This window comes from Haliotis rufescens, unplaced genomic scaffold, assembly GCF_023055435.1.
Source record: "Haliotis rufescens isolate VD_foot unplaced genomic scaffold, xgHalRufe1.0.p SCAF_28, whole genome shotgun sequence".
Classification (NCBI taxonomy): domain Eukaryota; kingdom Metazoa; phylum Mollusca; class Gastropoda; order Lepetellida; family Haliotidae; genus Haliotis; species Haliotis rufescens.
In genome coordinates this window covers 3,257,665-3,374,210 of record NW_025963979.1, presented here as the reverse complement: position 1 = coordinate 3,374,210, position 116,546 = coordinate 3,257,665, and the positions used below count along the sequence as shown (strand labels likewise).

Here is a 116,546-nt window from a genome sequence, read left to right as displayed (position 1 = left end):
AAATCTTATTCAATGTCACAGGAACTTTTGTTGTTCAGTATATAAACGTTCGATTGGGTTTAAATCTGGAGACCTGGAGGGCCATGGTAGGACCTGGATTTTGTGATTCCTGAAAAAAGCTGTTGTCAGTCTTGCCGTGTGAGGTCGGGCGTCGTCTTGTTGGAAAATGACGTTCGCTTGTTGCATAATGTGTGGCCGAAGAATCTTATCCGTGTAACGTAGTGCCATTGCACCAGATCTGTTCTACCTGTGAAGGAGATGGCTGCCCACATCATCACGTTACGACCACCAAATCTGTCCACTTACTATATCCAATTTCGTGCATACGTTCCCTGTGACGCCTACCATCCGCACGGCGAAGCATAAAACGTGACTCGTCACTAGACCAAACTTGTCTCCATCGCAGTTGTGGCGATACTCTGTGCCCTTGACACCATTGACGTCGCAGGCCCGTCAATATAACTCCTGGAACTGGTCGTCTAGCGTGAATATCTTCAGCGCGGATACGCTCCTCGCTGTCTGGGGTGATATCCTGGAACTGCCGTAGTTGTAGACGTGGCCGTGGTGGTTCTTTCACGTACGTGACGTAGCCGTATGAATCTGTCCTGTGCTCTAGTAGGTTCTGGAAAGGTCACGTGTTGTCCCGTGTGTCTGATAACGGTTCCATAGTCTTGTAATGGTGCTTGGTGCTACTTGGAAAACATGGTTACAGCTGAAGATGATTCTCCTGTTTTCAGTCGGCCGATGGCGTTGTTGTGTCGTGGCATGTTTTCGCTGTTAGACTGAGATGGCATGCAAATGAAAGTTTTTATAGCCCAAAAGGTGATGTTGCACGTGTATGTCATGTTGGTGTGTTTCGGCGCCAGGCTCTCACGTGGTTGTGTTTTTGTGCATTTTTTCCATCTTTTCATCTCATGTCTGCAGTACCTCATTCTTTCCAAACAAAGCAATCCCGTTTCGATTTTTGGCTGAGTATATATGGACCAAATAAAGAATCGCCAGGTTTTTTATTTACAACTGGAACAATTACAAGGATTGATTGTTAGAGGAGGGGGCGGGAATGTAATACATAACTATCTTATGGTTACATGTTATTTAATGCAAAGAAATAATCTTGTGGCTGATAGGAAAATACAAAATTAAAACTAGAAAAACAACAGTACACATGGCGGGAAAATGTTCCTGTAGTATTCATGTAGTAAAGCAAAGAAACTTCGGTTATTTTCTCGTCTCTGGGGAAGTTATGTCCCTTGTTAAGTGCACATAGTAAAAGTTTCAGATCAGGCCATTCTATTACTCCTATAGAGCTGGCACTTCATCCAATAAAACGTAGAACATGAATTTCAATTCTTCCTCATGGTATTACGGTGGCTATGTACAACTTGTAAAGGATACAATACATGAAACTATATCAGAATATCTTATCTCTGGGTTTGATCGCAACTCAGAAAAAGACAGAACTATCAGACGATATTTTGTGTTGATACATTAAATAAAAATAAGAAGTAAAACAAACGGACCAGAAATTTGCGAAGAGCCACAAGCCGCATTCCCTGGTTTAAATAATGATGGTTAAAGTAATTTGTGTTGACAAAAGAAGACCTCGAAATCTTTAGAACAGAAAAAAATAATGGGATTTTTTAAAGTAAATCCAGGTGGTATGAAAAAGGTGAAATGAAAATACTGAATACTTTATGAGAAGAAAAATTATACAAATTAAACTATGAGAGAAATTGTTAAAGATAATATTGTCTTGACAACAAAAGAAGACATATCAAAAGAATACTCTTCTTTTTATGAAAATCTGTAAACAGGGAAAGACTATTCAGCTTTTTAAAAATATAGATGTCAAAACTGATAGAAGGGAATTTTATAAAAGTTTACTTACTCCAGCCGAGTTTTACCCAAGCGTTAAAAAACATAACAAATGGAAAAAAGCCGCGACTGAGATGGGCTTTCGGGAAAATTTGAAAAAGGATTCAGGAAAGATACAGGTATTTTCCTGTGGAGATCAAACACACATTGGAAGTTATTTTCATATGAGACTGTTGTCGGACTTTTTAAACAATAATATTTCCACTACATGTTAAAAACATATCTGGCGCATTATGTCTCTTAAATGTTGATTGTGTGTAGTCCTATCAGGGACTCTCGCCTCACGACTAAAACACGCCCTTAGTCACAGGTATAATTAGTGAAACACAATATAGCCGGGGTTTTACATTGACTTACAAATGTGGGGCCCTAGGGACCCAAATAATTAGTTTAAAGGATCCTTTCAGGCAATATGAGGGTCCTGTAAAGTAATGAAATGGTAAAGTGTACAGTACATTTTGATAATTACTTTTGAGTCTGAAATGAATCAATGACAGATGTCATAAAATAGCATGCATCCATAATTGCTCTTGATACGCTGTAGGCACAATGAACATTACCGTGCGTCCCTCATGACGCATTATAGCTAAAATGGATAGAATTATCATTAAACCGCCCGCATGTTATCAGAAATGAGCAGACCTCTGTAACTTGATAATGCCCTCATATTGCTTGACGACAGGCCATTATCACGCCCGTCGTTAGGTGACGTCACGTTCAATAGTGACGTCTTCTGGTTTGTTCTATGACGTTTCCATATTTGTAAAAGTGGGTCAGTAACAATCGTGTTGATTGCAGTAAATGTTTCAAAACAGATATTGTTGTTTCTTTTTATTTGATAACAAATTCCATCCATTTTAGCTATAATAACGGTAACGTTATTTTTCAGGGCATTATCATTTGCAGAAGCCCTCGGTCTTTTCAACTGCACTCCTTCGTCTGGCAGTAAGTGGAAGACCTCGGACTTCTGCAAATGATAATGCCCTGAAACATAGCGTTACCATTATAGTATATTTATTTCTGCGTCCATTCTCTACATTTGTGAGAACTGGACGCACATTTGCGTATTTACGGGTGTTTACAGCTCATTTTCAGTTATTTTTATATATTAAATAGTTATTTTCTCTACAGGCATTATGTGTATACTATAATGGTAACGCTATGTTTCAGGGCATTATCATTTGCAGAAGCCCGAGGTCTTCCACTTACTGCCAGACGAAGGAGTGCAGTTGAAAAGACCGAGGGCTTCTGCAAATGATAATGCCCTGAAAAATAGCGTTACCGTTATTATAGCTAAAAAGGGATGGAATTTGTTATCAGATAAAAAGAAACAACAGTATCGGTTTGGAAATATACTGCAATCAACACAAATGTCACTGACCCACTTTTACAAATATGAAAACGTCATAGAACAAACCAGATGACGTCACTATTAAAGGTGACGTCACCTATCCCTATCCTGTAACGTCACCTAACAACGGGCGTGATAATGGCCCGGCGTCAAGCAATATATATAGAATACTAAACGAGCTCCCGTGTAATACCAATTTTATGAAACGAGTGAATAGTTCTAGTATCTGACGAGCGAAAGCGAGTCAGATACCACAACTATTCACGAGTTTCATAAAATTGGTTTTACACGGGAGCGAGTTAAGTATTTTATTTATTACTGGCCATTTATAACGTTTTTAGAATTATACTGTTGAGTGTGAATAGGCTGACACCTACACGATCCACGGCATAATCCAACTTAGTTTAACACAGTAATACTTCAAACACGTCAAAAGTTGAAACGTATGAATTTAATACCATACAACGGTCCACCTTTAGATTTCAGGCGTCCGTTCCACAAAATTAACGACTGTCGTTGCGCTACAGTACGATCGCCTTGTGGAACGGGGCCTTGCACCTCAAAGTTTACAATCACGTCACAGTACCCGATGACGTAATTTGTGGAATTTTGTTGCAAGATCCATCGGCGAAACAAAGCCATGTGACGTCAGCCTAGCAACAAGGTTGCTGGGGTCATCGAGTGTGCATAAACTCCTCTCAGTGATCTATCATCTCCACCCGCAATGTCGTTGAATAAGCCAAGGGATGTCGTGAGCTTTCAATATTTCTTCGTAAAACGTGTTCCGAGAGTACATAAGCACGCGTTTTGGTATTACACAATGTGTAATACAGCTGTATGTTTATTAAACGGGTGATCTCTTCACGGGCAAGTAATAAAATTAATTTGAAGGGTCCTTGCAGGCAGTATGAGGGTCCTGAAAAGTAATGAAATGGTTTAGTGTACTGTACGTTTAGATACTTACTGCGAGCCTGGAATGAATCGTGGACAGTGATCTTTATTGCTTGGTGGATGAAATAACAGAGACACGCTCTTGACCATCTTCCCGAGCCAGGCTTGGTTAGTTGGTTTGTTGTTTAACGCCGCAGTCAGCAATACTCCAGCTATATGACGGCGGTCTGTAAATAATCGAGTCTGGACCAGACAATCCAGTGATTGAACTCATGAGCATCGATCCACGCAATTGGGATCGATGACATGCTTCAACCAAGTCAGCGAGCCTGACCACCCGATCCCGTCAGTCGCCTCTTACGACAAGCACATCCCGAGGCAAGGGAGTAACTGACTGTAAAAGTCCGGTTTCCACCCTTGAAGAACTAGTCTGGAATTATGGAGTTATATTTTGCCTAGACTAACGAGCCTACGCATAGTCCAATCAAAATCTGGTAACACAATCGACATCCGGTAAGGATTTGCAAAGCATGCGTACCTCCAACTCCAAATTAATTTATGTTTTTAATGAAGGTGCTCACGTGATTTGATGCACTAGTAAGATGCGAAGTAAGACAAGTTATGTTAGTTTTATCACAATTTAGATTTTGATCATAGATCCGATTGTCTTGACTGAACGCCGCCATTTTGTTTGAAGAAATGCATGTAATATGAGAGGTGGAGTCTGATTTGTCAATAGGAGGGACATAACTCGTAATAGACACTGGTGGCGCTACGATCGAGCCCAGAAATTCCAGCCTTGTTCTGCAAGGGTTGAAACTGGACTTTTTTTAACTCCCTTGTCTTCATATGATGTAGGTACAACTCGTTTTCACACGACATATTTGTTGCCATTTCGTAGCAGATGTAAGTAATAACCATGTGAAATCGACAACCATTCACACGTCAGTCATGTTTCAAAATACTAAAATGTTGGCCGACATATTGATGAAAATAGAGTCCTCCTCTTTGTAGTAAGATCCCATTAACTTATGCCTGTAAACACAAATCTACGTTTATCGCGTAAAGTCAACTTTCAACTTTGGCCTTATATTTAGAAGCTGGATAAAACTTTTTCAGCAATATGCCAAACATATTGCTGAGGTATCAACTATCCATCAATTATGCTCAACTGCCAGTTAAGTGCTGGCAGTTTTATCTGGGTATAAATTGCCAATATATCTTATCAAATAACACATTAAAGTTGGACATGTGTGAAATATAGTTCAAATCAATTGATTTGAAAATGTTTCAGGACAACAACCGTAGATATCCTGAAGCTATATATACTCACACGCAAAAGAATCGCAAGTCGAGTATGCAGTATACATGTTATTTATTTTCAACAGTAAAGACAAGAAATACTAATAGGGCAAGATTGACAAAACATTTGACTGAAGACAGATGACATAATTGTTTTTTTCAAATGTTAAGGGCTTACACAGTTTCGGGTCAATACCCAAAATGTGAGTCAATACCTGGTGTGACCCCATTAGCATTGATCACTGCCACACATCTCCTGTACATTGAGTGGATCAGACGATTTGTGAAGGCCCTAGGGATCCTCCTGCACACATCCAGAGCAGCTGTGCGTAGTTCATCGGCAGTTGTAGGGACTGGGCGCACAATGTGCAGACGCCTTTGAATCTCATCCAACAAGTGTTCGATGGGGTTCAGATCAGGGCTGAAGGCTTGCCACGGTAGAACACGGGTGTTGTGTTGTTGCAGAAAGGCCATGGTAGCTCTGGCAACATGGGGACGAGCGTTGTCCTGCTGGAAAATGTGTTGTTGATGTTGTGCAAAAAATGGAACAACGTGGGGCTGATCATTTGGTCGATATACCGCTGAGCAGTGACGCCGTGTCCCCGACCTTGACAAACATTCAGAAAGCACATGGGTCCAAGTCTCGCATTAAGTCCAATCCCTGCCCAAATCATGACGCTAGGTCCACCCCATGGATCCCTTTCCGCAACGTTTCTGTCAGCGAAACGATCACCTCGACGCCGCCAAATTCTGACTCTTCCGTCTGCATGGGAGACACAAAAGCGACTTTCATCAGAGAGGATGACACGCCTCCACTCACGATGACGCCAATTGCGATGACCCTGTGCCCACTGAAGTCGTGCTTGTCGATGCCGTGGTTGGAGAACAGGACAGCGTGCTGGTCGGCGACATCTGAGGTTGTTTGAACGGAGACGTCGGATCACAGTGTCCCAGCTTATGTGTCGATTATGTGTTCCTATGGTCTGTCGAGCACTTTCACTTGCAGTTAGGAACGGATGTCGCTGGTGTTGACGGGTAATCTGCCGAATTTGTCGAGGGGTGGTGACCCTAGGACGACCGCGCCGAGGAAGGTCATCTGTGGTCTGTGTAGCATTGTATCGATGCAGGAGACGGTAAATTGTGGCTATGTTAATGTTGAAATGACGGGCAACATCTTGGACAGACTCTCCAGCTTCCAAACGTCCGATAGCCTGGTTTCTCTGAATTTGAGTTAGGCGTGGCATAGTTGACCAAGGAGTGGTAGGTCCAAGAATCGGCCAGTTTTATACCGACTACAGTTTGTGACAGTTCGTGCATTTTCGATTTCGCGAGAAATGGGTGCATGATACCCACATATTCATTGAAATGGTGCGTTTTGGCGATTCGTGTTTTATGTTGCGTTCTTACTCGGGGCTTCCAAAATGCAACCAAAAATATTGATAACACCAACAGGCTTCACTACATGCCAAAACTAGTATCAATTTATAGTTCCGTGTACCTATTTGCTTAAAACTCTTGCGTTTCTTTTGCGTGTGAGTATATATAAATGGTTGAAGCACTCTTAAAATCACTTATTCAAACTCATGAAGAGACACCAACTGCAACGACAGATGGTGAGTTCATGACCTTCACTTATGCATATGTCTTTTAGAAACTAGTCTGAATCCATCCTTGAGGAGACAGGTACTTGGATTACAACACTGTGTTTTAACGTAGTCTGAATCCATCCTTGAGGAGGCAGGTAATTGGATTACAACACTGTGTTTGAATTTATCAACTCCTCCACCATGGCTTTTTAGATATTTTTGCCACTTCGTAATAAAAGGAAAATAAGAAAAAATTTAAGAAGTATTAACATTTGGGATAGGTCATTTAATGGATAATGACAATATACAATGTAAATGAGTGAAGCTTCCACACAAAAGGTGAGACAATAGTGATATTCTGAGCTATGAAGACCAAATTGATGGAAACTGTAGTAGGAAGTAAACACAATATTAATGTTCATACATAATGTAAATTGTTCAAGTCAAATAAACCACAAACACTATGGGAACTATACAAAGTGTCACTGACAAAAGCATCTGTCAAAATGTCTGTACTGATGAAGTCACTATAACGCTGGCTGCCATGATGACTGGCAGGTATGCCAGTGGATTGGCATTACCTTGACTGTCCTGAACACATCTTGTCATCAGGCTTGTCTTCATGCTTGCCCTGAAGACAAGTGTGTCCTCTGGCTTGTCTGCATGCTGGCCCGGAACACATCTTGTCATCAGGCTTGTCTTCATGCTTGCCCTGAAGACAAGTGTGTCCTCTGGCTTGTCTGCATGCTTGCCCTGAACACATCTTGTCATCAGGCTTGTCTGCATGCTCGCCCTGAAGACAAGTGTGTCCTCTGGCTTGTCTGCATGCTGGCCCGGAACACATCTTGTCATCAGGGGTGTCTGCATGCTTGCCCTGAAGACAAGTTTGTCCTCTGGCTTGTCTGCATGCTTGTCCTAAGGACAAGTGTGTCCTCTGGCTTGTCTGCATGCTGGCCCGGAACACATCTTGTCATCAGGGTTGTCTGCATGCTCGCCCTGAAGACAAGTGTGTCCTCTGGCTTGTCTGCATGCTTGTCCTAAGGACAAGTGTGTCCTCTGGCTTGTCTGCATGCTTGTCCTAAGGACAGGTACGTCCTTATGTTTTTCCTTGCTTGTCCTGAAGACAATTGTATCCTCATGCTTGTCCTGAAGAAACTGTTAAGCATCATGTGCCACATTGGTGTGGTGTGGGAAGCGTGAAAACAGTCCGAGAGCTTCGCCCCCAACCAGTTTGGGGGACAAGGCAGACGAAGCTCTACATGCTGACAGCTTTTCACACACATCACTGACTGCCCAACTAGCCAGACTATCTTGGGCAGCACTGATCCAGGTAAGGCAGTGTTCTGCTCAGCTTCAACTACTCTCAGTTGTACTGTTCCATCACACACTCATCACAAGTACTCAAACAAAACAATAACTCTTTCCACATCAGTGTTGACAACAGTGCACATGTCATGCACATGCATCCACTCATATATGTGCACAGGGGAAAACACAAAGGAGACAATTAACTCTTGTTCAGTCTGGTTTGACAAAGGTGATGTCATGAATGTTCATCATATGATACGTAAAAACAAGAACAATGTGAGAAAAAGCAGAAAATTCAGACGCAAAAGTAATTGTCACTAGCACTATAGATGTCAGCATATAGAAACAAAGTTAAACAAATCTTCAACATGATCTTCGCCAAGAGTTTTTTTCACATCCAAAAGTACAAAACAGAAACGGCAGTATTTATATCCCCAGTGTTCCTCTTGTCCTATCGCAACCTTGTGGGTGAGCACACTACACGGCATGCATGTACGCAGCATCAACATGGGAGTATGTGTGGCATGTCAACCAAGCCCTCCATCAACTCAATCCCACTACAAGTCATCCACAGCTGACTCCGCTGGTCAGCCCATTGACCACGACCTTATCGCTGTGCTTCCACCTCCATGCTCTTGGGTGAGTGAGACAGCTGCTGAGGTGATGAGGCATATGGTGAGGACCCAAACTTGTCAGATGTGGATAGCTTGGACAGTGCATTGAGTGCATCGGGGAAGTTTGGTGGTGTGGCAGGAGTGTTGGCCGGAGTGCACAGCTGAAACAGAGACAGTCTTTTAAGACATCATGAACAAGTCCAGGAAGGAGTAAAAGCTGATGTTACAGCTGATGTTTATCTAGGATTCCAAACTACCATATTCGACGTCATAACCGCCCATGGTGATATTTGCTAATATATTGGCAAGTGAACAATCCCAATAAGCGCCCCTTCCTATTGATCAGTGAACACAAAACTTATTTATTCGAGTATAATACGCGCATGTGTGTTATGCGCACCAATAATTATGGGCTATTATATTCTGGAAAAGATATCTCTCGTGTATAATACGCATAGTCCAGTGTTCGAAATACCTGCCTGCCCGACCGTCCGAGACGGGTTAATTTCAACTCGGGCTGCCAGATTTTCAAATCCCCCTGCCTGACGGTCGGGTTATATTTCATATGTGAAAATATTCAAAATATTTCCCGATGATAAGCATTAATTCACATGTAAAGATGAATGATAAAATGTAACCAAAAAGAAACCCCGTTAGCTTATCCTGAGAAACATATGATTATAGGGGGCAGGCAGGTTTTGGTCAGGGCTGGCAAGTATTTCAGCTAGCCAGTCCTGTTGTCTGGCTGAAATTTTTGGGAGTTTCATACCCTGCATAGTCTTTTTCTTTAGTTTCAATCCTTTCAGGCGGTCATACATATGACTCATGATACATCATTGGAAAAAGAATGTCAACAAATCTGCATTGAATTACGCAAGTTAACCCTTTTGTTACACTATTTAAGTGTTCATTGTATACTGTAAATCTGGAAATTAATGCGTCTCCAAATTAATACGACTGCTGACCCCAAAATGCAAATCAATATCAATGTGACTCCCCCACCCCATCCCCAGTGGAATCACCCGAATGATACATATCCTTACCTGCTTACCTTAATCCAATCAAACAGCAAATAGCACCGCTTATTAGCGCTGAGTAGAGCACTTCCGTAAAAACAATTAACAGTGTTATCCTAAAAACAACACATAATTTATATCTACTGACTGGTTCAAAGGCAATTTCAAGATTTACAGTATCTGGACTTATGTTTGTAATCTATCTTAATCATTTTATTCAAAATTTCATTCAATGTTTACATAATAATTTCCGAAAAATCGTGTCCCTACAACACCTACAACATCCGTTCAACCAATTCCATAGAACCCGCTTTCCCACAAACCGCGACAGCGCCAACTCATATTTATTAATGCAACAATTATTTTATTTTCTTGTTTTATTTTTTTGACGAGTCTACACATCAAGATAAACATTTGTCATGGTTAACTTTCAGTGAGAAAATATCTCAAAACGTGAAAAACTATTTCCATTTGCGTTGTTTTTGTTTTGACATCACATGCTGTCATCGAAGCCATCCGGAGAGGTAGCAATACGATCATTTTGATGCATAGATATATACTGTCATGCACCTCACAGTCGTAGTTTTAGTAGCAAAAAATTATTCAAAACAATATGTAAAGCCTCAATCTGTTCTGATTTCAGTGTTTGTTTAAAAACGAGAGAATGTCCAGTCACATGATATGCAAATTAGCCTATGGCAGTAGTGTTATGCAAATTTATTCTACTTTTGAAAACGATGATTAATTAAAAACTAGATGTAGTTTTAGGATATTTGCATTCATTTACTTCAGAAAAAGTTTATAAATTAATCTCAGGTAGGTGGTTGTAGTATTATTATTCACAAGCTGGATATATTGACTGTTGAACTGGTGACCTGTCATCACCAGCACCACAGCCGACATAACAACAATAAACATGTTTGGAGAAACAATATTCAGGTCAATTTTACAAATCAGTAACTGAATCAAAGCAATGGTAATAAACATTAAATACATCACCAAAAAATAAAGGTAAGTAATATAAGGTAATATTTGAAAATCACAAACACAAAGCGGATGTTTATTTTTCAACTTTACCTGCTGATGACCAGTACCGGGAACTTCCTATTTGGAACAATGGGCATCGACGATCATTTTTACTCATCGATAATGTGGAATTGTGTTATCACAAATACATACATATGTAAGTTAATAGGTGCACGTATGCAGGTAGTATTATTTGTAAGAGACATATATATCTAAAGGAGTAAAATACTGTGAGCAGTTGTTTTCTGCGTTCCCCAAAACATGAAATTTACGATCTTTCAATTCTCTTTCTTTCACCAAAATTATATTCTAATAAGTGTCCCCTATTTCTAATTTTGAGAGCGCTTATTTCGTTGAATACGGTAATTGCCCTTGGCATGTAAATTGGGAAAATTCATTATTTCATTCAAACTTGGGATTTTCATTTTGGGGACTGACCATTTGATATTCTGGGGGGATTTTATATGGTGGTTAGATATCTTACTGGAAATCCCCTAGTTGTCTAGTTGTATAATATATGAGGTGTATCACTATTCATATCCTAACATTATCAGCAACAATGGCTGAAACGATGAAGTGTGGTGGTGGCATTCAGATAAAACACAAAGCAGTCTTTTTGAAGCCTTAAACAGTTTCCACTCAACATACCCCTGGTGGGATCACAATTATTTATATAAGTCATAAAAATTGCACAAATAATATACATCTTCACAATCATATGAATTATTTTCAAAGTTTTCAATATTTTACAAGTATACAATTTACTATCCTAATGGGAAAAAATCCCCTAATAAGCACCCTGGACACTTAGAAAATTGACAAGTGCTGTTGCCTATTAAAACCATAACAGCGAGTTAAATTTAGTTAGTTAGTTAGTTAGTTCAAACTTGAGGAAACTAAAACATTTTCGATTACCAGCTGATAACAGTTGCTAGGTAGTTCCATACGCCTTCTACTATGCTGTACTCCTTCTACTATGCTGTACTCGGTGAACAAATCTGTGATATATACAAGAAAATATGGACTGTCATGTAAATTTTATAGGGGGTTTTAACCCCTGGATGCCAGAGGGACATACATGTCCCTCCTCTTCAACCCTCACTTTGAAGTCAAATAAAATACAATTTATACATCACACACAAAAATACACTTCACAGTTTTGAATTCTGTGGGAAACTGTGTGATATCATCCACTGTCATTTTAGGCAAAGCAAAATTACTGAAAATAACCTCTGAAAATTAGGCACATCGTAAATCTCGTCATTTTTTACACATTACTAAATCACCATTCATAGTGTTATTCACATTAAGTTTTGAAATCTAAATTTCGGATATTTACTCAGAGAAATGAATTTTAAAAATAGCATATTATTGATTGCGGGTATCTGTCTTTTATCAAATCACACATGATCATTCCAAAACATGACTGATAACCCTAGAATTGTTTGAATGTTTTGGAGAATATGCAAACACGAAGAATGAAGTGGACTTTTCACCATAATGGATAATGTTTACAAAATCATGTTTCACGTACACCGGTTATGAGACTCCTATTACATCACATGTATTTCTAACTCAGCTGCAATACATACATCCCTGAATTCCTATTTAATCAAATGACAAATGGTCTTTGTCACCATTACAAAGTCTCTAGATGAAGTCAAGTGAAATAAACTAGGTGTGAAAATGAACGCTGTGCTCAGAAAACTGCACTTTTTAAAATGTAAAAAGAAGCAAAATTCAGATTTTACACAGTGTAGCAGTTGCTCCGATATTAAGAAATCCATTAATCTAATCATTGCATACATTGGCTCAACATTTTCAGAATATGCATGGTAAGGGAATCGTAGCTAGAATTAGGGAAGGAGAAATAAATACATTGCAATGATTATGCATATTCAACAGAAAGTTTCCGTCCTGCGTCATGCCATGACTGACACAAAATCATGAACAACGACAACAGTATTTATCAGAATTTCGGTCTATTTCTCTTACAATGAAAAACATAAAAACAAATAAACAATACACAGATTGTCAGAATGTTTCTGATTACTTACATGACACATTTATGCATATACGATCACTGAATCAACGAAAGTCCCCTTGTAAAATTTTGTGTTATGATGTCAATGAACAAGTCATTTTCTAAAAATTGGTCAATGGTAGTGATGTTATATGTCAACATAGTTGTACATGTATGGTATTTTCTTTGAGGTGAAGGTTGGCAAATGAAAGAATTCTACTGATTACAGTTTCAATTATGATGTAGATTTTGCATATCTTTCACATATATTTTCGCATATTTTAATTTCACTATGGATATTTATTAATGTTCAGTATCAACAGGACAAAAAAATTATGAACCTTTGATTATCTCCTGTTTGTTTGAACAATGTTTACATATTTTGGTTGGTTTGTTGTTTAACGCTGCACTATGCAATATTACAGCTATATGACGGCAGTCTGTAAATAATCGAGTCTGGACCAGACAATCCAGTGATTAATATCATGAGCATCAATCCACGCAATTGGGATCGATGACATGCATCAACCAAGTCAGCAAGCCTGACCACCCGATCCTGTTGGTCGCCTTTTACGACAAGCATAGTCACCTTTTACGGCAAGTATGGGTTGCTGAAGACCTATTCTACCCCGGCGTCTTCACGGGTCGTTTACATATGGAATTGACAAGTTTATAATGCCGTATATGATATTTATTTCATTTAGACCAGTGTCAGGGGATGAAATGTAATTGTAACCGTTACAGGTACATATTTCCTTTGGATGGTAATAGTCAACCTTGTAATTCCATAAATATAATTTTATTCTAAAACTAAAACTGAATATATTACATAAACAAAATGAATATTGTCAATTTTACACTAGATTGTATATTTATAATATTTTGATGCCCCGCCATGATGGCCATCCAACTGTGGGATAAATGCATAGTGAGAGATAGGAAATTTAATATTCTACATCTCTGCATAATTTAATGATTGGAGGTAGATGTTGGTCAAGCAAGCTTATCGAAGCTGGGCACAATACGCTGATTTATGGTAAATACAATACCTTTCCAAAGGAAGGTTAAGTTCCATTTTCAAGCACCCCTACTGCTAACAACAGAAAGCTTTCTGACTGAAACTGACTGAACCAATGACACTGCAGCTAGTCAGTTAAAATTATTCTCAGGCTATAACAAGGTCCTAGTTATGACATAAATATATCCCAAGCGCTAAATCTAACATGAACCCAACTGTATATGTACTTGTTATGTAAGCACAAGATACAGGCCCCTGGCCTCAGCAGCAGGTCCACAAACAACATTGTATCACACCCCTCAGCACCACCGGAAACACAACAGCCTCTGGGCAAGGGGGGAAACAAACAGCCACACAATACCTAGGTTTGTAGCATAAATCTTGCCACAAATATCAGAATGTGTGCACCCATACAATAGGCTAGGCAGTGATAAGCTGGATACATATCCTGTGACCTTGTGGCCTAAACTCTGGGGTGACCTGGTTCAGTGAGGTATGACCAGTAAACACCATGCCTGGGCGAACACTTTGATCAACAAAGTAGGCTGCTGACATGAGCCGCAGGTTACACACAAACACAACAGGCCACACTGGATCACACACCAAGACTCACACATAGGTGACACATCCACATATTCACAATGCACACACCAGTATTTAAGAATGCAACAACACTTCGTGGTAGTGCTGATTATTAGAACAGATGTCAGCATGTTTTTATGATCACAAACTATACACTGACACCATCTATCCAAAGAACCCAAACGCATCACTGATAACTATTATGGTATTTATCCATGTGACATTGGTTTTGGGTGCAATTTAGATATCCAATGGTTAAAAATATCAGTACAACATGCAATGGTTACCATGGTATCATGAGCAGCTATACCTTCCGACAACACAGATGTCCTGGGTTTATTTGCTACAATGTCAAGACATAACATTCAGCCACGCCCAAGGTTCAGTAGGTGGCTAGGGAGGTTGTGAGGGAGATACCGCAGTTAACACTGACAATATTAATATTTGTTAGCTCTTTTAACAAGTTCTACATGAAATAACAGGCGCATGCAGAAAGCTACAGCCAGATTTATCAGCAGAATCCACACATCCAGTGACAGAATTTGACATTCTGTGAACTTGTTGACAGTTGGGCGAGACTCATCATGACTCAAGCAGATCTATTTTAATCTGGCCAAATTCTGCAATATTTGTATCATGCAAAACATTTGGAAACCCAATTTACTGATATATGTCCCAGTTATCATCCAAGCTTTTGCTGGCTAGAAGTACCAATCCAATCATCAAAGTCACAAAATGAGCTCAAGTGAACAATCCACACACCATGTGTGTGCACGCGTACATGAACTACTCATGACTAATGCCAGTTTTATAGTGCTAGCCCACTGAAATACCATGCTTTTGCAGTTTAATATGGCCAGTATATACAGACACGTTATATTTCATACTGTATACTGACTCTGACTGAACTGTTTTTGTGTTTTTGTGTTTTTGCCAGATGCCAGCCAAAGTAACAAAATGTACCATATCTTAAAGGGCAAGTAAACTGAACATAGCAACTTTGCAGATTTTAGCCCATTTGGATATGGCTTATCACAAGTGCATGATCAAAATTACATTTGTAAAATGGAAATAGTGTAAAACAGATTATGGAAAAAACAATAGTGCTCATCAGGAGCAAGATCAGCTTTGACAAATGACTGCTAGAAATAGAACAGTATAGATAGAACACCCTATCACACTGCACTGCAATTTAGATTGGACCATGCAATTCCTTCATGCATGTAGGTAGGGGTTGGTTAGACTCCCCCAAATGGCCATTGGGAGATTGATTCGGACCATGCAAGCCGTATACCAATATATATTTGACCAATATTGTGAAGGTCTGATTAATGTCTGATTACTGATCAAGTCATCTCAAACATCTATTTCTTTCAAAGTTATTACTTAGATCATCTCCTTCCTGAACCTGATTCTTATCCTTTCCTGTCTGCATGCTCACCTGGTCTGTACCCTACCACACTGTCCATCTGTCTTCATGTTTACCTAGTCTATACCCTACCACACTGTCCATCTGTCTTCATGTTTACCTAGTCTGTACCCTAACACACTGTCCATCTGTCTGCATGTTCACCTAGTCTGTACCCTACCACACTGTCCATCTGTCTGCATGTTTACCTAGTCTATACCCTACCACACTGTCCATCTGTCTGCATGTTCACCTAGTCTATACCTTACCACACTGTCCATCTGTCTTCATGTTCACCTAATCTGTACCCTACCACACTGTCCATCTGTCTGCATGTTTACCTAGTCTATACCTTACCACACTGTCCATCTGTCTTCATGTTCACCTAGTCTGTGCCCTAACACACTGTCCATCTGTCTGCATGTTTACCTAGTCTATACCTTACCACACTGTCCATCTGTCTTCATGTTCACCTAGTCTGCACCCTATCACACTGTCCATCTCCTGTCTTCATGTTCACCTAGTCTCTACCCTACCACACTGTCCATCTGTCTGCGTGTTCACCTAGTCTATACCCTACCACACTGTCCATCTCCTGTCTTCATGTTCACCTAGTCTGTACCCTACCACACTGTCCATCTGTCTGCGTGTTCACCTAGTCTGTACCCTACCACACTGTCCATCTGTCTGCATGTTTACCTAGTCTGTACCTTATCACACTGTCCATCTGTCTTCATGTTCACCTTGTCTGTACCCTACCACACTGTCCATCTCCTGTCTGCATGTTCACCTTGTCTGTACCTTATCACACTGTCCATCTGTCTGCATGTTCACCTAGTCTGTACCCTACCACACTGTCCATCTTTCTGCATGTTTACCTAGTCTGTACCTTATCACACTGTCCATCTGTCTGCATGTTCACCTTGTCTGTACCTTATCACACTGTCCATCTGTCTTCATGGTCACCTAGTCTGTACCCTACCACACTGTCCATCTCCTGTCTTCATGTTCACCTAGTCTGCACCCTACCACACTGTCCATCTCCTGTCTGCATGTTCACCTAGTCTGTACCCTACCACACTGTCCATCTCCTGTCTTCATGTTCACCTAGTCTATACCCTACCACACTGTCCATCTGTCTGCATGTTCACCTAGTCTGCACCCTACCACACTGTCCATCTGTCTGCATGTTCACCTAGTCTGTACCCTACCACACTGTCCATCTCCTGTCTGCATGTTCACCTAGTCTGCACCCTACCACACTGTCCATCTCCTGTCTGCATGTTCACCTAGTCTGTACCCTACCACACTGTCCATCTGTCTGCATGTTTACCTAGTCTGCACCCTACCACACTGTCCATCTGTCTGCATGTTTACCTAGTCTGTACCCTACCACACTGTCCATCTGTCTGCATGTTCACCTAGTCTGTACCCTACCACACTGTCCATCTGTCTTCATGTTCACCTAGTCTGTACCCTAACACACTGTCCATCTGTCTGCATGTTTACCTAGTCTCTACCCTACCACACTGTCCATCTGTCTGCATGTTTACCTAGTCCATACCCTACCACACTGTCCATCTGTCTGCATGTTCACCAAGTCTATACCCTACCACACTGTCCATCTGTCTGCATGTTCACCTAGTCTGTACCCTACCACACTGTCCATCTCCTGTCTTCATATTCACCTAGTCTGCACCCTACCACACTGTCTATCTGTCTGCATGTTCACCTAGTCTGTACCCTACCACACTGTCCATCTGTCTTCATGTTCACCTAGTCTGTACCCTAACACACTGTCCATCTGTCTGCATGTTTACCTAGTCTCTACCCTACCACACTGTCCATCTGTCTGCATGTTTACCTAGTCTATACCCTACCACACTGTCCATCTGTCTGCATGTTCACCAAGTCTATACCCTACCACACTGTCCATCTGTCTGCATGTTCACCTAGTCTGTACCCTACCACACTGTCCATCTCCTGTCTTCATGTTCACCTAGTCTATACCCTACCACACTGTCCATCTGTCTGCATGTTCACCTAGTCTGTACCCTACCACACTGTCTATCTGTCTGCATGTTTACCTAGTCTCTACCCTACCACACTGTCCATCTGTCTGCATGTTCACCTAGTCTGTACCCTACCACACTGTCCATCTGTCTGCATGTTTACCTAGTCTCTACCCTACCACACTGTCCATCTCTTGTCTGCATGTTTACCTAGTCTCTACCCTACCACACTGTCCATCTGTCTGCATGTTTACCTAGTCTCTACCCTACCACACTGTCCATCTGTCTGCATGTTCACCTAGTCTGTACCCTACCACACTGTCCATCTGTCTGCATGTTTACCTAGTCTCTACCCTACCACACTGTCCATCTGTCTGCATGTTCACCTAGTCTGTACCCTACCACACTGTCCATCTGTCTGCATGTTTACCTAGTCTCTACCCTACCACACTGTCCATCTGTCTGCATGTTCACCTAGTCTGTACCCTACCACACTGTCCATCTGTCTGCATGTTTACCTAGTCTGTACCCTACCACACTGTCCATCTGTCTGCATGTTTACCTAGTCCATACCCTACCACACTGTCCATCTGTCTGCATGTTCACCAAGTCTATACCCTACCACACTGTCCATCTCCTGTCTGCATGTTCACCTAGTCTGCACCCTACCACACTGTCCATCTGTCTGCATGTTCACCTAGTCTGCACCCTATCACACTGTCCATCTCCCAAGCTCTCTTCCTGGCAGCCTGCGACATTTCCTGTTCAGCTTCCTCAGGCCTCACAAGGGTCAGAAATTGAAGTATGTGATAGTCTAGTCTGAGGTCATTGTGTCAGTCACTACACTGAGGGAGGATGAAGGGTATGGTTTCATCCAACTATCCAAACATTGTCCATGGCAGCGGCATTGTAAAATAGCAACATTTGAAAACAGTAACATGCAACTCCATCCATAGCTTCAACAGGTACTAAAAAGAATCCCATTTCCTAGCTTCAACAAGAATAGAACCAAATATCCTGTAAAAGAAGATGCTTTAAATTACTGTGAAAGCTACATCAGATGTGAATAATAAATACACTGACTTGAGTGACTTACTTCTGTGACCACTTGGTTATCATGACTACTCAGGACTACTGTTACTCCATGAGAAGCAGGTGTACAACCTGCTGTGGCCATGTCACAGGATCTATGCTGCTCTTATTCACTTCACGTTTGTTTGTTTGTTTGTTGTTTAACACCACACTCGGCAATATTCCAGCTACAGTGATCCCTTGCTATTGTGCTCTTCGATAAAGCGATACCTCGGTTACTACGCGCGGTAACGCATGGCTCCCAAACTTTATATAGACTTGTAATACTGAGAGTTTTACACAGACATGATTGCATTGTTAATCGTTGTTCATTTGCACATAATGCTTCTCATTGCATAATCAACCGTTTATCGCTGAATGGAGTTCTAGTAATCTGTTTGAAAACATCTGCGGGAAGTCCCGGAAATACAATTCTTCTACTAGTTAACTTTTCACACTATACATCCTTTGATCTTAGAAGCGCATGCATGCAATAAAAGAGAACCACAAGCGAAGTTTATATTCTTAATTATTGGGCAATCCAATTTGAGGCGACACTGTCAACTCACATGTAGTTGCTGTCACAACAAGGCGGTCATTCCTTTTGATTCGGATCAAGTAACCGTATCAAACCAATTAATCTGGCTTGAATGTGTATCTATATTTGTATGAATGTGTATGAATGCGCATAGTGCTGGTCAAAACTCTCGTTTTCCGTATTTTAAGCAACATGACCAATCAATGCCACTGAAACACTCTGTACTTGTGTAATGAATTGTGATTGGCTCTTCACTCATAGCGTCTGTTACTACCATTATCGATCAATATTTTCATGTAAGTAGACTACATTCACATTGAATGTGACAGTTAAGGCTTGTAAATAATAACAAACGGCGAAAACAATGGATATATATGTTTACACTATGAACGGTAAACAACTTGTATCATTGCAATGTGCGAGACAAGGCTAAGATCGTGAGATTGGCCGAGTGCCCTCCCCTGCCCCGGCCTCGGTTAAACGGCTCATCGTCTATAACGTCCACCAATTATTTGGACCCCATTGGTAGCGTTGTAGCGAGGGACCACTGTATATGACGCAGTCTGTAAATAATCAAGTCTGGACCAGACAATTCAGTGGTTGAAATCATGAGCATCAATCGACGCAAATTGGATATGATGACAATATTGACATGCATCAGTCAAGTCAGCGAGTCTGACCACTTGATCCTGTTAGTTGCTTCTTACGACAAGCATGAAGACCTATTCTACCCTGGATCTTCACGGGTCTCACTACAAGTCTTTCAGTGACTTACTTCAAGATATTCATGTATTATTAACACTTGTGAGACATTTTTGCAATGTTAATGCTCTGAATGGGAAATCTTAGTAAAAGCATGACAAGATACATGCAAACTGAATTTTTTACTAAGTTCAAGTTTACAAAGTAGGCCTCCAAAGTTAAAAGTATCTTCATTTAACTATGGTTTCTGAAAACATTTCAAACATCAAGCTGTCAAGTTGATTAGAATTGATTACTTATAAAGAATGATGTTTGCTTTGCACCGCCTGAGAATTATTATCTTCTATCAATGTAGTTCGTTAAACTGAGTTATTGGTTGGAAAGGTCGGGTCACTATAAACATGATAAATCTGTCAGATAAACCCATCATGAAATGTGAACTCAAAGACTTTCCATCTAAAGATTATACTTGTTTTAATTATAAAAGTGTACTGAGCTGATTGACCAATCTATTTCAAACTATTTGATGTGCCAAAAAATAAGACAATGGTATTTTTCATCCATGACAATCAGGTACTGTTTGTCACATGTTAAAGAACTCAAGTTAACATATGCAAACTTCCAGTACGATTCCTATATTATTCCTACTCTAAAAACTTAATTTACTAGTTAGAACACTTTAACATGTTTATGATAAACAAGCAATATCTAACAGTTTATCATTTAACAAAAGCCTTTATCCATGACTTAAGCCTATGATATAAAGACATGTATGTCCTACCCCAATGACATAAGCATGCACAGTATGCATAACTGTCGTGCATTGAATTTTTTTTTACTGAAAACGTTTTAATAGATAAAAAAAAAGTGATGCAGTGTTAACAGTGTTATTAAAGGCAACTAGATGGTACTAAAAAGATTGATGGTATCAAAGTTAAAGCTGACTGTCACAGATACATTCTGTAGATAACATGCCCATGACCAATGTCTTGACCAATGATGTCCAGTTGTTTTACGTTGGCACACTTTAGCATGCCGAAATCTTGCAACCAGTGGTTTATTGGAAATTGTACTGAGAAAGTCAAACCATCCACTCTGTTGACATGAAAACTGTGCAAAGTAGCCAGGTACTAGACATAAATGTGACCTACAAACTGGTACAAATCCTAATTCCTTCAAAATAATGATTAAAACATAGCTGCTATACAAATTGTTTCAACATAATTTACAATCCTACCCAGTTAGCATTCAGACTTTGGCCCAACATGGCTATGGTTGGCAACATGTTGTCATCAGATTTCTTACATACACCCCAACATTTTTACAATGTTGGTTACATTTCGGAAATCATATTCAAGGGATGCTACTCTTAACGGTCATCAGAGTACTGTTTTCATCGAATACTGCTGTAAGTGTTCGATTAATGTGTTTTTGTAATGTCATACTTTGTTTCCAAACCTTATTTGAGAAAACAACAACCATTGTCCATTCAAAAATTCCAACTTAAGTAATTTTTCCTCGAAAAATGGAAAACACAATATTCACTTACTTCCTGATTGAAGCTGAATAATATATTTTAAGTCATCACACTGATGGCTTGCATAATGTAGCATACATTGTAACAATCAAATCTGATTTTGTTCAGTATAATATAGCTGGTGGTGATTGTAAGGACAAGTTCGTGCAAAGAGATGTGCGCCGAGCAGCTTATCTGATATTACATAAGTTACAGTGTCTATCTAAGTTTTGAAAGTGGGAGGTACATGACAGTAAGCGTGACATGGCATTTCAAAATGTACATTGGTTGTTTATATTCTTGAGCATGTTGAGTATAGTCTGAAAGTGAAAAACAAACTCAATTGAAAAGGTCAACTCATGCTTAAAAGGGGCACTGATCTAACGCAATTCTCCAGACTGGTTGTTGCCTTTGTTATTGTTTTTTTCCCTGTGAGTACTCGGATGATACGCTACGCAGCTGAGCGTGACCAGAGACTGGGCTACCGTCTGCAAGGACAGCTAAATAAACGCATTTTTGAACACTGATTGGTTAACTGTGATCTATAAAGATTTCGACAAAGGGTGCATGTTAATTAATTTTTTCAGCCTAAACAAACAGACAAAAAGAACGGCGGAGCTCATTGGATGTCGTCATTTGGAAATACCCCAGATGGTTGTTGTTTAATAATTAAAAAAAGTATCCATGCAGTGAAAGCATTTTAGGATTTCGGATTGCGTCGATAATACGATTACTACTCCCTTGTTGTCATCCACGTTTTCTGGTATAACCCTACACTTGTGTATTTGTCGTCATTCACTTGATGCTCAGTTAATGAATTTATTACAGGTATAATTAGTGGTAGCACCACTTAGATTACCTTACAAAGGTTCCCATTTGGCATTTATTGTGTCTGGGGTAATTATTCAATCTAAATACAGGTTTGAAGTGAGGTGAAATGTGTGTTATGTAATATGCACGTGGCAGCCCAGCAAGAGATGAATGATCAGTTGATTTACTTTTTTTGTAAATCAACGGATCGTTCCTAGTCATCAAAGGATTAACAGAAAATACGTTTATTGATTAATCACTGTTATCTTGCACAGTGGATATGTCAAAAGTGAGTGTTTACATATCTAGGTTTACTAAAACAAAGGGAATACTCATATCATGGCGTGAAGTGCTGATGTAAAAACAACATACTTTGTTCAAAGGGTTAACTGATAATACGTTGATTGATTGCTCATTGTTATCTATCACTCAATGGATTTTTTAGGAACCGTGGACGTTATGAAAATAGTTGTCACGTGGGCTTTCTCAGCCGACCCTTGAGACTTGACACCTATGTGAAACACCTGAAACAATCTAAGTGATCAGTTGAGAAACGAACACAGGTTATAATATCCCGAAACAATATATATCTTTTAAAATATTTGATTGTTACAGAGACACGTGACATCGAATAAGTTTCTTTGTACAGCTGCAGACGAGTAGGATATTGTTCCTTTGTGTGGATATTCACGGATACATTCCTCGAACAAGGAAGCTGCCTTAAATTTATACACATAAATTTGGTAGGTTGTAATTATGGTATTTGCATTTTGTTTTCCTTCATTTGCTGTAGCATTGAACCGATTCGTTCTTGTTCCTCTAATCTTGTTTGGGAAATTCTTCAATGCGCGATAGACGTTGTTTTCACAAGTCTTTTCCTTTGTAAGCGTGTATATATTACCGTCAATTTGTAAAATGTGATTCTCTCAGGCAATTTATAAAATGTGTAAATATTTCAGGCATTTTGACTAAAAAATCTGTCCAGATTGACTAAAATTGATTAAGACGATCCAACGGGCCTAAAAACATCACAACAGATTATTATGTAGGATGAGAAGCCAAACAACATAGAAATGTACTTTTCAACGTAACATTTGCAGTCTCTTGGTGATGACATTAAACATCAAAATGTTTGGAATTCGTTATCATAATAATACAGATGGAAATGTTTTTCAGTCACTTTGTAAAATAACTGAATATTTAGGCGTTTAATAAATTTGAAAATGTTACACTTTTTGACAGTAAAAAGATATACACACTATAAAAAAAGCAATGCTCAGGTGAAATATTGACTTTGTGTTGCAAGTCAAAATAGTGTAAACGAGAATCGCAAAATTACCAAGCAAGTGACATATCAAAACTTCGTCATCATTACCGATGCTACCCACAAAGATACCTACATTTCCTTATTATCTCGAAAACTGTATTTCATTTTGTTGATCAATGTGACCATACGCCCTTATTACTACCCATGAAAATGACTAATGCGCTTACGAATGGCGCGAACTAGTCTAGATTTCTGCTCTTCATCCGGGTACTCACTGGGAAAAAACAATAACAAAGGCAACAACCAGTCCCGCGGAATTGCTTTAGATCAGTGCCCCTTTAACTGATGTGCCCCGTGAAGATATGGGTTAGAATTGTTCATCAGCGACCCATATGCTTGTCGAAAGAGGTGACTAACAGGATTGGGTGGTCAGGTTCGCTGACTTTGGTTGATGTCAATTGCTGGATTGTTTGGATCAGAACTGATTACTTACTGACTGTCGTCATATAGGTGAAATATGAACAATTCACAAGACTTTTAAAAAAAACCTAAGCATTCCATGTACATGATATAATAACAACATGCAAACTAACAGTGAACGATGTAGGAAGCATCACTGCTGTCAAAACTTTGTGAGTTCAGTTTTCGATCACCACACAGTAGGATCGTTTTTATTGATATTTAAGAGGGACTTGTGACATAGTCGCCTGCAATTATTTGTATATGTTTTGCAATTATTAACTGCAGAAGGGAGTTATTGTTAAAACAAAGTGAATAGGATGAAGTATGGCCATGAAATGTCAGGTTGTCAATTTGCAGATACTTGAGATGGAAAGTTCAAAGTGAACATTCAACTTTCGGCATTTATTGGTTCCTAAGTAAGTAGCATAACTGGCTTAGTTTTGTGCAGACATTTTAGGCTACCTTGGATGCATAAAGTAATAAATCAGACATTAATTAATCAAACGTTTCTTTGTCAATGTTGGGCCAACACTGGCAACAGTTTTTATCCAATGCTGACCCAACTGTCAAAACAACATTAGGTCAATGTTAGCTCAATCGTCTGAATGCTAGCTGCCTATGGTTAATGCTTATTTTTCATATCAGAAACTACTGATATAGGACATTCCTTCAAAAACATGTGTCATCAATTTGTCTGCAATGGGTATTGAAACAATGTTTCAACTTCAATGTTCTTTACAATGTGGCAAATGCAATTAAATAATAACAAGTTGATGATTTCCAACAATTTAAGACTGAACCGAGGGGTTTATCAAATAGTGATTGAAAATTGAAGTAGAACAATAAATACTGACTCATCATCAGATGCCTTGAACATGTTATTTGCAAGGAACCATTATGTACATTCACCAAACTGCATGAATATGGCACTGAATAAATTATAATATTCATTTGCCAGGAAAACTCTGCAAATGACCCAAATACATATATTTTGGCCACAAAAATGAAATTGAAATTGAAGATTACAACAGAAATGTGCATCACTGAAATGACAACACCTTTATGTGAGTGAAATCCTTTGTTAAACAAAGCAATCCTAACTAGGTGCGGCATGCGCAATACATGTAAACACAACAGGGTTGGTTGACGGCGAACTCAAATGAGAAGGGTGGAACGAGTGATTAAAACGCTCGAAAACCAGAACTTCTATTGAATAGCGAACCTGACATACAAAATGCTCATTATTACATTTTCGAAATGAAATGTCACTAGAGGATATATAACGCATGTCACATTTTCAACATTTGCCGGAATGATGTCATCAAATATGGACGACTGTGGCCCAAATACTCACAGGGTAATTTCCGTTGGCGTGGTTTCCGTTACATGTCCGACAAATTGGCGATGAAGCATCTTGAAAAAACATACTAAGAGCCGCCTGTAAGGGAAAACGACACAGAAATGAATAATCTTTCGATTTATCAATGAATTTTCACAAATGATTAAGTACTGATACCAGGAATCGGCACCGAATGTGACCTATTCCAATGATAAACATTCGCCATGTTTACATCCTAACTCGTCAGACTACCTACCTCGAATTGCCATTTCGCTGCTTGCAATAACTGTTTCGCCTGTTCTGCGTGACAACCAGCCGCCATGACAAACTGGTTTATCATAACCTGTTGTTTGAGGTTATCCATGGTTATACCTGTCGTGAAATGGCAAAAATTCCAAATGTCGGATAGCACCAAAAAGTGTAAACACAAGTCGCAGTGCAAGTTGTTGTTGATCGAAGAATGAGAAGAAAATAGCATATGGTGTACGACAAGCAACAACTTGTTTCGGGTCGGCGGTTTTCTGTTGAGTGTTATCAATGAATGTATTCATATGTTGTTTTTTTTATGTTCTTCTTGTAATAATATAAAAAAAGAAACATATGAAAATATACATTTCACTGATCCAGTTTACTACTTGGGCGTGAGAGAACTTCGTGGATCGTGGACCGATTAATCTGTGCAAATGTTTGGGATCGTAAAGTAAGATAACAAGTATATTCCGGCGGGGAACGGGGCGTCATTTGATTCACACTCCCTCCCCACTCCTTTCTCGTAAATCACTAATGGACCCCAATGACATGAACGAAAACAATAAAGCACCTTTGTACAGTTTGTAGCACTGAATTACATAGGAATTCATCGCTAACCTCCGCCATCCTTGTCTGATATGATCCGCTTCTGGCATGGACAATATGTTATATACAACTTCCGAGGCAAGCAAATGTCTTCATCTAAGTCCAGCCACCGATGGCCGAGGATGCTGATGAATTCAATAATACAGATGCTTTTTGTGTGTGTGGCCATCGTGAATTCTTACTATATATTAAAAAGTCTAAATATGTGTAAAGATTTTATTAACAATCAACAACAATAAATAGATCTAGAAATGAACTTTCAGTAGACAGGGTACACACAAACTCGCAAATCAAATTGAAAAAGCGACTATTCTAATCAAATTATATATAAACTTAATATAATATAGCTGAAGAAACATAATAGTGTATCAAGTAATTTTGAAGATCTATTTTGGGATGAAATGAAAATTATGCCCCCATACTATATTTATCTTACTTTAAAGACACTCCAAATATAAATAATACCACTTAGTGATAACATATAAACAAACGAAACAATTAAACGAAATTCTAAACAATGTATCAGTACATGCGTGCAATGAAACTCACTCACAAAAACTAGTTGTATGGTTAACATTGGTGTTAAATTATAGAACGGTCGGTGCCCGTGACGTCATCAGTGGCCATGTTTTGAGACAGGGAAGAAGAAGTTCTCGTGATAATAATGACAGTCTAGATCGGGGCAATGGGAGCCACTTTATCTTCCAGAAGAAACACAGGGGTGGAATCCGTGGACATAGCAGCTAGCAATGCCTACAGATATCCACCTAAAACTGGTAACAGCACGATTTTCCTTTAGATAACATAAAGGCTATTGCGCTTCGCGAGGCCTAATGTTTTGAAAGATTTCCTGTAGGATGACAGACTGCTACAAAGAGAATTAAAATGCGTAGCCATACATTCAGTGTTCTCTGTCGATGACATTCTGAGTAAGCTGACTTGACCTCTAAGGTATTCTTGTCGTCTTCAAAAACAGACAACATTTTAATCCTGCTATGAAAGGTTTACTGGTCACCGACCAGTTATCGACATTTTTTTCATGTTATTTCTAAATTAATCCACATGTTAGCTGTGCCATAACTTTGGTTTGTGTAAAACTATAAGCATATGCGAGTTTTTCTGCCTGTGGAAAACGTTTGAGTAGATTTCTCGGGAGTAGTGCACTTTACCGGGCGCACTTTTTCAGATCCAATTAGCGCTGTGGGTGCCCGAACGCGCATCGCCGGCTCACCGGTTCTGCTAATTAACGGGTTATTTAGCCGACGCTCTACCACTGGACCACAGGCGCTATCACATGTAATCAGTGCTCGTTTAACAGGTCTTAGAATCCCCTTTGACATGCATGCGTAATTCAGTAAACAATGAATTGTGCATGCGTGTGACGTCACTGCCCGCTCTCCCATTCATCTTTTCTTGAAACCACACCCGCAATTGTTTATGTCAACATGACCAACCAATGGGATTAACTGGATTAACGCTTGAAAAGGTAAGAATTTATGGCTAACCCTTGCCCAAAGCCAGCTGACCCTAATGACCGAAAAGGGGTTTTGGATCGTAAAGACGTGTAAGTTTCCCTAAGACCGAAAACGGGTGTTGGATCGTAAAGTTGTGTAAGTTTCCCTAAGACCTAGAACGGGTGTTTGATCGTCAAGATGTGTAAGTTTCCCTAAGACAGAGAACGGGTGTTGGATCGTGAAGCGAGAGTCACCAGAGCGTGAGGCACGGTAACGGTATAACGAGACAGCGGTGGCACTATAGCGCGGTAATTGAGCGGATGGTAGAGCTCGGGCTGTTCCCGGTAAACTGCATTGCGACGACAGGGAATCAAAATAGTGGAAATAGAAATTTCCTTTCAATTAACTGGAACAGTTATCGCCATCGTCTAAAAAAAACGTGCAGTTATGCTTCAGTTATGCAAATAACATTGTATTTTCTCTGTTATCGCACTCAATTTTTATATTCATTACAATTAATACGAAGTGCTTTTATCAATTTGTCCTCTGCAAACTGACGTACACTTTTATCCCCAATTTGGAACTACACATGTTTATATCCTCAACACTATGTAGACTATGAATTTCGTGATAGAGATCTATACAGGGTTATGCACTTTTGAAACCCCCCAGCTCAAATAGGTTTTAGAATTGTATTTTGGGGAAGAAATGACAGACAGATAGTAAGTTATGACAGAACTGAATGTGCATGTTTTTGGATTTTTGTTTATGCGTGAATTAGTCATGTGACACCGCCCGCATGTCTTTTTATTGTATTTGAGCAAGGTGATTAGATGGGTTTTTTCAAATATTCATTCACAAGAGTCCGTTTTGTTCATCAAGTTTTATAAATATTACTCTCTTCTAATGAAATCGAGCAAAAGTAAAACAAGATGTGATCACATGTATATGTGCCATAATCAGCTGATAATGGGGAGTTTGCAATAATTGGTACTCCCTTTTAACTTGGCAATAACTGGTCGTTAGCCAGTAGGAGTTTATTGGCTCTTAAATAGGCTTCCTTGTCTGCTGAAAGTCCATTTGTAGATCTCAATGCTCATCATATGCAAACTTCTGAACTTCTGAATACTGCTGGAATTCACCAACATGAGAGCAAGTATGTTATGAATAAGACTTCAGATAGCCATGACGGATGGCATACGTTTATGGATTTTACAGTACTGAAGACTTAAAAATAATATGGAACTGGAGTCACAATTGGCTTTCCGGCTTTGCATGTTAACGAAAACATGTTTGCTTCCAAGTATATCAAAACAAGTGATTAACTTTGCAAGATACATGATTCTTCAGTGTTAGAATTTGGCACAAGTCCTGTGGTCCTTGCCAAACTGCCCAATAGTAAGGTATCGTAAGGACTAGTAGAAATTTGCCCTTTTAAAGGGTTTTGCTATATGTTATCATTATAAGGACTAGTGGACTAAAACTGTTAGTTTCTACCGCTGCTCTTTTTAATGTTTAAGAAATGCTATTATTTTCCAGTGTTAGTATTTTTTTTAGTTGGAATGTGCTGAAAAGTCCTTTTACTTTATATACATAAACCTTTTTCTCCAAAGTCGTAACCATGTTAATTGGAAAGCTAAAACAAAGTATACAACATGGTTCATCATGTTTGTGATTTTGTTAGCATTGGTAAGAATGAATGATATATCACAAGAAGAATGTAACTAATTATATGACATTTAGGAACACAGTATTGAAACTCCTTGTAAGATATGCAGACATTTCTTTCCTACCTCAGTCAGCCTGTTTATGTTTGAGAGTTAAGTATGATCAACTGACCATCATCAATACTGTGTAGAGTTGGAAGTGCAGGATACTGTGTGTGTTGGTACATGTACATTACCAATTACCATGATTATGCTAATCTATATTTAGCACGGAATACCCCTTGTGTCCATAAGGCCTAGCAGCTACCCGGCATGCTTTGTACCAAGCCGGAACCAGCATGGCATTAAAAGCATGAGTCATTTCAAAAGTTTGTTAGGTATCTTGTCATTGTTATCAGCTGAACTGAATGAATGCTAACGTTAGCACAGCAAACGGTGTGGTTATCTTTGGGGGATTTTCCTAATAGGCATAACCATGATAACTATGAAAACAAAAATAGAAGCTGAATTACATATCCACATGGTTATGACAAACACCTTTGGATATGTTAATTGAATGTCTGCATTACTTCTACATGACCACAGTTCCAGTTAGAATTCATGAACTAGTACTGTACCACTAGCATGACCAATTATCAGTTTTATTCACACATGTTGTCATCATCCAACCTTGTAAGTTGTAATATATATATATATATATGTATCTGACTCATCTAGCCTGGGCAGTCTTTATGCACATGACACTGTTCACTGATATATTGATGATTCTTTTCCTTCTAACAGGTCAGTATTTTGGGACTCACTTCATTATGGGGGGAGAACGGTTTGATTCTCCTCAGCCTGGTGAATACCTCTTCGGGGAAAATGAAGATCTCAACTTCCTTGGCAACAAGCCCGTGCCAGTATGTCCTTAAGTTGCCTTGACATCAGTACTCATAGCTAGTAGTTGCTTTACTCTCAGTTAAGGTTTGATATGGTCATCAGATAATCACTGATATTAACTAGGGCCAATCTGACAAATGACTTGCAAAACTCCAGCTATATAATGGCAAGTCTAGCAGGCAAACAAGGGACTGATATTATAAACAATGTCCCACAAAGTTGGGGAACAGCCAAGTCACGAGGTCTGACCACTTGATCTAATGTAGTTGCCTCCAGCAACAAGCAATAGAGTGCTGTGGACCTATTCTGACCTTGGTCCTCATTTGTTGGTCCAGATCATTTATTTACAGGCCACTGTGACTGTGGCATTGTGTCAAACAAGAAATAAAACAGTAACTAAAACGTCTGTGGAAATTAAGATTGCCTTATGACTAATTTGACATGAAGGGGACAAATTCATTTGTGTTCCATGCGTATATCGTATGATGCTTGCAACAATTTGTCGACCATTTGATTGGGTCATCTTTGCCTTCATTACACTACTCATACTATGACTGTTTCAGTTTCCCTACCCTGTACCCAGTGGAAACGAACCCACTAAAACACTGAAAAGCCTGGTCTACATCCGGAAGGACACCCTTCGACTGATAAGGTTGGTTCTTCTAACTACAGAGAGGTTGAAGAAAGAATGTTGAGGCTAAATGGTGGGCCTTTTAGTCAAGTACAGATGTCAGCACTGAGATATTTTTACACTTTATGCCTGCAACAGCAGTGTTGTTCCTAGCCTCAATCAACAAGGGTCCTCAGGGCCCCTTGGTGTCAATTAAGGGCGCCTTCTAAAATTTTGGAGGCCCACATCCCTAATAAAGCAAAATTGATGATTTGTAAATGCTATGTACTGTCCTTTAATTTTAGGGTCTTAATTAAATAAGATATGGCATAAACTGCAATAAAAACCCTTAATTCAAAAGAAATGTTTTAATGTGTTTTGGATTAATCTGTATGCAGCTTCAAATAACGGATTACACTATGCAACTTGAACAACGCACATTATCATTAATGATTTATGGATCTGTGATTCAATCTCACCCTTTCAGTAAATGTTTAAACATCTTAACTCTGTTACAGTTAGGCGACACTATTTTTATTTCTTGGTTTACGGATTTCAAACTCATTTCAAAAGTGAGGCAGGCCAATTTAAAAAAAAAGAAAAAAAAAGCCTCTCACATTTTTTTTACTTGAATTTTGTCCTAAAAAGTTAGGTAGGTATGAAAAAAAATATCCTGGCGTAACAAAAGTAAAATAACTCAATTTTTCAAGAACATTTTATTATATCCCTGGCACTCAGCTTGTGCACAAATGGCAACATGACAATATTCATGTCATGGATGGAAATGCATGAAAGACGCTGCTATTTTGGCAGCATGGGCAACGTTTAACTCTTTCAACACCAGCCAACCAGAAGATTACTGCTGTGACACCAAGTTCCCAGAGACTCTTGTGTGATAGATGAAACCAACATTTATCAAGGAAATTATCTGCTGAAATTAACATATTTTTTACTTATCCTGCATTACTCCTTAATGCATTCACTGCTTACTTACGACAACTAGAAGGACAGCGCTGCGAAGGTCCTGGGTGAAGAAATAAAGTTGTTGTTCTCAAGTCCCAATCAGTGGCCTTCCGTCGCTGTCCTGTGACCTTGATGACACCTAAGGTCATCTTCACATCACTGCTTGTCGCAGCACAGCTAGGACGTGTCCAAGCGGAGCTCTCCTTTTGGATTAATTTTAGACCTTCAGTTTGTCTACAATCTTAAAAATTGATCTGCGATGGGTGATGTATTCTTTTCATATTACTTTCACCATGTTGTGTAGTTTTATGTGAATTAATTAGGCGTGAAAAGACGCTTGTCTTTTTTCCCGCCAAAATATTGTTGTTCGCCGCCATTTTGAATTGTGTTACAATCGTTTGCCTGCCAAGGTAGTCATATTGTTTACAATTCTCAGCTACGTATGTATAACATATTCTTATGTTCTTAAATATTACTAGCTTTGGCGTAACAGTGAGTTGCGTATACTAAAATTATTGTATACTTTTTCAACTCGTTAAAAATATGGTTGCCGATAGATTAATATCAAATCTACGGCTTTCTTCCAGTCCCGCTTCATCAACAATTCTTTTATTGCGTACCTATGTTTATGCGATTAAATAGTTTTTTGTTGGTATTTTTGGTTTTACATTGAGTTGCGTATATGAACTATTGTATACTCTTGCAACTCGTAGTTTTTGCCGATAGATTATTGTTCAATTCTATGGCATTCTTCCAGTACCGCCTCATCAACAATGGCGTAATTGTGTTTGTTTTAAACATAATTTATTGACATATATGGTCAACGGGATTGGTCAAAAGTTATCCAACTTAGGTGGCCCTTTCCCTACTCTATATGTACAGACATTGAATATACATATATATATGTAATTGTGTAACTTATGATTGAGCGTGGTATTAATTGTCGTGGGAAAAATCTTACAAAGATTATCATCCACGTTGTTTGGTTTGCGCGCAGATGTGCTCTCCAAACCCTAAATGAAAATATAAATACCCTTGGTTTACATTGGGTTGCGCATACAAAAATATTGTATATCCTTGCAACTCATAAATTTGCCGATAGATTAGTGTTCAAATTCTTCTGCACTCTTCCAGTATTATCTCATCAACAAGGGTTTCATTGCGTAACATACCTTTGAGCATTTTACTAATTGTCGTGGAAAAAACCTTACAAGATTATCATCCACGATTGGTTGGTTTGCGCGCGGATGTGCTCTCCAATCTCTAAATGTAAATAGCCTTGGTTTACATTGAATTGCGTATATAAAAATATTGTATACCCTTGCAATTCGTATTTTTGCCGATAGATTACTGTTCAATTCTACGGCATTCTTCCAGTACCATTTCTTCAATGGTTTAATTGCGTAACATAATTATGTTTGCTCGGTGTACATATTGTCGTGGAATAATCGCCCAAAGCTCTTTATCCACGGTCATAGGCATGCACGTAGATGTGCTCGCCAAAATTCAAAATGTAATTTTTATGTAAATCTCTAATCCAACGAGTTTACTATATAAAAGCAGATTACTCACAATCATATTTTGCAGTTATTCCGTCGTGAGACGAGAGGAATGTCACTATCGCAGAATAGCGAATGACATATGGTTCTGTCATTACCACCCAACCGTTATTATCGGCAGGTATTATGACGACTGTGATTGCAGAAGTACACCATCCACCGAAATCAACAATACCGGAGGATTTTGTGAGTATCGTAACTGCTCCTATTTTCAGCCGCCGGACACTTCCAGATACATGTATGATAATCTGTGACGTCGGCGACAGCACCAGCACCAGCGTATCGAGATGCTATGATGGGGGTAGATTAGACGCAAGCCTTGATCCAGTCAATACTTTTGAGCTTTGTGTCTGATTTATCTGCGCCGAGCGCAGCACTTGACTACAACCCAAGCACTTCTATTACGCAAGCGGCGCACGATCAGCTTAGCGCTGTTCCAACATATCCAGCATAGACCTGCGCCGAGCGCAGCGTCTGACTGATACCCAAGCGCTCCTATCACGCCAGTGACGCACGATCAGCTTAGCGCTGTTCCAACATATCCAGCATAGACCTGCGCCGAGCGCAGCGTCTGACTGCTACCCAAAGCGCTCCTATTACGCAAACGTTGCACGATCAGCTTAGCGCTGTTCCAACATTCCAGACCTGCGCTGAGCGCAGCGTCTGCGTATCAATCAAGGTCTCTACAATGACGTAACCCAAGGCTTACAGTGTACTCGTGTATGTAACCGGCACATGATCACCTTAGCACATGTACCCGATTGGGAAGCAGACCATCTCGTGTCAGTAACGCCCTCCCCTGATAACAGGGTAAATAAGAGGGACACCACGAGGTCATTGGAGGAAGCCTTCTCCAAAACTCACATTTGCTCCGTGATTTAAGCGACCAATATCGTCAATGTTTGCAGTGGATCAGAATCTATTAGAGGATAACCCTATCTGATTAGATCACTTCCAAACTATGGTGTTTTTCCTACAGCGTCAGTTTGACCACAGGAAAATTCATCTTGAGACCGTTCTGACGGTGATTACCGTTACACCCAAGACTTTATAGCGTTTCCAACTGAGATGCTGGTTTCAAGGGCAGTCTATTACGTCAACCTTGATCATCTACTCCCCTGTTCAACGAACAGATCGCAGACACGCACGTCAAGTTCCCAAAAAGCTTGGAAAGTCCAAGTCAGGGAATTATAAGCCTAGACGCGCGTTTCTCAGGGAAGACCAGCATTCCCTTACTGAGAAAGGGAGTGGCAGAGACAAGTCTCAAGGACGATTTCGTACTTATCGCACTATATCATGGTGTCCGTATAAGGGTAGAGTTAACCCCACCGTTGACCACAGTTTGATTGGGAAAATCCAACATTGACATACTGTTGGTAAGAAGAGCTGTAGAGTGGGTTCACAACCCAGTCTTTACTCCGGGGTTTTATCCTCACACCTACCTGGTACTCATGAAGGACCCGGACAAGATGAGAATGATCCACAATCTCTGTGTTCAACGAACGTTTGATTCTTGATCAGTCTCGACTATCCATCCCAACCGTAGACTTTTCAGGTCCAGTTCATTGGGGTTCACTACCAATGGTAGTATTTCCCATTTGACATGTCAGTGACACTTATGGCTATTTACAGGAGTAATGAAGACAATAACTATCTACACGTGACGAACACTTGGTTCGAGTCGTAGATGGAGGGCGATCTACTGTATCATCAACACATGTCAATAACTGGGATAGACAATCAACGAGGCGAAGTCGGGAGTATTCTCCTTCCTATTGACTTCAGTTCATAGGAGACCTGTTTAAGACAGACCAGGATATCCTATCTGTACCGAGGGACAGATGGCACAAGTTTCTACTTCTTTTGTCATCTACTCTACACCAACCACACACACTTCGCCAGTGGCAAGTGTTGCTAGGGTTAATCACCTCGGCACAGGAGTTAACTAGCATGGGCTGCTTACAACAGCGACCAATTCAATTTTTTCCTGAACCCTTACATCAGGAGTCAGGATCCACTCAAGGCCATCACTCTACCAACTAAGCTAGAGCCTTGCCTCAATTTGTGGCGCTGAATGTCTGCGGAGTCTGTTTATTCGGGTTTTCCCCGAATACACACCTGTTTGTGGACGTCCCCTTTCAGGGGTGGAGTCTTCACTTACAAGACCAGATAAGCTCAGGGCTATGGCCCGGCGCACAATGGAAGTGGCACATAAACAACTTGGAGTTGGAAGCTCTAATTCTGGCTATATCACATTGGCAGAATCAACTACAGTTAGCCCGACTCGCTATATCCACAGACAACAGCACTGCCGTGTGGTGCCTGTGCAATCGGGGAACAACACACTCCCATTCTCCACTTCTAAGGACATTCAGATTTCTTCCATCTAGTGGATCGGCTGTGACTAAGGTTCATAGTTCAGCACATCCCCGGATGTAGAAACATACTGGCCGATACCTTATCACGTCCAGACAGGGTGGCTCCCACTGAGTGGAAATTTCTCACAGAAGCATTCCAGTTACTGCTTCAGGAATTCAGGCAACCAAACATTGACTTGTTTATTACTTGCCTAGGCCACCAACTCATGACGTATATCTCCCCGTTGCCGGATCCGCAGACTTGGGCGGTGGACGAGTTCAGTATCACTTGGGAAGGGCAAAGAACTAAAACTCTTCTGCCACCACTTTTACTTCCCAAGGTGCTACAGGGGATCAAGGAGACAAGGTATCTCGATCTCTCCTTTGGTCGCACCATGGTAACCGGCGAGAGGGTAGTTCGTCAAGCTCGGAAAAATCTAAAACGATTCACTTCCCCTCTCACAGTGGTCCAACCTACTCATCCACCCTCAACAGAAAATTGCCTCACCCAACGTCTGCACGCATGGTTCGTCTTTAAAAGGCGTTTAAGTGCGAAGGGTTATTTCGACACAGGCAGCAAAGCTATAGCTTTAGTTCATCGTTACTCTCCCAGAGACGACGATGACAAGTGGGGATCACTTGAGACTTTTTACAGGGAAGAAAAGAATCAAGACCCTACGATTGCGTCACAATTCCTAGAGGAATACCTCCTACATTGCGTACCCAAAAACACTTGGAAGGTAGCACCATTACTACGTAATTGGCTGCAATTATCTTAGTGTTGGCCGTTTCCGGAAAATCACAGTGTGATTAAGGTCACGGAACTACAGGCCATATTATGCTCATTCAGGTTTGAGGATCAGAAGGCCAAGTTCCAGCCACCTGATTGGGACTTGAACGTGGTACTTCGAGGTTTGCAAGGGCCCCCTTCGAGCCCCTCATTGCATCCTCATTTTCAAGCTCCTTCCCAGCGCGTGACACCTTCGTTACACTCTCGGTATAGTATAGAGAGCTCCGCGAACGGGCTATCGCTGTGAGGAGCTTGGACATCACCAAGGAAACAATGGTTTCTCTTGGCATTAGCAATGGCGGTACGGGTGAGCGAACTACATGTGATCGACTCAACCCGGATCCGTTTTGAGCATGGGACGCACGGAACGGGACATCTAGGGTTATGCTGGGATTTTATTGCTAAAATCTACTACCAGGCCAACCCGACCGTTCTTCACCATCCCACCGATATCGACTATTGTGGGAATCGTACATGGTGAAGTTCTCCTGGGCTCGGTGCGAGCAGTTCGAGTTTTCATTCGACGCTCCAAGACAAGGCGTGGTTCGTCCACGACAGAAGTTAGTCTCATAATCGCAAACACCATATCTATATGGTTACGCGCAGTAATCCTTCAGGCCTACGAGATCATCAATCGGAACTCGCCGAGAGCGAATTACCCTCAAGATCTCAAGGTGTCAGCCTTACCAGGGCTCAACACGGCAATTGTGGTTTTGGAACAATCACGGAAGGATATTTCTGGAGATTCGACACATATTTTCGTTAGTCATAACCTTCGCGTTGTGACTCTCGAGGATGTCGAAGACGTTCGAAGTTTGGCCCTCTGGTTGTTATCCTGCAGATTGCCAACCACTGACGCAAATAATGAACTCGCCCTATACAGAGCCAGTCAACTTCCATGTGCAGTCACTCAGTCGCCACCAGTGGAAGAATATTAGACAATCTTGTTTGTCAGCGACGGCTCTATGACACAGTAAGTAAAGAATTAGCTGAATAGCTATTATTTTCTTTATTACTAAGCGTGTATAGGGAATTTCTCTTTAATTCCTATGTTCAATGTTTTTGATTTTTGAACAACCCTACCGTAATGGCGTTTTTGTCTGAACTTTTCCGCTTCACGGTTTATCGACCAAATGGGGTCGTATTGCAGGGTGTGAATTATTGAGGTTTCTGTATTCTGAAGGTTTACCCACCTCCAAACCGTCCGATACAGATGCATCAAGGAGTAATGCAGGATAAGTAAAAAATTTGGTAAAATCTAAATATTTTTTACATTTGTATACTTATCCTGCATTACTACGCTTAAGGCCCACCCGTCGTTAGACTTGCCTCCCCACTTTGGCTTCAGAAACCTCAAAAGTATGTTTTTCTAAGAGCTTGGGCGACAGGCAGTGATGTGAAGATGACCTTAGGTGTCATCAAGGTCACAGGACAGCGACGGAAGGCCACTGATTGGGACTTGAGAACAACAACTTTATTTCTTCACCCAGGACCTTCGCAGCGCTGTCCTTCTAGTTGTCGTAAGTAAGCAGTGAATGCATTAAGGAGTAATGCAGGATAAGTATACAAATGTAAAAAATATTTAGATTTTACTAACTTTGCTACTACATGTTTGGCCATACACTATTTGAAAGGTCTAATTAATCCTATTGTTTATAAATATGAAAGTTATGTGTATTACATTATTTAAATAATTCATTAACAACTAAATAAAGTTCGTTTTAAATAAAAATTATGTAAGCTAAAACATTCATAACGTCCAGATTAAGGACCAATGAAGCGCAAATTTAACGATTTTTTCGGCAAATAAAAGAATTCATAAAATCCACTTACCCATTTCTTTTTTATTTTCATTTGTTTACGTTGTTGGAACGTTATTTTAAAAAGAATTACAAATAATATCTGTCATCACCCATTTCCCGATGATAGTGGCTGTCCGCTCACTTACATGAGGAAATACCTCCGTTTTCAAAGCTTCGTATGAATAACACATACGTCGAAGGCTGCCATGTCAGTATACATTAAAAAAAACTTATATTGTTTCACCGACAAAATCTACTACAAGGTTAGTGATTGGTCAAATTTAAGCACGTAACCTAAGGCAGCCAATCAAATTACAGCAACGGTAATTTTCAGACTTTTTGCGAAAGGTTTGGGTTAAATCATGTTATTCTGAACGTTTAAGCATGAAATCACGATCTATATTAAAAATATGGAACTTTATGGATGCATAAAGCTAGGTTACGAGCTGTGACAAAGATTTCTTATGCATATATTTTGGCATCAAGACATCGTGTCCGAGCCGAGAAATTGAGGTGACGAAAGGCGAGATGTAATTTGACTGACGATTACATGCGATCGCACGAAAAGTTGGAAATAATAACTAAGATGTCAGTTTGGTAACTGATATAGATATATTTTTGATGATTTTATTACTTTGTAAAAAAAGACGTTTCAGCACGTGGAACGTCTTTATTTTGCTGTTTGACATGTTCGATGAGGACCCGTTGTCGAAGTGTGTCCGAGAATTTTATTTTCAATAACATTGAATGGAAATAGTGTCTAGTGAATACATTTTTGATCTATAGATAAAGAAATGATAAAATCAAATGGAATATGTATTTCAGACATCGTGAAATGTGATAGATTTAATAAGTGAATGATATGACAAGTAGGTTAATATAATTATAAACTATTTTGACGTGACTTGGACGGTCTACCGTGCGAGGTGACTTGTGGCTTTGAACGGCCAACAGTGTTGAAATAGTTAAACTGGTCACCACTGCGCTTTGCGTTGACAAGCTTTGATGGTATTAGAGAAAGAAATATCAGAGTGACTTCCCTTTGCTTTACTCTCGACGAGGAAATGAAATCTTTTTTTTTTTTTTTGAACTTTTTGTCGAAAAGATCGGCGGTAATAAAAAAAAAGGTAAATTTTTTAACTTATCCTGCCTTACTCCGTATTGCATTTACTGCTGTCTTTTGACAGAGAGACAAACTGTGTGAGATCCAGCTGCTGAAGAAAGTTGTCCCAACCAGCTCAGGAGGCAGCGCCCTCTCACAGTCGGCATGTGACCCGGAAGTCATGACGTCACACCAAAACACATAATTGTTTCCTCTCATAAACTTCGATAAAATGCAAAGTTTTTGAGTTACATTATGTCTCCCGTACTCTGTGGTCTTGCCACATGGTTACGTGTTTGCTTAAAGCTATGCCTTTTCACTACCTTTTAGCGTAATTGTTTCCTCTCATAAACTTCAATAAAATACAAAGTTTTTGAGTTACATTATGCTTCCCATACTTTGTGATTTTGCCACATGGTTACGTGTTTGCTTAAAGCTATGCTTTTTCGCTACCTTTTAGCGTAATTGTTTGATCTCATAAACTTCATTGAAATACGAAGTTTGAGTTACATTATGCTTCCCGCACTTTGTGGTTTTGCCACATAGTTATGTTTTGCTTAAATTCCAGATTTTCTGCATTTGTTGCCACGGGAACAATTCTGGTTGGGGCCGCCCCTTTCTGCCGTGATTGTACGACGCCCTGTACTTTCACAAGGCAGTGCCGATGTTGCAGTCATTCGTCGCTGTGATCCTTCAGCTCATACGAGTATCCAGGACACACCTCGCTCAACGTGTTCGTGGGCCTCCATCTACGTTGACAGCAGCAGCGCTCAGCCGAGCTTCACAGTGCTCCCAACACCACTGGCGGCTCCGGCGCTCCCAACGTAGAGTCTGCCTCCCATGGCACGACGTACGACCGTTCACGGTCTCCTATACCATCGTCTTCAGCATCTGCAGAAAGCCCCATGAGCCAAGGGCTATTCGGCTAGAGCGACCAAGGCTCTTGCTTCAGCCCACCGTCCATCTACACGGGGACTGTATGCTGATAAATGGTGCTCGTTCCAGGCATTTTGTTCAGACAAACACCAGGATCCGCAGCGTCACCGCAGTTCCTGGATCAGTTCCTTCTGTACTTGCGCAGCACCCGTTGGTTGAAGGGCTTTACCACCCCCATTTACCAGGTCGCCATCTACTCCGTTCTGGCCATCCCGAACGATCGGAGAAAGACGAAAATTCCCGACCTACGGGCCTGGCTGCGCTCGTTCAGTCTTGAAGACCAGAAGGCCAAGTTCAGACCGCCTGTGTTGGATCTGAATGTGGTCTTAAACGCCCTTCGAACCACCCCCTCGTCTTCCTTCTACGACCTAAGGAAGAAGTTTCTACTGGTTTTGGCTACTGCCGCTCGAGTCCATGTACAGCACGCCCTCGACGTCTCCCGTGTCCGGTTCGAATGCGGTACCCAGGGGGCCGTTCATCATGGACCGTGCTGGGACTTCAGCTTAAAGACTCAACTCCCATGACAGCCTGATTGATCAATCTTTATCCCCTCCCCCCTCGTCCATTGTGGGTGCCGAGGATGAGGAGGAGCGTCATTATGCCCAGTAAGGGCACTGAAGGTTGTTCTACGACGATCTAAAAGCCAGCCAAAAGAAACACCTTTTTTCTGCCGGTCTCCCCTTCGTCGCAGTCGTTGGTCAACCGGAATACTTTTCCCTCTGGCTCCGGGTGGTCATCCTTAAAGCTTATGAAGCCGCCGGATTGGACCCTCCCCCCCAAGGCTATCAACCGACACGAGATCAGGGCGATCGCATTTACAATGGCTCTTCACGGTATACACTTCCATCCAGTCGTTCAGGGAAGCCTGTTCTTGGCGATCGGACACCGCCTTCGCCAACCACTACTTCCGTGATGTAGCCTTGAAAGATGTCGCCGGCGTTCACAGTTTTGGTCCCTGGTTGTAGCCCAACAGGTCATCTATCACCGACGCCACTGAGTCTCCGATGCCCTGAGCGGGGCCCGTCGACCTCTCTGGTGTTTATCACCCCAGACAAGATGGCTCTCTTGCGTTCCGCATTCGCTCTTAGGTCAGTTTTAGTTTTGGGTTACCCGCTTCATTCTATTTCTGTCACCTGTCCGCGTTTTACTTTTTGCATCAACTCTCGTTTCCTGACGACAGGAATGGAAGTAGATGTGGACACCGGCGCCGACGCCAACGCCACTGCTTCTCTGATACCTGAGCGGTGCCCATCGACCTCACCGGTGTTCCTTGCCTCCAGCCTAGAGGGCTCTCCTGCGTTTCACATTCGCTCTTGGGATTGGTCGTAGATATTGCCGCCGACGCCGCTGATTCTTCGATACCCCAAGCGGGGCCCGTCAAACTCTCCGGTGTTTATCACCTCAGATTAGAGGGCTCTACTGCGTTTCGCTTTCGCTCTTCGGTAAGTTCTATTTTTTGGCTACCCGCCTCATTGTATTTCGGTTACCTATTCGGGCGTTTCTTGTTTCCTGAAGACAGGAATGGTCGTAGATGTTCCGGTCATCACTTGTATGCGGTGCGGATTCATCGGACCTTGATGAGGGTTTATTATGGATCACATCTGAAGGTATGCCCACCGGCCATGCCGTCTGATAAAGATGCAATACGGAGTAATGCAGGATAAGTTAAAAAATTTAGTAAAATCTAAATATTGTTTACATTTGTATACTTATCCTGCATTACGAAGTCTAAGTGCCCTCCCTTTCGCTACGCTACCTCCCTACGAAGTTTCAGATGTTCTGTTTAAAGCAGTTATGTGTTTTGGTGTGATGTCATGACTTCCGGGTCACATGCCGACTGTGAGAGGGCGCTGCCTCCTGAGCTGGTTGGGACAACTTTCTTCAGCAGCTGGATCTCACACAGTTCGTCTCTCTGTCAAAAGAAAGCAGTAAATGCAATACGGAGTAATGCAGGATAAGTATACAAATGTAAAAAATATTTAGATTTTACTAATTTTCATTATTAGTATTCACGACCGTCCGTACGTCCGTCCGTACGTCCCACCTGTTTGTTGCCGCGATATCTCAAGAACTAAACACTGGATTGTCTTCATATTTGGAACTATGGTGTATATACAGACTCCGCAGACACCAGTCGGTTTTGGTGACCTTGATCCCATTTTCAAGGTCACAGCAGACAAATCTGCTTTTAGAGTTGGAAAACGGTGTTGCCGCGATATCTCAAGAACTAAACACTGGATTGTCTTCATATTTGGAACTATGGTGTATATACAGACTCCGCAGACACCAGTCGGTTTTGGTGACCTTGACCCCATTTTCAAGGTCACAGCAGGCAAATCTGCTTTTGGAGTTGGAAAACGGTGTTGCCGCGATATCTCAAGAACTAAACACTGGATTGTCTTCATATTTGGAACTATAGTGTATATACAGACTCCGCAGACACCAGTCGGTTTTGGTGACCTTGACCCCATTTTCAAGGTCACAGCAGGCAAATCTGCTTTTGGAGTTGGAAAACGGTGTTGCCGCGATATCTCAAGAACTAAACACTGGATTGTCTTCATATTTGGAACTATAGTGTATATACAGACTCCGCAGACACCAGTCGGTTTTGGTGACCTTGATCCCATTTTCAAGGTCACAGCAGGCAAATCTGCTTTTAGAGTTGGAAAACGGTGTTGCCGCGATATCTCAAGAACTAAACCTCTCGATTGTCTTCATATTTGGAACTATGGTGTATATACAGACACCCCAGACACCAGTCGGTTTTGGTGACCTTGACCCCATTTTCAAGGTCACAGCAGGCAAATCTGTTTTTGGAGTTGGAAAACGGTGTTGCCACAATATCTCAAGAACTAATCGCTGGATTGTCTTCATATTTGGTACTATGGTGTATATGGTGGGGGATATTTCGTCACTCTGTGACAAATACTTGTTTTTTAACATTTGGACTTTGAAAGAGCGGCGTATCCGTGAACCAAGAAATAAAAAAAATTGTCGCCTTATAATAAACTGTTACAAACTGCATCAAGATTCATCCAAAGTTCTTTCAAGTCAGTCTCACTCCGCAAACATGAAAAGCTTAAGCTTTCAACAGATACACTCTAAACAAATGCACATTTCATTTTCAACAGTCCAGTAAACTCTTACTGTAATGTTAAAACACTCTTTACACTGTTAACTTACTGTTATAATAAAGTTTAAACTATAACAATTGAAACTTCATAATAATCAAAAGTTCATGACAACAATGTTTCCATGCACATTTGTTGCTTCTTTGGTTTAGCAGACGCCATGCTTATCACTGCCGGCTATGACAGTATTTATTTAGAAACACTAATTCTGATTGGTCGGAAAAAAAATATTCAGTGCAGCCCTGCTGTCGTTAATTGTAAGCTTGCCTACGATTGGTAAAAGTATCACTATAGTAATCTCAAACATGGCGGACACATTTGGTTAAAAATACACGCTGATGATTGACTGCAATGTTTACTTATAATACACAACCTTTCGGATTAAAATTACATTGAGGTAAGTAAAGGTGAAAAGCTTAGTGCGCCCAGCCGGACGCATTTTTGTATTTTAATTGCGTCATGCACAGAAAAGTTGTGGGATTTCCGCTGCAACAGTGGTAGCATTAGTGGGCTGCTTTGTGTAACAGGGCATAGGTAAACTGTGTCAGCATACTTGTGTCAGGGCCCGAAAAGTCCACTTGTCTGCTTGTTTTGAGGAGTTGCAGCATGTGCAGCTTTCGGCTATAATTCTAAAATTGATCAGCGATGGGTAATGTATTCCTTTCATATTACTTTCACCATGTTGTATACATGTGATAGTTTTATGTGGATGATTTATCCGTAAACACCCTGACTTTTTTCCAGCCACTTGTTTGTTGTTGTCCGCCATTTTGAATTTGTGTTACAATTGTTTGCAGGCAACGCATGATTAGCTTAGCGCTGTTCCAACAACTTATCCAGCACAGCAGATGTACGCTAAGGCGTCAACACTGTTCCAGACCACTAATTAGATGCAAAACTTCATGCAATCCATGTGGCAGTAGTCTACGCCTGTGCCTGCATCAGTTACAACCATCGCACAGGGCTTAGTGCCTACCCCAGCACCTAATATCTACAGTACGCCTAATGCACGTCATAGTACAGCGCAATCATCGCTGGGCAGCCCTAGTACGTCTGCGTGTACGTGAACATCGACGCATGAGTCCCAGGTGGATCATCGAAGCCCTCTGTCTGAGGTCAGAAGCCGATTGCCGTGTAGGCGAACAGGTCAACACCGTTCTGATTCGTCAGACTCTTCAAATGGCGAAGATGGCGATTCCTCAGTAGAATGGAATACGCACCTCACCTTAGTGCAAGTACCTGATTGGGTAGCGGACCGTCTTGTATCAGTGCTTTTATGGTCGCATCCTACATCATTTCCGTCCAACTTAATGCTGACAGATATGTCTAGGTCATTGGATGAAGACTTCTCCAAGCTCAGACTTCTGCCGTCATTTAAGCCAGCCAAGACAGCCACTATATCAACTGTGATGGATAATCAATGAGGCGAAGTAGGAGTTAATTCCATCCTATCGCCTTCAGTTCATAGGAGGCCTGTTCCAAACAGACCTGGATCTCCTATCAGTACCGAGGGACAGACGGCACAAAATCTTATGCCTCTTGTCACCTGCGTTACACCAACTACGCACGCTGCGCCAATGGCAAGTGTTGCTAGGGTTACTCACCTCGGCACAGGGCTTCACCAGCAGAGGCCTCTCGTGTCCAGACAGGGTGGCCCCCTTTGAGTGGAAACTTCATACAGAAGCATTCCAGATACTGCTTCAGAAGTTTGGGCAACCAAACATTGACCTGTTTGCCTCGAGCCAAAACCAGAAACTCAGGACGTATGTCTCCCTGTTACCGGATCCGCAGGCTTGGGCAGTGGACCTTGGGAAGGGTTGAAAGAATATGCTTTTCCGCCACCAGTTCTACTTCCCAAGGTGATGCAAAAAATCAGAAGACAAGGAATCTTGCTCTGTCTTTGGTCACGCCCTGGTGGCCGGCAAGAGGATGGTTCGTCGAGGTCAGAAATCTAGCAGACCCCTCCCACAGCGGTCCAACCTACTTATCCACCCTCACAGCAAATTGCTTCACCCAACACCAGACAGGTTTCGTCTGCCTGGTTGGTTTATCTTAAAAAGGCGTTAAGTGCGAAGGGCTATTCAGGGCGGGCAACAAAAGCTTTTGCTTTAGCTCATCGTCCCTCGACCAGAGGACCATACAATGACACGTGGGGATCATTTAAGACTTTTTGCAAGGCAAAAAATCAAGACCCTACTACTGTGTCACCACACTTCCTCAGGGTTGCATCTAGAGATGCGGCATTGGGGCACTGCCGCTTAAATACATAAAATGCCCTAAAAATAAAATTGAGTGCGGCAGGGGTGCAGCAAAATTACTTTAAATGTGGGGCATTCCCCTAGTATTTATTTTTCTTTCTGCCATGTATAACTGTAAAAAAAGCAATTAAATTCTTTCTGATATATAAAATTCAACCTAATGTGACAAACTGTCAAACCTTGCAGAGACGCTCGCTCGTAATCGAAACAATGACAAGTTTGCTAGAGTTCTTTGGAACCCTACTTCTGATTGGCTGTTCACTTTGGTCAGATCTCGCGAGAATGCTAGATCTAATGTCATGACATGTGGTAAAAATGGCGACAGTGCCAAAAAGGAATCGAACATTGCTAGATTTCTTTAAATCTGGAACCATCGGCACAGATGAAAATATTCAAGAATCTACCGAATCTAAAGCGACATCAGTTGGCGACATCAGTTCCGTAGACAAGGGTAAGCGTGAACGAAAGTATGTTTTTCAAACCGAATGGAGAACTACGCGCCCATGGCTCGATTTGAACGAAAAGGTCGAAATGATTTGTCTGTGATGCCAAAGAACTGGAAAATCTAATACATTTACGGATGGAAATGTAAACTTTCGAACCTCAACGTTAGATCATTTGGAAAGGAAAGAAGGACAGAAGACTTTTTCATAACTAGGATTGTGGCATTAATTACCAGACAACTTGACTATTCCTTATTCATGGCGTTTAAACATTTCAGTGTTTCACTGTTTCAGAAGTTTGTTTTTGAAGTTTTAAAAGTGTTTAAAGTTCTACAAGTTTGTTAAGTATAAGAAGTTTCTCTGGAATATACTGTCTGTGCCATTAACATGATGCTATTGTGAGAAGCTAAATGACAAGAAACTGGTAAGTAAACCATTTAAAAGTTTATTGTCCAAGTCCCTTTGTAAGGCTAAATAAGAGGAAGTAAAGTACATTCTGTATGTGGTTGTCAATTTTGTTACCCCCATTGAAAACACTCCATGCCCCCCTTTTCTTCCTGAGGGTGGGGGCCATCCCTAACATTTAAGATTTTATAGATGCAACCCTGCTTCCTAGCCGAATACCTCCTACATCTACCCATAGACACTTGAAAGGTAGCACCACTATATCGTATTTGGTTGCACTTGACTCAGTGTTGGCCGTTCCGGTAAAATCGTAAGATGACTAAGGTCCCGGAATTACAGGCCCTACTACGATTCAGGCTTGAGGATCAGAAGACCAAGTTCCGCCCACCTGCCTGGGATTTGATCCTGGTACTTTGAGGTTTGCGAGGCTCCCCCTTCAAGCCCCTCTATGCGTCCTCATTTTTCCTCCGCTTTAAGCAAGGGACGCACGGAGTGGTACATCTGGGATATGCTGGGATTTTATAAGAAAAAATCAACTACCAGGCCAACCCGATCGTTCCTTCACCATCCCACCAATATCAACTATTGTGGGAGCCGAAGATAAAGGTGCACTTCTCCTGTGCCCGGTGTGAGCACTTCAAGTTTTCATCCGCCTCTCCAAGACTAGGTGTGATTCGAGAAGCAGTTATTTATACCTGTGTTTTGTCGTCTTTTCAGGGTGTGACTTATTGAGGTTTCTGTATTTCTGAAGGTTTACAATGCAGATGCATTAAGGAGTAATGCAAGATAAGTAAAAAATTTAGTAAAATCTAAATATTTTTTACATTTGTAAACTTGCACAGCATAACTATGTTTAAGGACCCACCCATTGCAGACTTGCCTCCCCACTTTGGCAACAGAAATCTCAAAAGTATGTTTTTTAAGCTCGGGCAACAGGCAGTGATGTGAAGAAGGTTTACATGTCATCAAGGTCACATGACAGTGGTCTGTATAAATTGAAATCAACAACATCATTATTTCTTCAGCCAAGATCATCGCCCTTGCACTGTCTTCTTGTTGTCTTGCAGTGAATGCATTAAGGAGTAATGCAGGATAAGTACAAATGTAAAAAATATTTAGATTTTGCTAAATTTTTGTTTGCAAGTGGCTTGTTAATAATTCTCAAATGTCAAAGTGAAGGTGAATGATTTTGTGAGGGTTAAGACTGTTTTTAAATATGGACTGGTGTTGCTGACGATAAAGAACATGATTTGATTACCAAACAGACACAAAAATGAATTTATTTACGAAAAACAATATGACTGTAAAAACTGAAAACAAAATGTTCATGGTTGAGTGACTTTGAATGGGCTGAGATGAATGTAGATGGCAGTGACTGTGTACTGTCTATGTCATAAATAAGCTCAACTCTCAAGTTAATTACATAAAATGGTAATAATAACTGAGAACATTAAGCTCTATAAAGTGAAAATATTGCAGGACAAGTACAAAATAATGTCTACTTGCCCTGCAGGACATATTGGGTTTAAGACTTTCTTTGAGCCCTGTGTTTCCCCAAACATCCCACAATGTACATACATGTTTGAGTTATCCTGCATTACTCCCAAATGCATCTACTTCTTACCTAATGGCAGAAACAGCGCCTTGCGATGGTCCTAAACTGAAGAAAAAGTTGTTTCCAGTCAAGTCTATTTCTGTCCGAGGACCAACTCGCACAGCTGTCACGTGATTGACAGAAGTGACATCACGTCTCACCACATTCCTGCTTGGCATCGTACAGACATGTTGTGTCTTTGTTCCTCAATATTAGGCTTTAATTTGTGGTTAACACTTTGCTTCCATGTTAAATTTCTTCTGTGACGAGTGGAGTATACTTTTATCTTATTATTATACTTGTATTTGTGTAATAATATTAGTAAAATCTAAATATTTTTTACATTTGTATACTTATCCTGCATTACTCCGTATTGCATTTACTGCTGTCTTTGACAGAGAGACGAACTGTGTGAGATCCAGCTGCTGAAGAAAGTTGTCCCAACCAGCCCAGGAGGCAGCGCCCTCTCACAGTCGGCACGTGACCCGGAAGTCATGACGTCACACCAAAAGACATAACTGCTTTAAACATAACATCTGAAACTTCGTGGGGAGGTAGCGTAGCGAAAGGGAGGGCACTTAGACTTCGTAATGCAGGATAAGTATACAAATGTAAAAAATATTTAGATTTTACTAAATTTTTTAACTTATCCTGCATTACTCCGTATTGCATCTTTATCAGACGGCATGGCCGGTGGGCATACCTGCAGATGTGAACCATATTAAACCCTAGTCAAGGTCCGATGAATCCGCACCGCATACAAGTGATGACCGGAACATCTACGACCATTCCTGTCTTCAGGAAACAAGAGTCGATGCAAAAACGAAACGCCCGAATAGGTAACCGAAATACAATGAGGCCTGTAGCCAAAATATATAACTTACCGAAGAGCGAATGCGAAACGCAGTAGAGCCCTCTAATCTGAGGCGATAAACACCAGAGAGTTTGACGGGCCCCGCTCGGGGAATCGAAGAATTAGCGGCGTCGGCGGCAAAATCTACGACCAATCCCAAGAGCGAATGCGAAACGCAGGAGAGCCCTCTAGGCTGGAGGCAAGGAACACCGGTGAGGCAGACGGGCACCGCTCAGGTATCAGAGAAGCAGCGGCGTTGGCGTCGGCGCCGGTGTCCACATCAACTACCATTCCTGTCGTCAGGAAACGAGAGTTGATGCAAAAAGTAAAACGCGGAGAGGTGACAGCAATAGAAGAGTCGGGTAACCCAAAACTAAAACTGACCTAAGAGCGAATGCGGAACACAAGAGAGCCGTCTCGTCTGGGGTGATAAACACCAGAGAGGTCGACGGGCCCCGCTCAGGGTATCGGAGAATCAGTGGCGTCGGAGATAGATGACCTGTTGGGCTACAACCAGGGACCAAAACTGTGAACGCCGGCGACAACTTTCAAGGCTACATCACGGAAGTAGTGGTTGGTGAAGGCGGTGTCCGATCGCCACGAACAGGCTTCCCTGAACAACTGGATGGAACAGTATACCGTGAAGAACCAGTGTAAATACGATCGCCCTGATCTCGTTTTATTTCAGGTGATAGCCTTTGGGGGGAGGGTCCAATCCGGCGGCTCATAAGCTTTAAGGATGACCGCCCGGAGCCACAAGGAAAAGTATTCCGGCTGACCAACAACTGCGACGAAGGGGAGACCGGCAGAAAAAGGTGTTTCCTAGACTTGCGGCAGTCTTTAGATCGTAGAATAACCTTCAGTGCCCTTACTGGGCATAATGACGCTCATCCTCGGCACCCACACTGGACGAGGGGGGAGGGGACAAGGAATGATCTATCAGGCTGTCCTGGGAGTTGAGTCTTTACGTTGATGTCCCAGTACGGTCCATGATGAACGGCGCCCTGGGTACCGCATTCGAACCGGGCACGGGAGACGTCGAGGGCGTGCTGTACATGGACTCGAGGGACAGTAGTCAAAACCAGTAGAAACACCCGTCTTCTACTTAAGGTCGTAGAAAGAAGACGAGGGGAGTGGTTCGAAGGGCGTTGAAGACCACATTCAGATCCAACGCAGGCGGTCCGAACTTGGCCTTCAGGTCTTCAAGACTGAACGAGCGCAGCCAGGCCCGTAGGTCGGGAATTTTCGTCTTTCTCCGATCGTCCGGGATGGCCAGAACGGAGTAGATGGCGACCAGGTATGTGGGGGTGGTAAGCCCTTCAACCGACGGGTGCTAGGCAAGTACAGAAGGAACTGATCCAGGATCTGCGGTGACGCTGTCATCGGATCCTGGTGTTTGTCTGAACAAAATGCCTGGAACAAGCATCATTTATCAGCATACAGTCCTCCTGTAGATGGACGGTGGGCTGAAGCAATAGCCTTGGTCGCTCTAGCCGAATAGCCCTTGGCTTTCTGCATGTGTGTCAGGCGTGCAGACGATAACATGCGGGTATTAGGGTGTGGCAACAGACCGTGTGGATGGAGCAGAAGGTTGGACCACACCGGAAGTTCCAGGGGTTGTCTCTGGCTATGTTTCGGAGGTCGATAACTCAACTTCTGGCTGACCAATAAGGCGAGACCAAAGTCAATGGCAGGGGTCGAGTGGCCTGGATCTCTGAAGAACCGTGGGAGGGAGAACGGGAGTCGGAAAAGCGTACGCGCGTAATCCTTCTCAGGAACGATGGAAGGCTTCGACTGCCACAGCGGTCGTATCCGGCACAGGTGGAATGGAAGACGACAGCTGGCCACATTCATGATATGAGGCAAACAGATCTAGGGTTGGGGTGTCGACCGTTTGACATAGTCTGGCCCGAGACGCCGGAGAGCGTGAGGCGTCGGAGAGCTTGAGGCGCCTGGAACGCCGAAGATGGTGATTCTCGGGGGCGCCGGTCGAGTTTGTAGCGCCGGGAGAGGGGCGAGTACTCTGGGTCCGCAAACACCACACTACGGGGACGTCGTCAGTGGACAAGATCAACAGGGCGTGACCGAGAATGCACTGTCAGCAAGTGACGTCCCGGATAAGCCTTTATCTCGAGGCTGTTGCTGTGCCAATGGTGTTGATCTCTGGATCACAGGTGGTCACAATGTGGGCTGGTGTGGGCCACTAGCCACTGACAAGGTGGCAGGGGAGGTAGTCAGCAACAGGGGTCTGCGATTGCGTACCGTCGGTACGATTCGGAAAAAGGTGTGATCGCCTGCGAGCCCACCTCAAGTAGACGAAGTAAACCAGCTTCACAATTGACCGCCGGGGCATCGACGTAACCGGGTAGTAGGAAGTCGAGGCAATATGTCCATTGCACGAAGTAATGAGATCGTTTTCATCCCTGAAGCGGCGTATAAGTACTCCTGTTCTTATCTCGAGGTGACGATGGAGGACGACAACACGATACGAGGCAGGTATGCAACAGGGGTCAGTGGGACGGCCGAGGGACTTTAAGTATCAAATCGACACTGTGTCCGGTAGTCAAGGCAGAAGATAGGAAGGTGTCGAAGTCGAAAAGATCAAACCGGACGAAGGAAGGCGATCTTTTCCATCCCTTGAACGCCTATAGACGCTATCGTTCTTATAGCGAAGGGTTGATGAAACAAGGTTCCTCGTGACAGCCGTGTTGGTAGAGGAGGTCTATTGTTTCCAACATCCGTGCATGGATGGACTGCGACAGGCGCCTGGTTGAGTGGTATCACCAAGCGTACAGATAGACATGGAAACCAATCTGTAGAAATACATGGCACCCCTTGCCATGGTAAGTTGACCTAAATCCGGTCGGAGTTGTTGACAGTCCGAGTACTTGACACGTGACATGTAAATCACTCTGCGCAGTAGCCGAGAAAACCGCCTTGGAGTCGGAACTGAGGTACAAACTCCACACACAGACAATCCTCAATGAACTGTGTGAGAGACGATCAAGTGGTGTACCCGAGTTTTGCGATAAAACACGGAACCCCATGGGCGTCGTGGAAAACCCGGGGAGCGCCGAGGAAGAGTCTCTTTCAGGAATGCTGGCGCTAGGGTAGGGTAGAACAGCGTTGATGTCTGCGATGTCGACGAAGTAAACTCTTTGTAAGTGGATGTCGTCGTCGAATCTGATACAGACGCTGTTCACATGACGCTCTGTTTTGATGGAAACCCGCAGGTCATCTCTCCGGAATCATAGCGCTTTAAACGACGGGATTATGGATAACGTCTCAGTGGGCAAGTTGAATCAGACCAACTGTCTATTGGTTGAAATGATTCCACCCAGGAAGTAGAACGATAGTCACGATCCCGAAGACCGACGGGAGAGTAGCGACAGGAGCGGCGACAGTTGTTTCACCATGCTTCTCCTTGTGACGAGTTATGAGACGGCAGCAAGAGAAGAGGGCAGTGGCGCCGGGGAGGCCATTGCCGATAGTGCCCCTTAAGCCGCAGTAGAAGATCGGATGGTCGGCTCGTTGATCTGAGCTTGATAAAGCTTGTTGATCTGAAGCTTGTTGAGCGCCGAAGACATCAGAGGATGCGGAGGCGCCGGAGCGCGGAGACATTAGAGGCGCCGAGTCATCGGAGGCGCCGGGAGCGCCGAGTCATCAGAGGCGCCGGAGGCTCCCGGCGCCGAGACATCAGAGGCGCGAGACATCGGAGGCGCTGGGAGTGCCGGAGGCGCCGAGACATCGGAGGCGCCGAGACATCAGCGTTGACGGTGTTGGAAACCATGAACGGTCGTATGTCGTGCCAGGGGAGGCAGACTCTACGTTGGGAGCGCTGGAGCCGCCAGTGGAGTAGGAGACCGTGAACGGTCGTATGTCGTGCCATTGGAGGCAGACTCTACGTTGGGAGCGCTGGAGCCGCCGGTGGAGTAGGAGACCGTGAACGGTCGTATGTCGTGCCATGGGAGGCAGACTCTACGTTGGGAGCCGCCGTGAAGCTCCTCTGAGTGCTGCTGCCATCAACGTAGGTGGGGGTCGACGAGCACGTTGAGCGAGGTGTGTCCTGGATACTCGCATGAGCTGAAGGATCACAGCGACGAATGACTGCAACATCGGCACTGCCTTGTGAAAGTACAGGGCGTCGTACAATCACGGCAGAAAGGGGCGGCCCCGACCAGATTTGTTCCCGCGGCAACAAGTGCAGCGAGGCAGAAAATCTGGAATTTAAGCAAAACATAACTATGTGGCAAAGCCACAAAGTGCGGGAAGCATAATGTGATTCAGAAACTTTGTATTTCAATGAAGTTTATGAGATCAAACAATGACACTAAAAGGTAGCGAAAAAGCATAGCTTTAAGCAAACACATAACCATGTGGCCAATCACAAAGTATGGGAAGCATAAAGTAACTCAAAAACAGTATATTTTATTAAAGTTTATGAGATAAACAAGTACGCTAAAAGGGAGCGAAAAGGCAAAGCCTTAAGCAAACACGTAACCATGTGGCAAAACCACAGAGTACGGGAGACATAATGTAACTCAAAAACTTCGTATTATATTGAAGTTTATGAGAAGAAACAATTACGCTGAGAGGTAGCGAAAAGGCAAGGCTTTAAGCACACCAAAACAACATACATAAATGTAATGTATTACCCAAGCCAAAGAGAGAATTCAAAACGCAGAACACGACATTACGTGGCCACGTGGTGAATGGCCAAAATGGCGGGAAAGAAAACAAAATGGCGGGAACAACATTGCGCCCGTAAATTACTGTGACGTGAGCCACAGACGAGCGATAAACGTTACAATTTACGAATGGGAAGACCCTAAGGTCACGGCCCATAACAGGTAACAATGTAGCAGCATATAATGAATGTAGAAACACGCAAAATATAAAAAACAAATAATAAGCTTTAATTTCCACAAGGGATACAAAGTACGTCCGTCCGTGGAGGTGACAAAGCAGTTATGAGTTTTGGTGTGACGTCATGACTTCCGGGTCACGTGCCGACTGAGAGGGCGCTGCCTCCTGGGCTGGTTGGGACAACTTTCTTCAGCAGCTGGATCTCACACAGTTCGTCTCTCTGTCAAAGACAGCAGTAAATGCAATACGGAGTAATGCAGGATAAGTTAAAAAATTACATTTATTCATGCTTATTTCATGCTTGTTATTTAACCCATCAAACTCAAACATCAAAAGAGAGACACCATTTTGTCCCACCCTACGTTGATACCACCGGATCCCATGCTCAGGGATATGGTCGAGGCGATGGATGAAGATTTCTCCTGGCTAACACCTGCACTAGCGTTCAAGGTGCCGAGGTTTAGGAAATATGACTTTCCTATTAATACCTTTGAAGTGGCTGACCAGGCGCATACCTTGGGCGAGGACCTCCAGAGGATGACTGGTTTATCCAAGCCGACCATACTGAAGATCCAAGGTTCCCCTTCATAGAGACATCACTCAAACCCTTGTCGGCTTTGGCGTCTTCATCCCAGGCCATGGAGCAGGACTTGACTGAGACTAATGCCAATTGTCTAGATCACCTTCAGACAGTAGACTTTCAACAACGGCAGATAGACCACATGAGGAATCACCCAAGGCCACGGAGCAGGACTTGACTGAGACTAATGCCAATTGTCTAGATCATCTTCAGACAGTAGACTTTCAACAACGGCAGATAGACCACATGAGGAATCACCCAAGGCCACGGAGCAGGACTTGAGTGAGACTAATACCAATTGTCTAGATCACCTTCAGACAGTAGACAGCAGATAGACCACATGAGGAATCACCTTAGCCATCTGTCACCTGCCCTTTGACAATCCCGCACACTTAACCAGTGGCAAGTGTTGTTGTGATCGCTCACATCAGCCCGGCCAAGCCCAGCCCAATACAACAGTTCCTGATTCTTAACATCAAACATCAGAACACATATGTAGCCATCACTCTACCGTCTCACCTAAGGACTCACCTCAGTTGTTTGATGATAAGAGGCGAACGTCTTAGGAGGCGTCTCCTTACCAGGGCTTACCTCAACACTACACTTGTTCATAGACGCCTCCCTACAGGGATGGAGTGCACATCTACAGCACTTAGAGCTATTCGACTCCGGCAGCTAAAGTCATTGCCTTGGCACACCGTCCATCTTTTGTAAGGGTGAAAAATCAAGATCCCACTACAGCATCACCTCAATTCTTGGCAGAGTACCAACCGACACATGAAAGGCAGCACCATTACTATGAACTTGGTGGCTCTTAATTCAGTGTTGGCCATTCCAGAGAATCGTAAGGTGATCAAAGTGCCGGAAGTACAAGCCCTCCAACACGCCTTTAGGCTTGATAATCAGACGGCCAAATTCTGTCCCCCTGCTTGGAATTTGAATGTGGTGCTTTGAGGTTTGCGAGGGCCCCCAAGCCCCTCTGTTCGAGGCCCTCCACGCAACTTCCTTCTTCAACCTCACCAAGCAAACAATATTTGTCTTCGTTTTAGCCACAGCTGTGAGGGTTAGCGAGCTACATGTACTCGATATTACCCGAGTCCGTTTTTAACGTGGTATGCAGGGAGCACTTCGCTTCGGGCTGTGCTGAGATTTTACATCTAAAAATTAGCTACCAGGGCAACCTGGTCCTTCACCATTTTACCAGTCTCTACAATTGCAGGGGTCGAGGATGAGGAAGAACTACTCTTGTACACACTTTACAAGATTTTAACCGCTGCTCTAAGACTAGGCATGGTAGGCGGAAATGGATGTTATCCCAGATGTCCACGACCAACGTCAGTCGCAACACCATTTCACTATAGTTACATGCAGTCACCTTCATGCATACGATATCGCACAACAGAGCCTGTCTTACCTGACTCCCACAGTGTTTTGACATGCCCGTTAGGGGGATTATCAGGCTGATTGCCTTGGCTCCGTATTTCAGTTTTCTGATTTTAGCTCAGCTATTTTTTTATTCTTACTGTTTTTTAATCTAGACTTATCCTCAACTCTCAGATTGAGCGAGCAATTCCGATCTGCGCTTGAGACGCCTAACAGTCACCTTGACACGTGTGTTTTATGAACCGTCTGATACAGATGTATTAAGGAGTAAAGCAGGATAAGTAAATAATTTAGTTAAATCTAAATATTATTTACATTTGTATACTTATCCTGCATTACTACATCTAAGGGCCCACCTGTCCCAGACCTGCCTACCAACAATAGCTTCAGAAAATCTTTTATGGGTGACAAAAGAAATGTGGTGATATGATGACATCACTACCGGTGATCTCGTGAAAGGTGTGTGAGTTAGAGTAGACTTGATTGGAAACAACTTTTTCTTCTGTTTAGGACCATCGCAAAGTGCTGTTTCCGTCATAAGCAGTAGCAGGATAAATATACAAATGTAAAAAATATTTAGATTTTACTAATTATTTGGCAAACAAAACCTACTAAAATAACATTGCATACAGAGCTGAGTGTGTGAAACGACCTTTGATCTTGACATTGTGAATAATTAAAATAACAAAATACTCGTATATCTGGAGTGAGCTTTTTACGACAAGCATCCTGTGAGGATACCATAAATGGTGATTCCCTACTTGTCTAGCAGCTGGCCAAGGGATAACTCCCATCGTTTTCGTTTAAGCAATATACATCCTTACATCCAGCATTTGTTTACTTCAAAATATATAATAAACCACTGATTAAAAGAATGATCACCATGTTAAAATATTGTCTTATTTGGCCAATTTGACATTTAACATTCAAGAAGTTGTATCTTCTCCCTCTCATGGGGATAGTCTAGGCGTTGTTACTTCTTGGTTAGTATCAAAATACATGGATTGTGATCGCAGTATCTTTCTGCTCAACCTGAGGTATGTCAATGAATTTGTACATATTTGGATGCTAAGATGATTTGTGGCGTCGTCCCACTGCTCAGAGACATATAATTGTGCTTCGTGACAAACTCATGTTTGGTGTTATTGGTGGTTGGGCATCCTCTTTGAGGACATTTCCCAATGAATGGAAGTTTGCATCTGGTCTTAATCATGAACTTGTATCCTGCAAAAGCCAAGTGCCGATAGAGTTGGGAATACGCTGTAAATCAATACTGTTTTCTATCTGTAATTCCTTTTATAGCCCAAATCTTACTAAATGATTAATATGTTCACTCACTCATTGATGTATGTTTTAAATGTTTTAACTCAGTACAGTGTATGTGAATAGATTTCACCAATTAGTTGTGTTGTTACATTTTGTGAGATATTCACCAACTACTTGTCTTATGTGAGATGCCCCCCTTAATCCCCTATTGTCTTACCCATCACCCTGCTCAGGTGAATTTGTACCCACAACAATAGGTGTGGGACAAGTAGGAGGACCCCCAATAAACCACCAGGCAGACTAGGCACTGTCCTGATAGTTGAAATTGTGCAGGGCGTCAAGCAGCAGGAACCGGTTTTAACATCCAGGAAGGGGATGAAGGGGATTCCTCTTCCTGGAGGATATTTTTCGTTTGGGGGAAGACTTTGCGTGTCATTTTTTATCAGTACTATTTTTACATTACACTATTTTCAATTTTAAAATTAATTTTGGTCATGCATTTGTGATTAAGTTCTTCAATACGTTCAGTTAACATTGCAGGTGTGTATTGGCTATCCCTTTGTTTACAAGTACAACAGATTTTATAAAGGTGTATCAGCGCATACCGGTACATAAAAATGTATAGATGTAGAAACTCTTTATAATACGGATTTTGAATGACTGAAGAATGCAGTTCATCAAACTATTACTACTTCTGTAGGTGCAGTTGCTGTTTTTGTTATTGCTTTTCTATTTATTCAAAATGTGTTGATTCTTTCAATTGTTCATGAGTATTATCTTGAACATTTGAAGAATCGGAAACATCCTCACCTCAAGTTGTTGTTTTTTATCACTAATAAGGGCTAGAAACTGTATCTGGTAATGTATCCCATGCCCTGCAGGAGAAAATTGAGAACATTGAAAACTTGTGTTTGCAGATCTCCGGTGTTTGAGAAGGTTCCCCTGGAGCAGGAGAAGGCTTCCACACAGTACACCCTGGAGTTCACCTTTGACTCGGACTGCCGCTGCGCCATTACCGTCTTCTACCTGGCAACAGAGGAGATCAGTGGGGGACACATTTCGTACGTCATGGTTTGCATTTTTTTCAATTCCAAATAACTTTTATTTATCCTGCAAAACTCCTTAATGCATTTACTGCTTATTTTTGACAGACACAAAGCTGAGTGAGGTCCAACTGAAGAAAAAGTTGTTCCAACCTGTTGTGAAGCCTACTCTCTCACAGCTGCCACGTGATCAACCAGAAGTGATGACATCACAGAATCTTCATATTACTTGTCACCTTACACACATGTTGTATTAGAAATTATCCCAGCTATTTGGATTAATTACATTAAGTAATACGTTACCACTGTTATACCGAGGCTGTTGTCTCCCACAACTGCTGCTATAGCGAAATCTACCACAGAGATCTCAATTACCTCATGCAGCACGTGCGTAGCCACCTAGCTGCCATGTGACACCCTTCACTCTTGTCTCCTTCGTCTGCTTAGCAAGACGTGTTTTCTCCTGCTGAAGCGTTCCTGGAAGATTTGGTGATATTTATTATAGTTTATTCTCTAATAAACTGTGCTTTTATGGGGCGTTGCGGTAGCTACGCTTGGTTCTAATTTTCCCGCCAAACGGAAAATTTTTCCCGCCCTTTTTTCTCTATACTTGCGGGGTTCGCGTATGCACGTTGTGTTTTACGTTTCCCCTGTTCTTGTATGTTTTGGGGGTTAACATAACTTATTTCTTTAATAAAAGTTATATGTGTATGTTATATGTTCACATTGCTCGTTTATTTTCTTGTGAAAATGCTCGTTTGTGAATCGTTGTGGTGCGTGCGTTGTAACCATGTTTTGTTCTTTGTTTATAGCAAACAATGTCTGACATGGATATGTCCCCAGTATCCACCCCCTCTACCCCTGCTCCTCGGAGTTGTGGGGTGTGCAGAAAGTTTTTGTCATCCCGGGATCCCCACGATCGTTGCCCGCGGTGCAGGGTTCCTTGCGGGGACACCCGGTGTACCCTGTGCGAAGGTCTGGGGCCTGCGGAGTTTGAGCGGTACCGGCTGTACGTACAGTCCGTCTCCACCCCTGTGGTGGCCGGTTCGTCCGGTCGGGGTCCCCGTGCGGGTACCACCTCCTCGGCTGCGGCGGATCCCCTTGCGGCCCTCGGGCTGTCTGGGGCTTCCGTCGCCGCATTATTGTCGAAAATTGTGGACTCCAAGCTGGCGGCCTTATCGCAAGATAGGCCGCTGGCTGTTCCGTCCCCGGCCTCTTCGGTGGCCGCGGGTTCGGACGCGGGGTCCACCGGTACGGCGGCGGCTGCCGTGGTTACCGGTCCTTCCCCCGAACCGTTGCTTCTGCTATCGGTTAAGGACCGCGTTGCCATGGTGTATGACCTCTTCGAGGACATGCCAAAGCCCCTGCCGATACCGCGGGGAATCCACGGTTCCGTGGGTTCCTCCGAGGTATACGACGAGACGTCCGACAAGGCTTTCCCGGCATCAACCTTGCTGCGCGGGATTAAGCCTTCTTTGGAGAAGGCCTTCACGGCTGCCTCCGGTCGGGGTCTCCCGTTACCTCCCCCGTCGTGGAGAAAAGGGTCTTTCCCAGTACATGACCTTGCCTTTCCCGAGGCTGGTCCTTCTGCGGAAGCCCATGTGGAGCGTTTGGGGGTCCGTGCCCCACCGGTTGCCACGGTACCACAAGGTACCTTGCAACAGCTGGACACCCTCGCTCGACACTCCATGCTGGCAATGTCTCACGGAGACACATACCTGGCTGCAGCGGCCAGTCTGGTCGAAGGTTCTCCCACGGACCGAGACCAGCGCATTTACAACTGCTTGCTCGGTTTGAATGCTTCCCTGGAGTACGTTGCCGGGGCTTCGGCCTTTGTTTCCGGCACGTGCCATTTTCTTCGGCGCCAGTCGTATCTGGTTGCTTCAGGGTTGGACGCTGCTAATCAGGAGGTGCTCCTTTCGCAGCCTTGGTCTGCTCGGACCCTGTTTAATAACAAGATCCCTGGGGTTCTGAAGGAACAACAGGCCGCTGTGTCTGCCGAGGCCTCTCGGCACACACTGGATCTTGTGGGGTCCTTGCATAGGCGCCTGGGTGCCGCTCCGAAGCGGAGCGCGCCCCAGGATGCTGCATCCGGCAGGCCTAAGGGGTCGGGTCCTTCTTCCTCCGGGAAGAAGCCCCGCTCTGAGGGCTCCGGTAAGGGTTCTCAGCAGCCCTTTCGCGGGAAGAAGGGGAACTGGGGGAAGCCCAAGTCGTCTAAGGACGGCAAGGGCCCCTCCAGGTGACTCTCATTGGAGGGGTTCGTATGCCGACAGCGCCAACTTCGGTTGGCCCGTAGGCGAACCCGAGTCACTTGGCCCTGGACAGTTGCGCCTGCCGCAGCCCGTCCGGCCCCCCTCTCTTTCCCCAGTGGGAGCCAGACTCCAGACTTACTGGGAGAATTGGGAACAAGTGTTCGACGACCCGTGGGTGGTCAACACGATTCGGTACGGCTATCGGCTCGATCTCATAGCGAATCCGCCGCTCACCGTTGCCCCGTCGGCAGGTTTCTATTCGGAAACCGATCTTCCCTTCCTCGCCGATGCCATCGGCAGGTTGGTGGAGAAGAGGGCAGTTCGGGAGTTAGCTCTACCAGAAATAACACCGGGGTTTTACTCCAGGATATTTCTCGTTCCCAAGAAGGACAGTGCCGAACTCAGAATGATTCACAACTTGAAATCGTTCAACGAGTTCTACCTGCGCAAACCGCCCAAGTTCAGAATGTTGAGCTTGACGGACCTGAAAGCACTGATCATGCCGGCCGACTGGCTAGCTTCGATCGACCTGAAGGATGCTTATCTGCATGTTCCGATTCACTCGGATCATCAGAAGTATCTCAGGTTTGTCTTTCAAGGCAGGCACTACGAGTGGGTTGTACTCCCATTCGGTCTTTCATCCGCTCCCTGGCTGTTCACCCGGTTAACCACCCCCATAGTGGGGTTCCTCCACCGGAGGGGTGTCCGGTACTTCGCGTACCTGGACGACTCGCTAGTAGCAAATCGAATGTCGGACACCCTGTCACGCCATCTCGTTTTCGCACGTCGGCTCTTGGAGCAATTGGGGTGGATTGTCAATCTCCCCAAGAGCGAGTTAACCCCTTCTCAGAACTTGCAGTTCATCGGAGGTCGGTTCAACACGGTGTCCCATCGCCTATTTGTCCCCCCAGACCGGTGGCACAAAATTCAGGCGATGATTGCCAAAGTCTTAGCGGTGCAACAGACTGTTCACTTTTGGGAACAGCTGTTAGGGCTACTTGTATCAGCCCAGGACTGCACCGAACGGGGTCGTCTCCAACTCCGCCCGCTGCAACGGTTTTTAATCCAGTTGTTAGCAACGGAGGTGAACAGTGCGACCGTCGCCCTCCCGGATCGGCTCCGACCGCATCTGGAGTGGTGGACGCTCCCTTACAATGTCTTATCAGGAGTCTCTATGCGGCCCTACCGGGCCACGTTGAACCTGTATACAGACGCCTCTCTAGTGGGCTGGGGCGCCCATCTAGAGGGGGAGGTGAGCTCGGGGCTGTGGTGCGTAGACGAACTAGGTCTTCACATCAATTGTCTCGAGTTCAAGGCAGTGATCAACGCAGTCAATCACTGGAAGCATCGTCTCGTCGACGCCCGGCTCATGCTGGCGACCGACAACACGACGGTAGTGTCCTATGTGAACAAACTGGGGGGAACCCACAGTCACTCGCTACTCGATCTCACGTTCGAGTTTTACGCTCTGGTGGACAGTGTCCCGTGCCAGATACGCGCCCGTCACATCCCAGGTGTGCGGAACGTACTGGCCGATGCTCTATCGGGGCCTCAGGATCCGAGCCCCACAGAGTGGATGCTGAACCCAGTGGTGTTTCAGTGGCTGTGCGAACGTTTGGGTCGTCCGATGGTCGACCTGTTCGCAACACGGTTCAACAATCAACTCCCGTTGTTTGTATCACCAGTCCCGGACCCGAGGGCCATCGATCACGATGCTCTCGCGTTAGACTGGACGGGCTTGGACGCTTATGCTTACCCGCCGACAGCGTTGATACCACACATTCTAAGCCGGCTTCGAGGAGTTCGCTGTCGAATGTTACTGATCGCGCCCATGTGGCCGAACAGATCGTGGTACCCCGACTTGCTGACCCAGGTCACGCAGTCGCCACTCCCACTGCCTGTGAGACCGGATCTCTTGATCCACCCTCACACCCGTCAGCTTCATCCAAACGCAGGGCAGTTCAATCTGCACGCGTGGATGTTGTCACCGAGCGTCTGAGGAGTAAAGGTTTTTCTCGCCGGGCGTCTCGGGCATACGTTAGTATGCATCGTGATTCTACCCAGAAGGTGTATAATGCACGTTGGGTTATTTTCACGAAGTGGTGTTGTAAACATCACATTCATTCGCCAGATAAGGTATCTGTGCAGGATATTGCTCGTTTCATGTCTCACTTGCGAGAGACCCGGAAACTCTCCGGGGGTTCCATTGCCAACTATGTCTCGTCCGTTGCTACGGTACGGGACGTTGCTATGGGTACCAGTCTCTCCAAAGAGCCGGTGATACGGGGTATTATCAAGGGTTTCAAACAGCACGATCTTAAGAAGGGCCGCCTTCGGGCACCGGCCTGGGATCTTTCCCTAGTGTTGCAATCACTCACGGAAGCTCCGTATGAACCCTTGCATAGTGCTTCGTTCCGGCATGTGACTTGGAAAACAGCATTTCTCCTCTCCTTTGCCACGGCGGCACGTGTATCCGAAATTCATGCACTCGATGTCGCCAAGGTACGATTCGATAGGGGTGACGAAGGAGCGGTCCGCCTGGGCCTGCTCATGGGCTTCGTCGCCAAGAATCAGAGAGTCGGGCAAACGGAGAGAGAATTCACTGTAAGATCCCTCAAAGAAATCTTACATCCTGCTGATACTGAGGACAGAGCGCTGTGTCCGGTTAGGGCCCTTAAGTATTATCTTAAGGCTTCGAATGAACGTAGACAAGGGCGTGACCGTCTGTTCATATCGTGTAACCCTAATCGCACGGTTGACATAACTCGCAACTCGATTGCGTTGTGGCTTCGTTCTGTCATCAATCTGGCGTACCGGTCTCGGGGGTTACCGGTAGCGGGGTCAAACCCGCACGAGATCAGGGCGCTAGCGGCAACATTTGCCCTACACTCGAATATCTCTGTTCACAGAATATTACGAGGTTGTTACTGGCGTTCTGACTCGGTTTTTGCCAATCATTACCTCAGAAAGGTTTCTGATGAAGACGTGGAGGGGGTGCACCGTCTTGGGCCGCTGATCGCGGCACAAGCGGTCATCTAGGGGGTGTGTCCAGCGCAATTCCAAACTCCGCAGTCGTCAGTCCTTGCACGGTGGTCAATCTGGGTCGTCTCCAATGTTCCCACGCCGTGGGTACAGGAGTGGGGGTCCTGCAAACCAGCGCACTCACACCACAGGTGAGGCGGCTTTTTGTGTGTTTTGTCCTTATTTGTATTTTGACAATTATGCATTTAATTGTCTGTCGTGTATTCCAACCTTGCGATACATGCTTACGAATACTGGAATTAGGTCACGCGCCTAATGCATACTTTAAGTAGGCTTGCTCTGGGATATACGGTCTGAAGGAAATTAATTTCCCTCTTTTCGACTGTTTAACCTGATCTAAGATTTAGCTCACGCAGATACAGTGTTCTCATCCGCTGCGGCGATGAAATACCTATCCAGTGGGGCCGTTTGGAGTCACCAATCGTTTTGGCATTGACGATTGAGCCTTACGGTATGCGCTTGACAGTGCTTTGGTATTCCTATAGGGTAACGCCTAGCTAGGTGCATGCGCATCGAGTGCTTCCGCCTTGGTGTTTACTTCCGCTGTTCGGAAGGAACGCTAGCAGTCAGGATTCGGGTTGTAGGTGCTCCCCACCGCCTACTGTGGTAGTCAGCCTCGGTATAACAGTGGTAACGTATTACTTAATGTAATTTGTAGAATTTTCCTATTCGGAATATTCTATAAGTAATACGTTACCACTGGGCTGCTGCCCGCCCGTCCGTCCCCCGAGCACTTGCTCTCGCAGGAGACAAGAGTGAAGGGTGTCACATGGCAGCTAGGTGGCTACGCACGTGCTGCATGAGGTAATTGAGATCTCTGTGGTAGATTTCGCTATAGCAGCAGTTGTGGGAGACAACAGCCTCGGTATAACAGTGGTAACGTATTACTTATAGAATATTCCGAATAGGAAAATTCTACAATTTTTTTGGATTATTTTCTTGTGTTTAACATAAATTGTATTCTATTGGTAAGAGTATTGGTTCACAGTACACTTGTAATTGTGCTATAGCAGTAATATTTTGCATGTGAAGGTGACATTTGTCACTGTAACATTCACGTTTGTTGTTCCAATCCACCATTTGGAATTACTAACATAGTCTCATATCTTAGAGGCATACGATTATATTCTTGTTTGGATTGATGTTATAATATTTTTGAATACCTGCGCCTTCGGGCCCTGCTTCGATAGCTGTGTCGGATGGCACTGCAGTGATACCCTTGCCTCCAGGCTCCTCAACAACTCCTGTTCTTACGAGCGCCTAGGCAATACCTGCGTATGACGGCACCTTACATGGACTCGTCAGGGATGCATAATTTTATGCAGTCCATGTTGCAGCTGACGTTTGAGCCTCAACTGTATCTGGCGCCTGTCTACCAGTCTGCTGCCTACAGGGTTCTTACGCACCTCCGGCGCCTGCGCCGCCGCCAGGGCCTGCAGTACCGCAGTGCCTCGGGTTCACCGCCAGTGCCTCAGGCGACACATCAGAACCACCAACTAATGACATATGTCTCACCGCTACTTGGGCCTTAGATGCATTCAGCATCCCCTGGGAAGGGCTATAAGCCCATGCTTTTCTGCCTCCTGTACTTCTTCCCAGGGTGATACACAAAATCAAAGCTACCAAGGGCCTCGCTCTGACTTCGGTTGCCCTGGTGAGGGGGTGCTGCATCGACCTCAGAAGCCTCACAGAAGATGATCCACTACCCCTCCAAGAGTGGACGAACTTACTCATCCACCCTCACAGCAAACTACCTCACCCAACGCCATGCAGATTTCATCTGCACACTTGGTTTGTCTTAAAAAGGCGCTAAGTGCTAAAGGCTCTTTGACATTGGAAGCTAGGGCCATTGACTTGTCGCAATGTCTACCCTTCTACCTGGGGTTTATAAGATGACAAGTGGCGATTGTTTGAAACCTCTTGTAAGGCAAAGAATCACGATCCCACTACAGCGTCACCTCAATTCTTTGCCGTGTACCTCCTACACGGCAAACGACACTTGAAAGGTATCACCCTTATGACGTAATTCAGTGTTTCAATTTTTCTCTTGGTTTTGGCCATTGCAGTGTGGCTAAGTGAGTTACATTCCCTCAACGACCCGCTTTGAGCGTGGTATGCAGGGAGCGGTTCACCTTGGGCTGTGCAGGGATTTCATAGCAAAGAATCAGGTACCAGGACAGCCCGATCGGTCCTTGACCATTCCACCAATCTTCCCGATTGTGGGGGTCGAAGAGGAGGGTGAACTCACTCCTCTGGTGCCCTATGGGTACACTACAAGTTTTCATCTGCTGCTCCAAAACTAGGCGTGGCACGAGGAAACGGTTGTTCATTCCCATACCCCTAGACGTCCATGACCGAAGTTAATCGCAACATCATATCACTATTATGCAGAGTCATCCTGCAGGTTTACGAGATTGCTAACCTTGATCCACTGAGAGCAAACAATCCTCTTGAGATATTGGCGGTTGCCTCTATGATGGCTCTACATTGTCATATATTAGTAATTGCTCTATTAGAGCCATCATGGAAGGATGCTTTTGGTTATAAACTCTGTCTTCACAAGCCAATACCTGAGGGTCTTGACCTTGGATGATATCGAAAGGGTTCATAGTTTTGGCCCTCTGTTCGGAGCTCCTTCAGTCCCGACAGTGGGGTTATGATCAGTTGGCTTGATAAATCAGTTTCTAGACACATTCTAGCACACGCTAATTTCTCTTGCTGTTTTTCACCAGGATGTCCTCATACTCTCGTACCGTCAATGGACAGGTTTGGTCGAAGTAGTTGCAGATCTGCGCAAAGTTATGCGCTAAAAGACTGCTGGAAACTACTGCAGAGTTTATGTCACCCGGGCCTAAATCCAAAGATTTGCCCTATGCCGTACTGTCTGATACAGATGCATTAAGGAGTAATGCAGGATAAGTAAAACATTTTGTAAAATCTAAATATTTTTTACATTTGTATACTGAATTACTATGTCAAAAGGCCAATCTGTCGCAGACTTGCCTCCCCGCTATAGCTTCAGATGACAAGCAGTAATATGAAGATTCTGGTTGATCACGTGGCGGCTGTGAGAGGGTCGGCTTCACAACTAGTCAGAACAAATTTGTCTTCAGCTGGACCTCACATAGCTTAGTTTCTGTCAAAAGTAAGTAGTAAATGCATAAAGGAGTAATGCAGGATAAGTATACAAATGAAAAATTTATTTAGATTTTACTATTCGAACCATTCATTTCCCCTAGTTAACATTTGCATCTTGATACAGTGATCCCTCGCTATTGGGCTCTTCGATAAAGCGCTACCTCGGTTACTACGCGCGGTATCACATGGCTCCCAAAATTTATGTACACTTACTGAGAGTTTTACACAGCCGTGATTGTATAGTTGTTCGTTGTTCATTTGCACATAACGCTTCTCATTGCATAATCAACCGTTTATCGCTGAATGGAGTTCTAAAAATCTGTTTGAAAACATCCGCGGCAAGTCCCAGAAATACAATTCTTCTACTAGTTAACTTTTCACACTATACATCCTTTGATCTTAGAAGCGCATGCATGCAATAAAAGAGAACCACAAGCGAAGTTTATTTTCTTAATTATTGGTCAATCCAATTTGAGGCGACACTGTCAACTCACATGTAGTTGCTGTCACAACACGGCGGTAATTCCTTTTGATTCGGATCAAGTAACCGTATCATACCAATTAATCTGGCTTGAATGTGTCTCTATATTTGCATGAATGTGTATGAATGCGCGTAGTGCTGGTCAAAACTCTCGTTTTCCGTATTTTAAGCAACATGACCAATCAATGCCACTGAATCACTCTGTACATGTATAATGAATTGTGATTGGCTCTTCACTCATAGCGTCTGTTACTACCATTATCGATCAATATTTTCATGTAAGTAGACTACATTCACATTGAATGTGACAGTTAAGGCTTGTAAATAATAACAAACGGCGAAAACATAATGGATATATATTTTTAAACTATGAACGGTAAACAACTTGTATCATTGCAATGTGCGAGACAAGGCTAAGATCGTGAGATTGGCCGAGCGCGCTCCCCCGCCTCGGCCTCGGTTAAACGGCTCATCGCCTATAACGCCCACCAATTATTTGGACCCCATTGGTAGCGAGGGACCACTGTACCTGCCTTAAACCAAAAGTCCCACCTGTCTGGAACTTGCATGTCTGAGAGTCTTTGAAGAAACTGAAGATGTTGATCGTACCAACATGTTAAAATGGTTGCAGAACCTCAATGACCAAAGAATTTATCTATTTTCTGTGTGTTTTATAAGATTTTCATGACAATGTTTATGTTGGCTGCTCACACAGGTACCACCCAAAGGATCCAGCACTCAGCTCACAGACATACCATTACAAGAAGGGTGCAGGGCAAATCTTCAGTCAGGCCGATCACATCATCGACCCCAGCAAGTTCAGTGATGAGGAGGTATGGATCATATGCTAATGAAAGCACATATTATCCCAGAAAACAATTCAGTTTTCAGTTCATATTGATCTCAGCTCAGGTCTGTGCAAGTGAGGTTGTGGCCTGATGTCTGTCCGTCATCTGTCTGTTAAATTTGAGTAATATGTCTCTGAATGATGGGGAGAGTTGTGCATGAAACCTAGGGAGGAAATCAACACTGTAATACTAATCGGTCCCAGATTTATTCAAGGTGAAAAATCAAATTGTTGAAAACTCTTGAAGTATCTTCTCCGAGGAAAACATGATGTTGGAATATGAAAACATTCATTTAATGTGTAGCAACAGATTAAGATATATGTTGCCATGCTAGTATTAATACTATTATAAAACCAGATTATTTCTTATTTCACAAGACACTTTGCAGTTGCCTTCTCTATTTCGATCATACATGTATAAAAAACAACCCCAAACATGCCTCTTTGATATTAGGTAACATCAATCTCATTTTAGGTGAATAAACTTCACACATTTGTGGCTACATTTGTACCTTGATGGCTACTACATTCTAAATTTGCATTACACATGTTTGTAATTTTGTCCATGTGTTGGTGATAGAAAAGTCAAACGATTGTTCTGCCTATTTATCGTATTGTTTCATCAAGTTGTTTGTGATAATAACTGGCTTTAATCATTTTGTCATGTTTACTTTATACTTTTGTATTGACATATAATTATTTCTTATCCGATACAACACATTGCAATTTGCTTCCTCTCTTTGATCACATAACACAGAACCCAAAACATGACTCTTCTACATCCCGGATGCCCATTGCCTTTGGTTGCCAATCAGAGATATCTATCATGAATCCTTTACATTTTTTAACTTACCCTGCACTACTCCTGAATGCATTTACTGCTGTGTTTTGACAAAGACGATCTGTGATAGGTCCAGCTGCTGAAGAAAAGTTGTTCAAACTATTTTACTAGCAGTACCCTCACACAGTCGGCATGTGACCATGAGGCGATGACGTCACATAAGAGCTTATTACTGCTTTGTTTTGGCGCCAGCAGCGCTTACTGGTTACAGAACTTTGCCTGGTCTTCCCATGCAGTTAGCCTACCAATTTTTTAACTTATCCTGCATTACTCCGTATTGCATTTACTGCTGTCTTTGACAGAGACGAACTGTGTGAGATCCAGCTGCTGAAGAAAGTTGTCCCAACCAGCTCAGGAGGCAGCGCCCTCTCACATTCGGCACGTGACCCGGAAGTCATGACGTCACACCAAAACTCATAACTGCTTTGTCACCTCCACGGACGGACGTACTTTGTATCCCTTGTGGAAATTAAAGCTTATTGTTTGTTTTTTATATTTTGCGTGTTTCTACATTCATTATATGCTGCTACATTGTTACCTGTTATGGGCCGTGACCTTAGGGTCTTCCCATTCATAAATTGTAACGTTTATCGCTCGTTTGTGGCTCACGTCACAGTAATTTACGGGTGCAATGTTGTTCCCGCCATTTTGGCCATTCACCACGTGGCCACGTAATTTCGTGTTCTGCGTTTTGAATTCTCTCTTTGGCTTGGGTAATACATTACATTTATGTATGTTGTTTTGGTGTGCTTAAAGCCTTGACTTTTCGCTACGTTTCAGCGTAATTGTTTCTTCTCATTAACTTCAATATAATACGAAGTTTTTGAGTTACATTATGTCTCCCGTACTCTGTGGTTTTGCCACATGGTTACGTGTTTGCTTAAGGCTATGCCTTTTCGCTACCTTATAGCGTCATTGTTTGATCTCATAAACTTCATTGAAATACAAAGTTTCTGAATCACATTATGCTTCCTGCACTTTGTGGCTTTGCCACATAGTTATGTTTTGCTTAAATTCCAGATTTTCTGCCTCGCTGCACTTGTTGCCGCGGGAACAAATCTGGTCGGGGCCGCCCCTTTCTGCCGTGATTGTACGACTCCCTGTACTTTCACAAGGCAGTGCCGATGTTGCAGTCATTCGTCGCTGAGATCCTTCAGCTCATGCGAGTATCCAGGACACACCTCGCTCAACGTGCTCGTCAACCCCCATCTACATTGATAGCAGCAGCGCTCAGCGGAGCTTCGCAGTGCTCCCAATACCACCGGCGGCTCCGGCGCTCTCAACATAGAGTCTGCCTCCCATGACACGACATACGACCGTTCACGGTCTCCTACTCCACCGGCAGCTCCAGCGCTCTCAACGTAGAGTCTGCCTCCCCTGGCACAACATACAACCGTTCACGGTCTCCAACACCACCACATCAACGCTGATGTCTCCGATGTCGTGGCGCTCCCGGCGCCTCTGATGCCTCCTGCGCTCCCGGCGCTCTCGGCGTTCTCGGCGCCTCCGGCCTCTGATGTCCCGGCGCTCCCGGCGCTCCCGGCGCTCCCGGCGCTCTCGGCGCTTCCGGCGCCTCTGATGTCTGGCGCTCCCGGCGCCTCTGATGCCTCCGGCGCCTCCTGCGCTCCCGGCGCTCTCGGCGTTCTCAGCGCCTCCGGCCTCTGATGTCCCGGCGCTCTCGGCGCTTCCGGCGCCTCTGATGTCTGGCGCTCCCGGCGCCTCTGATGTCTCGGCGCCTCCGCATCCTCTGATGTCTTTGGCGCTCCTGGCGCCTCTGAGGTATCCGGCGCCTCTGAGGTCTCTGATCTCAAGATCTTCGATGCCTCTAATGTCTCTGGCGCCTATGACTACTCCTACTCCAGAGTTACGATGCTCCCGGCGCCTCCAGAGTTCTGGCGCCTATGATATATCCGGCGCCTTAGATGTCCTCCGGCGCCCAGATGAACAAGCTTTATTAAGCTCAGATCAACGAGCCGAGTATCCGATCTTCTACTTCGGCTTAAGGGGCACCATCGGCAATCGCCTCCCCGGCACCACTGCCCTCTTCTTCTCTTGCTGCCGTCTCATAACTCGTCACAAGGAGAAGCATGGTGAAACAACTGTCGCCGCTCCTGTCGCTACTCTCCCGTCAGTCTTCAGGACTTCGTGACTATCGTTCTACTTCCTGGGTGGAATCTTTTCAACCAATAGACAGTTGGTCTGATTCAACTTGCCCACTGAGACGTTATCCATAATCCCGTCGTTTAAAGCGCTATGATTCCGGAGTGATGACCTGCGGGTTTCCATCAAAACAGAGCGTCATGTGAACAGCGTCTGTATCAGATTCGACGACGACATCCACTTATAAAGAGTTTACTGCGTCGACATCGCCGACACCAACGCTGTTCTACCCTACCCTAGCGCCAGCATTCCTGAAAGAGACTCTTCCTTGGCGCTCCCCGGATTTTCCACGACGCCCTTTGGGTTCCGTGTTTTATCGCAAAACTCGGGTACACCACTTGTTCGTCTCTCACACAGTTCATTGAGGATTGTCTGTATGTGGAGTTTGCACCTCAGTTCCTACTCCAATGCGGCTTTCTCGGTTACTGCGCAGAGTGATTTACATGTCACGTGTCAAGTACTCGGACTGTCAACAACTCCGACCGGAATTAGGTCAACTTACCATGGCAAGGGGTGCCATGTATTTCTACAGATTGGTTTCTATGTCTACCTGTACGCTTGGTGCAACCACTCAACCAGGCGCCTGCCGCAGTCCATCCATGCATGGATGTTGGAACAAATAGACCTCCTCTACCAACACGGCTGTCACGAGGAACCTTATTTCATCAACCCTTCGCTATAAGAACGATAGCGCCTATAGGCGTTCAGGGGATGGAAAAGATCGCCTTCCTTCGTCCGGTTTGATCTTTTCGACTTCGACACCTTCCTATCTTCTGCCTTGACTACCGGATACAGTGTCGATTTGATACTTAAAGTCCCTCGGCCGTCCCACTGACCCCTGTTGCATACCTGCCTCGTATCGTGTTGTCGTCCTCCATCGTCACCTCGAGATAAGAACAGGAGTACTTATACGCCGCTTCAGGGATGAAAACGATCTCATTACTTCGTGCAATGGACATATTGCCTCGACTTCCTACTACCCGGTTACATCGATGCCCCGGCGGTCAATTGTGAAGCTGGTTTACTTCGTCTACTTGAGTTTGGTTCGCAGGCGATCACACCTTTTTCCGAATCGTACCGACGGTACGCAATCGCAGACCCCTGTTGCTGACTACCTCCCCTGCCACCTTGTCAGTGGCTAGTGGCCCACACCAGCCCACATTGTGACCACCTGTGATCCAGAGATCAACACCATTGGCACAGCAACAGCCTCGAGATAAAGGCTTATCCGGGACGTCACTTGCTGACAGTGCATTCTCGGTCACGCCCTGTTGATCTTGTCCACTGACGACGTCCCCGTAGTGTGGTGTTTGCGGACCCAGAGTACTCGCCCCTCTCCCGGCGCTACAAACTCGACCGGCGCCCCCGAGAATCACCATCTCCGGCGTTCCAGGCGCCTCAAGCTCTCTGACGCCTCTGGCCAGACTATGTCATACGGTCGACACCCCAACCCTAGATCTGTTTGCCTCATATCTAAATGTTGCCAGCTGTCGTCTTCCATTCCACCTGTGCCGGATACGACCGCTGTGGCAGTCTAACCTTCTGCTCCATCCACACGGTCTGTTGCCACACCCTAATACCCGCATGTTCTCGTCTGGACGCCTGACACAACTGCAGAAAGCCAAGGGCTATTCGGCTAGAGCGACCAAGGCTATTGCTTCAGCCCACCGTCCATCTACAGGGGGACTGTATGCTGATAAATGATGCTCGTTCCAGGCATTTTGTTCTGACAAACACCAGGATCCAATGACAGCGTCACCGCAGATCCTGGATCAGTTCCTTCTGTACTTGCGTAGCACCCGTCGGTTGAAGGGCTTACCACCCCAACATACCTGGTCACCATCTACTCCGTTCTGGCCATCCCGGACGATCGGAGAAAGACGAAAATTCCCGACCTATGGGCCTGGCTGCGCTCGTTCAGTCTTGAAGACCTGAAGGCCAAGTTCGGACCGCCTGTGTTGGATCTGAATGTGGTCTTCAACGCCCTTCGAACCACTCCCCTCGTCTTCCTTCTACGACCTTAAGTAGAAGACGGGTGTTTCTACTGGTTTTGACTACTGTCCCTCGAGTCCATGTACAGCACGCCCTCGACGTCTCCCGTGCCCGGTTCGAATGCGGTACCCAGGGAGCCGTTCATCATGGACCGTACTGGGATGTCAACGTAAAGACTCAACTCCCAGGACAGCCTGATAGATCATTCCTTGTCCCCTCCCCCCTCGTCCAGTGTGGGTGCCGAGGATGAGCGTCATTATGCCCAGTAAGGGCACTGAAGGTTATTCTACGATCTAAAGACTGCCGCAAGTCTAGGAAACACCTTTTTCTGCCGGTCTCCCCTTCGTCGCAGTTGTTGGTCAGCCAGAATACTTTTCCCTGTGGCTCCGGGCGGTCATCCTTAAAGCTTATGAAGCCGCCGGATTGGACCCTCCCCCCAAAGGCTATCACCTGAAATAAAACGAGATCAGGGCGATCATATTTACACTGGTTCTTCACGGTATACTGTTCCATCCAGTTGTTCAGGGAAGCCTGTTCGTGGCGATCGGACACCGCCTTCACCAACCACTACTTCCGTGATGTAGCCTTGAAAGTTGTCGCCGGCGTTCACAGTTTTGGTCCCTGGTTGTAGCCCAACAGGTCATCTATCTCCGACGCCACTGATTCTCCGATACCCTGAGCGGGGCCCGTCGACCTCTCTGGTGTTTATCACCCCAGACGAGACGGCCCTCTTGTGTTCCGCATTCGCTCTTAGGTCAGTTTTAGTTTTGGGTTACCCGACTCATTCTATTGCTATCACCTATCCGGGTTTTACTTTTTGCATCAACTCTCGTTTCCTGACGACAGGAATGGAAGTAGATGTGGACACCGGCGCCGACGCCAACGCCGCTGCTTCTCTGATACCTGAGCGGTGCCCGTCGACCTCACCGGTGTTCCTTGCCTCCAGCCTAGAGGGCTCTCCTGCGTTTCGCATTCGCTCTTGGGATTGGTCGTAGGTTTTGCCGCCGACGCCGCTGATTCTTCGATTCCCCGAGCGGGGCCCGTCGAACTCTCTGGTGTTTATCGCCTCAGATTAGAGGGCTCTACTGCGTTTCGCATTCGCTCTTCGGTAAGTTCTATATTTTGGCTACACGCCTCATTGTATTTCGGTTACCTATTCGGGCGTTTCGTTTTTGCATTGACTCTTGTTTCCTGAAGACAGGAATGGTCGTAGATGTTCCGGTCATCACTTGTATGCGGTGCGGATTCATCGGACCTTGACTAGGGTTTATTATGGTTCACATCTGCAGGTATGCCCACCGGCCATGCCGTCTGATAAAGATGCAATAGGGAGTAATGCAGGATAAGTTAAAAAATTTAGTAAAATCTAAATATCTTTTACATTTGTATACTTATTCTGCATTACGAAGTCTAAGTGCCCTCCCTTTCGCTACGCTACCTCCCCACGAAGTTTCAGATGTTATGTTTAAAGCAGTTATGTCTTTTGGTGTGACGTCATGACTTCCGGGTCACGTGCCGACTGTGAGAGGGCGCTGCCTCCTGAGCTGGTTGGGACAACTTTCTTCAGCAGCTGGATCTCACACAGTTCGTCTCTCTGTCAAAAGACAGCAGTAAATGCAATACGGAGTAATGCAGGATAAGTATACAAATGTAAAAAATATTTAGATTTTACTAAACCTCAGCACCTCAGCATGTCCTTCCGCATTCCATCGTGGATGCAGGCCTGGATGCAGTCTTTGTTTCAACAGACATTGGTGCCTCCAGAACACCGCGCCACTCTCTCCACTGGCCACTCAGACACATCCTGCCCCAGCAGCACCAACTGCAAGTTTGGCACTACTCAACCGCGTCATCGGGGCTTCCTTGACCGGCACAACCGAATATGACAGGACTCTCTTCGGCCTAGATCATCTCATGCTTTGTCCTCTCCAACTACATCCCGGCGCAGCTCAGAGTCATCTAGGTCTCGTTGGCGCTCACACAGCCACGCTACCCATCATTCCCGAGGCAAGGGAGTTAATTGATTGTAACAGTCCAGTTTCCACCCTTGCCGAACTCGGCTGGAATCTCTGGGCTTGATTGTAGCACCACCAGTAGCTGTTATGAGTTATGTCCCTTCTATGTCCCTCCTATTGACCAATCAGATTCCACCTCAGATAACGCTTGCAATTGCTTCAAACAAAATGGCATCATCCAGTCAAGGTGATCTGATCAATAACCAAGATCTATATTGTAATAAAACGGGTCTAACTTCGTTAAGTGCATGAAACTAGTTAGCACCTTGATTAAAAACATTAAAAGATTTGAAAAATGTCTGTTGATGCTAAATTTACAGCACACCTGCTTTGCAAATCCTGGAATCAAGCAAAATCTGCACAGCAGTTTATGAACCACTTGTTGATTTAGTTTGATGATTTTGATCGGACTAAGCATAGACTTGATAGTCCAGCCAAAATATAACTCCATAATTCCAGCCTAGTTTGGCAAGAGTGGAGACAGGATTTTTATGGTCAGTGATCGCCCTTTCCTCAGGAAGATGCGCTCAACCATGCGTCGTCGAGATCGTGACTTTCGTTCGGAATCCTCCCGACCCGACTGCGACCCTCCTTCTCCACAGTTCGACACTCGTCTCTGAATCAACTAAGATGCTGACTGGTTTGCAGACTGCTTGCCATCTGTTGCTCCATCTCCAGGCCCCGATGTAGACTAGAAATGCCCGATAAGATTGAACCCGATGTCTCAAGACCCTATGTTGACCGTTCTTACTTAGGCACTGGATGAGGATTTTGCAAAGCTCTCCCTCATGCCATTGTTCAAGGCGCCTTGATACTGGCGGGATGATTTCCCAGTTTACTCCTTTAATGTAGATGATGGAGCTCATGTATTGGAAGTCCAGAAATATCTTCAAAATCCAGACAAGTTCAGAATGCTTCATCTGCCACAGCTAAAGCAGGGAATAAAACACCATGATCATCTAGTAAGCATTGATCTTCAAGGCACTTACCTACATCTCCCCATTCATCCTACCTCAAGGAAACACCTATGTTTCCAGTTTCAAAGACAACATTTCCAGTGGGCAGTCCCGCCCTTTGGAATATCAATGGCCACGTGGTTGTTTACCCAGGTGACCAAACCAATTGTAGCATTCCTACACAACAAGGGGGATCCACTACGCATTCTACTCTGACAACGGGATTCATGCACATGAAGTAGTCAATCTATTCAGATGATAAAAGAAATACACTCTGACATTATTAACTAATCAATTACCAGAAATCAGACCTTCATGACCCCGTCACAAGACCTCATGTTCTTGGTAATTAGATTCATTATTCATTCATTCATTCATTCAGGTAGCAGAAGATCAGTTGACAAAGGTCACTGAGAGTGACAGTGGTGCACTATTTCAACAAGATGGTAGCCAGGTTGATAGTCAGCATGCTCGTGGAGGCCAGGGCTCACCACATCCCAGGCATTACAAATATCTAGCTTCACTTTGTGTGTATAGGTTGATCAGTTGTATGCCAAGGGATATAAGAAATGCATGTCTTTACGACTACAGCATGGTTCTCATTAGATGGTGTATATGAGACCCATAACAGCAGATATTGCATTGGTAATGATGACATGAATGATCCTGAGAGTTCCACAAAAACAGACTACATTTTCACACAGGTTTGACACTGAGAGGGGTGAGAACTACCGTCCACTGTCAAATCTTTCTCATACCAGAACAGCATTCGGGTTTCACCAAATGCAAAAATGACAGCAGATGCAACATGATAAATTGCATGAAATACAGAAGTTACTTCAGGATCAAGTGTTAATCGCCAAGGGTTTGGTCTCCACAGTTACCTCTACAGTGACACTCTATATAATAAGATAGGATCGCTATTGTGTCTTCCGTTTCAAATGTTTATCACATTGAAGCAAGAGAAAGAAAATGAATTTGACAAAGTCAGTCGTATAGCCCGTAACTGTTATTCAGAACCCCATGTGTTAACCTTTTTTGAGGTTGCATGATTAGAAAACATATTCAGACTTTCCCTTTTGCAATCCTTTAAGCAACTCTCTAATTAGGCAGATGAAAGGTCGTTCTGACGTGACCTGTAATGAGATGGGCTCTGTGCTGTGTAATTAAAATGAAGGAAATTGCAATGTGATGTGTCAGGAATAGTACACTAATATCATGAACATCCAGATTCACGTAGTATTTCTTAACTGAGATTGCAAGCTGCAGTGCCATGGCACTAATTTTTTTCAAGTGTCAAGTTGTGTAAGTGTAGCATTGTGATACCTTGATGCTCTATGCTGTTTTAGTGGGTGTTTGGTGTGGACAAAGATGCCATCCCGGTGGTTATCCAGTGTACAGTAGAGGAGGAAGGTGAGTTCCATACCACGTGAAGAAACAATACATTTCAATGTAGACCCCTAAATGATGTGACTGATACTGACCTCGAATATTGTCTCATCATGTGATCAGTATTGACCTGTCACATGATGAATATTGCCTCGTCAGCTAGAAAACAAGATGGCATCTGGTATGCTAACATTTTACAGTTGGCAGCTAAGTTACTGCAAGGAAACAGGATAGTTTAAATGCTTCATAAGCTTTAAAGTGAATTTTGGTGTAACAAAAGGACTGATTAATCTTGAAGAATTCGGTATGTGAAAACAAGAGCCTTTGGATATGCCCCCTTCGGTGGTCTGCCGAAACTTGGCCTACGGTTTCGGTCCGGTCAGATCACCTCAGGGGTTGGGTCCTCGGGTTATTCTTTATGCATATTGACCTCATCAATAGTAATTATTTGTATAGTGACAGCATCTGCTGATGACCTCACGAATCGGATGTATGAGCTTTTGGGTTGAAGTCAAAGACATGCATCATTTTCAACTCTAGAGTGACGCATCCAAACAAGACTAAAAAACCTTTTAAAAGTAGCATTAATCCCACCTCACTGTTTAACTAAACTAAATGTGTGTGTGGGTGTGTTGTTGATAGTGTGTGTCCCTGTGTAACAGAACATGCAGTGTGTGTGTTGTTGATAGTGTGTGTCCCTGTGTAACAGAACATGCAGTGTGTGTGTTGTTGATAGTGTGTGCCCATGTAACAGAACATGCAGTGTGTGTGTTGTTGATGGTGTGTGTGTGTGTTGTTGATAGTGTGTGCCCCTGTGTAACAGAACATGTAGTGTGTGTGTTGTTGATAGTATGTGCCCATGTAACAGAACATGCAGTGTGTGTGTTGTTGATAGTATGTGCCCATGTAACGGAACATGCAGTGTGTTGTTTTGTTGATAGTATGTGTGTGTGTTGTTGATAGTGTGTGCCCCTGTGTAACAGAACATGTAGTGTGTGTGTTGTTGATAGTATGTGCCCATGTAACATTACATGCAGTGTGTGTGTTGTTGATAGTGTGTGCCCCTGTGTAACAGTACATGTAGTGTGTGTGTTGTTGATAGTGTGTGTCCCTGTGTAACAGAACATGTAGTGTGTGTTGTTGATAGTATGTGCCCATGTAACAGAACAAGCAGTGTGTTTGTTTTGTTGATAGTGTGTGCCCCTGTGTAACAGAACATGTAGTGTGTGTTTTGTTGATAGTGTGTGTGTGTGTTGTTGATAGTGTGTGCCCCTGTGTAACAGAACATGTAGTGTGTGTGTTGTTGATAGTGTACGTGTGTGTTGTTGATAGTGTGTGTGTGTGTTGTTGATAGTGTGTGCCCCTGTGTAACAGAACATGTAGTGTGTGTGTTGTTGATAGTGTGTGCCCCTGTGTAACAGAACATGCAGTGTGTGTGTTGTTGATAGTGTGTGTCCCTGTGTAACAGAACATGTAGTGTGTTTGTTGTTGATGGTGTGTGCCCCTGTGTAACAGAACATGTATTGTGTGTGTTGTTGATAGTGTGTGTCCCTGTGTAACAAAACATGCAGTGTGTGTGTTGTTGATAGTGTGTGTCCCTGTGTAACAGAACATGTAGTGTGTGTGTTGTTGATAGTGTGTGCCCCTGTGTAACAGAACATGTAGTGTGTGTGTTGTTGATAGTGTGTGTCCCTGTGTAACAGAACATGCAGTGTGTGTGTTGTTGATAGTTTGTGTGTGTGTTGTTGATAGTGTGTGTGTGTGTTGTTGATAGTGTGTGTGTGTGTTGTTGATAGTGTGTGCCCCTGTGTAACAGAACATGCAGTGTGTGTGATGTTGATAGTGTGTGTGTGTGTTGTTGATAGTGTGTGCCCCTGTGTAACAGAACATGCAGTGTGTGTGTTTTGTTGATAGTGTGTGTGTGTTGTTGATAGTGTGTGTCCCTGTGTAACAGAACATGCAGTGTGTGTGTTGTTGATAGTATGTGCCCATGTAACAGAACATGCAGTGTGTTTGTTGTTGATAGTGTGTGTCCCTGTGTGACAGAACATGCAGTGTGTGTGTTGTTGATAGTGTGTGTCCCTGTGTAACAGAACATGCAGTGTGTGTGTTGTTGATAGTGTGTGTGTGTGTTTGTTGTTGATAGTGTGTGCCCCTGTGTAACAGAACATGTAGTGTGTGTGTTGTTGATAGTGTGTGTGTGTGTTGTTGATAGTGTGTGTCCCTGTGTAACAGAACATGCAGTGTGTGTTGTTGATAGTGTGTGTGTGTGTGTGTTGTTGTTGATAGTGTGTGCCCCTGTGTAACAGAACATGCAGTGTGTGTGTTGTTGATAGTATGTGCCCCTGTGTAACAGAACATGCAGTGTGTGTGTTGTTGATAGTGTGTGCCCCTGTGTAACAGAACATGCAGTGTGTGTGTTGTTGATAGTGTGTGCCCCTGTGTAACAGAACATGCAGTGTGTGTTGTTGATAGTGTGTGTGTGTGTGTGTGTTGTTGATAGTGTGTGTCCCTGTGCAACAGAACATGTAGTGTGTGTGTTGTTGATAGTGTGTGCCCCTGTGTAACAGAACATGCAGTGTGTGTTGTTGATAGTGTGTGTGTGTGTGTGTGTTGTTGATAGTATGTGCCCCTGTGTAACAGAACATGCAGAGTGTGTGTTGTTGATAGTGTGTGCCCCTGTGTAACAGAACATGCAGTGTGTGTTGTTGATAGTGTGTGTGTGTGTGTGTGTTGTTGATAGTGTGTGTCCCTGTGTAACAGAACATGTAGTGTGTGTGTTGTTGATAGTGTGTGCCCCTGTGTAACAGAACATGCAGTGTGTGTTGTTGATAGTGTGTGTGTGTGTGTGTGTGTGTTGTTGATAGTGTGTGGCCCTGTGTAACAGAACCTGCAGTGTGTGTGTTGTTGATAGTGTGTGTCCCTGTGTAACAGAACATGCAGTGTGTGTGTTGTTGATAGTGTGTGTGTGTGTGTGTTGTTGATAGTGTGTGCCCCTGTGTAACAGAACATGCAGTGTGTGTGTTGTTGATAGTGTGTGCCCCTGTGTAACAGTACATGCAGTGTGTTTGTTGTTGATAGTGTGTGTCCCTGTGTAACAGAACATGTAGTGTGTGTGTTGTTGATAGTGTGTGTGTGTGTGTGTTGTTGATAGTGTGTGTCCCTGTGTAACAGAACATGCAGTGTGTGTGTTGTTGATAGTGTGTGTCCCTGTGTAACAGAACATGTAGTGTGTGTGTTGTTGATGGTGTGTGTGTGTGTGTGTTGTTGATAGTGTGTGTCCCTGTGTAACAGAACATGCAGTGTGTGTGTTGTTGATAGTGTGTGTGTGTGTGTGTTGTTGTTGATAGTGTGTGTCCCTGTGTAACAGAACATGCAGTGTGTGTGTTGTTGATAGTGTGTGTGTGTGTGTGTTGTTGATAGTGTGTGTCCCTGTGTAACAGAACATGCAGTGTGTGTGTTGTTGATAGTGTGTGCCCCTGTGTAACAGTACATGCAGTGTGTTTGTTGTTGATAGTGTGTGCCCCTGTGTAACAGAACATGCAGTATGTGTTGTTGATAGTGTGTGTGTGTGTGTGTGTGTGTTGTTGATAGTGTGTGTCCCTGTGTAACAGAACATGCAGTGTGTGTGTTGTTGATAGTGTGTGCCCCTGTGTAACAGTACATGCAGTGTGTTTGTTTGTTGATAGTGTGTGCCCCTGTGTAACAGTACATGCAGTGTGTGTGTTGTTGATAGTGTGTGCCCCTGTGTAACAGTACATGCAGTGTGTTTGTTGTTGATAGTGTGTGTGTGTGTTTGTTGTTGATAGTGTGTGCCCCTGTGTAACAGTAAATGCAGTGTGTTTGTTGTTGATAGTGTGTGTTCCTGTTACAGAGCACATGGGGCACTCCCACATTACTTATGCCATGCTGGAGAAGGGAGGAGAGGGAGGATACAACATCAAGCCTCTCAAGCAGAAACAATTTGTTGATGGACTTTCCTACCTACTTCAGGAAATTTACGGCATTGAGAACAAGAATATGGAGAGGTCCAAAGTAAGTGATGCTGTCTATATATTGGTCACTATATAATGGGTATCTGTTTATAGTGACTCCCAGAGATTGGCAACAAGACATAGGAGATTAAGGTTCAAAGATGGGCACCTTTCCGTCCTATCATTGCTCGGGTGCATCCACTGACGTTCATCTGCACAGAAAAATGATGTCAATCAATCATCCTGTCAACTTAAACAAACTCTTTAATCTTAATTGTTAAGGTCAACTATTATTTATTGATTTACAAGACATGTAAATGTTAAATGTGATGACAGTGTACAAACTTCTGGTGATGACACTGTTTTGGCGTACAGCTATGCTACAGCGTGTATTTGTCAACTGACTGCCTTGGTCTCAGCTGCATGTATTGGGTGAAGTGTATATGTTAAACGTTACGCAGGTGCAGGCCCTCGTGGGACGATTGATCTGGGTCTAATGTAGGACTTTAGTGCTAAGTATTCAGAAAGTGCATCAAGAGAACTGTTTTTTCACTTTGGCTACTTGGGCACCATAGACCTTCACACAGTTTCTGGCCTCGTCTAGCCACAGGCCTTGATGAAGGACTGGTCATACGAGCAGTTACTTCTACCATGGCCCTACATAGCAACTGCCCTCTCTCTCGCTAAGGGTGTTGTTAAGGAAGGAAGGGTTCCCTTTCGGAGGGTGGATTCGCTTGTATGCAGAGACTGAGGTCTTCAACGCTGAAGTTGCCTTAAGATGCATTTAGACTGTGCATTGACACTTTATTCTGCTCACCTCTGCCTTGTGTATTTGTGTTGGGTACTGGCTTGAGGATCCTCGTGTGGATATTGTCATTCGTTCATCTTCTCATCTTGTCATGCTTCGATCCCTCCGGCGTGATTGATAGCTTTTCGTTTACGAATCTAAGCAGTGTTTTAATTGTTTTATTAGTTTCAACTGTTTAGAGTCAGCTTTGTTCAAGCATGTTTCCACATGAGATCGAAGAAGAAAGAAGAGATGCATTGTGTGAGATAGAATAGGTATATAAATATACAATTTATTTATAAAATTTAGAAAAAATTCTCTCTACAATAATGTAATTGTCACTTTAAGGACATGTTTGTTTCAGCTGGATCCTGAAGATGACTTGGAAGACAGTGGGGCAGAATGTGTCATCTGTATGTCCGACATGCGAGACACGTTAATCCTGCCATGCCGACATTTGTGTCTGTGCAGCGCATGTGCTGAGTCCCTGCGCTATCAGGCCAGCATGTGTCCCATCTGTCGAGTGAAGTTTCGGGCCCTGCTGCAGGTACGGGCCATGAGGAAGAAGGCCCCGGTACTTCATCACCAGGTACGGGTATTACAGCTCTCCAATCACCACACCAGATATTTGTTATCAACAAACCTCAAACGTAGAGATAATGTTGTTTGCAAAAATCAGAAATACTCCCAACACAGCTGAGTCTATGTTTGTATTGCAGGGAGAGCCTGACGAGAACCCTGTGAGTCAGGAAGGTGTTCCCCCTGGCTACGAGGCAGTCACCTTGATAGAAGCCTTGAATGGCCAATGTGCTCCCCTGCCAGGAGAAGGTGAGGCAGCTCTCTACATACATCTCTATATACTGCTGCTGCTCACAGGCAGTTTCTGTCATGTTTTTTTCAAATTGTTGACAATAGATGACATCTTTTTGTTTGGCTGTTTATCTTTTTAGCACTTTTATAACCACTAAATGAAAATAAAACATTCCATAATGCTTTGAGAACAGGAGTGGGGAACGTTTGGTTGTATTAGTTTGATACATTGCTGATACATCACTACTTAGTATTGAACATGTTAAGGGTCTATAAGAAAGTAGGTTGTATTAAGTATCTGGAAGAAACATGGATGGGCCATGAGAATTAATGACTATATTTATTCTGACATGTACTCAGGAAGGAATAAAGTATACATATTAAGCAAGATGGTGTCCATTTAAGTCCCAACGGTGTGTGTCTGTCTGTCTGTGTTTCAGTCTGTGTGTGTGTGTCTATTTGCATGTGTCTGTCTGTGCATGTCTATGTGTGTCTGTGTCAATCTGTATGTGTGTCTCTGTTTGTGTCTGTCCGTCTCTGTCTGTGTCTTGCTGAGTGTGTCTGTTTGTCTGTGTCTCTGTGTATATGTGGGGGGCATGAGTGGGCCAGTTGTCTAAGGCGCAGCGATTCACTATGCAGAGTTGCAACCCTTGAGCACACCAGAAACCTGTGATTGTGGTTTGAATCCCGATTCGTCCCGATTATGTGTCTAGGTTTGTCAGCACCATACCCGTGCTCATGGGTTTCACCGAAGTGGTAAACATCTGAAACCTGCATCACATTGGGCTTTCCTCCCACATTAAACTGACACGCAGTGATATATCTGGAATACTGTTAAAAGCAGCGTTAAACCAAACTCACTCACTGTGTATGTGTGTCTCTATCTGTGTGTCTCTGTATGTGTGCGTGCGTGCATGCGTGTGTGTGTGCGTGTGTGTGCGTATATATCTGTGTGTAGCTATTGATGTAAGGGAGGTAACTCTCATTCCGGAAGCTCTGGTGTTGTTATGGTAGCACATGAATTGTATCAGTGAGGTGACAGTTGTAAGTAGGGAATGTTACCTTGATTGTGTTGTGTGTTGTCATAGTGTTTTTGGAATGATTGTGTGTGTGTGTGTGGAGATGATCGTTTGTCAGTTGTAAAATGAAATTCTAACAAATAACAATGTTTACCTGAAGCAGCAAGTTCTGTTGTCTATCACTATCTTTAGTAATGGTGGTGCTTCTGTTGGACAGGAGGCCCCCCTCTCCACATGGTGCCCCCAGTGAACACAGTTTATACCATGGACAGCTCCAAGAAGATTCAGAAGGGGTCACAGTGAGTACACAGCAAGGCTGTCTCCGTCCCTCCTCACCTTTAGTCATCCTTTGCATATCCACCCATTCCCAAGGTCTCAACTGTTCATGACAGTATCTTTGTCACGAGGGTAAACTGTTTCACTGATCAGGATCATGTCATGATCATTTCCTGGAAACTGTCAACACAATGTTTCTAAGAACTCTTAATGGTAATAGACTGGTTTCATGTTTGTTATGTAGAGGCAATATCAGGTGCATATTTAGCATGAAAGAATACAATTCCATCGTAACAGTATGACTAGCATTTTCTGAATAGATTTTCTGATTCATTGTGCACATTGTGTGTTGAGGAGAAACTGCTCAAATTAGCTTAGTGCCTAATTCCTGCGAATACTAAACCTGTATTACATTAATCCTGCATATTACAGCCATGAAAAGACTCCAAGGGAGGTTACTATCATATAGGTGATTAAATAAGTTTTCTGAAAAGGCCCGCCATCAAAGGCTTCAACGCATGTGTTATACACACGAAGCTTTGAAAACGGAGCTATTTCCTCATGTTACTGAGCGGGCAGCCACTGTTATCGGGAAATGGATGATGACAGCTAATATTTAAAATCCTTCTTAATATAATTTTCTGATTATGGAAACAATGGAAAGAAAAAAGAAAAAGGTAAGTGGATATTAAGAAATCGTCACATTTTTGCTTCCTTGATCCTTAATCTGGATGTTATGAATTTGTTAGCTTACATTTTTACCCCCACCCCAACAAATTTGGTGGTTGGTTTGAAATTGGTGCCGTCCGTGCGTGTGTGTGTGCATCCCGAAATTGTTCCCGGAGCATAACTCAGATACCGTTAAATATTTTTCTACGAAACTTTGCATGTCTACCAGGCACATACTGAACTGTTGCCTTTTGCTATTTAGGAATTTTATAATTTTATATTTTTTATGTTTCCATCGCAACAAGTTGGATTTAAGTTTTAATATAGGGTGGGTTCACTTATGGAGTATAACAAATAAACTATTAAATATTTCCTTGCTAAACATTGCATGTCTACATATAAAGCACATACTGAACTGGTGCCATTTGATATTAAGGAGTTTTAGAAATGTTTATTTTAGAATTTCCATTGAAGCTATTTTGACATGGGCTAAGAGAAATGTTTGGTTAAATGGTTTTTGACCATAACGTGTTAAAATGGGTGGGGGATATAGATGACTTCGTTGACTATACGCTTGTTTTGTTTCAAACGCACTTAATTAAGTCGTAAATGCATTATTTAAATAATGTAATTAACTTCAATTTCATATGTATGAACAGTAGGATCAGACCTTTCAAATGGGGTATAACATGTAGTAGCTAAGATGTTTTACAAGCAGATAATTTGCTTGATAAATGTTGGCTTCATCTATCACACAAGGGTCTGGGAACTGTCACCCACTTGTGAGGAGGTTTATCCCTTCAGGGAAGGAATCCTTTCAGGCGCCAAGATGTAGGGGCAGAAATTGCTTTGCTTATGGATTTAGATTCTTGACAACCTAGTATGTTAAGCATTTGATCATTATTGTCTTCTTGGAGTAGGGCAGATCATAGGTTAACATTTGGAATCACATTAGAAGATCCATCAAAAGGGACGTCATAACCTGAGCTGATGTCACTAGAATGATGTTGTAGAAACCGGAGGAATCTTATAGACACCAGAAATGATTTAATTATGGTCGGAAATGACTTCATCAGAACCAGGATTGACTTCATCAGATCCGTATGTGACATCATTTTAAAGGGGCACTGATCTAACGCAATTCCCCGGGACTGGTTATTGCCTTTGTTATTGTTTTTTCCCAGTGAGTACCCGGATGTATAGCAGAAATCTAGACTAGTTCGCGACCTCTGCTGCGCAATTCGCAACCGCATCAGTCACTTTTATGGGTAGTAATAAGGGCGTATGGTCACATTGATCAACAAAATGAAATACAGTTTTCGAGATAATAAGGAAATAAAGGTATCTTTGTGGGTAGCATCGATAATGGTGACGAAGTTTTGATAAGTCACTTGCTTGGTAATTTTGCGATTTTCGTTTACACTATTTTGACTTGCAACACAAAGTAAATATTTCACCTGAGCATTGCTTTTTAATAGCGTGTAAGTTTTTTACTGTCAAAATGTGTAACATTTTCAAATTTATTAAAAATCTAAATATTCAGTTATTTTACACAGAGGCTGAAAAACATTTCCATCTGTATTATTATGATAACGAATTCCAAACATTTTGATGTTTAATGTCATCACCAAGAGACTGCAAATGTTACGTTGAAAAGTACATGTCTGTGTTGTTTGGCTTCTAATCCTACATAATAATCTGTTGTGATGTTTGTAAGCCCTTTTGATCATCTTAATCAATCTGGACAGATTTTTTAGTCAAAATGACTGAAATATTTACACATTTTATAAATTGCCTGAGAGAATCACATTTTACAAATTGACGGTAATATATACACGCTTACAAAGGAAAAGATCTGTGAAAACAGCGTCTATCGCGCATTGAAGAATTTCCCAACCAAGACGTAGAGAAACGAGAATGAATCGGTTCAAATGAAGGAAAACAAAATGCAAATACCATAATTGCAACCTACCCAATTTATGTGTATAAATTTTGGGAGCTTCCATGTTCGAGGAATGTATCCGTGAATATCCACACAAAGGGACAATATCCCACTCGTCTGCAGCTGTACAAAGAAACTTATTCGATGTCACGTGTCTCTGTAACAATCAATTACTTTAAAAGATATATATCGTTTCGGGATATTATAACCTGTGTTCGTTTCTCAACTGATCACTTGATTGTTTCAGGTGTTTCACATTGGTGTCAAATCTCAAGGGTCGGCTGAGGAAGCCCACGTGACAACTATTTTCATAACGTGCACGGTTCCTAAAAAATCCATTGAGTGATAGATAACAATGATCAATCAATCAACGTATTATCAGTTAACCCTTTGAACAAAGTATGTTGTTTTTACATCGGCACTTCACGCCAGGATATGAGTGTATTCCCTTTGTTTTAGTAAACCTAGACATGTAAACACTCACTCTTGACATATCCACTGTGCAAGATAACAGTGATTAATCAATCAACGTATTTTATTAATCCTTTGATGACTAGGAACGATCTGTTGATTTACAAAAAAAAGTAAATCAACTGATCATTCACCTCTTGCTGGGCTGCACGTGCATATTACATAACACACATTTCACCTCACTTCAAACCTGGATCTAGATTGAATAATTACCCCAGACATAATAAATGCCAAATGGGAACCTTTGTCAGGTCATCTAAGTGGTGCTACCACTAATTGTACCTGTAATAAATTCATTAACTGAGCATCAAGTGAATGACGACAAATACACAAGTGTAGGGTTATACGAGAAAACGTGGATGACAACAAGGGAGTAGTAATCGTATTATCGACGCAATCCAAAATCCAAAAATGCTTTCACTGCATGCCGAGGCGGATACAGCTTTTTTGAAAAGGGGGGGTGCACAACTAAGCTCTATTTATAGTCTTTGTGGTAATTTATACAGTAATAAAGATTTTTTTCGAAATAAAAAGTGTGGGGGGGTGGGTGGTTGCATTTTTTAGTATTAAACTATAACCATCTGGGGTATTTCCAAATGACGACATACGATGAGCGCTGCCGTTCTTTTTGTCTGTTTGTTTAGGCTGAAGAAATTAATTAACATGTGCCCTTTGTCGAAATCTTTCACAGTTAACCATTCAGTGTTTATGCAAAAATTCGTAAAACAAATATTGCCTCCAGCCTCCAAGTTTATTTAGCTGTCCTTGCAGACGGTAGCCCAGTCTCTGGTCACGCTCAGTTGCGTTGCGTATCATCCGGGTACTCACGGGGGAAAAAACAATAACAAAGGCAACAACCAGTCCGGGGAATTGCGTTAGATCAGTGCCCCTTTAAGGCAAATATAACGGTCATTCAGTGGAATTTATCAGGTATTTGCTCTGATTTATGTCATGTTCTGATTAGACTTTCAAGGTGATTCCAGGTTTAGGGTATGGGTATGGGTCCACTGCTGGATGGAAAACTACTGTCAGTTGTCCTAAGTATGTCCAGATGCAAGGGCGGATTGAGCATTTTCAAAAGGGAGGGTCCAAAATATCAAAATTCTTTCTGAGATAATTTAACTGCCTACAACATTCTTCATTTGGTTTTCAAAGGGGGTGGGAGCTCTGGATCCCCTGGACCTGCCCTCTTGATCCGCCTATGAGGTGTCAGAACCCACCAATCCCTCTGGCTATTAAGCTAATGATGTAATAGAGGTATGGTATTCACAGGAATGATCAAACAATACTCATCATTATTAATAATTCTTAGAGTACTACCTCCATTACATCAGGAGTAATCCCACCCAACTCCCATAATTTGTATCAAGATAGATGTTTGATAGTTGGAAAGCAGTAAAGTTTTCACGCCCTGTGCATGTGCAGAAGCACTCGCTAGAGGAAAACTATTATCCACACAAGGTTAGGTTCAGCTGATGACAAAGAGGACTTCTGTTGAGTATTTTTTGTCATCAGGCTGAAGCTTACATTGATATTGTTGGTTATAAAACTGGTTCATGTTTTGTCATAAGATTATAGTATTGTTTGTTATCAGACTGGATCAGTGTCATGAGGCTGCAGCAAACATTGTCATATGTCTGATAATTGTCACAGCTGGGTCATTATTTGTCATATGGCTGGATCATTGTTTGTCATACAGCTGGATCATTGTTTGTCATATGGCTGGATCATTGTTTGTCATATGGCTGGATCATTGTCATATGACTTGATCATTGTTTGTCATATGGCTGGATCATTGTTTGTCATATGACTGGATCAGTGTTTGCCATACAGCTCGATCATTACTTGTCATACAGCTTGCTCATTGTCATACAGCTTGCTCATTGTTTGTCATATGGCTGGATCATTGTTTGTCATACAGCTTGATCATTGTTTGTCATACAGCTGGGTCATTATTTGTCATATGGCTGGATCATTGTTTGTCATACAGCTGGATCATTGTTTGTCATATGGCTGGATCATTGTTTGTCATATGACTGGATCATTGTTTGTCATACAGCTGGATCATTGTTTGTCATATGGCTGGATCATTGTTTGTCATATGGCTGGATCATTGTTTGTCATATGGCTGGATCATTGTTTGTCATAGAGCTGGATCATTGTTTGTCATACAGCTTGCTCATTGTCATACAGCTTGCTCATTATTAAAATTTTGTCATACAGCTTGATCATTGTTTGTCATACGACTGGATCATTGTTTGTCATATGGCTGGATCATTGTTTGTCATATGGCTGGATCATTGTTTGTCATATGGCTGGATCATTGTTTGTCATACGACTGGATCATTGTTTGTCATACGACTGGATCATTGTTGGTCATACGACTGGATCTTTGTTTGTCATACAGCTGAATCATTGTTTGTCATACGACTGGATCATTATCATACAGCTGGATCATTGTTTGTCATAAGTCTGAATCATTGATTTCATCCAACTCGATCATTGTTTGTCATACAGCTGGATCATTGTTTGTCATACAGCTGGATCATTATTTGTCATACAACTGGATCATTGTTTGTCATACAGCTGGATCATTGTTTGTTATACAGCTGGATCATTGTCATTAGGCTGGATCATTGTCATACAGCTAGATCATTGTCTGTCATATGTCTGGATCATTGTTTGTCATACAGCTGGATCATTGTTTGTCATACAGCTGGATAATGTTTGTCATACGACTGGATCATTGTTTGTCATACAGCTGGATCATTGTTTGTTATAATGCTGAATCATTGTTTGTCATACAGCTGAGTCATTGTTTGTCATACAGCTGGGTCATTGTTTGTCATACAGCTGGGTCATTGTTTGTCATACAGCTGGATCATTGTTTGTCATAAGGCTGGATCATTGTTTGTCATTAGGCTGGATCATTGTCATACAGCTGGATCTTTTGTCATACAGTTGGATCATTACTTGTCATACGGCTGGATCATTGTTTGTCATAAGGCTGGATCATTGTTTGTCATTAGGCTGGATCATTGTCATACAGCTGGATCGTTGTTTGTCATACGACTGGATCATTACTTGTCATACGGCTGGATCATTGTTTGTCATACAGCTGGATCATTGTTTGTCATAAGGTAGGATCATTGTCATTAGGCTAGATCATTGTCATACAGATGGATAATTGTTTGTCATCCGACTGCATAATTGTTTGTCATATGACTGGATCATTGTTTGTCATACAGCTTGATCATTCTTTGTCATACAGCTGGATCATTATTTGGCATACAGCTGGGCCATTGTTTGTCATAAAACTGAATCATTGTTTGTCATACAGCTTGATCATTGTTTGTCATACAGCTGGATCATTGTTTGTCATATGGCTGGATCATTGTTTGTCATATGGCTGGATCATTGTTTCATACCACTGCATCATTTTTTAGTCAAACAGCTGGATCATTGTTTGTCATATGGCTGGATCATTGTTTGCCACAAGGCTGGATCATTGTCATACAGCTGGATCATTGTTTGTCATACAGCTTGATCATTGTTTTCATCCAGCTGGGTCATTGTTTGTCATATAGCTGGATCATTGTTTCATACCACTGCATCATTTTTTAGTCAAACAGCTGGATCATTGTTTGTCATACAGCTGGATCATTGTTTGTCATACAGCTGGATGATTGTTTGTCATACAGCTGGATCATTGTTTGTCATACAGCTTGATCATCGTATGCATACAGCTGAATCCTTGTCTGTCATACAGCTGGATCATTGTCATACAGCTGGATCATTCTTTGTCCTACAACTTGATCATTTTTTGTCATACAGCTGGATCATTGTTTGACATAAGGGTGGAACATTGTCATACAGCTGGATCATTCTCATACAGCTGGATCAGTGTTTGTCGTATTATCTGGATCATTGTTTGTCATACAGCTGGATCATTGTATGGACGTCTGTTTGTTGTACAGCTGGGTCTTTGTTTTTTATAGGCCTGGATCATTAGTAGTCATACAGCTGGGTCATTGTTTCTTATAGGCCTGGATCATTGGTTCTTATAGGCCTGGATCATTGGTTGTCATACAGCTGGGTCATTGTTTCTTATAAGCCTGGATCATTGGTTCTTATAGGCCTGGATCATTGGTTGTCATACAGCTGGGTCATTGTTTCTTATAAGCCTGGATCATTGGTTCTTATAGGCCTGGATCATTGGTTCTTATAGGCCTGGATCATTGGTTCTTATAGGCCTGGATCATTGTTTCTTATAGGCCTGGAACATTGGTTATCATACAGCTGGCTCATTGACTCTTATAGGCCTGGATTATTGGTACTTATAGGCCTGGATCATTGGTTGTCATACAGCTGGGTCATTATTTCTTATAGGCCTGGATCATTGGTTCTTATAGGCCTGGATCGTTGGTTGTCATACAGCTGGGTCATTGTTTCTTATAGGCCTGGCTCATTGGTTATTATACAGCTGGCTCATTGACTCTTATAGGCCTGGATTATTGGTTGTCATTGTGCTGCAGCATTGTTTTGGACAAGATTATATGATTGTGTCTTTTGCTACAGAATCACAGAAATGACCCCAATTGAGTATCAGAAAGAGATGGACCCTGACAAGGAGGTAGGGGACATCAATGAGAAGCAGCCTCCGGCCAAAAAGGAGGAGGAGGAGGAAGAGGGTCAGAAGGGGAGGGTCACTCCAGAGGTTGTTATGTCTGACAACAACCTGGAGACAGACAAGAAGAGAGGATCTCCCAAGAAACCCCCACTACCTGATGTTAGGTACGTTCAACTGGATGTTTACCAGTTGTAGTTGAAGTGGGGTGTTACTGTATTCTTGATTTGTTGTTGAGAGATTTAGGTAGGGATGGGGGTCATATATGTGCTGCATGGTTAGATCGCAAAAGGGTGATCACATTTTAGTAATATGAGTATGTGGACAATCATTGTCTTACAGTAAAACATGTAAGTTTATGTCTGAGGTGTTGTGATAATCCGTCATTGCTTTTCTAACAAATTACAGGAATTTGATTTTACATGGAGGAACATAGTACAATTACTGATGTGTTAACACTATTATGAGTGTAAGTTTCTGATGTTCAACCCAGCAACACTGCAGGTGGAGAGAACACATGGTTTAACACCTGCTTGACATCATACAAATAAATGTTACAGTGTTCTTTTTGATTAGTGAGAGGGGGTTTGCTGCAGTAATCTGTACAACACTGTTGTTTATGGCTATCAGCTCCATGTCCCTCATTAAAAGGTAAAGTCCGCCCCTTTTGTAGCTAGTTGTGTTGCTTTAGATACTACCCCTCCAACAAGAGATTGGACAACCAGGTGAAGGAGCCAGCCTATCCACGGGAGATGGTCGCAGGTGACAAACAGGCCAGAAAGGTAGCTATTTTATCAACATGGAGATGTCGAGGTGTTTACATGTCTGTTTCCTATTTTGTTGGTGGATAAACATAGAAAATTTGAGTTTAGGTGAGGTACAAGGGATTGCTGAAACGTTCTGAGCCTAACTACGAAGGATGTATGGTACATCAATAACAATTTGCATGATTTGAGTACAGTACTTTCCATGCTTATAGGCAACTTATGACAAATACACAACCAGTGAAAATGTTTCTGCAGGCACCAAAGTGACTGATTCTCCTTCCTTTGCCACTTTTAAGAGGTGGGCAACAGACTTCAAGTGGAATAGAGAGCCTTGAAGACAATCCAAAATTCGGAAGGCAATTAACTCAGGAAAATGTTGATAAAATACATGATATCATTATGGACGAATGAGTCTCCACATGTAACACAGTAGGAGAGTTGAGAACACTCATGAGGAATGAACTGGGTATGACAAAGGTTTGAGCACTTCCGTTCCAAGGCCTCTGACCCCAGATCAGAAACACTCAGGTTCATCTTCTCTCATGAGAAATTATGTCGATTTCAAGCAGACCCAACTGATTTTGTTGAGCATTTTGTAACCATGGATGAGTCTTGGGTTCCCCACTAACAGCCAGATACTACACAACAGTCAAAGTGGTGGAACATCTCCAACGAAGAAGGCAAAGTATGTTCCATTTGGTTCCACTCGGTTATCTGGGATTTCAAAGTAATCCTATTGATGGTCTACCTACCAAAACGTCAGACCATTATTGACCCAAATGATGCTAATCTGCTTAGGCAGCTGTGTGAGAATATCAAGGCTTGACTGTGGCTTTGAACTGATTGAACATCTGTTGTGACCAGATATTGCACTGTCATACTGCACCTTGTCACAAAGTTCAAGAAGGAACTGTCTGGCAAGCATCATACAATGATGATGTAATTTCTGCTTTGGATGACTCTTTACATCACCTGGCATTTCAGTATTGCTAGCAGAAGTGTGTGGACTATGGAGTGTATGTCCATCAATGCAGTCCATCATAGTTAGACTCAGAACTTTTCAGCCACCCCTCATAATGATGCCTGAACCATAATCTAGCTGTTTAGCAGAAACGAAATCACTGATGATACTGGATGGATGATGAGTGAAATGTTGTGGTATGACAAAGGGACTTTCAGTAACCCTGATAGAAATTGAACATCTGACACAAGGAAAGGAATAAGGATAGCATACCTGGTCTGTTCCAGAAGCAGATGAACATACTTTTAACACATGTTACGACATAGTATTTCCAAGCTGTGTTGACAAATCAGAAATTTACTTCGTAAATAGTCTCATTTATTGTCTCAATATTTAATCAAATGTCTTGGTTAGTGAGGAAAAAATATGTAGTGGTAAGGAGGATATGTCTATTCATCGGTGTATGTGCACTACAATGGCCTTGGTATGCTGACCTTTTTCCACCCATCTGCACCTTTGCTGTACCTGTATCATACAGTAGGTTGTGGCTCAAAGTCTGAGACACAGGATTGTAGTGGAACATTTTTGTGTCAATTGTGCTATTATATTTATTTTCTGCAGTACTAGGGGATACAGATTATTATGATTGTACTATTATGAGACTGTTGATACCTGTATGTGCCCTGCCCCCCAGTCACCACCATCATACGAGGAGTGTAGGTTGGAGAGTGAGAAGAAGGTGCAGACGGCAGCCCTGTACAAGCTGTCCACCCTGGAGTGTGAGGGTGGAAAGCTGGCCAGTGGAATCTCCACTGGCCATATTGCGGATGATGAACAGGAGGACACTTCTGAAGGCGAGCCCGAGCCTGACTATGAGGAGGAGGAGCTGGAGGAAGATGAGGAGGATGAGGAAGATGAGGATGATGATGAGGATACCACGACGGGGGGTAGGTGATACTAGGTGATAGCACAATAGAGGGGTAGGTGATACTAGGTGATAGCACAATAGAGGGGTAGGTGATACTAGGAGAGACAAATGGAGGGGTAGGTGATACTAGGTGATAGCACAATAGAGGGGTAGGTGATAGCACAATAGAGGGGTAGGTGATACTAGGTGATGGCACAATAGAGGGGTAGGTGATACTAGGAGAGACAAATGGAGGGGTAGGTGTTACCTAGAGATTATTATATGGCAGTTTTCATATCTACCCAAGGTCTGTATGAAAACTGACATATAATAACCTTTTTATCATGTACCATAACATCAAATTGTAAAATGTTTGTATTCGCAAGTTAATGCAATACATTTTCTCCTTGTTTGGAAGATATTCTCAAGGGAATCTAGACGAGCAGATGATGCACAAACGAACTTACTCCAATTTCTTACCACCTGGGCTGATATTGATAGCTCATTTAAAATAGATTGACATAATAGCCTGGCAGGGAGTGCAATACTGGTCTGGTTATTACACCACTTGTGATATGACTGTCTCTATGTTGACTCATGCACATGCAAAATGCCTAATATCATTCATAGGTATATGGTAATGGGTGATAAAACAATAGAGGGGTAGGTGATACTAGGTGATACCACAGAGGGGGGTAGGTGATACTGTGATGGGCAGCAGTAAATACCACAACTGGGGTAGTTTAGACCATGATGGGGGAAGTTGATACCATTATGGGGTTAGTCGGTACCACAGCTGGAGTAGTCGATACCACCACTAGGGTAGTTGAGAGCATGATGACAGGTATAGTTCACATAACTTGGCTTTATTTTAGAATATATGTGTATTTAGATACCTCTGTCAAAACAAGGAGGATAGATGATATAGTCACCTTCTCTGAAGGTTGTTGCTTTAAAATGCTGACACTTGAGTGGCTCGCCAACAAGGATGTCAAGTTAAATGTTTTCTATGGAAGTTGATGTTTACCATGCTTTTATGCATTAGAGTAGACATGAGGTTTCAGCTATACTCTACAATGTTACAATTTAAAGTTGTCTTTCTTCTGCTTGGTACAGAGTGTATGACAGAAAGTGAGGAGAGTGAGATCAGGGGGGTGAGCCTGTTCCACCCAGCTGGGTCCCTGGAGGAGTCCGAATACCAAGCCATGCAGCCCGTCGACCAGCTGGCCACACATGGGGGAGGGGGAGGCAGCAGTGGCACTGAAGGCTCCAGCTATGGCAGCAACAGCAGCTCCCAGGCCCTTCTGACTAATGTGGGCGCAACTGAGGAGGACAAAACCTCTGTGTAGAGGACTCACAACAGGATCTGCAACAATGCACCCAAAAACTTAGCCCTGTCCTACTGTACTCATTATATTTACTCAGCAATTATGTTAAGGTTTAAAAAGCATGAACAGGGAAACGGACATCAATTCTGTATTAATATCTATCTGTATAAAACTACATGTTAAAATTGATACAAATAATAAGTAAAATGTCTTCTTCTTTTTTTAACTCAAATTTTCTTTCAAAGACTACATATTGTTTATTAAAATGAACATTCTAGACTATTATCATATTATTGCATTAGATTATTTCTGTTTCCAATATTAATTGCTAAATGTGATTAAAATGAATTCCCCTCACCAGCAATGTTTCCTGCCAAAATATTTGTGAACAAATAATGATAAATGTTAATCTTATTGTAAATAGTGATGTACAACAATTATATTAATTTCTGTCTCTGATTGAAATATCACAAGATTCTCCTTGTATGTCAGAATCTTGTCGTTTTGTGCAACATAACCAGAGGCCTGAGGGCAGTGGTGTAGTTAGACATTGTCTCCAGCAGCAGTTGCCAGGGCAATGCGATCTTCAATGTATATTCAAATATGTCCAAGCTACAAAATTAGCAACGATTGTTTCTGATTTATTATCTTATTTGCAGATAAGATGTGGGCAGCTTGTGAGTAAGGGGGGTTTTACATTGCTAGGGGGTTGGGAGGGAGGTTAGAATTTCATTTTGTGTCTATAAGCAGAAGGTATGCTTTCAATACAGATGTTTTTTCATTTTGCACAGGAACCAAGAATTGTGTTTCTTAAGGTTTTCTTCCAACCTTTTTAGTCCATGACAATGCTACATTCTGCAATGTGCCTCACTTCTGGAGTGATTGTTGTTCATTCCTCATTACATATTGCCAGAGCATTGTGGTTGCAAGGTTGCAAGCTGGCCACTCAAATAGTATCCTGTGTTGTATATCCAAGCAGAAGCTGTATATACTTAAGGTTGTAGGAGCCATACCAAACAGTGATGTTTCAGTGATGATATGTAAATGTACTTGGTGCTGTAGTTGATGTGAACACCGCAAACATGAATTGCTGTACAACTCACACTCTATGTAGCTGAGAAATTGCTGAGGCAGCTCTAATTGACTATAATTTACTCCCTCAAACATGTTTGTTGGAGAGAAATATACCATGTGTAATACATGAATCACATTCAGTTGAGGGTTGTCCCATACCAATGTCACTTATTGATGTACCAGTGTTCTTTGTGTTCATGAAAACTTGTAAAAAGTGTTCCTCTAAAATGTCCTGCATAGAATCTGTCCTCAGATCACATTTGATTTTTTTTTAAAGTGCTGATGAAATGAGTTTTTACTGTTTTAGTTTTTATATCATCAAACATTATTGAAACCCAAGGTCAGGTCTTAATGAATACTCAAGTTAAATGTCCAACATTAGCCATGATATGAGGGTTGATTGATAAATTGAGATACTCAAAACATAGACATAATGTAATTTTCAAGATAATCATTTCACATCACCACCACCAATTAGCAAAGACTGGCCCAGGACAATTTGCCAGTGCACTAATCAGTGTGGCTTTGAACTCCTTCAGCTCCCACTTCATCCTCCTTAACTGGCTCTGTCAGACTTCCATGAAGAAAGCTCTAGCTGAAACCCATTTCGACTCCAACGATGACGTCATTGCGGCTGCGAAGAACTTTTTGGGACAGCAAAGATAAGGACTTTAACGGGGATATGATCCCTCCAACACCGTTAGCAAAAGTGTGTCAATGTGGAAGGGGATTCCACTGTTTTGATTGTTGTTTGGAAGTGTTGAAAACATCTTTTATCAATAAGTCAAAAATGATTGCAAGAACCTGTCTGGATCAGCATGAAACAGGTCTAGATTATCACATGTTGTGCCTGGTGCATTTTTGTTAGATGTCAGAAGTGCTGGAACCCAATGACCTGATTTTGAAAGTTTCTGTGATAAAAGAATGTACTCCCTCTTGAGAAATGCTTGTCTCCTGTCATTCGTTAGTCACCATATTATGGATTCTTTGGATCATGTCTGGTGTTGCTGACGTCACAGGCCTTTCAGGATGTGTATCGTTCTCAACGGTCTCCCTGCAATGCTTGAACTGTGCTGCCCACCTCTTTACAGTGGCATAGGAAGAGGCATCCTTCCCTTGTGTATTACTCACATCTTTGTTGATGCCTTCTCGTGTCAAGACCCTTTTCTTCAAGAACTTACTCAAGTTTGTCCACAGATCCCTGCTTATTTAATTGACTTGTCACAGCATTTGTTTGTTTATTTGTTACAGCAATATGGCGGTGGTCTGGATATAATTAAGTCTGGACCAGACAATCCAGTGATTGACATAATGAGCATCGATCCACACAATTGGGATACAATGACATGCATCAACCAAGTCAGGGAGCCTGACCACCTGATCCTGTAAGTTGCTTTTTACGACAAGCATGGGTTGCTGAAGACACTTGTCACAGCGCAACAATTCGGTGTGACTCAAGTTTATGTGGATATGCCTCTATGACATCATCTACTGTCCACCACACACAATTTCACTATTATGCAATTTCTTCTGAAGGAGGTTCAGAACTTATCAATCAACCCTGTGGGGGGGCGGTCAGGTAGCCTAGTGGTTAAAGCGCTTGTCACGCCGAAGACCCGGGTTCAATTCCCGACATGGGTACAATGTGTGAAGCCCATTTCTGGTGTCCCCCACTGTGATATTGCTGGAATATTGCTACAAACGGCGTAAAGTCATACTCACTTACTCAACCCTTTGGTTTTTGCTCGGTTGCTAATTAACTGATAAATATGTTTAAATATTATCTGAAACAAATGCCCATGGTTTAAGAAAAAGCTGTTTCATTGTGTAGGAACATAAATGTGTCTTCTTTTCCGATATGGGGAAATAGAGTTCTTAAATGACGTGTGACACTTTCATCTTTCAGTTTGCCCTCTTTGGACATAGCACAGTGACATAACCCCTTCAGGCAAGGGTTGATGTCTATCATGTGCATAGTTTTATGAAACACAATGTATTGTCACATCCAATATTTTGTACTTTAGTCACATATGGTTGCCTTTTCTGGGTACCGACATTAATCAGAATCTCCCATGTCTATCAATCAACTTGTAAATGTGTACATATTAATGCATGTGACATGCAGCGTCACTGAATGTGTAATTATGAAAATTGCATTATGACATAGCAAGATGAATGTTAAATGATGAGCATTAGTGCATGTATGTGATATTGTGAAATGGTGATCTGTACCATTTAAAGGTAACAAGCACAAATAAATGATTAAGGAGAACATGTTTTCGTGTACTTGTTTCTGTGACGAGATGGGATGGTCGTTGCTAGATGGTGGTGATGCAGCAAGCTAGCAAACCCACAGCATTATAGGTGAAGCACTCATAAAAGGTTGGGCACCGTGTGCAGAGTTATGATACTGATACCTATGACATGCTACATTTGAGACATCAGTGATATTACTGATATAACATGTGATCTAATTTCAATGACATCAATAGCATGAATTCCAAGTCGAAGATCAGGTCAGCTGACAAAGATTGCAGATGTGCAAAGTTTTGTTAAACAAGCACAACCTTTAGAACAATAATAAGCACTGTTATGTATTCATTAAGCATATCTGCTGTTATTGAACTGGACCTGGTTGTGTCAAACTTTCATGAACAAATGGGTACAATAAAACCCTAAATGTTCATTAAATTCATCAGTTTATTGCAGCATTAAAATCTGTTCTGAACTGTCATTAAACTAACCTTACCTGGAGGTTTGGATGAAGACTACAATGTTTTTTGATGGACTGCTGAATTTCAACAATGTATTTGTCAGGCAAATTTGGTTTAATAACAGGTTAATGAAGTTAATAGCTTGCTGATATGAGGATGGTGTCAATAAAGCTTTGGTATAATTTAATGGCGCATTAGGTATTGGAGGTTTAAAAAGGCTAAAAAAATATGACTTGGGTTTCTCATCCTTACAAAGTCCATGGCCTGTTTCTTCGCATTGTGAGGGGGCATGGGTGGCCCAGTCGTCTAAGGCGCTGCGATTTGCTGTGCAGAGTTGCGTCCCTTGGGCACGCCAAAAACCTATGATTGTGGGTTTGAATCCTGGTTCACCCCGATTATGTTTCTCGGTTGTCAGCACCATACCCATGCTCCTGTGTTTCACCGAAGTGGTAAATGTCTGAGACCTGCATCACTTCGGGATTTCCTCCCACATTAAACTTACACGCCGTGATATAACTGGAATAATGTTAAGAGCGGTGTTAAACCCAACTCACTCACTCACTCACTCACTCACTTCGCATTGTGAAATGCAATCAAAGCTTATTGTATGCATGTATTATGCACACACTGGTAGTCCCACAGAAATCAATTACTGTAGACCCGTGAAGATTCCGGGGTAGAATAGGTCTTCAGCAACTCATGCTTGCCGTAAAAGGTGACTATGCTTGTCGTAAAAGGCGACTAACGGGATCGTTAAAATTTTGCTGATATGTTGTATGTGTTGGTTGAAGATCAACCAACCCAATTGTTTACTATTTTGTGTTCATTTGATGTATGTGTGTGGTCTCACACCATCTTAATGTTGACATTTGGCTAGTTTATGTGCAGTATCAACAAACTGTCTTAATCCATCAATTGTCCTAAAAGATGCAGTAACACGTAGCTCTGCTGCTCCCTAGAAATGATTTTGATTGTGACTTGTCTAGAGCTACGACTGTTCCATAGTATTGTCCTAATCGATTCCCAATTTGAAACACAGCTCGCTGACAACCCTGCCATAATGTCCATGAATCGTAATTGCACGAAAACTGCAACATGATTCCCTTCCTAAACCACTAGCCTTGAAACATGTGTAGTTAATTTTTTGATCATGCAACTTACTCATTGAGAGGGTACAGATATTTGTCTGCCATTAGATAAAATCCTTACTGGTCCTGCATCCAACTCGATAAGTAAATATATTGTTGCAAATTCCAAAGTAAACCTGGTATTTGAAGGCAAGTGCCTTTGGATTAGAAGTCAATCATATTGCATTTGTTGTAAGAACTTGACACATACACTTTGTGTAAGCATATTAAGTGCAATACTGATTTCGAATGGGGATCTATTTGAAAATCATTAAATGACAGCCTGTTTACTGTAGTATTTATCATATTTCATATGATGAGTAAACTAACATTGCTAAGATCATGTCTTTTTGTTTCCATTTTCAGTATAGTATGTGGTGCAGCCAGTTCATCTGTTCTGCAATAGTGCAATGGAGAAAAATAAACAAAATTGTACCCTGTTAGTCACAACTTGGCTTATTGTCCTAATACCCTGATCATGTGGATCCAGACTGAAATATTTACAGGCTGCCATGATATTGCTGGAAAACTGATGAGTGCAGCTTTAACAACATTACTCGCTCATTTGTACACCAAGACGAAAGAGTAACTAAAACAATTAAGTGTGTCTTCAGTTGCCTGTGGAGAACAAAGAATACTCTCACACTCAACAAAACAAGAAGTCTTTTTTTAGCCATTTATTTATGAAGTACATTTAAATAAGAAATGTATGGGAAATTAATGTCAATGTATATAATTGTACAGTGGTTTAGGAACAGGCACAAAAATGGATTAAGAAAATATATCTGTAACAAACATTTTAAACAATTAACAAAGCACCATTTTACATTCAAATGATAGACAGCACTTTTTACATTAGAAATGGAATAGAGAAATAAAGCTTGAGGAATAATAGAAATATAAAGAATTCAAAGAAACACTAAGATATTTATAGCGTAAATATGTGTGAAGAGGTAAGAAAGACAATACAGGTGTGTTGACTACATCAAGAAAATTGTGACCATAAGATTGTGTATGGTCCAAAGCATTTTGGAGGGTGCAGATAAACAGGCATGTGGTGCAGGCCAAAACATTGCCTCAATGAAACCAAGGAGGTCAGGTCAGGTGTGGACCGCTTGCCCTTTCCAGAGGAAGTATGTCAGGGTGTGTATTGCCACAAGGCTGTGTTGGGTGTAGATAAATTGTCCTTGACAGAGCGGGTATTTTGGGCCTGTTGTATTGCCTCTGAAACCCGTTGGCCAAGGTTTGGTGATAAATTAGACTCTGACTCAATAAAACTCTGAATAAATTACATGCTTTGTAGAGAATCTCCGCAAATTGAAACAGTTTCATATCAGACTGGTATAAGATAATTGGACTAGATATAGAGTATGTGTAGAAATGCATGTTTTATAATTATTTATCACATAAGTATAAAGTGTGCCAAATACATCTAGTAAATGTAGCTTCTTCTGAAGTATGCTTAGAAATGCACAACCAAATTTGACACATTATAAAATATAAACAGACCCCATAATGCATGGCATTAATTTGAAAGTTGCTTATTACATTTCAGAGACATTGTCCTCTTCTTATAATGAAGAAGGCATGTTATTATTATGCTTATTCAAAAGCAGCATGAAGGATAAATAATGTTGGTTATATTGAATAATTATTAATATATATATTATTAATTACAATGACATAAATAAAGTGCAGGTACCATTTGTCATATTAATTATGTTGGTTTTACTTAATAATTATTAGTTTATAATATATTCAAAGCAATGACATAAATAAAGTACAAGTACCATTTGTCATATAAATATTGTTGGTTATACTTAATAATTATTAATTTATGTTATATTCATAGCAATGACATAAATAAAGTACCATTACTATTTGTCATTTAAATAATGTTGGTTATATTGAATAATTATTAATGTATATAATATAAATTACAATGATATAAATAAAGTGCAGGTACCATTTGCCATATAAATTATGTTGGTTATACTTAATAATTATTAGTTTATAATATATTCATAGCAATGACATATATAAAGTACCGTTACCATTTGTCATATAAATAATTTTGGTTATATTGAATAATTATTAATGTATATTATATTTATAACAATGACATATATAAAATACATGCAACATTTGTCATATAAATTATGTTGGTTATATTGAATAATTATTAATGTATATAATATTGATAATAATAATGACATATATAAAGTACATATAACATTTGTCATATAAATAATGTTGATTATTTTGAATAATAATAAATGTATATAATATTAATAACAATGACATATATAAAGTACATGTAACATTTGTCATATAAATTATGTTGGTTATTTTGAATAAATATTAATGTATATAATATTAATAATAACAATGACATATATAAAGTACAGGTACCATTTGTCATGTAAAAAATGTACGTAAAATTCAACTGGTCCTACACTTCAACCCTCCCATCACACTAGTCCTACACCTAACCCTCTCATAACACACCCCAACCCTCCTATCACACACTTGTTCTACACCTCAACCCTCCCATCACACACTTGTTCTACACCTCAACCCTCCCATCACACACTTGTTCCACACCTCAACCCTCCCATCACACACTTGTTCCACACCTCAACCCTCCCATCACACTTGTTCTACACCTCAACCTCCCATCACACTTGTTCTACACCTCAACCCTCCCATCACACACTTGTTCTACACCTCAACCCTCCCATCACACACTTGTTCTACACCTCAACCCTCCCATCACACACTTGTTCCACACCTCAACCCTCCCATCACACTTGTTCTACACCTCAACCTCCCATCACACTTGTTCTACACCTCAAACCTCCCATCACACTTGTTCTACACCTCAACCTCCCATCACACTTGTTCTACACCTCAACCTCCCATCACACTTGTTCTACACCTCAACCCCCCATCACACTTGTTCTACACCTCAACCCTCCCATCACACACTTGTTCTACACCTCAACCCTCCCATCAGTCTTGTCCTACACCTAACCCTCTCATCACACACCTCAACCCTCCCATCACACATATATCCTACACCTCAACCCTCCCATCACACACCTCAACCCTCCCATCACACACCTCAACCCTCCCATCACACACTTGTTCCACACCTCAACCCTCCCATCACACTTGTTCTACACCTCAACCTCCCATCACACTTGTTCTACACCTCAAACCTCCCATCACACTTGTTCTACACCTCAACCTCCCATCACACTTGTTCTACACCTCAACCTCCCATCACACTTGTTCTACACCTCAACCCCCCATCACACTTGTTCTACACCTCAACCCTCCCATCACACACTTGTTCTACACCTCAACCCTCCCATCAGTCTTGTCCTACACCTAACCCTCTCATCACACACCTCAACCCTCCCATCACACATATATCCTACACCTCAACCCTCCCATCACACACCTCAACCCTCCCATCACACACTTGTTCTACACCTCAACCCTCCCATCAGTCTTGTCTTACACCTCAACCCTCCCAGCACACACCTCAACCCTCCCATCACACACCTCAACCCTCCCATCACACACCTCAACCCTCCCATCACACATATATCCTACACCACAACCCTCCCATCACACACTTGTTCTACACCTCAACCCTCCCACCAAACACTTGTCATACACCTCAACCCTCCTGTCACACCCCAACCCTCCCATCACACACTTGTTCTACACCTCAACCCTCCTATGACAAACCTGTCTACACCTCAACCCTCCCATCACACACTTGTTCCAAACCCCAACCCTCCCATCACACACTTGTCATAACCTCAACCCCATTTACAGAGCAGGTATTTCAGGTCTAAATATTGCCACAATGTAACTGAAAGTCAGGTCAGGTGTAGACTGCCAGCCCACAGAGCAAGTATGTCAGGGTGGGTATGGATACAAGGTTGTGTTGGGTGTAGATAAGTTGTCCTTGACAGAGCAGGTATCTTGGGCCTAAAGTATTGCCTCTGAAACTTGTAGGACAAGGTTTGGTAAACAATTAGACTCTCACTCTGAAAATAACAAACGCTTTGCATTGAATATACTCTACCTTGATCCAGTTTCATATCAGACTGGTACAAGATTATTAGACTATAGAGTATGTATTGAAGATAGGAAATTTAATTTCTGAGTTTATGTATCAAAGTCACCCCATATAGAAATAGAAACACTGAGGGTAAGAAGCACATGTGTTAGTTACTAGATGCAGCACATTTTGTATGTGGAGGGAAAAGGTATTACTGTTACTGTTTTCATTATTTTGAGAAAGAACTCAATCTAAAATTATGAATATTTTCCCTTATTTATGTGGTATTTGTATTTCATATTAGAAATCATAGATAAATGTGGACATACTTCTCCACATTTTCTCATGTTTATATTTTTTGCACCATCATGCCATATAACATCAAATTATTTAGTTTCTATGCTCCATACAAGGATCTTTTTAAACATATTTTGAATCTAACATCCATCAGCAATTCCCGAGACAGACATGCTAGACTTGCTGCTTGCTGCATGCTAGCTCACAATCATTTGAGGATGAAATAGATGGAGGGTTAGCCTTACTGCTTTCAGTTTGGTAGACCTATTTCCTTTCTTGATGTATTCCCCTCATCAGGTGACAGAATGAATATGTTTTATAATGATTTATCACATAAGTAAAAGTGTGCCAAATACATCTAGTAAATGTAGCTTCTTCTGAAGTATGCTTAGAAATGCACAACCAAATTTGACACATTATAAAATATAAACAGACACCATAATGCATGGCATTAATTTGAAAGTTGCTTATTACATTTCAGAGACATTGTCCTCTTTTTATAATGAAGAAGGCACGTAATTATTATGCTTATTCAAAAGCAACATGAAGGATAAATAATGTTGGTTATATTGAATAATTATTAATGTATATAATATTAATTACAATGATGTAAATAAAGTGCAGGTACCATTTGTCATATAAATTATGTTGGTTATACTTAATAATAATTAGTTTATAATATATTCAAAGCAATGACATAAATAAAGTACAAGTACCATTTGTCATATAAATTATGTTGGTTATACTTAATAATTATTAGTTTATATTATATTCATAACAATGACATATATAAAGTACCATTACTATTTGTCATATAAATAATGTTGGTTACATTGAATAGTTATTAATGCACATAATATTAATAGCAATGACAAACATAAAGTACATGTAACAATTGTCATATAAATTATGTTGGTTATATTGAATAATTATTAATGTATATAATATTAATAACAATGACATATAAATTACATATAACATTTGTCATATAAATAATGTTGGTTATGTTGAATAATTATAAGTTTATATAATATAAATAGCAATGACTTATATAAAGTACAAGTACCATTTGTCATATAAATTATGTTGGTTATACTTAATATTTATTAGTTTATAATATATTCATAGCAATGACATAAATAAAGTACAAGTACCATTTGTCATATAAATTATGTTGGTTATACTTAATATTTATTAGTTTATATTATATTCATAGCAATGACATAAATAAAGTACAAGTACCATTTGTCATATAAATTATGTTGGTTATACTTAATAATTATTAATTTATATTATATTCATAGCAATGACATAAATAAAGTACAAGTACCATTTGTCATATAAATTATGTTGGTTATACTTAATAATTATTAATTTATATTATATTCATAGCAATGACATAAATAAAGTACAAGTACCATTTGTCATATAAATTATGTTGGTTATACTTAACAATTATTAATTTATATTATATTCATAGCAATGACATATATAAAGAACCATTACTATTTGTCATTTAAATAATGTTGGTTATATTGAATAATTATTAATGTATATAATATTAATAGCAATGACAAACATAAATTACATGTCACAATTGTCATATAAATTATGTTGGTTATATAGAATAATTATTAATGTATATAATATTAATAACAATGACATATATAAATTACATATAACATTTGTCATATAAATAATGTTGGTTATGTTGAATAATTATAAGTTTATATAATAAAAATAGCAATGACTTATATAAAGTACAAGTACCATTTGTCATATAAATTATGTTGGTTATATTGAATAATTATAAATGTATATAAGATTAATAACAATGACATATATAAATTACATATAACATTTGTCATATAAATAATGTTGGTTATGTTGAATAATTATAAGTTTATATAATATAAATAGCAATGACTTATATAAAGTACAAGTACCATTTGTCATATAAATTATGTTGGTTATACTTAATAATTATTAGTTTATAATATATTCATAACAATGACATATATAAAGTACATGTAACAATTGTCATATAAATTATGTTGGTTATATGGAATAATTATTAATGTATATAATATTAATAACAATGACATATATAAATTACATATAACATTTGTCATATAAATAATGTTGGTTATGTTGAATAATTATTAGTTTATATTATATTCATAGCAATGACATAAATAAAGTACAAGTACCATTTGTCATATAAATTATGTTGGTTATACTTAATAATTATTAGTTTATAATATATTCATAACAATGACATATATAAAGTACATGTTACAATTGTCATATAAATTATGTTGGTTATATGGAATAATTATTAATGTATATAATATAAATAGCAATGACTTATATAAAGTACAGGTACCATTTGTCATATAAATTATGTTGGTTATATTGAATAATTATTAATGTATATAATATTAAGAACAATGACATGAATAAAGTACCAGTACCATTTGTCATTTAAATAATGTTGGTTATATTAAATAATTATTAGTATATATTATATGAATAGCAATGACATATATAAATTACATCTACCATTTGTCATATAAATAATGTTAGTTACATTCAGTAATCATTAATTAATAATATATTCATAGCAATGACATATATAAATTACATGTAACACTTATCATATAAATAATGTTCTGATATTGAATAATTATTAGTATATATTATATTAATAGCAATGACATATATAAAGAACATATAACCTTTGTCATGTAAGTAATGTTGGTTATATATAATAATTATTAGTTTACATGATATTAATAGCAATGACATATTTAAAGTACTGGAACCATTTGTCATTAAAATAATGTTGGTTACATTCAATAATCATTTATTAATATTATATTAATAGTAATGACAGAGAAGATACAGGTACTTTTTGTCATAATGAAAAAACATCAAACATTTTCGTAAAATAAAAGTCACCCAACTCTTCATTTTATCAACTTTCCTACAACTCAACCCTCTCATCACACACTTGTCCTACACCTAAACCCTTCCTCCAACAGATTTAAACTTATATTTTAGGAATTCATGGTCAACACACCTGTATAGTCTTCACTTACCCAACACACATGGCTTGACTTGGTTATTGTTGTGCTGCTACCATGACGATATGTTTATCATGGAATTTACTTGTGTCCAAAGCAGGATCTAAATGGGCGCAAGATTCTTGACAGTGCCTAAAAAATAGAACACAATATTTCTACACTATCTGGTTTAAAACTTGTTGCACAGCTTGTTATATAATGTGCCATCATTATTGAGACTGCATCTAATCCTTAGGTAAAAAACATGGTGATATTGTTGTTTAACACCCCACTCAACAATACTGAAGCTAGATTCATGGACCAGACAATCCAGTGATTGATATTCTGAGCAAAATCCCACACTGTCAGCATAAGATAACAGGCAATCAACCAAGTCAATGAGCTTGACAAGCAGAAGTCCCCAACCTATTCTAAGCTAGTATTACCAGAGTACAACTTTTGTCAAAAACAGGTGACACATTAGGAAGAGTAAAATAGTTTAGTTGTTGGTCTCCATCTTTATTGGCTTACCTTCTTACAGTAGATCAATGGGATGCTTACATCAGATACAGAATGTTAACAACATAAGCAGGGTTAAAAAGTCAGTCACATAAAACTGGAGGATACATACCCGGCGAAGCCGATTGGGAATGCTTGTCTTTTTACTTGCAGAAACCCCTGTAAGAATGATTTGGACATTAGTAAAGCCCTCCTTTCATTGGATATTTGTGAAATGTGTGATGTCTGCAATATTCCAGTTATTTGACGCCAGTCAGTAAATAATCAAATCAGGAACGGAAAATACAGTGACTGATATTATGAACAATGATCCATGCCTTTTAGGTACTTTAACATACTATCAACCAAGTCACTGAGCCTGACCACCCAATCCAATAAGTTGCCTCTTACCAACAGCATTGGCTGCTGGGGAATAATTCTAACCTGGCATCCCTAGTGTTTTGAGAAATGTGTCAGGAATGTTAAAATGTTTCTAGAGTGTACATGGGAATAAAGCCACAAACTGCCTGGAGTACTGGTGAAATATTCATTGTGCCTACCTCTCAGGTTAAGTGTGAACAATTACGGGTTGTTGAGCATGAAACATTTATCTGGGAAAAAGGTCACAATTTTTATTTTTTGTGATTTTCTGACTCGGCTATAATTAAAAGCTTTTAACTAAAAAGTTTTTCCCTTACATTTCTTAACAGTTTTGTAATATAACTAATATAAAATCAAACACCTAACATGTCACTTTCAATATTATGCTCTGTAATACTATAACACATTTCCCCCTTATGATATAGACTGGAACATCACATCTATATATAATCACATCAAAATGAAAAGATACCCTTCCGATTCTGACCATATTCCACATCACCCATATGTTACATTAACCATAAACCTTGTTTTTCTCCTTCACCCATACAGTTCTTTAACAAAAAAAATATTCTTCTCCCAGAAAACCGGATCCCTTTTCAAACCCACCTCAAAATAAAACACAGTTTCACCTTGAACTGCATGTCTGCCCTTCAATAAAACACAGTTTCTCCTTGAACTGCATGTCTGCCCTTCAATAAAACAGTTTCTCCTTGAACTGCATGTCTGCCCTTCAATAAAACACAGTTTCTCCTTGAACTGCATGTCTGCCCTTTAATAACCCAGAATATTACAATGCATCTTTAAGTCAAAACCCTGATTCAACCAAAGTCACTTCACATCAGTTTCATATTTTTACTACTACAACCCCAACTGTTTCTACCATTGCCTTTGTTTCTATCTCTATATCTGTCCTTTCAATATAAGTCTACATTATAACCATTACCCTTGGACAGTTCCTCTTCTGCAATGCTGTCACTTGCTGTTTTTTCAGAATAAGAGCTGCTGACATCTGCTTTTGGTGAGGCAGCATAGGTGGTTCTGACAGCTGCTTTTGGTGAGGCAGAACATGTGGTGATGACAGCTGCTTTTGGTGAGGCAGAACATGTGGTGCTGACAGCTGCTTTTTGTGATGCGGAACATGTGGTGATGACAGCTGCTTTTGGTGAGGCAGAACATGTGGTGATTACAGCTGCTTTTGGTGAGGCAGAACATGTGGTGATTACAGCTGCTTTTTGCGAGGTGGGACATGTGGTAACTGCAGCTGCTTCTGGTGAGGTGTTAAATGCAGTGCTGACAGCTGACTCTTTTGAGGTGGCACATGTCTGTCTAACAGCTGTTTCTGGTGAGGCAGCATGAGTTGTGCTTACAGATGCTTTTGGTGAGATGGTATGAATGGTGCCAAGAGCTCTTTCTCTTCTTTTAGCAGTACAGTAGACACCTAGTTTTGTTATCGCTCCCTGTTTAATGCTGTTATATGCAGTTGGTGAGTATGCAAGCTTGGAGCTGTCACTTGTTTTTTGCTCTGCTGCTTGCATGGTTATCATTTCTGTGGTGACACATGTGTGCCTGACTGCTTCTTTTAGTGAGGCAAAATTTGTGTAGCTTACAACTGCTCTTGGTGGATCAATCATACAATTGACAGCTGCCTTTGGTGAAGTCATACACATGTCTCTGACAGCTGCTTTTGGTAAGGCAACACTTCTGTAACTGACAAGCCCTCTATGTGAGCTGGCAAGTGTAGTAAGTTTAACTGCTTGTAAATTTGGTGCACTGTCCTGTTCGGTGTTGTTACTTTCATAGTCGACGCTCTCAGTTGCTGATGGTGTATTGTCATGGTTGTTGCTCTCACTTGAAGCTGGTGAAGGGTCATATGTTGCACTGTCACCGGAACATGGTGATGAAGCACATGTGAAGCCTTTGCTGACTGTTGTGGTGAACCTAGGGGTGAGAACACCCTTTCTTTTGACAGCTATTCTTGAGATAGCAGCTGGTTTTGATATGCCTTCATTTACCATGTTCACTTTTGTTTTTGGTGAACTGGTGTGTGTGCAACGGTCAACTGCTTTTATTGTGACTCCACTTCTTGTACTCTCATTTACTATTTGTGAGGTGGCAAGTGTTGGGCTCTCAGCAGCTTTTCGCTTGTCAACATGTATGGTTCTGATGACTAATTTTGCTGATTGTGTAGTGGCAAAGCAGTTGCCCTTACTTGCTGATTGTGTTGGGGCAAAGCTGTTGCCCTCACTTGCGGATGGTGTTGGAACAATGTTGTTGCCTTCACTTGCTAATTGTGTTGGGGTAAAGCTGTTGCCCTCACTTGATGGTGTTGGGGTAAAATTGTTGCCCTCACTCACTGATGGTGTTGGGGTAAAATTGTTGCCCTCACTCACTGATGGTGTTGGGGTAAAATTGTTGCCCTCACTTACTGATGGTGTTGGGGCAAAGTTGTTGCCCTTCCTTGCTGATGGTGTAAGGATGAAGTTGTTGCCCTCACTTACTGATGGTGTTGTGGCAAAGTTGTTGCCCTCACTTACTGATGGTCTAGGGATGTAGTTGTTGCCCTCACTTGCTGATGGTGTTGGGGCAAAGTTCTTGTCCTCACTTGCTGATGGTGTCTGGGCAAAGTTGTTGCCCTTATTTGGTGATGGTGTTGTGGCAAAGTTGTTACCCTCACTTGCTGATTTTGGTGGGGCAAAGTCTTTGTTCTTGCTCGCTGATGATGTTGGGGCATCATATGTGATGCTATCACAGCTGTCACTTTCAGTTGGAAATTTAGCACACCTACTGTCCATAACTGCTTTTCTTTTGATGGCAATACTTTTCTTGACTGTTGATTTTGGTGAAGCTTCATGTGTATTATTGTCACACGATGTTATTGAAATGACATTTGTGGTGTGGCCAGTTGCTTTTCGTTTGGCAACAAGTATAGTTCTGAAAGCTGTTTTTGGCGCTGTGTCTTGTGTGGTGTTCTCACATGCTTTTGCTGCAGCAACACATAGTATGCTCTTGGTTGCTAACAGTGTTGGTGTGCAGTTGTCACTCTCACTTCCTGATGGTGAAGGGGCAAAGTTGTTGCTCTCACTTCCTGATGGTGTAGGGGCATATGTAATGCTCTGACTTGCTGAAGGTGTTGGGACATAATTGTTGCCCTCACTCCCTGATGCTGTTGTGGTAAAGTTGTTGCTCTGACTTCCTGATGGTGTAGGGGCAAAGTTGTTGCTCTCACTTCCTGATGGTGTAGGGGCATATGTAATGCTCTGACCTGCTGAAGGTGTTGGGACATAATTGTTGCCCTCACTTGCTGATTGCGTAGGGCCATATGCAAGGTTCTCATTTCCCGATTCTGTTGGGGCATCATATGATATGCTCTCACAACTGTCACTTTCAGTTGGAAATTTAGCACACCTACTGTCCATAACTGCTCTTCTTTTGATGGCAATACATTTCTTAACTGTTGATTTGTGTGAAACTTCATGTGTATTACTGTCACATGATTTTTTTGAAAAGACATTTGTGTTGCAGGCAGATGCTTTTCGTTTGGCAACAAGTTTAATTCTGAAAGCTGCTTTAGGTGCAGTGTCGTGTGTGGTGTTCTCACATGCTTTTGTCGCAGCAACACATAGTGTGCTCTTGGTTGCTAATAGTGTTGGGGCAAAGTTGTCACTCTCACTTCCTGATGGTGTTGGAGTAAAGTTGTTGCCCTCATTTGCTGATGTTGCTGGGGCAAAGTTGTCACTCTCACTTACTGAAGTTGCTGGGGCAAAGTTGTCACTCTCACTTCCTGATGGTGTTGGTGTAAAGTTGTTGCACTCATTTGCTGATGGTGTTGGGGTAAAGTTGTTGCCCTCACTCACTGATTGTGTTGGGGTAAAGTTGATGCAGTCACTTGCTGATGGTGTTGGGGTAAAGTTGATGCCCTCACTTGCTGATGGTGTTGGGGATAAGTTGTTGCTCTCACTTGCTGATGGTGTTGGGGTAAAGTTGATGCCCTCACTTACTGATGGTGTTGGGGCAAAGTTGATGCCCTCACTAGCTGATGGTGTTGGGGCAAAGTTGATGCCCTCACTTGCTGATGGTGTTGGGGCAAAGTTGATGCCCTCACTTGCTGATGGTGGTAGGGTAAAGTTGTTGCCCTCACTCACTGATTGTGTCCAGGCAAAGTTGATGACCTCACTTGCTGATGGTGTTGTGGCAAAGTTGTTGCCCTCACTTGCTGATGGTATTGGGGCAAAGTTGTTGCTCTCACTTGCTGATGGTGTTGGGGTAAAGTTGATGCCCTCACTTGCTGATGGTGTTGGGGCAAAGTTGATGCCCTCACTAGCTGATGGTGTTGGGGCAAAGTTGATGCCCTCACTTGCTGATGGTGTTGGGGCAAAGTTGATGCCCTCACTTGCTGATGGTGGTAGGGTAAAGTTGTTGCCCTCACTCACTGATTTTGTCCAGGCAAAGTTGATGACCTCACTTGCTGATGGTGTTGTGGCAAAGTTGTTGCCCTCACTTGCTGATGGTGTTGGGGCAAAGTTGATGCCCTCACTTGCTGATGGTTTTGGGGCAAAGTTGTTGTCCTCACTTGCTGATGGTGTTGGGGCAAAGTTGTTGTCCTCACTTGCTGATGGTGTTGGGGCAAAGTTGTTGTCCTCACTTGCTGATGGTGTTGGGGTAAAGTTGATGCCCTCACTTACTGATGGTGTTGGGGCAAAGTTGTTGCCCTCACTTGCTGATGGTGTTGTGGCAAAGTTGATGCCCTCACTTGCTGATGGTGGTAGGGTAAAGTTGTTGCCCTCACTCACTGATTGTGTTTGGGAAAAGTTGGTGCTCTCACTTGCTGATGGTGTTGTGGCAAAGTTGATGCCCTCACTTGCTGATGGTGGTAGGGTAAAGTTGTTGCCCTCACTCACTGATTGTGTCCAGGCAAAGTTGATGACCTCACTTGCTGATGGTGTTGTGGCAAAGTTGTTGTCCTCACTTGCTGATGGTGTTGGGGCAAAGTTGTTGTCCTCACTTGCTGATGGTGTTGGGGCAAAGTTGTTGTCCTCACTTGCTGATGGTGTTGGGGCAAAGTTGTTGTCCTCACTTGCTGATGGTGTTGGGGCAAAGTTGATGCCCTCACTTGCTGATGGTGGTAGGGTAAAGTTTTTGCCCTCACTCACTGATTGTGTTCGGGAAAAGTTTTTGCTCTCACTTGCTGATGGTGTTGGGGTAAAGTTGATGCCCTCACTTACTGATGGTGTTGGGGCAAAGTTGTTGCCCTCACTTGCTGATGGTGTTGTGGCAAAGTTGATGCCCTCACTTGCTGATGGTGGTAGGGTAAAGTTGTTGCCCTCACTCACTGATTGTGTTTGGGAAAAGTTGGTGCTCTCACTTGCTGATGGTGTTGTGGCAAAGTTGTTGCCCTCACTTGCTGATGGTGTTGGGGCAAAGTTGATGCCCTCACTAGCTGATGGTGTTGGGGCAAAGTTGTTGTCCTCACTTGCTGATGGTGTTGTGGCAAAGTTGTTGCCCTCACTTGCTGATGGTGTTGTGGCAAAGTTGATGCCCTCACTTGCTGATGGTGTTGGGGCAAAGTTGATGCCCTCACTTGCTGATGGTTTAGGAGCAGGTGTCTCCACACTTTGAAAGTCAACACCCACAGAGTGAGGTGATAGTCTGAAAAGAAAGATATATATCTTTGGCATTGAATGATAACTTATAAACTTGTCAATGAATAAGAAAGTGGGCATCTTAATTGTCATGTCAACATATTAAGAATGAGTGTGTTTTGACTTTTAAATGTTTGCACTTTCAAGATCCTAACAGACGACGTATTTATTTGACAAACAAATTACAGACTAAAACTGTACCTGTCTGCTGATGGGAGCAAAGCTACTAATTCAGCTGTTATTTCATGTCCAGGGCTAGTTTCTGCCTCTGTTCCAAGAACTGTGTCCTCTGTTGCAGCCTGGCTACTACAGCTGGTTCTGTTAGAGAACATGAGATCTGAAGTATTAATGCTGAAATATAGTATTAAGGCTTTATTAAGGCTCCAATAGCGCCGCCTCACCTTTTTCTAGACTAAAACTGAAAGTAATCTTCATAAGGACCCCATACTAAGACCAAATTTTACATGATTGCCAATATTTTCTTCAGCATATTACAGATTTTTTGTTTTACAGAAAACAACAATGCAGAAGGAGTGTAATTGCCTTGTACCGATTATGTGCTTATTGGAAATCCCTTTGGTTTTGTCAACGTTTGTACTAAGTTTGTTCACTACTCCTCGATCTCTTGAAACAAATTTAACTTGTTGGGTATGATATTAATTGTCACCCCTCAGTCAACTTTCTAATCACACCGGGTTCTTATTATGGTTATTATGGTAACTGTATTTCAAATGCAGCCAAAACTGACAGTTAAACTCTTCATGTTGGAGCTCATTATGGTCCAAATAATAACACTTAAATCTACTGAAAATGATGCTCAGGGCCAAATTGGGGTCAGTAGGCTAGAAAAAGAAGAAGAATTAAAGAAATTAAATGTTTGAAGCCAGCATATTCTTACAGCCTGTTCATTACATTACACACTGATGCATGCATAACTGGGTATATAGAAGGCTAGAATTACAAGAGGATGTTCATCATGATAGCCACGGCACTATTAGCATCTACTGCAGTCAGGTTGAAATTGTAATATTTACCGGTATCGCAAAATATTTAGCAAATATAAATTGTGTTATTGGTCATACCACATACTTACTGCATATCAAATTTCATAATGATACATGTTTAAAATAAGATCAGAAATCTATTAAATTGTTAAAGACATCATTGCCAGGATCACATATACACAAACTGTCAGCTACAGAAACCCAGAAGCATATAACTAGAAGACCGCCTCCGTGGTCTAGTGGTATAGCATCTGCTCCACCACGCCATACCAAAAGATTTCAAAAGATGGTACTTGTTGTTACCCTGCCTGGTGCTCGGCATTAAGGGACTAAAGTAAGGACTGGTCGGCTTATAGTCAGTTTACTGTGTCTGAATGAGGTATTCATGTTAAACCTGCGGCTTGGTATCTCAGTGGGCTAGCATTATAAAATCGCCATTAGTCTGGACTAGTACAAGCATACATGCACGCATGGATGCACATATACATGCATGTCACTA

The 116,546-nt window shown here is 42.1% G+C and overlaps 3 protein-coding genes across 4 annotated transcripts in view; 1 reads left to right on the top strand and 2 right to left on the bottom strand.

The window, feature by feature from the left end:
* Window positions 1-7,270: 7,270 nt before the first annotated feature.
* LOC124119379 (UBA-like domain-containing protein 1) lies at window positions 7,271-26,191 on the bottom strand. The gene is made up of 3 exons (XM_046481867.2): window positions 25,974-26,191; window positions 25,733-25,816; window positions 7,271-9,088 (listed from the first exon to the last, which is right to left on the bottom strand). Exons 1-3 carry the CDS (start codon window positions 26,079-26,081, stop codon window positions 8,921-8,923), a joined length of 360 nt encoding a protein of 119 aa, XP_046337823.1. The 5' UTR covers window positions 26,082-26,191; the 3' UTR covers window positions 7,271-8,920.
* A 978-nt stretch (window positions 26,192-27,169) lies between these two features.
* LOC124119390 (E3 ubiquitin-protein ligase MGRN1-like) lies at window positions 27,170-99,513 on the top strand. Its single transcript, XM_048402667.1, has 14 exons — window positions 27,170-27,348; window positions 30,477-30,595; window positions 31,139-31,227; window positions 58,391-58,534; window positions 68,145-68,262; window positions 77,590-77,653; window positions 81,504-81,664; window positions 82,755-82,979; window positions 83,110-83,218; window positions 84,437-84,518; window positions 92,156-92,371; window positions 92,896-92,986; window positions 94,627-94,879; window positions 95,956-99,513. The coding sequence occupies exons 1-14, from the start codon at window positions 27,258-27,260 to the stop codon at window positions 96,186-96,188; spliced, it is 1,995 nt and encodes a 664-aa protein (XP_048258624.1). The 5' UTR covers window positions 27,170-27,257; the 3' UTR covers window positions 96,189-99,513.
* An 8,249-nt stretch (window positions 99,514-107,762) lies between these two features.
* LOC124119389 (fap1 adhesin-like) overlaps window positions 107,763-116,546 on the bottom strand; it is an 11,680-nt gene continuing 2,896 nt past the window's right edge. The window contains exons 2-5 of one of the 2 annotated variants that reach the window (XM_046481877.2): window positions 115,245-115,380; window positions 110,348-115,050; window positions 109,154-109,200; window positions 107,763-108,675 (exon numbers count right to left, since the gene is read on the bottom strand). In XM_046481877.2, coding sequence (XP_046337833.2) covers window positions 108,625-108,675; window positions 109,154-109,200; window positions 110,348-115,050; window positions 115,245-115,375 — 4,932 coding nt within the window. In that variant the 5' untranslated portion in view covers window positions 115,376-115,380 and the 3' untranslated portion in view covers window positions 107,763-108,624. The remainder of the gene's footprint in view (window positions 108,676-109,153; window positions 109,201-110,347; window positions 115,051-115,244; window positions 115,381-116,546) is intronic. The other variant, XM_046481876.2, reaches the window with a different exon arrangement.

Bases quoted from the DNA above. Each gene is read 5' to 3' on its own strand.
- LOC124119379 (XM_046481867.2), bottom strand. From the start codon at position 26,081: ATGGATAACCTCAAACAACAGGTTATGATAAACCAGTTTGTCATGGCG. The intron at 25,817-25,973 runs GTAGGTAGTCTG...TTTCCCTTACAG, and splicing joins CAGCGAAATGGCAATTCGAG to GCGGCTCTTAGTATGTTTTT. The intron at 9,089-25,732 runs GTGAGTATTTGG...TCTCTGTTTCAG, and splicing joins ACGCCAACGGAAATTACCCT to CTGTGCACTCCGGCCAACAC.
- LOC124119390 (XM_048402667.1), top strand. From the start codon at position 27,258: ATGGGAGCCACTTTATCTTCCAGAAGAAACACAGGGGTGGAATCCGTG. The intron at 58,535-68,144 runs GTACGTCATGGT...CTGCTCACACAG, and splicing joins ATCAGTGGGGGACACATTTC to GTACCACCCAAAGGATCCAG. The intron at 94,880-95,955 runs GTAGGTGATACT...TGCTTGGTACAG, and splicing joins TGAGGATACCACGACGGGGG to AGTGTATGACAGAAAGTGAG.